Source organism: Paroedura picta, chromosome 6, assembly GCF_049243985.1.
Source record: "Paroedura picta isolate Pp20150507F chromosome 6, Ppicta_v3.0, whole genome shotgun sequence".
NCBI classification, from domain to species: Eukaryota; Metazoa; Chordata; class Lepidosauria; order Squamata; family Gekkonidae; genus Paroedura; species Paroedura picta.
The window spans coordinates 96,720,927-96,846,011 of record NC_135374.1 but is presented as its reverse complement, the minus strand read 5'-3'; the positions used below and the strand labels follow the sequence as shown (position 1 = coordinate 96,846,011).

At 44.0% G+C, this 125,085-nt stretch overlaps 5 protein-coding genes and 1 long non-coding RNA gene across 11 annotated transcripts; 4 read left to right on the top strand and 2 right to left on the bottom strand.

Moving 5' to 3' along the window:
• Window positions 1-4,715: 4,715 nt before the first annotated feature.
• TEX30 (testis expressed 30) lies at window positions 4,716-12,794 on the top strand. 3 transcript variants are annotated; one of them, XM_077343779.1, is made up of 6 exons: window positions 4,716-4,898; window positions 6,626-6,689; window positions 7,726-7,956; window positions 8,853-8,904; window positions 10,819-11,021; window positions 11,847-12,794. In XM_077343779.1, exons 2-6 carry the CDS (start codon window positions 6,672-6,674, stop codon window positions 12,006-12,008), a joined length of 666 nt encoding a protein of 221 aa, XP_077199894.1. In that variant the 5' UTR covers window positions 4,716-4,898; window positions 6,626-6,671; the 3' UTR covers window positions 12,009-12,794. The 3 variants fall into 3 exon arrangements, with proteins under 3 accessions (XP_077199894.1, XP_077199896.1, XP_077199895.1); XM_077343780.1 differs by lacking the exon at window positions 4,716-4,898 and adding an exon at window positions 4,947-5,155; XM_077343781.1 differs by lacking the exon at window positions 6,626-6,689.
• Window positions 12,795-14,680: 1,886 nt separating this feature from the next.
• Window positions 14,681-32,750, bottom strand: POGLUT2 (protein O-glucosyltransferase 2). Its single transcript, XM_077343775.1, has 10 exons — window positions 32,286-32,750; window positions 30,223-30,428; window positions 28,783-28,988; window positions 26,750-26,827; window positions 23,099-23,271; window positions 21,898-22,135; window positions 20,873-21,082; window positions 18,495-18,584; window positions 16,865-16,969; window positions 14,681-14,859 (listed from the first exon to the last, which is right to left on the bottom strand). The coding sequence occupies exons 1-10, from the start codon at window positions 32,480-32,482 to the stop codon at window positions 14,842-14,844; spliced, it is 1,521 nt and encodes a 506-aa protein (XP_077199890.1). The 5' UTR covers window positions 32,483-32,750; the 3' UTR covers window positions 14,681-14,841.
• Window positions 32,751-32,818: 68 nt separating this feature from the next.
• On the top strand, window positions 32,819-53,626 carry BIVM (basic, immunoglobulin-like variable motif containing). Of its 2 annotated transcripts, none has more exons than XM_077343777.1 (10): window positions 32,819-32,947; window positions 41,361-41,956; window positions 43,274-43,400; window positions 45,003-45,098; window positions 45,224-45,328; window positions 46,380-46,474; window positions 48,927-49,059; window positions 49,460-49,543; window positions 50,441-50,537; window positions 52,208-53,626. In XM_077343777.1, exons 2-10 carry the CDS (start codon window positions 41,479-41,481, stop codon window positions 52,493-52,495), a joined length of 1,503 nt encoding a protein of 500 aa, XP_077199892.1. In that variant the 5' UTR covers window positions 32,819-32,947; window positions 41,361-41,478; the 3' UTR covers window positions 52,496-53,626. The 2 variants fall into 2 exon arrangements, with proteins under 2 accessions (XP_077199892.1, XP_077199891.1); XM_077343776.1 differs by lacking the exon at window positions 32,819-32,947 and adding an exon at window positions 36,237-36,396.
• A 2,204-nt stretch (window positions 53,627-55,830) lies between these two features.
• ERCC5 (ERCC excision repair 5, endonuclease) lies at window positions 55,831-85,771 on the top strand. 3 transcript variants are annotated; one of them, XM_077343772.1, is made up of 18 exons: window positions 55,831-55,911; window positions 56,953-56,999; window positions 58,045-58,166; window positions 58,264-58,439; window positions 59,122-59,237; window positions 59,331-59,423; window positions 59,863-59,923; window positions 61,984-62,127; window positions 63,081-63,288; window positions 64,169-65,089; window positions 67,214-67,443; window positions 68,128-68,247; window positions 70,441-70,654; window positions 71,411-71,555; window positions 73,839-74,039; window positions 75,976-76,060; window positions 78,559-83,700; window positions 85,663-85,771. In XM_077343772.1, the coding sequence occupies exons 3-17, from the start codon at window positions 58,079-58,081 to the stop codon at window positions 79,090-79,092; spliced, it is 3,336 nt and encodes a 1,111-aa protein (XP_077199887.1). In that variant the 5' UTR covers window positions 55,831-55,911; window positions 56,953-56,999; window positions 58,045-58,078; the 3' UTR covers window positions 79,093-83,700; window positions 85,663-85,771. The 3 variants fall into 3 exon arrangements, with proteins under 3 accessions (XP_077199887.1, XP_077199888.1, XP_077199889.1); XM_077343773.1 differs by having other exon boundaries at window positions 55,900-56,035; XM_077343774.1 differs by lacking the exons at window positions 55,831-55,911; window positions 56,953-56,999; window positions 58,045-58,166; window positions 58,264-58,439 and having other exon boundaries at window positions 59,132-59,237; window positions 62,015-62,127.
• LOC143840349 (putative methyltransferase-like protein 21E) lies at window positions 85,667-96,364 on the top strand. The gene is made up of 5 exons (XM_077343778.1): window positions 85,667-85,770; window positions 89,178-89,263; window positions 90,658-90,815; window positions 92,288-92,405; window positions 93,897-96,364. Exons 2-5 carry the CDS (start codon window positions 89,236-89,238, stop codon window positions 94,295-94,297), a joined length of 705 nt encoding a protein of 234 aa, XP_077199893.1. The 5' UTR covers window positions 85,667-85,770; window positions 89,178-89,235; the 3' UTR covers window positions 94,298-96,364.
• LOC143840350 (uncharacterized) lies at window positions 92,325-96,978 on the bottom strand. Its single transcript, XR_013232144.1, has 3 exons — window positions 96,802-96,978; window positions 94,120-94,261; window positions 92,325-92,444 (listed from the first exon to the last, which is right to left on the bottom strand). It is a non-coding gene; the product is annotated as an uncharacterized LOC143840350 (long non-coding RNA).
• Between the last annotated feature and the right edge of the window lie 28,107 nt (window positions 96,979-125,085).

The following is a 125,085-nucleotide window of genomic DNA, read 5'->3' as shown; positions in this document are numbered from 1 at the left end:
AGTGGGTGACATGACCATGCTATGCTTCCCAACCATATTCTGCATGATTGCACCACTTCAGAGGTTTCTCAAAGGTAAAAAAAAAGTTGAGACAGGCTGATGCAGAGGTCCATTCTGCACAGCACTAATGGTTCCGAAGTGTTACCATTGTGTAACGCTATTCATTTTTCGTTATTCATGATGTCGTACACAATCTGCAACACTCCTGCAACACTCGCTTCGATGTAGCGATTTTCGGAGAATCCACAAAAGTGCTAGACTCTTGAGAACAACCTGCAACACATCCAATAAAGACATGTGCGTTCTCAATACAGCAACAGCAAGCATGTCCTTCCATAATCTCTCGCCATTTTTTCCCCTTTAAACCGGCCAAAGCAACGAATAAGCGATGCTTCTTTGGCTGAAATCCCTCCAAAAGCAATTGTTTGTAAAGTTTCCAAGCACAATACAGCCCCCCATTCGACACTGCCAGTAATTTCAGCCAGAAATAGCACTGGGGGGGGGGGGGTTTACTTTCAGAGCGTGTAAACAAGTTAATTGGCTGTTCTGTTTGATTGACGGCCGGGGGTGGGAGGAAGTGCAGAAAAATATCGCCTCCTTTGTTTCGATTTCGGCGAGACCGGAAACTTGTGCGTTACAAGAGCAGCGCTAGTGGGAGAGCCTTTTTTTCGATTGAACTTGCTGTGAGCATTACCGAGACCTGCCACTTTTGCTTCCAGCGCTTTTCAATAGCACTCAGATATAGCGAAATTGCCTGTTGTGCGGAATTGCCTTGAGTAATCAGAAACAGATGCTTCTGCAATTTCGAAATATTAATCTCAAGAATTCTGAAGCCCGAAACCGTACCAGTCCAGCAGAGGTTGGAAGACTGCGAGGTTGGAAGACTGCCATCTTGCTCAACATGTGCCAATTTGAGTTTAGTCAGCACCTGGAAGTGAATCTTCTTGTGAGAACCACAGGCATGCTGCCTTAAATCCCATATTCAAAGAAAGGGAAAACACAAATGTATAAGTTATAACAACAATGATCAAAACAAGATTCCATTCTTTTCTTGGATTAATTTATTAAATTATCTATTTTATTGCACTTATAAACCGCCCTCCCTTGCAGCTCAGGCCATGAACCATGAACCATGAACCATGAGACCATGAACCATGAGATCATTATAAGTCTTTTTTCATGGGTGGCAAAAAAAAATTGAACAAATCACTTTAACTACCACTTCCTCTTTGACTATTCAGATGTTTAAAAATATTCAATTTTTTCAGCAAAAAAAAATCCAAACGTTATTCTCTTGAATCTTTATTTAGGCAGGAAAAAAAATAGCTGAATTAGTCTTCTATGCCCATCTCTTTTTTTTTTCTGCTCTGTATAGCCTGTTAGCATTTGGATTATAATCCTTTAAAGGTGAGAATGTACATCATTTTATGACTAGAGCCTGGAAACTCTTCAGAGATTTTATAAACACTCAGAACTAAATATAACCATGGAAGCTGTCTACACATCACAGTGATCAAAATAGACAACATGCAGAGGGTTTAAAGCTTCTTGGAGGAGACTTTCCTGAAATCCTTTCAGGAGTGATGCAATCCAAGGCACAGGGAGAGTTTTGCCAGCATTCCTAATCCTACAGAATGGGATGAATCTAATAAAATAATGTCTGTCAAATGAAGATGGTCATCATCATAAACCTGATTCATAGCTCAGCTTTCTCATTGAGACTCAATTAGATAAGTGACAGATCATGCTCAGGATCAATTGAAGTCATGAAAATTGGTGCTGCTTTTCTCCTTAGGCCTTTACGTGTATATTATAGCTCGTCTAGACATTCAAAGAGTGCCTAGTTAAATTTTAGGCATTTCTTCAAGTTTTTCATGCACACAAAAGCTTATACCCAGAATAAAACTTTGTTGGTCTTAAAGGTGCCACCGGACTCAAACTTTGTTTCACACCAACTTAGCCGAATCTGTTTTCTATTTCTTTTTCCTGTCAAGTTGTTGTTTTTATATTTCAGCCAGGGTTGATTTAGCAAGAATCATCTTGTAGCAGAGATGATCTTGTAGAATAGATGAACTTTCCACAGGACTTTCGAATTTCACTCTCAGTCTTGATAAATTCCATTACTATGAAGTCAGTTGACATTAAGATCTTTGGACACATTTATTTCCTAGCAGGCATTAAACCATGACCTAAGCAGAATTCCATTGGGTGATCACATCCCCAAAATAGCTGACTCGTCACCTGGCCTATTACCTTTAAAATGTTGACAAAGAACGGCTCCAGAAAATTTTAGACACATTTTCCATGATATGTAAATAGCTATATCTATGAACCCTTGTTTATCATGTATGCCTATAATGGTAACTGGGAAAATACCATTCTCAAAACACCACTGAGATGTTGCTTCAGTTTTCTTAAACATCTTGAAGGAACTCATGTTCGTGGCGTGGAGGATTTTCTTCTTGCAAGGAGAATTTTTTCAAAAAGCAAGTTGAAAGCTTTGCACCCATTGTACAGCTAATTTCAGAGTCTACATGCCTTAGAATCAGCAGCACAGCTCTCTTAACCGCTGGCTTGCATAAGCACAGTCCAACTGAATGAATGCAGAACAACAGACAGCTAGCTAGGACTCTCTATACGAAGTTGTTTCTCTTCTAAATAAAACTATTTTATTATTTTAAGCAGTTTGGTGCTTCGTTAGGTTTGCATACTTAGACTCTGCCAACATGACAAAGTGTTTAGGCATCCCAAGCAGTGAGCTCCTTTGAACTTAATATGTCTGAGACTAGGGAGGCTGTGAGCAATTCTGCATTCAGCCATCAAAGCTTGCCATTGTCTATCAAGCCAACCTCTCTGGGTTGTTGTGCACTTAAAAGTCAGGAAGAAGATCTCATAGGGCTCGCTGATAAAACATGGGACGAAAATGTGATACTGTATATATTTATGCCTGTGTAAGGCATAAGCGTAAGACATACAAATATTTATGATGAAAGATACCTTCTCAAGAGTGCCTCTTGCAGGGCCAATCTGCAAACAAACGTAATAAACAGATGTCCACATGCACCTCCTTTCTTTGTGGTTGTCCTCACCTTATGGAACAGCTTGCCTGAGGCCAAGAAATAGATCAAGAGGTCAGTAAGGATTTCACTTTTATACTTTTGCAAACTATGCAAAACTGAACGATCAGAGGGCTTTCCTACACATGTAAAAGGGATTTAAATAGATTGCAAAGTTATTTGGATAAATTATAAGAGACTGTGGCCCATACTGCAACTTGCTGCATGTAGGATACCACAATGTAATTTTTGCATCATTTAATATGTGAATACTTTCACTTTGTTTCAGTTCTTTATTTATTTTTTAAAAAGATTTTTGTTTGGTTCCAGACTTATACAATCCTTATCCTATTTCAGTTTATTGGATGTCTCATCCTGTTGATGGTACTAACTCTCTCTGCGTAAATATAGATACAAATGGGTAGCCTTGTTGGTCTGAAGTAGCACAATAAAACCAGAGTCCAGTAGGACCTTTAAGACCAACAAAGATTTATTCAGAGCGTGAGCTTTCGACTGCAAGCACGGTCTGATGAAGAGTGCTTGCACTCGAAAGCTCATGCCCTGAATAAATCTTTGTTGGTCTTAAAGGTGCTACTGGAATCTGATTTTATTGTGTCTCTCTGCGTAAACCACCTCGAATCCCAATGAGAAAAGTGACTATATATAATGAATATAAAATAATATAAATTAGATTTATAAAGTTGGCAACCACAAATACTCAAGTAAAACGCAACCATGCAAAAATGGTAAGAATTAAAAATTTTGAATTTCAATTTACCCTACCTGAACGAGCACCTGGATGACTTTGGCCACACTGAAGGAGAACTGAACTCCTATGGCACTGCCTCCAAATCTCCAGGAATTCCCCAAGATGGAGCTAGCAGCCCAGTTTATTGCTGGAGTTTATTATGGCCTCTGATATTAAGTACATGCAGATTCTGTGCGTAAATATTTAATAATGAGACAGGGTAAAAGCCCTTCCCCCCATTCTGAAGGCTTTTTGGCCTGAAAACGGTTAATCCGTGAATAATATTTCTGTGTTTTCAGTTCAAAAACATTGTTCTGGAGTGCCTTGAATGCATCCCAGTGTTCTCTGAGGTCCTATGATGTGTTTAACACTCATTCCAGGCTGTTCTAGGGTGTTCTGGAGGTATTTTAGCCCCAACAAGGTTGATGTACATAATATTTCTGCATTTTAAGTTCCAAAATATTATTTTGGGGTTCCTTAAATACATCTCACTGCTTTTGAGGTACTAGTATTTGTTTAATGCCCGTTCTGGCCTGTTCCAGGGGGATTTTGGGTTAACGAGTGGGAGCTCCACTTTTCATTTCAAAAATATTATCCCCGAGCGTTTGTAATGTATCCCACTTTTTGGGGGGGGGGAGGGGGGTGTTGGTGGTACTCTTGTTCGTTTAATGCCTGTTCCATGTGTTCCCGAGCCTTTTTGCCCTGTAACAAAGCTCCAGGATTTCCACCTTTTCATTCTAAAATATTGAGTGTCCATAATGCATTCCACTGTTTTTCGTGGTACTCTTGTATAATATCGGTTTCTGCCTGTTCCAGGGGTGTTCTCTGCATCCCACACAACCGGCAGGTGAAATACTCTTGCAGCCCGCTGCCTTCATGATCAAGCCCTACTCGTCCAATCGCGAGCTCAGTGGCGGGAAAAGGGGCTAGTCCCAGATCGGGAGGCACCGCGAAAAGGGCGCCAGGGCGAACGCGGGGTGAGGACACAGGTGGCGGCCTTCTTCTGCACAGCCGCCACTCTCCTGAGCACGGACTAGGCGCCTCTGCAACGCGCAAGAACGACGGGGCGCAACGCCGGAGCAAAACTTTCACCGGTAGTGTGGACTACAACTCCCACCATGCTTTTGGCGTGGGCTCCTTCGGCTCCCTCGCAGGAAAGGGAGGCGTGGGAGGGACGGGAGAGTTGGAAGGCCACGAGGAGCAGGAGGGACATTTGCTTGGTTTAAACGAAAAGAGGTTTTATTATGAAAGCCGAAGGCCCCTGAGTGTGCGCAGGTTTCATGGTTGGGGCGGTGTGCTGCAGCAGCAAAAAGAACAACGCCCTGTTGCAGGCTCCTGTTGCTGTTGTTAGGTGCGAAGTCGTGTCCGACCCATCGCGACCCCACGGGCGATGATCCTCCAGGCCTATTCCCCGGAGTCCATTTAAGTTTGCACCTACTGCTTCAGTGACTCCATCCAGCCACCTCGTTCTCTGTCGTCCCCTTCTTTTGCCCTCGATCGCTCCCAGCATTAGGCTCTTCTCCAGGGAGACCTTCCTTCTCATGAGGTGGCCAAAGTGCACCTGCAGGCTCCTGTAGCATCTTTTAAAAGGTTTATCGCGTCACGGTGTCGAGGGGCTAAAGAGCACTTAGGGACTAGGCAGTCACAGGGGTGTGTAATTGCTCTGTGTAATTACACAGATGTGTAATTGCTACACAAAGACTCCATGAGGCGCCTCGTTATTCTGGAATCAAAGGGCCACTCCGCCTGCCTGATGGAGATGAGCAGGCAGCATCCCACTCCCTTCTAGGCGTGCCTGACTATTAACCAGATGCCCCCTCTTTGAAGGACATGCCCTCTTTGGGGCTATTTTTGAAACCTGATGCAAGTGTCCACCTTTTGGGGTTGGAAGGGTTGGGATATTTCTAGCTAGCAACTAGCTAGCAACTAGCTCAAATAGGAGGAGTATTTAAAATGAGATTCCTCCTAGTGATCCCTTGTTTGAAGGAGTCAGTTGAGAAATAGGCCCTCTTGATTGTTTTTCAAAATAGGGGAACCCTAATGAACCTGTAGCAAAAGACATACGTGTTTTATTTTTATTTTGAGATTTATAGCCTGCTCTGTTTGCGTTTTTAATATGTACGTTGCTCGTTCTGATAAATCTAGGAAGAAGCTTTTATTCCCTAAGGGGAAAATATGCATAGGAGAGGAAGAATATATTAATGGGCAGACAAGCATTCATTGAAGCATTCTGAGATAAGCTGGAAGGCAATGATCAAATCTTTTGAAATCTACAGTTTCAGTTTATGGGGGTCACTCAAGGTTAGGACACAGGGAAAGAACTGAACTCGCCTTTTGTCCATGATTACCTTTAACATTAAACTAAGACATGCAAGGATCTGATAATGGCTGTCACATCCTGTTGTTATTATTATTTTATTTATTATATATTTCTTACCTGCCATTCTTGGTATACTGGCTCATGGCGGGTTATAATACAAAAAGTCCCATAACAATAACTCCAGTTAAAAAAATCCATTAAAACCACACAAAAATAATACACAAAATCCCCCAATATGGCGGGGAAATAATCCTGCCCCCCATGGAACACCTGCCACCCAGGCAGCAGGGGGCTCGATGTCTAATTGTGCTATAAGTAAGTTTGGCTACTGCATACAGAACTGGACAAAGGACTTATAACTGTCAGGTTGTGATAATCGTGGATACTTCTGAATAGCAGGTGCTGAAAGAATACAAGAGGATCTTAAATTTTCACACATGCACATACAGAGCTGCCTTATGGGACTATGATCATGTCTACTTTTTGTTTCTTTTATTACAGTGACTTATAGTGAAAAATTTCTAGACACAAGTTTATAAAAAGGGAAATGGGTGACTATACAGAGGTACGTTTATAGCACCACTCATGTAGAAATATTAAGTGTAAAAGTCTTGTTAATTTTTTTTGATAAAAATTAAAACTATTTGTTTTGTGCAAAAATTCTTACTAGCTGTTATTTTCATGCCTGTCAAGACACAAATAATCTGTGGAGAAGAAAGTTTCAGCAGTACGTGTTTGAGCTGAACAGAGACAATTAGATATTCTAAACAGACAAAACATCTGATTATCTTTGAAGGAACTATGGAGGTAGAGGAACGTGGCAATGGTATTCCAAAATAATGCTCTTCGGGAATTTATAAGGTGTCAGAAATTTGAGCAAGCTAATTTCTCCTCTACCTCTTTTTCTTCTTTAACTCATTCTCAGCTGTTCTCGGTGTTTCGCGCTTCAGGAACATATTTTGACAATTGCTGGGTTTTTTATCATTCCTTTGATTAACTTACTAAGTCATATTTGTTTCTGTATTCCTGCATATTTCAGAGAGCCAGCTCGATGTAGTGATTAAGAGCAGTGGCTTCTAATCTGGTGAGCCAGGTTTGGTTCCCCACTCCTCCATAAGCAGCCAGCTGGGTGACCTTGGACTAGTCACAGTCCTGTTAGAAGTTGTTCTTGGAGAGTAGTTCTTCCAGAGCTCTCTCAGCCCCACCATCCTCACAGGTTGTCTGTTGTGGGGAGACGAGAGAAGGCAAATGTTAGCTGCTTTGAGACACCTTTGGACAGTGAAAAGCAGAATATAAAAAACAAGTCTTCTTCAGTTTAGTTTTGCTGCTTTTCTGATTGGTATGGGGGGGTGTGGGAGTCACTTTACTATTAGATATGGTGATGTATCTAAATTGCATAATTTCATTACTGCAAAAATAAACAGGACTCCTTCAAGACAGAATTTTATTCCACCAAAAGTTTTAGTGGACCTATTTCTTAAATGCTTTCATTGGATTGCTGATATTTCAGTTCATTCACAATAGTTTATCTTGTGTTAAAGCTCATAGCCTTTAGAAACAGATAACAATGTGTTTACTGATTTCAGTATTTTTATTTCTAGGCTAAGGTGAAAATACCTTTCAGAAGCAAATACCTAGATGCTGTTTTTTCCATCCCTGGCAAGATACTTCCATATGCTGTGATTCTTACCCATGGAGCATCTGGCGATATGAATTTTTCTCACCTAACATCTCTGGCAAACTACCTCGTCTCTCATGGAGTCCTGTGCCTTAGGTTTACCTGCAAAGGCCTTAACATTGCCTATCGAACTAAAGCATATAAGACAGTTCTGGTACGAAAGACCCAAGTCTGGTTTTCAGTTCACAAAGTGCAAAAGTGTCAGGTGTACTGATTATTTCTTTATCAGCATTGACCCAAATAGGGCCTTAGAGAATAACGAGGGAGAAAATGGGCCCCTAAGCGCAAAGACTTAAAATGTACTTTTTTACAGAAGGGAAGGCATAGGTGCAGCTAACAAGGGATCGATGGGAACATAGGCTTCTTTTCAGGCATGGTGCTATTAATAAGTAAAGCACTCTGCCATGGAATCCCCCTTTGTTACATTGGGCCAGTTATTCTCATTCCAACTTACCTAAAAGCATAGTTGTAGAGATAAAACAGCAGGGAGAAACAATGTTGTAAGCTGCTGTGAATACGCATTGGGTGGAAAGTGGGATATAAATATTATTTGTTGTCTGACCTTTCCTTTTATTTTCTTTCATGATTTATCCTTGAGAGATGGGTATCTATTTTTTTATTTTATTTTGCAGAGTGAGAACCGAGGCTGGAAATGAGTTCTTACCCTAAGCCACCCAGTGGGAAATATGAACTAATTTCTCTTTAGCCGCACATCACTTTAATTCTTAAAATCACCGCCCTACTTCACATATAATGGAGAGAGAGCTAGGCAAGCTGATCAGACCTTCTGTGCCATGGCCGGATCGGAATAGTTTCAGATTTCACTGCATAAGCTAGTGAATATACTGCGAGCATGTCCTGTTACATTTTTTTTTAATGTGAGGATTTGTAAATAAAACTTTGCATCTTGCGAATTCCCATCCTTTTAAGATAGATCTCTCCCTACTGGCTGGACGTAATATGGCTTGATTGCATTCCTAATTCCTGATCGTCCTATTAATTTAATCTTTTAATTATTGAAGTAATTAACAGTTTGTCATTTTTTTAAAGGAATATTTAAGGTCTTCTAAGGATTACACACTTTCGGGTGTCTTTCTTGCAGGTAAGAAATACATTAATTCTTGTAAAACTCTGTTTTCAGATTTAAATCACACAGTATGCTGTTTGGTGGCCTTGGAATATAAAGAGCAGAACCAGAAATATATATAGTCTAGGGCAGGGGTAGTCAAACTGCGGCCCTCCAGATGTCCATGGATTCGCTGGCAGGGGCTCATGGGAATTGTAGTCCATGCAGAACCACATACCACAATGAACAAATCATGTTAATCTCTTCCAAACCTTTGTAGTTGAAATAGAAACCACTGACTCACCTGCCGCCTATTTGCTCAGGGACACAGTTGCGTTGCCTGATTTAGTTTTGTTGCAGTTTTTATGCCTAAATTCCTATTCAGAATTCAGTAGAGGGTGGACTAGAGAACCTTTTGAATCACTGGCTTGAATCCCTCTCAAAGCTCCCACTGACAGGAGTTTCCTCAGCACAGTATACCATTCTTGCCTCCCCTTCCAGCTTGCCCAAATGGCCCGTCTAAATACTACCTCCTGGATTGGGGACACTAGTAAGGGGGCACCATGGGGAAGGAAACGAAAGTCTGCAGTGAAGGGAAGAATCAGCAGAAAGCACACATTCCTTCCATCTGTGGATACGTGAGACAGGATCCAACCTATAAGAAGAAGGAGAGTTGGTTCTTATATGCTGCTTTTCTCTACCCGAAGGAGGCTCAAGGCAGCTTACAGTCGCCTTCCCTTTCCTCTCCCCACAACAGACACCCTGTGAGGTGGGTGAGGCTGAGAGAGCCCTGATATCACTGCTTGGTCGGAACAGCTTTATCAGTGCCATGGAGAGCCCAAGGTCACCCAGCTGGTTGCATGTGGGGGAGCGCAGAATCGAACCCGGCTTGCCAGATTAGAACACTGTGCTCCTAACCACTACACCAAACTGCTGTATAGCTCACTGGATAAAAACTGAAGGCCTTTGGCTATATACAATAAATATAAGGTGACCAGATTGTCCCACTTTTGGAGGGACATCTGGGGGCACCTGGCAAATTGTACTTATGTTGAAATTTTAAAAATATATATTACAATACTGTTTTTGCGTTTTATGAAAAGTTTTGTTGCTCCATATAGACCAAATTTTAATCAAGACCCCCCCCCTTCCCGGTCAATGGTGTCCCGCTTTACCAATGTTAAAATCTGGTCACCTTAAATAAATATGATACTAATGCTGGATAAATACATAAAAGGCCATTAGTACCATAACTGTTCACCTCCATTTTGTTGGCACTATTCTCTAAGAATGCTGGCAGGGGCTCCTGGGAATTGTAGTCCACGGACATCTGGAGGGCCGCAGTTTGACAACCCCTGCTCTACCCTTTTGATCCACCCACTCTGCAGGACTTAAGGAGGCCTGGCAAACCCTTGTCTGAGAAGTGTTTTGGGGAGGGAGGCATGTTGAACAGGAGGTATGTTGAACAGGAGAAGAGGCAGGACCAGACCAAAGCAAAGGTTGGATGCACACTTTTCTTGGATGCTTTAGGATGCTTTGGGCTGATCCTGCGTTGAGTAGGGGGTAGACTAGATGGCCTGTATGGCCCCTTCCAACTCTTTGATTCTATGATTCTAGTACGAATGACTGAATTTGAACCATGAAATCATATTTCCAGCTAGTATGGCTGTGAAAAGCTGTATCCTGTCACAGTTCATTTTGTGACTCTTGAGCACTTGGATCCAATCAATGTGTAGATGGCCATAGTACTGTTATTCTGCCTAAGCCGTAGACCCCTTGCTGATCTTACAGAGGTTGCCTTCAAAGAATGCCCTAACCTTATAATCTTTCTGCTAATATCTAACTAAATAAATGCTCTTGAGTGGGCCTTAACATGTTGCTTGTGCTATAGTTCCCTTCTAACTACTCTCCTAAATTTGCACCTCCATTTCCCTTCCTTGTGGGATCTAGGTCGCTCCATGGGATCCCGTGCTGCGGCCTCTGTGACACGTCAAGCTGATCAAGACAACGATAGCTTCGTTCAAGGCCTGATATGCCTTTCTTATCCACTGCACCGGCCAAAGCTTCAGTCCAAGCTTCGAGATGGAGACTTGGTTTTGATCAAGTCCCCTGTGCTTTTTGTGTCTGGCGATGCAGATGAGATGTGTGATAAAGTAAGTTCTTATATGAATCATAGTTGGGAGTAGGAATAGTTTTACTTAAGTAAAACTGAAAGAAAAAGCCCTAATGTTTTTAAAATATTGAGCTGAAGGGAATTTTATGTATTAATTTATGATTTCTATACCACCCATCTCAGGGTGGTGTACAACAGATCTGACATTAGTAACAAAATAAAAAACAATAAAATTAATATAACATTTAAAATTGACAAGAATTAAAAATATATTAAGCTTAAATCTTCAATGGAAGCTAAGAATGATATTAAGTATAATATATTTTACGTAAGGTATTGCATTTTTGAATTGCCACTTTCAATTTGAGTGAGAAACTATTCATTATATTTATTTCTCGGTACTGATTTGCCTTTGAGAATAATGTAAAAGTGAATTTTCCTCCTTTGGAATTTATTCATTCACACTAAGGGCAGGGAACACTGTACCTTCAGAATTTTAATATAGATAACTTCACCACTACAGGTGATATGAGCGTTCATTAGTAATATAGTCAGAATATCTTCTGGGCAAGGGGGTGGGGTGGGAGGAAGCAATTTTTCAGACTACTTTCTTATTTTCTCCCCCAGTATGCCATTTTGACAGTGTCCTTAACCTTGCTTTGACCTTGAGCGGGTTTTTTTCTGTTCCCCAAACCATATCATATTGCATGTTGCTTGCTTTTGAAGTCATGCTGTAATATATTTAATGCCAGCTTTTAGGGGAGAATCTATCTTACGTCCAGAACTAATGATAACTCCATCCATATTGGAACTGAGTTCTTCGTGGATCAGGAAGATAACTTATTTTGTTCATTGTTTTAAATAGAAATTGCTGGAAGAAGTTGCAATCAAAATGAAAGCACCTCAGAAAATCCATTGGATTGAAAGTGCAAATCATAGCATGATTGTAAAAGGACGAACTACAGAGGATGTCTTGTCAGACATAAATATGCAGGTTTTGTCTTGGATCAAAGAAATCATTTCATAAGAATATGTACTATTATGCAACATCTGCCCAATTGCAGTCTGTATAGGTGAGTGACTAAGAATACTTTTGAATACAGGTACAATTTTTCAGCCAAACCATAACTGTTTTGACAGTAACAAACCTGGGTATTTCCCATGCCGTTGCAATGGAGTATCCTTTTTGCCTTTATACCTTTTCTTTACTAAATAGTTAATGTTCTATGCTAAGAAAAATTTTGCTCTGAATTTTTACCAGTGACTTTCTAATGTTTGTATTTCATGTATTTTACTTTATGCAGAGTTGCTTCTTTCTGCAAAACTAGTGATGGTGAAATTCCAATTACATTTTCATGCTGACTTTCCTGTACCTGATTGTCAGTACTGTTCCATTGTATAATATTTTACCTGCAAGTTTCTTGAATAAACGTTTAAGGCACGAATGCTTTTCTAAATTACTTTGATAGTGTTCAGCTTCTCCACAAAACTGCAGAACTGTAAAAATTAAACTTACATAATTGTATGTTTTCATTTTCTGATGCTTTCTAAATGTAGATCAACCTGTGATGTTAGCACAATAGTTATGTCCCAAAGAATGAACAACTGTGTTGTTTGAAAACTATCTTACATTGGGAATAAAGAAGGTATCGTAGGCAAGGTTACTGTTACTGGGAATAAAGAAACTATTGTAGGTAAAGTTACTCTGCCTTTCATGACTGTGACCTTTCTTAGAGGCTTTTTTGGTCTTTACTTTCCTGTATCTGGCATACTTCTAACACATTGTTCTTTGCAAAATAAACAAAAGATGTTACTGGAGTGTCTCTCAAAACTTTGTGGGGGAATAGATCACAAGGGTTTTTGTACGTTTCACCCTGAAAATAGATTCAGGTGTATAGCTGTGTTTTTCTGAAGTAACTGAACAAAGTTAAGAGTCCAGTGGCACCTTTAAAACCAATAAGTTTAATTCTCGTATAAGCTTTGGTGTGCATGCACACCCAGAATTAAACTTTTTGGGCTTAAAGGTCCCCCTGGACTCCCTGAGAATGTTTGACATACTCCACTGAGAAGTCTGTTAAGTATTTTAATTATGTTAAATCAAAGTTATATTAACAGCTTGATCCTGTTTGCAAGGAGTATAGAGTTTCGGGCAATGGCTTTGCACATACTGAGCTAAACAGAATCTGTCAGCATGGTATCAGCACGTTCACCAACTAGATAAAGGTTAGCAGAACACAAAGGAGGAGGTGAGACAGGTGGTGATATGGGCATGTGGGGTAATGAGATTATAGTAAATCAATGCATTCAGCAAAAGCATCCCCCCCGAGACTGAAATGGAAATCAGGGACAGGGATAAAATATGTATTTTTTCTAGAGGTAGAGTGTATTGACAGGGAGTAATGTTCAAATGTGTTATATCCTTGTTCATGTTAACAGTGAGCACATGTGCATCTTGTCTGTAAATGAATACATGTCTCTGTAAGAAAAAGCCAACCCGCATCCATGTTACAAATGAAACTGGGGACCAGCACCTGGATAAATGTGGGGTTTAAATCCCATTGAGCCTTGTCTTGAACATGAGAATGATTCAGTGCACTTGTACACATGTTCATTGTCACTTAGAACAGGGTCAAGCCACACTCTTTAACAGAAGTGTAGCTAGAACTGGGGCAGTACTGCATATAGAAAACACAATACTTCAGTTGCAAAGAAAACTGAAGAATGGCTTTGTTGCAAATTATAGGATCCATTTTTCTTCAATTAATAATAAAAACCCAACAATGGCTGGTCCTGCTTGTAAGTGCCTGAATGTTGTTGGGGAGCTGGAAGCCCAATCCAGTTTATCTGCCATCCCTGTGAAAGGATTTCATAGGACAGCTGCTCCAAACAATAGAGGCTTAAAAGAGAATGCAGAATTAAGCAAGCTTATTATTAACCCCCCTAACCAGGAACTGGCATAAAACACTTCCACTGGTAATTTTTCTTAGCCTTGCAGATGGTTGGAAATGGAAATGTTTTTCCCAAGTTTCTTGGCTACCTCTCATAGGCTGAGCTGCAATTACACTGTCTCAAGGATTGCCATTGCCTTTGCAGGCCTAACAGCATCACTGGTCTATGTATCCTACCACTGACAGTACAGTCAGTGGCCACAAGGGGGAAGGGATTCCAACACCATGGCTTTGCTACAGAGAAGTCACCACACACCTCCACCCCCCAAGGTAGCTTGTTGGCATTTTGTTGAACTGTTAAGATAGTTCCTGTTGATACAGTTTTTCCTGGTTATACTGCTGCTTTTTATGCCATGTATCCACCTGTACATTTTTGAAATCTTAATGGCATATTCTAGGTGATTTCTTCCATTCCCCCCACCCACTGTAGTTTCTCCCCTAGCAGTTGATGGTGTTCCTGAGGGTCTCCTAGCCTCAGGAACATATTTTGGGGGGACTATAGCAGAAAAGTTCTGCTCCACATTAGCCAAGGCATTGGCTTCAGAAGATTTATAAAAAGTTCTATTCACAGAGGAATGTCTGAACAACCGTTTGTGGCATATGGAGATGACACCCACTTCCGTTGGACACTAGAACTGTTAGGAGCAAAGAGACAAACCAGTGGATTGCTAGATCCACATTTGGATACTTTAGTTGTCAAAGAAACCAGAAGGCTCAAAGCTTTGGAGAGGTCTAGCAAACATTACCACACTTTTATGGAAAGTATATTTATTTTTTAAAAAGTTATAAAAGAAAAAGTTGTAATACTGCACGACAGAAGGCATTCTATTTCCCACTTTGTCTTTCTGTTATCCTTTGAAGATATCTAAAATCCAAAGATAAGCAAAGATCACAAGATGCTGTTTCTGCCTGTTAAAGTTCTTCTTTGACCTGTAAGAAAGAAAGAAACTCAGCTGGTGCATCTACTATTGATAATAAAAGTGACAGCAATAGTCGTAGTAGTAATAATAATGGACAACCAAGATTCAGAAGATCAGTGATGACAGCAAATGTCAACTTTGGAAGACAAAGGATGAAACAGCTGACCACATGGTCAGTGCCTGCAGAAAAATTGCTCAGGTGGACTATAAAAAACATGATGATAGAGTTGCAGCTATGTTGCAGTAGAATATCTGCAAGAAATATGGCTTACCCATCAACCAAAAATTCATAGGAACACAAATCAGATGAATGAAACAAAGATTCTTTGGGACTTCCACTTACGAACAGATAAAACACCTGGAGCATAACACCCCTGATAATACAATTATAGAAAAAAAATGAAAAATAGGGTTTGGATCATTGGCACCATAATCCCAGGGGACAGTGAATAGAAAAGGAAGAACAGGGGAAGATCCCGAAATACCAAGAGCAGAGTTAGACTGTCTCTGGGAGAAGCTGGTTATTGTGCCAGTTATCTCTGGAGCCCTTGAAGCAGTGCCTAGAAGTCTTAAGAAATACCTGGACATTTTGGGCATTGAGCAAACAACACCAGCTCAGCTCTAGAAGACAGTGTTGCTTGGAACAGCAAGAATCCTGCAAAGATACCTTTGCAATTCACAAGAAGTCCTCAACCTTTTCAATCCCATCAGCACTTTAAGAATTCTGACACCGAGTGGTGGGTGCAACTACAAAAAAGCCACTGCAGGGGGTGGAGCCAACCACAAAATGTCAGGGAACAAGGTTAGGCATGACTAATGGTAACTCTTCAAAATTTCAGGCAGAAGCTCGGTTTAACAGGATGTCTGTTAAACAGGGAAGATCCTTGTGCTATGGTATTACAGCATCAACTGGGGAAAAAACCTGCATAGCCAATCAGAAGCCTTGCAGGACAAAAGCTTTATCTTGGCCCTGGCCCACTTACTAAAAACACTTGGTGGTATCAAAAAAGATGTTGGTGGGTGCTTTGGCACTCATGGATGCCATATTGAGAACTCCTGTGCTACACCAATTAGTCCCCTAAACCCATGGGGGCTAACTGTACACATGGGTGAACAATAACATCCAGATCAATGACCACCCTAACCTGTGAAGATCCTTATGTTTTGTTGGCAGCTGCTGAAGCAACATTTTGAAAAGATCTGTACAGTCAATCAAATCTCTAGTGGCCAATCAGAAGCCTTGCTGACCAAAATCCCCACATGGCCCTGCCCATTTCTATATTTCTATATTTATTTATTTATTATATTTATATACCACCCTCCCCAAAGGCTATAAACACTTGGCCCAATGGGCACCATCTCAGGGACTCCAGGATGAGGTATTAATTTGTACTGTTGTTACAGATAGGAGGGGGCAAATTTCTTTGGAGTAGAATTTGGATTGTTGGGACATGTCATCTCAAGGCATGTGAGTGTATGTTTTAGCATGGAGCATACAACCGTTAGATCCTGTGGAAATAATCCACATATGCAAGGGGAAAGGGGATTTTTGCTGATCCGCCCCTCCTGCTGTGGCAGCCATTCAGTTCCACCATCTTGCTTGTCTTGGGAGTCCCCAATAGCAGTGGGGTGGTAGTGGGGTGGATTTCAAGCTGCTGCTGGCAAGTTACGAGTCAAGCAAGTTACACTTCCATGAACAGAATATAGACAGGATCATCTCTTACATGGCAACTGTAAGTAGAGTTAGAATTTTCCACGTTTGCGGAAATGGATTCTGTAACATTGCTGTTCTGTGACCTATCAAGACCCACCCTACTTCCAAATATTATCACTAATTGTTACACCACTATCATTAGAACAACGAAAATTCTTTTCTCCTTCCCTTCTCAAAGCATGGAGAAGCAGGGCTTTGGCACGTGTAACGAAAACTGGATTACGGGAGGCATTAAATGCAAAAACAGGGCATTCAACGGACTGTAAAATCGGCATCTGATACGTCAACATTCATTCTGTACCTTTTTTCTGTGGCAGTTACAGGGAAAGAGGTCCTCATCGGGCTGCTCCACTTTCTCCATGCCTTCTCTAATTTTTGGCTCGTTCACTTGTAGCTTGGCATATTCCTACTTGAAAACAAAGAGGGTTGGTTTATTTTTCTCATGCAAACTCCACATCTACGGCCTCCTACCAATCAGAATTCAGCCGATTTCCCATTCTGCAAGAAAACTCCCGAGGAACACGAGACACAATCTCACGGTAAGTAGATACGGCTCCATCTGGTGACTTGCTGAAATATCAATATCTCAGTGTTAATGCACAGACATTTTCAGCTGTGTTTTCGGAGGGGCTTTCTACGGCTGGGTTCCTTGACCGCTGTGCATGGCTGCCTTGAAGGCTCCCTCTACACTAGAAAGGCATTTATGGAATCAGGAATGCATCTGTGGTGAAATGCTAACCTGCTTTTTAGGGCATGCCTTTCACACAGAGCTTACGAATGTAGTTGTGGAGTTTGACCATTTAACTGTATTGACAGAAATGTAATAATGGCTACCGCCGTTAATAACCATCATGAGCCACTAAGGTCTGGGAGTGGCAGTCAACAAATACAACAAACAAACAAATATCCTTTAACTTGATCTGTCTGTTCTCAGCCTGTGTGGTATAGTGCTTAGCACAGCCTTTTTCAACCTTTTGACTGTGGAGGAGCCCCTGATATAAATTTTCAGGCTTCGAGGAACCCTGGAAGTGATGTCAGCTGGCTACGCCTCCCTGTCACTCCCTGGAAGTGACATCATCACCTGCACCCTTCGCCCTCCTTTTACTCCCTCCCTCCTCACCATCTTATCCAATTACCATCTTGGACTACTTTTCTGCTAAATAAATAAACAGCCATCAATATAATAGCTATGATTGAAATGGAGAGGGGTGTGTATATGTTACAAAAGCTCATGTGCATTAAGTGTGTTCTCAATACACTTTGTGCAGAAATATGCACTCTATTCTCCATCCCATGAGATTTCTGCACAGGAGTGACATGACAGATGGCTGACCTTGCTTTCACTGCAAGTGTTCTTGTGTTGTTATGCTTTGCTACAGAAGTTACTCACATATACAATATCACCTACTCTTTCTGCATGGTGACCCCTTCCACTGACTACAGCCACTGTGTCAACTCAGAGTTTACCTGCATCACCTGGATTGGATCCTATGGGAAATGTCATCAGATGGAAGGGTTGAAAATTGGCAATCTTGCAAGTTGCTGACCTTTCTCCTACAGTGACCCCAAATGTCCCCCAAATACTGCTTCTCCGAGTGGCAACCCACTGCAGGCCCTTCTCAGCCATGGCACCAAACCACAGAACCCCCTCTCCAGAAATATCCACCCGTCCCCTTCTGTCGCTGTCCTTGGCCAGCGGGTTAGGACTTCTGTTTCATTGGGCATTCCCTCAATGGTTTCTCCTTCCTGACCTACATTTTAATTTTCATATTCTGTGCTTTTAATATTTTTTGTTTGCTATATTGCTTTTATGATTTTTTTAAATGTTTTAACTTTGAGTCACCTGGGTGGCCCTGATTGGGCAGAAAGGCAGCATACAGATGTTGTTAAGTAAAACAACTGAAGTTTCAAGTAGTCAAAGAGGGACTGACCTGGAATAGTTTGAAGTAGTAACAAAATATATGGTCTCCCATGAGGTTGTTTCTTGCAAACTCTTGCCCTGCTCTTGCTATATTCTTTGCCTGGGAGAAAAGAAAATAAGACAGAACAAAAAATTTTTCACAATGGCAACAAAACATTTATTCTCAACATCTCCAAAATAACGTCAAAACAGACTCCTAGGTTTTGTCACGTTTTTGCGTTCTTCGTCAGTAACACAATTAATACATTTATTTACTGTTATTTATATAACGGTTATTTACTGCTTCTGTTAATTTTATTGGGGTCTTTAATGGGAGTTTTATTGTATGGGGGTTTTATCACAAGCCAGCTAGCCGAGAGTGGCGGGAAATAAATCGAATAAATAAATAATAAATAAATAAATGTAATAATAATTACAATAGGCTTTTAATTTCCACGCAGAAAAATCGTATTTTAGTTATACTAAATAAATAAACATGCATATTTCAATACTCAGTCTCAAATCAAATAAAGGTATTAGTACATAAATATGTGTATCTGATGTTTCATTCTACACACACACACACACACACACACACAAACAGTTCTCCTGTATTTCCAACATAACCAAGGTCTGGCACAAACACCACCACGGCCATCCAACCCTATACATTTTTCAATATTCATTATCAAATGAACACTATGTCTTCGTGGTTTATCTACTAATATCAATATCAATATTGTGTATACGTCTTCCAAAAGTGACCCAAAGCAGTAACTGACTCCTTCCAACATATAATGAATATGTTGAAATATACATGTTTGAACAATTGCTGTATCACTCCCACCAGACTCCAGGTACACTGGAAACACAGGAAAATAAACAATCATGATATACCTATGAAGGATTGAATAACCAGGTACACATACCTAGGCACTAATACTATAATTTGACAAAATGTATATTTATGTATTATTAATACACATTAACATGTTTTTTATTGTTAAGGTCAGTGTATATTTCATATACACACACACACACATATTGAGAAATTCTCAAGCAGTTACTGACCTTAACAAAAAAATCATGTCAATATATATATTTGACAAATATACAAGTTTCTAAAACATATAATGCAGCATCTGTTGTTATCAGTTATTACATATTGTTCAGATAGATCCACCAGTAAGGGTTTTTTTAAAACAGCAGTATCATTAAAGTGAGTAACAGAGCCCAGCAGTGGGGGATAGGAGAATATTGTTCAGGATCTCAATATTTAAAGACTAGAGTTTGGATCCTGCGTACCACAAGTGCAGTTGTGTGTGCAAGCAGGCAAGTGCTCTGCATCCCCCCTTTCTGCTAGAATCCTGCTTCTGGGGACCCCTCAGGAACAGCACAGGTGGCTTCCATGGTGGGATGGAAGAATCAGTAGAAATCTGGCCTGAGCAGAAGTGCAGTATATGCTAGTGGAACGAACTGCAGACTTCAACCCTTGTTTTCCCCCTGATGTATCTGCATCAGTCCCCTTGGTCTGGGATATGTTACTGTTCAGTGTTCACAATAAAGCTGTGGAATGGATTTCCCTACTAAATTAATGCATATTTCAAGGTGAAGTATGACTCTAAACCCAGAATGCACAATTTCCTCAGCTTCCCAAGCACACTGCATGAGTACTGTTCAGTATGCAATGCTCAATGAGTGAGAACAGGTACATCTAGCGACCTTAGAACATACCTTTGGTAGCTATTTAAAAAAATATATCTTAGTATGAAAAGTAGCTTGCATTCAGCAGCCCTTCATCTTCTCATAGCATACAGATAATGCCACAATCCACCCAGAGCTATGAATGCTAAGCATCTTTCCTTCCATATGGCTGTTGCCATTTTGGCCAGCCCTGGTGAACTCAAGCATCCCAACTGCTGGATACTGCTTCTCTGCTGCAAAACAGCACCAGAAGGGGAGCGATTTGAAGCAAATTATGCTGGAAAATGTGCTGCTAAGCACTCCGGTTTAGTCATTTCCTTCTGCAATTCTCCCACTCTCTGGTGTTCTTCTCCCAGCTCAGGTTCTAACTCCACATTTCAATGCTGTACTTTGGTTCACGAGTCCACTAACGTACAGCTTACAGGACCCTGAAATGGGATAAACTATTATGTAGAACAGCGAGTGCCTAAAGAGAGAAGGATCTACACGTCTTGTGCGACATCATTCAATATGGGTGGCGTATCAAGGCAGAGAATCCATGAGTGACCATTGAGCCCACTTCCCCAAAGAAATGTGTGTCTGAAGGAGGCCTGGACATTGGAGAATGGTATTCAAAGACATAAACCACTTGCCTAAGTCCCAAATAAACAGACTTTTATGAAAAATTTCCAAAGGGTTGGGATTTCCCCTCTAAGTATAACTTACTTCCTCATCATGATCTTTGGCCCACTGCAGTTTTTCCAGGAGATCAGTCAGGTCGTTCTTAAATGGAATGTAGTGTTTCCACGGTTGCAACTCGTTATAAAAATGCTCATAGTAGATGGAGTCCTGTTTCAGCACAACACTGTTCCCGGCTAGAAGATAAGGCATCCGGTATGCAGCCACTGTACCATCAATATTAATTTGATATTTATACTGCAAAATACAGAAAGACAATTAATAGACACACAAATTGTTGGTTTTGCAAATACTCGTGTCCTGCAACAGATGGGGCTGCCAAGTTCCCCTGGCCACAGGTTGTTGGTTTTGTAAATACCCCTGTCCTCCAACAGATGGGGCTGCCAGGTTCCCCTGGCCACTGAGGGGGGTGGTGGGAAGGGGGCTGTAGGTTTGTCAGCTCCTGGTTGGGAAACCCCAGGAGATTTGGGTGTGGGGCCAGGGACCTCTCAGAGGAGTACAATGCCACAGAGTCCACCCTCCCAAGCATCCAACTTCTCCAGGGGAAATTATCTCTACGGTATGCAGATGAGCTGTAATTCTGGGGAATCCCCAGATCCCACCTGGAGGATGGCATCCCAACCACAAAGCTACAGATTATGACAGGAGTATTTGCAGGTTTCACACAACCTTGGGGTTATTTCACACATTACTTGGCAACAAACAATGGTTTCCTTGACGGGGAGTTGAAACCATGCTTCCATCTGCAGATTTTTCTTGACACACTTGACAAAATATCACAACAAGTGAGAAAAAATGAATTTGTTTTGCCACAAGCAAAGACGACTGTTATCACAATTCCTTTGAAGCTTAGGAAACTGTTATATTCTGAGCATAGACTGAAGATACAGTCTGGAGCAATCACCCAAGTAAAACAAGAAGAATACCATTCATCCTTGCTTTACCATCCTCTTTTTCAGTGATCTGAACAGCTGCCAAACAGCTGGATCCACTTCATAACATAGATTCCCTACAAATATAAATAAACTAGTATATATTTATTTACACTGTACCTTGAAGAAATCGAAAAAAGATATATGCTTCACAATTGGACCATACAGACTTTCATCATGTTGGAAAAAGAAGAAGTTGGTGAACGCTGCATCAATTATTTCGGGGTGTTTTCTGCTTAGCTTCACAAGTTCGAGTCTTTCTTTACGACTGTCTCGTCCTCTCCAGATTGCCGTAGTGTTCTTTTCTTCCCAAGGTGGCCCAGTGTTTGCTTGGACAGACATCATGTCCAGACTGACTCTGCAGCAGGAAATTGAATAAATATTCTCAAAATGTGCCTCTTTCTTTTTAATTAATTTTTTTCAAAATTCCATAGCAATTATTTATTCTGGGCCCATCTCCTCTCATAGCAGAGCAGAAAATCTTTCCAGGGATGTAGTCCAAGAAACACATCCCTCTAGGTGGATGTAATTAATCCTCTGGAAAAAGAGAATTTTACTTATTCCATTGGGGCAGGCAAGTTAAAACAAAGAGAGAGAAAGAGAGAAAGAGAATTTTATTACTCAGCTGTGGAATGGACATAGCAAGAATGAACTTATATGTGAACTTTAATAAACTTCTGCTTTACAAGACAATGGGAAATCTGTGTTTTTAAATTAGACTGGTCAGAACAGTCAGTGGGATCATGTTCTAGAGCAGGGGTGGGCAAACTGTGGCCCTCCAGATGTCCGTGGACTACAATTCCCAAGCAAAGGTGTCACAGAGAAAAAGAAGGCTCGATGGATACAGCATAGAGCAGGGGAGGAAAAAAAACACATAATGTGGCAAGTTGAAGCTGTTTACCAGGAAATGGGCATGAACCAGGCGTATACTGCATCAGTGTAAATATGCAATGTAAATTAGTTTTCAACTGATTTTCCAGTCTCATGTCCAAATCAACTTTCCCTCCCATTTCTCTTGCTGCTGTTTGCTTACTTACAGCCTCTGAGTTCCTTATGCAAAGCAGTCACTGTGAGCCCCAGCACCAATTAACACTGGATCTCCGACACCCTCCTCCTCCTCCTCCTCCAGCAGTCCTTGCAGGGTTAGGGGACCAGGTTAGAGTGAGAGCACACAGCCTGGGGATGGAGGCCTGAAGTGATTGGGGGAAAGAATCCCCATCCTGACATTCACAGATCCAACCCCTTGTCTGTAAGAAGTATCATTTCAGAAAGTAAAAAACATTAACATTTCAGTGAATGAAAAATACAGAAAAGCTCTTACCGGCCCATTGTTTCCAAAACAGAATCTGTCAGGTCATAGGTGGGCATTACAATGTCTTTTGTGTCGGTGGATCCACACCAGGAAAATATGGGGTGGATGCCCTGAGGGGATTTCTTCTTCTCCAAAGGCCAGTCTCCCAAATTGACAAAAAACTCTACATCAGGCATTTTTACCTAAGGACACACAGAGGCAATCATGATATATATCTGCTTTGGCCACCTCTATCAAAAGGGCCATTTGTTTTTAATGAACAGGTTACATGTAGCAGACAAGACAAACAAATCAAGGACAACTCTCCACTGAAGCCATGTTCCCATGCTCTTAATGACAGTCCACTGCCCAAGAGGAACAAATAAAAATCTCAGAGAACTTATTAGGTTGTCAAGCTTTAGCCCAGTAAATAAATCAGGGTGCACTGAGATGCCTGTATGAAAACACAAAAACACTGAAACCAGTGTAGTAAATCAGCACACAAGGAATCTTCAGTCTTCAACACAGTATATTTAATATGAAGTATTTAATGATTCCCAACGTGCTTTGGTCTAGAGCTTTACAATTTTTGTGACCTGATTCTGCAACAGTGCAGAATCCATAAAAGTGACCATACAGATGACCCCTCAAAAAACATCAACAACATGCAAGATACATACCAGGGAGGGGAGGTTCTGAGATACTGCAGTTATCTAATTATTATGCATACATTACTTACACAGTATTTGCTTCTTGGTATTGTTGTTGTTAGTTGCAAAGTCGTGTCTGACCCATCGTGACCCCATGGGCAATGATCCTCCAGGCTTTCCTGTCCTCTTGGGGCCATTTCGCACGGCTTCAAAATAGCACAATGGTTGCTAATTGGAAACGCTACTAATTTGCCATAACCCACGACATCGTAGACAATCTGCAACAATCCTGAAACCGACCCGCAAAAAGCGCTTCGTTGTAGCGCTTTCAGGGGAATCCAGAAAAGTGGATTCACCCTCCGGATAGCGATACACTCCTGCAACCAATCTGCAACAATAGCGCTAAAGACCTGTGCGTTACCATTGTTGCGGGTTCTTCAAAGTCCCTCCCCCTGGCTCTCTCCTCCAAACTTCCGGCGAAGCGATCGCCATTTTTTTTTCTCCGAGCGAGCGGGGATAAACGCACCAGCGAGCCTCTTTCTGTTTAGAGGCTTCCCTGGCTTCAGTCCTTCACCTTTAGTCACTAAGCACAAACCACATAAAAGCCCGTTTGCTGAAATAAAGTCCCTTTATTTTTTACACATTAATTCAGCCGAAAATCGGGCCCGTGAGAGGGGGGGGGATTTTTTTTTTATCACTCGAGGCAGCGTGCCAACGATCATACAATCAAACGACAGCTCACATTAGGCAGCTGGATGGGTCTCTCCGTTGCAACGAATCTACCTAGATTCGTTGCTATGGGTCTGTTTTTTTTTTTTTTTAAACCTTTCTTAAAGGGAAAGGGGCTGTTTGGGAGCATGCTAACGGCTGCCCATTGGCTGCTTGACGGCCAGGGGCGGGATGAGCTCGGCAATAGCGCTTCCTTTCTAGCGATTTCTGCCGAGACCGGAAGCCTGTGGGAAACGCTAACAAACGCAACTGATTCCACTACAAAGGCAGGTATGCATAACGACGAATTCCACTATTTTAAATGGCGATTTTTCATTCCGCAAACAATTTGCAACAAAGATCCCCGTGCGAAAAGGCCCTTGGTATTACTATCCCACTATTTTGCAGAGCAACTTATTTTAAATCCCATTTTATCCCACGGTGCTTGCTCCCTGGGAAGCATTCTCGAGAGCTTTAAACTGGGAGAGAGGGAAGCTTATCTAAGCACACCCAATGAGTTTGTGCCCCTGCAACCATCTGAAGGAAGTCTTCCCAGCTCAGAGATTGTTCTACTGGCTGATACAGTAGCCCAGATTGCTGAGTTTCCCAGATAAGCTGTTTTGGCTGAGTGCCAGCATGGTTTGGTGGTTCTAATATGGAGAATGGGGTTTGATTCCCCACTCCTCCACATGCAGCTAGCTGGGTGACCTTGGGCTAGTCACAGTTCTCTTAGCAGAACAGTTCTTTTAGAGCTCTCTCAGCCCCACTGCCCTCACAGGGAAGAGGAAGGGAAAAGTGGTAGTAAGCTGAATTGGGATTCCTTTGAGTGGTGAAAAGCGGGGTATAAAAAAAACAGCTCTTTTAGTTTTGACAGGCACAGGGAAGCAGGTTTGTCCCTACGTTTTCTAAATGTCTGAGATAAAGGGAAGTATTTGCTTCAAAGACTAATGCCTCCTAACTCTTTTAAGAGCACAATGCCATCTGCTGGTCTACAGCCCACAATTATAACTTCAGGCTGGAATTTCAGCTTATGCAGAAACAGCATCCCTAGAAAGGGAACACTAAAAAAGGGTAGATTTTAGCATCCTAAGAATTTACTAAGACTCCTGGGATGGCCTAGGCTAGCCTGATCTCATCAGATCTTGGAAGCTAAGCAGGGTTAGCCCTGGTTAGTACCTGGATGAGAAACCAGCAAGAATATCTGGAATTATTCTGCAAAGGCAAGCAATGGCAAACCACCCTCCACATCTTGAGCCTTGAAAATCCTGCCGGGCCACCACATGTCAGCTGTGACTTGACAGCACCAAGGATTTTTGGATGGAAAATTTTAAGCAGGTAGCTCTGAGTTTTAAGCACAATCTTGCTGACTCCCTTCTTTGGGAGTGGATGTAAGAGCCAAGAGATTGCAGATTTGAAATCTCCTCCTCACAATATGCAAAATCTTCTGCTCCTCCCACATCCATGCAGCTAATGAAAGCTCTGGAATCAGGCAAGAATTATCTAAGAAATAAAATAAGTTACTCATGCTGGTCACTCTGGAGACCCCCCCCCTTTTTTTTTTTTCTAATCTCAGTTGTACAGTTGGCTTGCTGGAGTCATCTGTTTTTGTTTTTGCTAAAACTAATGACACACCCTTCAGGCATCTATTCTATATGCAGGCCAGGACATAAAGGGCCACGTACAGCATGCTTTGCATGCAACATGGCTGTTCAGACCCTCCATTCCCATTGCAACCATAGAAAAAAAACTCCACTGATAGCCAAAGGCACAGCAATCAGTGTGGTACAGGGGGTGGCCACAAAAAGGAAAGTTGACCTCCCCTCCACTCTGTGTGCACAGAAATGCTGTCTTCTTTTTTGCACAGAAATGTCTTTGACACCCTGGGGAAATGCTTTGGGTCTCCTATGGAAGGCTTTGACAATTATCACCAGCATTTCGAACTGGCCCAGAATCACAAGATGGCAGCCAGTCTCTGGAACATCCACTGGCTGTATTTTGGACCTCTATGCCTCTTCAATTAAAATGTGGCTTTTCTAAAAAAAATCCATTCTGCAAGTTAATGGTGGTCAGAAAGAAGTTTTTGCTGGGTCTCACATTGAATTTAGGAGGCCTATGTCACAGTTCCTATTAACTTTAATATATGTTTATCATTTGTTTTTACATCCTGATTATTTCATTTTTTATGATGTTGCATATAAAACACATGCCCACACATACACGCAGACCTCCTGAAAGAAAATGTGGCATATTTAGTTAAAAATAAATTAAATAAATGTCACTATTTGTTAATGGAAAGTATAAAAAGCCAAGGAGAGACACTCACTTTTCTAGTCAAGGACAGCAGGATGGCATCCATGAATATCCTAAAGCCGACATGTTCGCCATGGGTACTTATGTAAACCTAAAATAAATCCAGAGATGCTGAGTTAGCTTTCTTTTCTCCTTTCGAGATAAACATGACTGACGGCCATCTCCATTTCCGAACAATCAGATCAAGCAAACAATCCATTTTATAACTACAAGACCGTGTAACTCAACAGGACAAGTTACAGGGGCTGCCTGGTCACTGATGAGATGTCAGCCACTATTCTTTGACAAGAGTTAAACAACAAGAATTTAACAAGAGTTTAAGAGCTAACACCCACAATGAATCAAGTGCCAATTAGGAGGATTTATGGTAGAGGGCTGGCATGTTCCAGAGCAATAGCTGGAATTCATGGAATTAATAACGCCAATAAAAAAAATTAACAAGCAACCTTGGTAATGACAGTGCCGGTGGCTTCATAAACCGTGAAGGCTGTCCAAGCACCGGGGCATGAAGCCAGGAGTGTCAAAGACATAGATATACTGCCATTCCCTCTATTGTGTCATATCCATACGACGCTTTGTAGGACCCAAACCTCTGTACAGTCAGGCCAACCAAAGACCGTTTTCACACAAAAGGATTAGGGAACTTCAGTGGGGACAGGTTTACCCACAGCTGTTTAACCCCAACAGTTAAATAAAACCTCCATGACCAGAGGTTGGGAATATCACAAAAGGATGATAATCCTGTCCTTTATACCAGGGGTAATCAATCTGTGGTCCTCCAGATGTCCATGGACTACAATTCCCATGAGCCCCTGCCAGAATTTGCTGACAAGGGATCATGGGAATTGTAGTCCATGGACATCTGGAGGACCACAGGTTGATTACCCCTGCTTTATACTCTTTTGGGAAGGTTCTAGGGGTATGTAGCTGATTGCTCTTTGAAAAAGAAATGCTGGATTAGTGGACTTTGGTCTCAGCCATCCATCCATCATGGTTTTACATTTGTTGTTTCTGGGTTCTTTAAACCCAAATTAAAGAAACCACCTTCTGCCATATGAACCAACATGGTCACAGTGGTTATCTTTGGAGACCCTGCTTCAGTAGCTCCAGCCATTCAAGGCAAGACAGGTGGTAACCTGAGAAAGGGCTTTCTTTGTGGTGGCTTCAAAACTCCCTTTCCATGGAGATTTATCTGTCTCCCCTCTTTCAGTGTCTTCTGCCATCAGATTAAGGCTTTTTCATTTTATTTGACATATCCCCAGTAATGGTTGATTCATTTGAAATCTGGTATGGGTGGAGAGTTTTATGGATGCCGTGGGCCACCAAAAAGGTGAACAAGTAGCTTCTAGATCAGATCTCCCTAGAAGCTAAAATGACTAAACTGAGGCTATTGGGCTTTGATCACATTATGATCAGACAAGAGTCACTGGAAAACACAATAACGCTAGGAAAAGCTGAAGAGAGATCCAATGGATTGACTCAGCTAAAGCAGAGGCCCACAGTTCAGAGGACCTGGGCAAGGCTGTTAATGACAGAATGTATGGAAGTCATTATTTCCTAGGGTCATCATAAGTCATAAAAACAATTATAGCTTTAGGCCCTCCTTCCTGGTTCAAGCATTATGTTTATGCATTTTATTGAATTATTGTATAATATTTTATATTTTATGTTCTAAATTGTTCAAATTTATTCATGTTTTCATGGGCACCACCCTGAGTGCCTTGATCAGGTAGGAAAGTGACATAAAAATGTTTTGAACAAGTGAATCAATTCCCTACTAGCAGTACTGTCAGAAGATGCTTCCACTGTCATTTGCTTTGATGCACCTTATCTCTTTGGCTGACTTTGTGTTTCTACTGCTCCTCATTCTTATTCGCAACTGCCTGTCACTCACCGGCCTCTTCTATCCAGCTGAATCCCCAGATGGGCTTTAAGCCACGCCCACAACAGGGCTACCTCCTGGCATTCTCCAAGGACTTTACCACACATTTATATGGAGAACAGCCACTTGATCAGCAGCCGCACAGGCCTCGGGATGGAGCATACCTTATTATCCTTTATGGTGTAATGGCACAAGCTCTGTCTCTGCCCAAACCGTTGTGGAATTTCTTTGGCAATCTTATCAGGATCTACAGTAGGAAACTGGGCTAGGTCTCTCTGGATCTGTGGAATGACTTGAGGGCAGCTCATCTCTTCCAGCCAAACACCACTGTCTTCCTGAGGGCAGTCACAGTTCTCATGATAAACGGGGCCTGGATACAACAGACGGTTAAAAATACATAATGTAAGCTATGTTTCTGCCCAAGGTCAGACCTTCTTGCAGACTTACCCGGGCTACAGCAAATGGACTTGACCTTGGCCACAACCTCCAGGTTGCCCAGCATCCCAATGGCAAAGGGACCGGAGTTAAGCCACCCTTTAAAGATCTGTTGCCACCAACAGCTAAGTTGGGTCAGACTGGCTAAGCCAAACTGTGGCGCTCCAGATGTCCATGGACCACAATTCCCATGAGTCCCTGCATGTGCTGCAGTGGCTCATGGGAACTGTTGCCTACAGACATCTGGAGAGTTGCAGTTTGGCCACTCCTGCCATAGGGTTTTCAAGGCGGGAGATGTTCAGAGGTGGTCTTCCATTTTCTGCTTCTGCATAGCAACCCTGGACTTCTGGGCCGTCTTCCATCCCAGGACTAATCTGGGCCAACCCTGCTTAGCTTCCAATATCTGGTGAAACCCGCAAGGGAATCATATTTTTCAGACTTCTGATATCCAGAACACTTTCCCCCCACTGAATTAAAAACTGGAAGCTGACTCAACTCTTTCACTCAACGTTTCCCTATCGCTGCAACTTGAGGATACAGGAATGCCTCCTGCCACCCAGGGCTTTCTGGGTAAAGATGATTCCATTGCACATCAGCTATTGCATGAACAGCAGAATGTTGGGTCGTTCTCCATGCACTGGCAGAAAGAATTAGAAAGCAGGCCCACGCTTGGAAGACTAGTGTAGCATGAGGCCTTCTTAGTAAGGGGCACAGAGTGAGGGATCCATCCAGCTGCTTTAGGGAGCCAGCTTGGTGTAGTGGTTAGGAGTGCAGACTTCTAATCGGGCAAACTGGGTTTGTTTCTGCGCTCCCCCACATGCAGCCAGCTGGGTGACCTTGGGCTCTTCACCGGCACTGATAAAGCTGTTCTGACCGAGCAGGAATATCAGGGCTCTCTCAGCCTCACCCGCCTCACAGGGTGTCTGTTGTGGGGAGAGGAAAGGGAAGGCGACTGTAAGCCCTTTTGAGACTCCTTCAGGTAGGGAAAAGCGGCATATAAGAACCAACTCTTCTTCTTTACTTTTTGAGACACACTTCAGACCCTCTAGCAACACGGCAATGGACCCCAGCATATTATAATTGGTGACTCACTGGGACTTCAAACAGCATTCAGGATTAGTGATTTCGAAAAATGACTCAATGTGTTTCATAAGGCGCCATTTCTGTACCTTTTAAGATATATGGAGATTTGGAAACATGTTTGTCTTTGGTCTGAACCTCGATCTTCAGGCTTTTGTAGCTTGCATACATTCTGTACCTCACAATGAAGGAGCCATCTTTCCTGTCCAATATTTGCACTCCTACCCGAGTGAACTGCTCATCAGGGGCCGTGATCTTCACCTGAAATGCATTTTCGCCTGGAGAGACAGTAAGCCTGTGTACATAACAAACACATGCGTGAAGAGCTGCTCAGACAAGCTTTCTCATACATGGACAGGGAAAACAGCAAAGGGAAAATTTAAACTTTTTCTTAGCACTACAATGCCAGGCTAGGCCTGAAAGCTGCTCAGAATGCTCAGTGACTTTCATTCACTTGAAAATGATGCAATGGTTAAACAGTGGCAGACTCTAATCCAGGGGTAGTCAACCTGTGGTCCTCCAGATGTTAATGGACTACAATTCCCATGAGCCCCTGCCAGCATTTCCATGAACATCTGGAGGACCACAGGTTGATTACCCCTGTCTACACTGAAGGTTTGGTTCCCCACTACATGCAGCCAGCTGGGTGATCTTGGGCTAGTTACAGTTCTCTTGAAGCTGTTCTCACAAAGCAGAGCTCGCAGAGTTCTCTCAGCCCTACCGACCTCACAGGGTGTCTGTTGTGGGGAAAGAAAGGGAAAGGTGTTTTTAAGCTGCTTGGGAACTCCTTCAGGTCATGAAAGGCAGAGTATAAGAAGCCAACTATTATTCTTTCATGATCATCTAAAGCTGAAATGCTTTCTAGTTATGTGATACTCTATGCTGCTTGGTGTAGTGGTTAGGAGTGCGGACTTCCAATCTAGCATGCCAGGTTCGATTCTGCGCTCCCCCACATGCAGCCAGCTGGGTGACCTTGGGCTCGCCACGGCACTGATAAAACTGTTCTGACCGGGCAGTGATATCAGGGCTCTCTCAGCCTCATCCACTTCACAGGGTGTCTGTTGTGGGGAGAGGAAAGGGAAGGCAATTGGAAGTCACTTTGAGACTCCTTCAGGTAGAAAAAAGCAGCATGAACGAACCAACTCTTCTTCTTCTTCTTAATTTATGATGCAAGAGATCAAGCTTTGGGATGAATGGAAAGTCTGTTGTGGGGAGAGGCAGGAAAGAGGATTTTAAGCCGCTTTGAGACTCCTTTGGGTAGAGAAAAGCAGCATATAAGAACAAACTCTTCTTCTGTTGCTTTGTATTTACTTGCTATTATTTTATATGTATCATTATGGCGTCTTCCTCTGAAGAGTTCAGACTTATTTTCCCCTGATTTTGATTATTTTACTGAACAACAAAAAATATCACACAACTCCTCCCAAGCATCAAGTTTAAATGCAGCTCTGTGCAGTGCAGTTTACAAAGCTATAAACCCCCAAGCTCAGCTATATGACAGTCCAATTTTATATAACAAAAACCCCAAACCCGTAAGCAGGTTCTGTTGCTGTCTCCTTCATTTTATCCTCACAACAACAACTTTGTGAGGCAAGATTCAGGTGAATAGCTGTGTTGGTCTGGAGTAGCACAACAAATTCAGGGTCCAGTAGCACCTTGAAGACCAACAAAGATTTATTCAAGGCGTGAGCTTTCGAGTGCAAGCACTCTTCCTCAGTGCTTGCACTCGAAAGCTCACACCTTGAATAAATCTTTGTTGGTCTTCAAGGTGCTACTGGACTCTGAATGTGTGAGGCAAGTTAGGCTGCGAGTGCGTGATTGGCTCAAAGTTACCCATGAAGCTTTCATGGCAAAGCTGGGATTGAAACAGTCTCCAGGTCTGCCAAAACCAGCCAGCCAGCCAGCATGGCAGAGGGGTCAGAAAGTCCGAAAGACTCAGGTTTGAACCTGGGCTCTGCCCTGGGAGCTCAAGGGCCAGTTCTTCTCTCTCAGCCCGGCCTACCTTGCAGGGTCCCTGCTAGGAGGGGGGAGGGTGTTGCAAGCTGCCTTGGGGGCCCACAGGGAAGCAGAGCAGGGGCTTCCCCCTCCGTCCCGGTGGGTGGGCTTCTCTGGGAGGGCGCACGGTCGCTCACTCACTCACTCACTCACTCACCTCTGCCCTTCGGCATCCACAGCCTGGACGTAGAAATAGCGGGCCGGGAGCCCCACGTCCGCTCGGAGGCCGGGCCCCCATACCAAGCTCTTCTCGGGACTGAGCTGGCTTCCCGCAGCCGGACCCCCGAGCCCCAGCAGCAGTAGCAGCAGCAGCGTCCTCCAAGGCAGGCAGCAAGTCAGCCAAAGGCTAAACATTGACAGCGCCGTGGCCCTTCAGAAGCCCAGCCGGAGAAAAGCCTCGGGGAAGGGGCTGGGCAGCAGGCGCCTCTCCGGGGCCGCGTCTCCTCCGTGCTGGCCGGGCTCCTCGGCCACGGTCCTCCGCCTCCACCCACGGCGCGGCGAGAGGGGGCTCCGGCGGCGCGCAATGCCCATGGGCGGGCGAGAGGCAGGCCAGCGCCGGCTCTTTGTCTCGCGGCCGTCTCACGCTCGCCTCGCCAGCGGCATCTTCGCTCCAAGCCGACGGCCCAGCAGCGCCGGAGGGGCGGGGAAGGGAGGCGCGGCCCCGCGGAAAGCCGTCCGAAGAGGAGGCGCGTCCCCGCAGCCGCAGCCCTGCTGGGTAATGTAGTCCTGGAAAAGCGGGGGCCGGGAAGCGGCGCAAACCAGCCCACTCTTGTATCCACGCACCCCAGGAGCGCTTAAGCATGGACGGCCGCGCAAAGGGTAGGAGGGAGTGGCGGGATGGGAAAGAGATAGGGAGCGCCTGTAATGCCAGAGTCCGACCCACAAAGCTGCCGTTTTCTCCCAGGGGAGCGATCTTCGTTGGCTGGAGAGCAATTGTAATTCCGGGGGATCTCCAGGTCCCATCTGGAGGCTGGCAACGCTATGATGTTAAGCTTTGGCCGAGATGTTTACTAGAGGTAAATAAAGCGGCCAAACGTGGAAAGGAGGGGGGAGTTATTTTTGAAAGAAACTTCAAAAGAGGGGAATACTTTACAGGCATCTCGAGTCAGTATGCCCGAGTCCACGGGTGGCCAAACCGTGGTTCTCCAGATGTCCACGGACTACCGTTCCCATGAGCCTGCAGTTCCCAAGCCATTGGCAGGGGCTTATTGTAATTGTAGTCCCTGGACATCTGGAGAGCCAGAGGATAAGAAAGAAAGATCTTATCCTGGGCTGCCAAAGACTTTGGGAGTAAAAGAGTCAAGGAGTAGACATGCATTTATTTCTGATATTCGTTCAATGCATGTCCACTTACACACTTGTGAACATGATGTCTCTGTGTGAGTCAGGGCTCATTTTATCCGTGATCAAGACGCCACCAGGTTCCTGTTGTATTTTTCTATCCTGATCTGTAAAAAGGTGGTGGGTGGTGGTGGAAAGGGCCATCAAGTCACAATAGGGTGTTCAAGAAGAGACATCCGGAGGTGGTTTGCCATGGCCTGCCTCTGTGTCACGATGACCTTGGCATTCCTTGTTGGTCTCCCATCCAAATACTATGCAGGGCTACCCCTGCTTAGCTTCTGAGAACTGAAGAGGCTGGCCTTGCCCGGGCTATCTCGATCAGGGCAGAATATAGTTGGGCATAATTTGGGTCTGGAGAAGACTTTTGTATTCCAATTACTTATCATTTACGAATGTCAGGACAAAGTTTGAGTCCAGCGGCATCTTTAAGACCAACAAAGTTTTATTCAGGATATCAACTTTAATGTATACTTCTTCAGATACGACAGTGTTCTTTGAATACAGGTTTATTTAAAATATATACAGCGGCTGGAGAGCCATCTGACAGACAGGCTGACTCTGTGAAGGTTCAAGGGCAGGTTACAGTGGATGAGCAATAGGGTTGTGAATATCCTGCATTGTGCGGGGGGGGGGGGGGACTAGATGACCCAGGAGGTCTCTTCCATCTCTATGATTCTATGATTTATATTCTGCCTTATCGCCTTTGACTAAGGCAGCTAGCAAAGCAACACGATGCAAAAACAATGAACAATAAAATAAAAACTATTAAAACTCATGCTGTTCACAAATTACAGGGAGCTCATGTAAAGGTAAAGGTATCCCCTGTGCAAGCACTGGGTCATGTCTGACCCTTGGGGTGACACCCTCTAGCGTTTTAATGGCAGACTCAATACGGGGTGGTTTGCCAGTGCCTTCCCCAGTCATTACCGTTTACCCCCCAGCAAGCTGGGTACTCATTTTACCTACCTCGGAAGGATGGAAGGCTGACTCCCAGCCTCATGGGAAGAGCTTCAGACTGCATATCTGCTCCCTTACGCACAACCCATATAAACCCACATTGTACGCATTTTAAGTAATCTGATGTTACAGTCAACACATGTACAGGCTGAATATGTCATAAGAAATTAACCACATGTTCAACCAAGTACTGGTCTTCAGTTTCATTCATAAAGTGACAGTATGTTAGCTTTTTTATATACAGGCATACAGTCAGTGCATTCACTATAACATGTGAATAGGGCTTCTCTAACCATCAATCAGCAAGACTAAAGCTGCACACAATGCACAACCTGTACAGCAGCTCGCACACTTACTAGCTGTGTGTCTTTCTAAAATTAAAAGCCTGACTTCTGATATAAACAATACATTGTATGTTAGCCAGTTGTTGCTACATTTGACTGATCTGTTAACATTCTTACTATAGTGCTACATTGTGACAAAATTGTATTTTGTTACTCTAACGTTATGTTTTTTTTTTAAGTTTAAAGCATATATGTTTAATGGGCCATGTCCTAACCTGGACATAGGCTGATCTTGTCAGAATCCCTTTACTGGCATCTAAAGAAAGAAGACAGAAGGAAGAAAAATACATTATAAAGTATTAATTGTTCTAAAGTTACGGGACCTCATAGCCAGCTGTACAAACTTGGCAACTGAATCAGCAGCTTGAGAGTTCTTATTTCCTAACAGGAAAATGATCTTAGTCTCATAATCAAGTCCTTGGGGAAAGTGATCTTGTCACAAACTAACCTGGTTAGTATTACAATAAAATCAGAGTCCAGTTGCACCTTTAAGACCAACAAAGATTTATTCAAGGCTTGCACTCAAAATATCACGCCTTGAATAAATCTTTGTTGGTCTTAAAGTGCTACTACTGGACTCGTATTTTGTTGTACTACTTCAGACCAACACGGCTACCCATTTGAATCTGGTTAGCACTAGATCAGTCTGTCTGCAGCAGCAGCAGCAGAAGAGTTGGTTCTTATATGCCGCTTTTCTCTACCCAAAGGAGGCTCAAAGCGGCTTACAGTCGCCTTCCCTTTCCTCTTCCCACAACAGACACCCTGTGGGGTGGGTGAGGCTGAGAGAGCCCTGATATCACTGCTTGCTCAGAACAGCTTTATCAGTGCCGTGGCGAGCCCAAGGTCACCCATGTGGGCGAGTGCACTGCATGTGGGGGAATGCAGAATCGAACCCGCCTTGCCAGATTAGAAGTCCACACTCCTCACCACTACACCAAACTGGCCCTCAGCAGAAAAGAGCAAGAGTCCAGTCGCACCTGAAAGACGGAACAACATTTGGGTCAGGATATTCGCTTTCCTGAGTCGCTGCTCACTTGCTCAGATATCAGTCTTTGGATGGATGGGAGGCCACCAAGAAAACAGAGGTCGGCCGTGTGGAGGCAGGCCACGGCAAACCTCTTCTGGAACGTCTCTTGTCTGGACACCCCCAAGGGGTCGCCAGAGGTCGGCTGAGCCATGACGACGCCTCCTCCCACCCACCCCCCCCCCGGGCCACGAATGCCTTGGGTTGCTAGCCGGAGTCAGGCCAGTCCTGCAGCGGGATCGCGCAAACCACTCTCCAGGGAGAGACCGGCAGAAACGACCACCACGGCCCTGTCCCTCCCTCTCCCAGGCAGCCACGCTGCTGATCTCCCGGGGTGGAGGGGGCGCGGCCCAGCCGGCAAGCCTGGGGGGTGGGGGGGGGCGGGGTTGCGTGCCGTGCATCCGAACGAGCCATGGCAGCCCTCTCGCAAGCCGAGGATTGGACGCCCGTGCCGCCCACAAGGCTCCGGGAGCGGGGCGGGGCTTGCGCGGGGCGGCGCAGCGCAGGTGAGCGCGGGGGCGCAGGCTCGACCCGCCCGTCGCTTCCTCTGGGCCTCTGCTCGCCCCGGCGCTGCTCCCCGAGCCATGGTCGCCGCCCAGCAGGTAAAAGCAAGCCGGGGGGGGGGGGGGGGGCTCGTGTCCTTGCAGGCCTCCGAGGGAGCCCCGGGGCAGACTGGCGGTGCGGTTTCCGGCTTGCAAGCCTCTTCGGCTTATGGCCCCCAAGATGCAAAGGGAGAAGCGGAGTTGGTTTGGTTGTTTGTGCTGCCCTAAGGAGCCTCTAAACTTCTACCTTTCCTTTCCCCTCAAGAAACACTCTGTGAGGTAAATGGGGTGAAGAGAGCTCTGACAGAACTGCTCTGTGAGAATAGCCCCAAGAGAACTGTGAGTGGTCTAAGGTCACCCAGCTGGCTGCATGTGGAGGAGTGGGGGATCCAACCCAGCTCTCTGGATTAGAGGCTCTGAAGCGCTACACCGAAATGGGGGAGACCAGAGTGGCTTACACAAGAGGTGTTTTAATTAAGCTGCAAGAAGGATTTGAATGAGCAGGGTTAGTCCCAACTCTTGGGTGGTATAACCTGTTGCTAGCTGCAATGGCTAAATGGAACCTCCAAGCGCAGTGGAAGCCTACCTCTCAATACCTGGTTCTCTAAGGCAGTGGTCCCCAACCATTGGGACTGGTCAACGCTTGACAATTTTACTGAGGCCCGGGCGGGGGGTAGTCATTTGCTGAGGGACGTCACCACCACTGCTCCGCTTGCTGGGGGGGGGGCGCTGCCAGCAGTGCCACGCTGTGCAGTGCCCCGCCGAGGGGGCCATGGCGGCCACTGCAGAGCACCAAAGGTGAGCCGGCAGCAGAGTGGCAGGGCAGCCCCAGAGGCAGCAGCCGAGGAGGAGGACAAGGAGGAGCCACAGCCCGCTACCGACTGACCCATGGACCGGTCCCGGTCCCCGGACCGGGGTTTGGGGACAGCTGCTCTAAGGCACTGAGGGGAATTCGAGGCAAATGCCCTGAGGGTTAGCACCCAGAAGAATAAAGCTTGGATGCTGCTGGAAACAGGATGGTGGGTTATGCAGACTGTCGCTCTAATCATGTATGGCTGCTCTGAAGAAGTTGTAATGTTTCCTTTACTTTTTGTGATCCAAAAGTCTTCTTCTATTGTAAAAAAGGTTTAAAACACAGCCTGTCTTTTGCACACAGTTCTGTGCAGTATATTTTTTGCAGTATAGTAATTCTCCATTTTCCCAGTTCTGGTAGTCTTGGATACTTTTTTAGTTTAAGTAATTTTAATAACATAATTTTAACTTCTAATAATTTATACATGTGTAGCCTCTTTTTTCCTCCAACCTTTAACCGGACACGTAGCATATATTTGTAAGCCCCACTTGTGCCATAAAAACTCATGGGGTGACTTTGGGCCAGCCACAGTCTCATAGCGAAGCCTACCTCACATGGTTGTTGTGAGGTTACAATGGAGGAGTGGAGAACCTTGTAAACCTTTTGCAGCTGGTGCAAAATGCTGCTGCTAGGGTCCTCACAGGAACACCTTGGAGGTTCCATGTCCAGCCTGTGCTGAAGCAGTTGCATTGGTTGCCAGTCATGGCCCGGATCAGGTTCAAGGTTTTGTATTCACCTTCAAGGCCCTTCATGGTCTGGGACCCACGTATCTGTTGGTCTATGCCCCCCGTACCAACTTGCCGGCCCCAGAGAAACTCGCCTGGCCTCAGCTGGGGCCAGGGCCTTTTCGGTCCTGGCCCCTGCCTGGTGGAATGACCTCCTGGAAGAACTGCGGACCTTGCGGGCGCTTCCAGCATTCCACAGGTCCTGTAAAACAGAGCTCTTCCACGAGGTCTATGGTTGAGACCAGTACAGGAAGAAGATTGGATGGGCCTCCAAAGGAAGATAAGCCTCCATACTCTGGAACATCATTGGTGTGGCCAGCTGATGTAGTCATGTCATTGTGGGAGGGGTTTTTATTTTTTACCACCATGCTGTGTGAATGTTAATTTTAACGGGTTTTAATGGGGTTTTTATCATACGTGGGGTTTTATTGCGTAATCCACCAAGAGCCAGTTGCCAGGAGTGGTGGGAAATAAGTCCAAATAATAAATAATAATAATCATAGAATCATAGAGTTGGAAGGGGCCATACAGGCCATCTAGTCCAACCCCCTACTCAACGCAGGATCAGCCCAAAGCATCCTAAAGCATCCAAGAAAAGTGTGTATCCAACCTTTGCTTGAAGACTGCCAGTGAGGGGGAGCTCACCACCTCCTTAGGCAGCCTATTCCACTGCTGAACTACTCTGACTGTGAAAATTATTTTCCTGATATCTAGCCTATATCGTATTTGTAGTTTAAACCCATTACTGCGTGTCCTTTCCTCTGCTGCCAATGGGAACAGCATCCTGCCCTCCTTCAAGTGACAATAATAATATGGGGGGGAGGGAGATGGGAAAAATAATGATTGCTCTGGAGAGAATGTTTGGCTATTTTCCTGTATTGTAGCACTAATAATCTCCCAGTGAAATATATTGGTTGGGAAGATTCAAGGAAGTATTTCTCAATCCCCACCCCCACCCCCAAATGATTCATGTACAAAATCTCCTACCACAGGGTTTGTCGAGGGCTGCTAAAATTAGAGGGCTTTGCCTGGAGGGTTAGATCAGTTCACAGAGAAATCTACCAATGGCTATCAGCCAGGACAGCTAAATGAACATATATAGATTGCCCTGTGTCCATAAGCAGCACGTCTCTGCATCGGATACTGGAAACAGGCAGAAGAAGCCAATTGCCTTTGTGCTACATTTGTGAACTTCTCAAAAATATCTGCTGGCATCGACCTCCTTATCCAGCCAGGAGGTCTGGATCCTGCAGAACCCCAATCTACAAAGCTTCTCTTTGCAGTGGAGAAAAACCTCACCAAGAACAGGAGAAACTTCAATTCCTGGATTAGTCCACTGAGAGATTCAGAAGAATGAAGTTAATAATTATTAATAAATGTCATGAACAGGGTCACACTATCCAATATCCCAGCACAGGTCGTCTGCCAGGGTAAGCCAGGGCTGTTTCAGGTGCATAATTGGGCCTGAAACCAGATAGGCATAGGTGAGTCCTCAGTATGTTCAAATTGTTTTCATAATAGGATTCTGGAGTGGGTCTGTAAGGTCCAGTGGTTTTTTTTTGGAGGGGGGGGTGAGATGGGCTTTCAGCTAGTATGTGCAAAGTGTTCTTTGCTTCTGTTTTTAAAAAATCCCTTTTGATAAACTTCTGTATAGATTAGATACTGAAAATGTGAAGGCTTTTCTATCGTAATTCAATTAATCATCACCATCATGGTCCAGGAGTATCAATTCAATACATACAAAACTGTCATTTCATAAGGTTAAGATACAGGGTTTGTAAGGCAAAATAAACAGAAATAAGAATTTAAATTTAAAAACTCACCCAGCAGTACCTTAGAGATGAACAAGATTTGTTGGGGTATGAACAGGCCCCGGGTCATCCTTGTTGCTCTCTTCTGCACCCCCTCAATTTTGTCTACCTCTTTTTTGAAGTGAAGCCTCCTGAACTGCACACTGTATTCCAGGTGCGGTCTGACCAACACGGAATGCAGATTTCGATGTGATACCTCCGTTGATATAGTCCAAGACTGCATTTGCCTTCTTTATTGCTGCATCACACACTATCTGCTTACATTGGGCTTACAGTCCACCAGTACCCCAGGGTCTCATTCACACATTGCTACCCAGAAGTGTACCTCCCATCCAGTATGTGTGTTCCCACCTGCAAGACTTCAGGTGCTGTGGATTATCACAGGAAGACCCCCATTCCCATCCGTTGCAACACAGACAAGTGTGCATTATAATGTAAATACGATTGGCTGAGTTTTTGAAACTGGAATCTAGTTTGCATGTCTCGAGTCCCTAGTATATACTGGCACAGTAATATCTTGCTTGGAGTGCACTTCCCAGGTATCCAGCTGCCTCTTAAGAGAAGCGATATTCTTAACTGCAGCACCATGTTTTTAAAGTCTCTGCAATCCTAGAGTTGTCCTGGAAACAGAATGGCTGTACCTGTGGGAAACCTCATTTTATGTAAGCTCTTCTCATATACATCTTGAGTGCCACTAGCAGAAAGCTGTAGTTTGATTTCCAGATGTCTCTTAATTTCCTTAAAAAGCAGCCATCAGGGCCCCTGTCTTGGGCTTTACTTGGAAGTTAAATCTGTCTCCCCCAATCTTCCGCCCTGTCCTCTTCCCTGTGACTTATTGTGAAGCATCCTTAAAAAGCTTTTTCATTCAATACAGTTTACCACGCTTATGGGGAGACTGTACCAATGCAATCATATTGATATACATGGCAGTCACTCATTTTTTCTGAAGTATGGAATTTCAGCCTGGGTACAACGCATCCCAGAAGAATCCTTATTTCCCCAGGGGTTAGCAAAACGGAAAATATATGAGTTGCTTCCATTTTGCCTGAAAGGGATCACACATTCAGCTGGATCATAATATGCGTGGCAAGATGCAGCATCTGAAAAGCACAATAGATATTTGGGTAGGTGAATCTATATCTCTGATGATGATGATGTCATCTGTTCAGTCGTGTCTGACCCTCGGCGATTCTATAGGGAAGTCTTTGCCATGCACCCCTGTCTCTGACTGCTTCTTTTAGTCGGTTCATGGTCATCCCTGTATTGGCTTTGATCGTGTCGAGTCAGCGAATCCTTTGGCGACCATGTTTCCTTTTGCCGCTGACCATGCCGAGTATTAAGGATTTTTCTAGCAAGTTTGATCGCATGATGTGTCCAAAGTAAGTGAGCTTCAGCTGTAATATCTTCCCTTCTAATGACATAGTTGGTTTGCTCCTCTCTAAAACTGTCTTGTTGGTAACTTTGGCTGTCCATGGTATTCGCAGCATTCGTCTCCAACACCACATATCTCTAATTGTGCCCTAAGAGGCATCCGGAGAAGGTGAAACGGACCCGTCGTTCCTTATTGTTCGGAATTTCCGACAGGTGGGCAAGATGTCAGCTGAAAAAAAATATCAAGGTCTCTCTTTGTTTCAGGAACTTCAAAATCGTGCTGGAAACTTGGAGACGGCGATGTAGGCAACGCCTGAGTCTACGAGGAACAGTGGACCACTGCCCCGTTACTACCAAGAAACAAGCTTCGTGCACACGTTCAATGCCTAACGTTGCCGACTCTCACTTTGAGAGTGGTCCTCAAGAAAATGGGCCTGGGAAAAAGACTCCAGAAGTTAATCATCACGGTGCCGTAAAGCCATTTTGTGCTTCAGGTGCCCCTGTCGCTTCTCTGGGATCCAGCGGAGATGGACACTATCCGTGGGGCTGTCCTGTGACTCACACCCGGGAGAAGTTCTACACGATCTGTTCAGACTACGCTTTCTTAAACCAGGTGCCGTCCATTCGCAAAAGCCCAAGCGCTACAGTCAGCGCGTGCTTACAAGACGAGGCTGCCTTACGTGCTGGAATCAGCCCTCCCGGCTTCCTTGCCATTCGAACTGACGCATCGGACATAGTTTACAATGAAGATACTGACTTGGACAGCTTGTCTAGTAGCCTTGGGAGGCTTCCACTGGCATGGGAAATAGATAAGTCTGAATTCAACGAAGCAGCAGCCCCAGACTTGAAGAACAGAGCAGGTGCGTGTATATTTCTGGTTGAAAAATAAGACCGCTCTGGGAAGTGTCGTTCACCCTGGCTCAAAATATTTTTGTGTTCTGTTTGCTGGAGCTAATAGGTGTGGGTAACACATGATATAATAACAAAAATGGAGTCCAGTAGCACCTTTGAGACCAACAAAGGTTTATTCAAGGTGTGAGCGTTTGAGTGCATGCACTCTTCTTCAGGCTAAATGGAACAAGGATCGTAAGCAGATATAAGGGAAAAGTAAATTGTGACAACTTAGTAAACACTGTCATAATATCCAAATTAAGCCATATTACGCCATATGATAATTCTTTGCTAAAACAGCTATTTCTTTTCACAACTGGGAAAGCGTCTGCCATTCATTACCAACATGGACAGTTTTATTTCTGCAATGTTTTTGTGAACTGCAACGGAACTCAAAAGGACTGATTAGCTGTTTTAGCAGAGAATTATCATATGGCATAATATGGCTTAATTTGAAGCCTGAAGAATGTTTCAGGGGTATCTTAAAGGCTGTGAGAAAGGCTGTGTTAAATAATACTGCTGTCCTCACATTCTTGTTGGTGGTTTTGCTGTGTATTATTAAGGCTGAATAGCATTTAAGTTGGGAAAGTATGGGGAAATCTGTGTGTTTACCTATGTGAAATTCCAGCTCATTATATTACGGTTTTGTACAGCAGTCTTCCTCAACTTTTTTACCATTGAGAAATCCCTGAAACAGTCTCAAGACTTCAAGAAACCCTAGAAGTGGCACGATTGTGCAGAATATAGTTGGGAAGCATAGCTGTGTACATGCCCACAAGTGGGCATGTACACAACCCGTCCCCTTCCCACCCCCTCCAGGCCCATCATATATATAAATTAATTTATTCCTGCCCATTAGGGAAATCCTTCCAGGGCTGTCAAGAAAACCCAGGGTCTAATAGAAGATGTAATGAGTCATTGTTATGTTTTGTATGCCTCAACAGAATCCAAAACTTATCAGTAACTATCCCCTAAATTTCTTGAACCTCATTGTAGGAAGAAGTTTTAAAGTGTGTTTAGTGTCCTCTGACCCTCATAAATCAACTCTGTGTGTGTGGATGTGCTTTTCAAGTTATTGTTGTTCCTGTATTCCTGCCTTTGTTTTGTTCTCTGGGTATGTCTGGTCTGTACCCCAATTCTCTACCCACTTCTCCCCCCTTTCCAAAAGAATCCAACTTCTGACAAATTAATTATCGCACCCATGATAAACGAATTAAGCATTTAGCTATACTATTTAATGTAACGGATTGACTGCAAGTGATTTATTCTTAAATCGTATATTGCAGGCAACATGAAGAAGCAAGGAACAAAGAAATTGTCCGTTGAAAAAAAAAGTAAACAATACAGGGAAGGTCCACAACACTACGCCCTCGAAGAAATAAAACAACGGAAAGTGCTAGATCTCCGGAGATGGTATCACTCCAATGTTATTAATTCTACTGCCATTTTGTGCCTCTTTAGTTGAATGCATAACGTTACTTTATTTTTTCTAAATTAAATACAACTCTAATTATGGGGAGAATGTTCATTCCTTCATTCATCATTCATTCATTCACTTACTTACTTACTTACTTACACATGTGCAGCATAGCCAGGGGATTCTAAAATTGCCTGGCAGCTAGGCAAGAGATGTTTGGAGGAGGCTTGCCATTGCCTGCCTCTACATCATGACTCTAGTGTGCGTTGGAGGTTTCCCATCCAAATACAACCCTGCTTAGTTTCCGAGATCTGATGAGATCAGATGTGCCAGGTCAGGGCCAAGTCTTTAGTCTATTGCAGATGACGTTATGCCCAATCAATATGGAGAGAGGGTGAGCAGCCGTGGGTTCCTTGGCTCATTGCCACCTATGCACAATCACAGACTCATGATCACTGCGTCCCTGTATGTAGAATGCATGTGCCAGAAGGTTACCTAGCCATGATTTGCAGTGTTCAGAATCTCAGCATTTCCTGTTGCAGGGATAGAGTCTGGGAATGTGCAATTCCTGCACAAGCAAGCTCTCTCTGGTGTACCCATTCCCTCTCTGCCAATGTGAACAAAAGCTGCATTCCAAGCACCATGTTAATCTGGCAACACACAAGAATCTGGCTTGTTGCTAGACTAGCATGCACAACCTGCGTCCTCTCTTGTCACACCACACAAGGAAAGGATTTAAACTATATTTTTAATAGTGACGTAGAAATGCAGGCATCTGAATAACTACAGTTTTCCCCTTGGTTTGTAACTATGCAAAAGATTCACTTGGCATAAGGCCTAAATGCCGGCCATTTTTTATTCGGGTCTTTCTAGCCAGCATGGTGGTGTGGCGGACTCTAATCTGGAGAGCTGGGTTTGATTTGCCACTCCTCAGTATGAAGCTCGCTGGGTGATCCTGAGCCAGTTGCAGTTCTCTCAGCCCCACCTACCTCCCAAAAGTGTCTGTTGTGGAAGAGAGGAAGGGAAGGTGATTGTAAACCATTTTTATATCCCATAAGGTAGAGAAAAGTAGGGTATAAAACCTCTTTTTGTTTTCTTTTTCTATTTTAGGCTTCTATCACATTATGCTTATTCACTTGTTTTTTAATGAATGGACTGCCATACTCTTCCCTGTGCTATTTTTATGTCCTTTTACCCAACTTTGAGATTTAAAAAAAATCTGTTTTTACTTCCTCTTGAACTGCTTTTTACAGCATGTTATCTGTTGCTTTTGGATGCATCTGTCCTAATATTGTATTTATAATTAGTAATGAGAATATTTTTCCTGCAAGTTGCCTTGAGTATGTTTTTGTAGGAAGTCATGATGTAAATTTCCTATTTCCCCCTTCAATTTGAATTAGGATGCAGGTTCTCTTGAAAGCTGTCAGCCTTTCAGTTGTGAGGTAAATTTCACAACTGTGAACATAACATTACTCTGCATAGTAAAAAAGGAGAACTGTAGAATTAGGAAATAGTTTTTCTTATATATATGTTTGTCATTATAACAAAAACTTGAAATTTCTTCACTAATATATATATATATACACATATATTTTTAGGTACTGTATAAGTCGGCCACAATACAAGACTTCCTGTGGGATTTCATCTCTAGTGTCCTGCTGGAATTTTCTGTTTAGCACCCTAGGAGCTGGAAAGTAAGTCATTCCCACATAAATGATTTAAGTAAATTCACTTGGAAATTAGTCCTAAGAGCTTCGGTGTGACATTAAAATACACCCCAATGGTTGGTTATAATTCTTACCCTCACTTTCCTCTTCAGTTTGCCGCCTATTACTCAAGAGGAAGCTTTGCAGATATTGGGCTTTCAACCCCCTTTTGAAGAAATAAGATTCGGTCCGTTTACTGGCAACACTACACTAATGAGGTAAAATTATTGAAATACGCCATGCTATCAACAGTTGAAAAGGTTTGAATTCTGCAGATATCTGAAGGGGTTATTACTGTACAGAACTTGGCTAGGAGGGTAAAGTCTTGGTGGACATTTTTGTTCGTGAGTGGGCATAAAGGCTGTTAGACTTGCAGGCAAAATCACTGTCGTAGAAAGACTGGTGCCTGGGTGCGCTGCTGGTACATCACAGTGGTTCAAGGAAATGAAAATCTTTTGCTGGCTGAGTTGCCCTGATGGTTCATAGAGGAAGTCAGCCAAAGGAGCAGAGCCAAAGAAGGTGGAGGAACCGAGGGGAGAAGGGTCCCCCTCCTGGATCTCAGGGGGCAGATATTAGAAGGCAACAGAAGGAAAGCTAGGTGAGAAAATGGGCAGAGTTACATACAGTTAGGATCTGCTATGGTACAGCCATCTGAATGGTATCTCAAAGAAACAGCCCATTCTTTTCCTTTACATGGATAGTGACATACTAACCACAAGCTGACTGATCTTATGTGAACTAGAAAAGGGCACAAACTGGAAAATTCTGGTTCTACTCAACGTGTTCCCAGACAAAGCCAAGAGCCTGAAAATGACTCACTGAAATGGCTACCAGCCATTTCAGCCTAGCAGCTTATAGGGCCTGCCCATCCAGCCATTTCAGCCATTGATTTTGAGTCTGACTCACCCAGCCATTCATTATCCATTTGGCAGCCATCTAAACCTAACAGCTGATGGGCAGACTCACCAAGCTGTTAGCTTCAAATGGCTGGCAGCTATTTCAGTGGTCAGTTTTGCTCCCCCTCATTTGGATCAGCCTGCTCAGCTGCTAAGTTTAAATGGCCCAAGCCCCCAAACTGAACTGAACAAAAGGTCTGGGAAATGTTCAGGGGAGGCACCTGATGGATTTCGGCTCGTGAACCGGTTTGTCCCCATCAGTAGTATGGACACGTTTGGAATTCATACGAGCAGAAATAAAGGATTAAAATGCGTTGACAAGTGATTCTTGTTTTTTTACATTTAGAGTATGCATTTCTGTACTTTTTTCCAGGTGGTTTAGACAAATCAATGATCATTTCCATGTAAAAGGATGTTCATATTTTCTTTATAAACCTCATGGTAAGAATAAGACAGCGGGAGAGACTGGTAAGTATCTAAATTTAGAGATCCTTTTCAGAACATGTGTGTTGTGGTGCTGCAGTCACAAAAGCAGATGGAATATTTATTTTGTTTCTTTGTATTTATATACCTCCCTCCCCTGAGGCTCATGGCGTTTACATAAAATGTAAAAGCGGTACGTAGAACTTAGTTTTAGTAACAACTTTCAGACAACAGTAATAATGTAAATAGTATACAGATTAGACAAGCTTAGAAGAATGAAAAAGTAAACTTGACGATTATGGAACAATGGTGAAATTAACAACCCTTTTAAGAAACAGATCAATTTTGAAATCTGAGGACAGGCTGAATATTTATTATGTAAGCAGGAGAAAAACAGAATAAGAAACAGTTGCAAAACTGTAATAATAATGATGATGATAATAATAATAGCAGCAAAAGTGTGTGTAAACATAGTAAATCATTACAGGAGTTTGCAAAATGACATTTCTTGGGAAACTTGAACACATTAACGTGTGAAGCTGCCTTCTACTGAATCAGGCCATCAGTCCATTGTCTACTCAAACTGGCAGCAGCTCTCCAGGGGCTCAGGCTGAGATATTCCACATCGCCAACTACCCGACCCTTTAAACTAGAGATGCCAGGGATTGGACCTGGAACTTTCTGTGCACCAAGCAGATGCTCTGCCTCTGAGCCACAGCCCCTCCCCTCAGCTTCTGCAGGAAATGTCCTTGTACCAAGTACCCAAGTATTTCACCAAACTTTGTTCTCTAAAGCAGGGGTAGTCAACCTATGGTCCTCCAGATGTTCATGGACTACAATTCCCATGCTGGCAGGGGCTCACTACCCCTGCTCTAAAGGGGATGTTTTCCAGTAGATGTAAGAGGGACAATGTAGCAGTATTTCCTTCTGCTCATGTCTTCTGTGGTCCTGTCCTTACCTCTCTTTTCACTGCCTTGTGGCCCCATCTGGCAAGCAACTTAGGAAGACCAAGATGTCATGGGCAAAAGCATGCTTTCATTTTTCAGCTGACCAGAGAGGCAGAACGTCTGACGGTCAATGTATGAAGTGGCACTCTTATTTTATGCTTTTTTTCTTAGATAAGAGCAGCTGAATGCAAGAAAATAACACAACATAAATAACAAAATGAGAACAGTGAGGCAAATGGGGATCTTGTTTTCCTACAATATAATGCCGTAGTATAAAGCAAATAAGATAGCATTATGTGTGCAAAATATGTGTAATTTGACTGCTATGGATTAATGTGACAGCCAGCGTATGTTGGAAGACTCCTGTGGGGAGTTGTCTTCTGAGCATAGTCCAAGGCACTGATTTTGATGTGTAAGATCTAGAATTGCATCTTCTATGTCCCCCCTCTCTTCTCCCACCATGCCTCCCTCTGTATTGGGCCCCTTTTGCAGTGCTAGACCTCAGATTAGAGATGGGAGGGAATTACCACCATCTGATTTCCCCATCTCTAGCATTGCCTTGAGCAGCCAGCCAATCAATCGATCGATCGATCAATCAATCAATCAATCAATCAATCAATCAATCAATCAATCAATCAATCAATCACAATTTTCATTGTGCAGAAAGAGACTAGGCCTGTAGAGCAACAGGGGAAGTAGGCTGCAGTGATGTCTAATGACCATCCAGACTTCTGGGGAAAGACCACAGAACCTCTAGGGAGCTCTCATATAACTCCTGGCCTGGAGAATACCTCTCTCTCTCTCTTCCTTGGCCAGGGTTCTGACCCCTTTTGAGGCTTTCCCAGCAAGGCTATAGCCATCTTGGCCTCTCGCAAGGAAAAGGGGCAAGTGATTGGAGGTCGGCGTCAGTCATTTTCCCCGCCACCAAAGGCCAATCCCCTGAATTGTGCTGCAGTTTGAAAGGGTCCTGGGGCTCTCCCATTTGGCCCAGCTTGACAGTGGCTATGCAGTTTGGAGGGTTCGGCATCAGCATTGAGGTCTCTGGACAAGGATGAATAGCAAGGTGTCCCTGAAGTGTAACGTAAACCTGTTGCATTAGAACAACAATCCTGTGTAAAGGTATTGCTGGTGTTGTCTCAAGTGTTACAGACTTCCTTTCAGTTGAAGTTCACCTTGGCATCTTCTGAAGTCTGTACAGGATCTTACTGGTGGAGGATTGCATTTAATTAACATAAACCCTGGCTAAAGCTTTGTTTTAATTGTGGGTCGGATCCTGTACCCGTTTCTGTTCGCACCAACAGGTGTGAGATTTTCTGCCAATTCCTTTTCTTCTGCAGATTCCCTTTCAGTTCCCAAAGAGAACAAAGTCCTGACTAGTGCATTTTCACAAGATATCCATATCTCAGTTGCTGTACTTCTGTCTCAAAATCTTATGCTAATATGTGTGTGCTTCGTGTTCCTAAGCCCTTATGGGGCAAATCGTAAGGTTTGAACAGGTGTAAAACTATAGTTAGGCGATATAGACATTGTGTTGTCGCTTTGTTTTGTAGCTTTTGGAGCACTGTCAAAACTAACCCAAGGACTGCGGGATGAATCGATGGCCTACATCTATCATTGTCAGAATCATTATTTTTGCCCAATTGGATTTGAGGCAACCCCAGTGAAGCCTACAAAGGCATACAAGTAAGAACTACATGAATTATCTGCTGCCTTTTGAGTTTGTGGCATTTTGAGGGGAATTTGTGGTTTTCAGTCTGTTGAGGGCAAATCCTACCTCTGAATTTGGGTATGGGGATCAGCATAAGCTTTTTGCAGGCTGTGTTCAAGGGTGAAAGGGATTCCCCGGTGCTTGACCTCTGAGAAACCTCGTACTGCAGACTCCCATTCCTCCACCTGTCAGGTTATTTAAGAGGATCCATTAGTTCCCAAGAGCAGAGTTTTGAAATGTGCATTACACAAGAAGAAAAATCCTGTTCCATGATATGTGCTGCACATGTGTTAATCTGGCTCCTATCCTATACTGATAAAATGTAGTCCTCGTGTACATTCATGTGGCTGCCTTTCTCTCTTTTTTAATAATCAGAGGGCACCTGCTACAGCAAGAAGTTGAACACTGGATACTAATTGGAGAACCAAGCAGAAAACATCCTGCCATTCACTGCAAGAAGTAAGTTAGCACATCTTAGAGAGCTCTCTAGACATGTTTCTGGTAAAAAAAAAATTGTGTATAACTGTGCATTTAAAATGTTATTTCTCAAACCATGTTTTGAATTTCCAGAGCCATGAACAATTGTGTAGCTGTTTAACACAAGGAAAAGGAAGTGCCTCTAAACTTAGGTAGTTGGGGTCCCACCTGCATCCTGTCTTAGTCCAAGGTCATTTTAAGGTTAGCTGGGAGGCATTTCCTTTGAAGATGTTGGGTGAATTCTGTGACTGTACAGCCTCTAACGCAAGGGTTTTTCAACTGTCATGGGACCCTCGCATCAGTGGAGTAGCTTTCTGCCTTGGTGGAACAGTTGTAGGGCCTGATCAAATATCTTAGCCAGAACAAACAAACTTCCAAAGTTAGTGGTGTAGCATTATTCAGTGTCAAGTAAAAACTAGATTTATGGGGATCTCGTAAATATTCCTGCAGTAGAAAATGGTATTGTCTACAAACTGCTGGCTTATTTGAAAAACAAGGGAATTGGGTTTGATTCCCCACTCCTTCACATGCAGCCAGCTGAGTGACCTGTGACAGTTCTCTCAGAGCTCTCTCAGCCCCACCTACCTCACAGGGTGTCCGTTTGTGGGGAGTGGAAGGGTAAACAATTGTATACTGCTTTAAGACTCCTTTGGGTAGGGTAAAGCAGGGTTAAAAAGCACAGCTCTTATGTCTTGTGGCTTGTTTTTAAATGGCTTGTTTTTATATTTTGATCATATTTATTGTACGCCACCTTGAGCAGGCCTTTGAAGAGGTGGCATTGAAATATTCAAATAATTAAACAACTATTTGTTTATTTGCTGCCTTGGAAGACGTATTTTAACTATGAATCGAAATTGTGATCTTTTCCTTACTGTGCAGGTGGGCAGATATTGTGACTGACTTAAATACTCAGAATCCAGAATATCTAGATATTCGGCACCTCGAAAGGGGTATTCAGTATCGAAAGACAAAGAAGGTAAGATTCAAGTGCATTAATGGAGAACTGTGCATGCACCTCTTGATGAAACTCAGGTTATTTAGAAAAAAGTTTGAGTCTTGTGGCCCCTTTAAGATCAGCAAAGTTTAATTCTGGGCATAACTTTCAAAGGCTTCTCTCCCTCCCCCCTCTCGAATAAAAGTCTGTCCATCTTAAAGGTGCCACAGATTCTTGGCGGATTCAAACTTCATCCTGTCACCCCAGACCAACTTGAATTGAAGTTGAACAGTTCCGCAGGGCCTGCAAAAGGGAGCTCTTCTGCCAGGCATTTGATTGAGGTTGATCTGAACCACCGCTTCCCACAGGTTTGCAAGCCTCCCTCCATCGACAATCATATCAAATCCACCCAAACCACTGGGCCTCAGCATGAGTTGATTAATGTTCTATAGTATTCTACCGTTCCACAATGCTGTTTACTGTTATCACTACATTGTTGTTATTGTCGCCACCACATTACAAACCGAGTTACCTGTATCATTTCTGCTTCATGTAAACCCTCCTCAGCTTTTGGAGAGGGTGGTATATAAATAAAATAATAAATAAAGTAGTTTAGCTTTAGGATGCAGGCGGTGGTAGAGAATCACAGTGTTCAAGACCTGAAAGGAGAAAGATGAATAGCTACTTAAATATTAAGGGGAAAAGTACATGAAATGTAAGTAAGTAGAAAGCAAAAGTGTTAAGCATGAACAAGAAGCCAGAAAACCCATCTGTGGTGCTGTTCCTTCTAATATGATCTCAGTCTTTCCCATAACTGAATTAAATAGAAGAACTAATGTTCATAAATTACGGCATTATTTCTTTGCCACCCACTTTTTCCAGCAGAAGAAAATGTTGCCTGGAATGCTTATTTTCCCTTTGAATACTTTGGAAGCGCCTGCCCAAAGCATTCCATCTATGACCGTTCTAAAGATATACCCAGAATTAATATTTAGCAATGTTTTCCTGGTTTGCGTTGGATAGGCAGATGGAAGACCCTGGGTACGCTTTTACACCAAATCAGCTTAGTTGAATGGCACTGTTGTTCCGTATAATAACATACACTTTTTATATCTTTGTCGGCCCATAAGGAAGTACAGAATATTAGCTTGGATTCCACCAAAACCGTCTCTTGACAGAAATGGCTTGTCCTCACAAACGGCCACACAGTATACCCCCTGAAATATTTGATTACCACCTTTATGCCCTGCCCTTGATTGAAGGACAATGAGTGACCTTTCATGGCATAGGTGGCCACTGTGACCCAAAGTAGCCACATGGAATATTGGGCGAGCCATTGATCTGATCATGGTTTCTCTTATGTTCTTATGTGGAGATTGAATCCTGGGTCTACCAGATCCTGGTCCAAGATTACTGCCACTACTACACATTTTATGCTCGGGGGCTGGGGGACGGGACACAATCATAGCAAAGAAATGTGGTATCCAAGCTAGTCCTTCCAACTGTGTCCCTCCCGTTTTCTAAACGTAATCTGTAAAATGAATAGTAGGCTGTAGGTATGGTATCACTCACCTACTCGAAATGTTGAACGTTTCCTTCTTCCTTCTGAAATTGCTCCTTCTAGTGGAAGATCCATTTAAGCGGGAGGATAGCTCGGTAGACTGAAGGAACATCTGGTTTGATTGTATGACATGTTTTGTCTTGGTTTTTAGGTAGGCGGAAATCTGCACTGCATCATCGTTCTTCAGAGGCTCCACTGGCAAAGATTTGGCCCCTGGAACTACCCTTTTGGAAAGAGTCGGTCAGAATTGCAACCCCAGTCCCAGGGCTTAGCCAAATCGGAAAGTGAAGACAATATCTCCAAGAAGCCGCACGGACGTCTGGGCAGGTCCTTCAGTGCAGGGTTCCACCAAGAATCTGTCTGGAAGAAGTTGTCTCATCTTCATGAAAGGCGGAACAGCGGCTTCCAGAGTTATACAGACTACGACGGGAACGACTAAAAGCAATTTTCTTGTGCAGCTGTTCTGCTGTAAAATACATCCTCATGGTGTGGCAAGGTTTCTTGTGCACATAGCAGGGAATAGATAGGAATTGCTATTACAGGACGCCCTCTTTGCAAAGGTTGTTGCATAAACACCTATGAGATAGTTGTGATTGCTATAAGGAGAGCGCCAAAATAAGCACAGGATATTGTACACTTACAATCTAGTTATAATCAGCTGCTGATCTGTGATTCGGTCAGTGAACACAGAGCAAACCTAGTTCGAAGACATTTGGGGGTAAACATTGTTAGAATATGTCCTATTCAAAGCATGAGATTTGTTACCTTTCCAATACTATTTATTGCCCGCATATTGACCTCCGGCGGTAAATGTAGAGAGTATATTTTGTTTTCAGTAATGCAATAAGGACATCATGGTCCACTTCTGAATTTACAAATCACCAAATGTTAGTCAAACTTCTGAAATTAGTAGATGGTCTTTGATTGGTGTCTACCAGAACACAGTTCTGTATGACTTAAGTTTGTTTGCATTGAGTGACCGAGCTGGGAGAGGGGGGGTGTTCCGGGTTATAGTCAATAAGCCTGGGGGATTGTAAGGTTCCTACTTGCTCCTGTTTGGAACAGACAGAAAATACTTTTCACTGCCAGGTGTATACTGGTCCAGCACCTTTTTGTGTGTGTAAACGGCACCCACTTCACATTTGGCAAGCTGCTTTGAAACCAACCTTCCTGCCATCCTATGTTTTTGACTACCCAATGTGTGGCCAAAGTTACAGTCCTCTGTTCCACCAACCTGTCTCATCCACATTTCTAGATACTTTAATTGTTTTGTTGTATAATAACGGGGATAGTCCAAGTGCTGAAACACACTGATACTCCGTAGTGATATACCTCTTTGGCCAGCGCACTGTTTTTATCTTTTCAAACAACCATGTTAAATAGCTTTATTTGGATGTATAATTTTTGCTCTCATGAAAAGGAAAAGAAGAAAAAACGAAAATGCTAGTGGGATCATGTGTCATCTTGTTTACAACACTTGTTATGGTGTGTTTGTAGGTTTGCAGTTAACCAAAAATTGGGAACTTCCAAATTCCCCCCCCCCCGTCTAATAAAATTGTTTTCTAGTTTTTGTCACTTGTGTGTGGTTCAAGAAAGGTTGGTACTGAACAAGCTGGTTCTTCACAAAGCTTTGCTTCAAGGCTAAGGATTGCCATTTTGGTGTAGTGGTTAGGAGTGCGGACTTCTAATCTGGCATGCCGGGTTCGATTCTGCGCTCCCCCACATGCAGCCAGCTGGGTGACCTTGGGCTCACCACGACACTGATAGAACTGTTCTGACCGAGCAGTGATATCAGGGCTCTCTCAGCCTCACCCACCTCACAGGGTGTCTGTTGTGGGGGGAGGAAAGGGAAGGTGACTTAAAGTCACTTTGAGACTCCTTCGGGTAGAGAAAAGTGGCATATAAGAACTAACTCCTACTCCTCCTCTTCCTCCTCCATTGTGTTAAAGCTTCCCCTAACAGTAAATAGCTTTGCACTGGAGGTGTGAAAGAAGATAGTGGCTGTCCAGTGACCTGAACTGTTGTGATTGTGCATCCCCTGAGGCATTTTGCAAGAGGTTCTACCTTTACTACAGCTTTGTTTTGTCATCCTTTTCTGCCTTTTTCTCCTGTAGAGCAGGACAGCAGGAAGTGATTGGGTTCTGAGAACAGGTGGTAAATGTAGCGTTCTCTTACTGCTGCCTGTCTTGCTAAAGGAATGTGCATATTGCTGGAGGTATAACTATCCTTGATATGGTTTGATAGGAAATGGAAAATAAAATAATCATAATTGTGGGTAATGTACAGAAAGGGTGCATAGGTATTTGTGTGGCCAGCTTTGACAGGTAGCCTGTGACCTTTGCAGCCAAACAATTAGTTAAAGTGAAGTATGAATCGGGCATGTTTTCTGTATAAGCATTGCAAAATCAGTTTTAAAGGATTATGGCTGGGTTCATAACTAGTTTTAATTGTAGAATGACAAGTGCCTTGTTAGCGCTTATCCCAGTTGGTTGATGGTGATAACCAACATTTTAGGGTTAGAGGTAGCAATGAATACCAACAATACTGAATAAGGGAAAAACCGGGAACATAATACATTTTAGTTGGCTGGCTAAGAGCCCTGATTGGCCCTTAACAAAGCCCTTTTATTGATCCATAGATTCCAAGAAGTTCTAGTTTATGATTGGTTAATGTTCAAACTTTGATTTCCATAGTGGTTTACATTAACACTCTATTCTCTCCACACACATAACATTATCCCTAAAATTTTTAAACCTGCTTTGAGTGGTACTGAGTATTAACTATAGATGCCTTTGGTAAGATTTTCTAAATCGGGGGTGGCCAAACTGGTGCTCGCAGGGGCAACATGGTGCTGGCAGGGGCTCATGGTAATTGTAGTCCATGGACATCTGGAGAACCACAGTTTGGCCACTCCTGCATAAATGATCATTAGGTCGTGGCTGCAATCCTATCAACACAACCAGAACATCTGGCTCCATTCAAAGCAGCAGGACTTCTTTTCAAGCAAAACATGCATAAGGTCAGCGGGTGGAGCACATATTGTACTTTTGGATCTTTCAATAATGCACTTTCAGTGCACTGTAGGAGATTTTCGTGTTTCGCACAGGAAAATCCAGCTGTAAAAGCACATTGAAAGTGCATTATTTCAGCCTAAATTTTGGTTGGACACCAGTAGCACCCCTAAGACCAATGAAATTTTATTCATGAGCTTTCGTTTGTATGCACATTGTATCTGTGTACAAAAGCTCATGCCTTGAATAAAACTTTGCTGGTCTTAAAGGTGCCCCTGGACTCTACATTTGTTCTGCTGCTTCAGACCAACGCAGCTACTGGCTTGAATCATTAGCTGGACAATGAAAGGGAAATTACAGGGGTAGGGGGAAGGTTATCTTTTCAATGCGGCCACGAAGCCAAATACAGGCCCAACAGCGCCAACCTCTTCAGAGGGGCATCAACCCAGGCTTGACCTTGTCAGGGGTGACCAAAGTGTGGCTGTTCAGAGGTTAATGGACTACAGTGCCCATGAGCCCCTGCCAGCTGGTAGGGGCTCATGGGCATTGTAGTCCATGGACCTCTGAACAGCCACAGTTTAGCCATCCCTGCCTTTGATTTTGCTACGATACCGTGAATGCAGGGGAAAGAACAAAAGAAGAGCGCTGCTTTCTTTCGGAGTCCGCAAAAGCAATTCGCGCGCGACCCAATGACCTCAAGGAGGCGCTCGAGCTCGGCCGTAGCGGCTACAACGCGTAAGAACTACATTTCCCAGCAGGCACTGCCCCGCAATGGCGTGCGCAAGTGCTACCGGCGCAGCTGTGAAATCATAACATGGGGACATGTCATCATGGCGGCTGTCTGGTAAGTGCGTGTTGTGTTTGGTGCAGCTTCAGCTCATATTGACTTAATTACCTCTCCTTGAGCTGATCCTTCCCTCTGCCCCACGCAGGATGGCTGGTTCCACCTTCCCTGTCTCCAGAGCTGGGTGGGTGTTTTTTGCATCGTTCTTTCCCCCCTTCCCTTTGCATAAAGTAGCACCCCCGTTCCAGTTATGCAGATTATCTCATTACATCCCCCCCCCCCCGCTGTTGTTCCTTCAAGAAGTTCAGAGTGGCCTGCGTGGTTCTTCTCTTCCGTTTATATTCATAGCAACCCTGTGGGGTAGGCTAGGGGATGAGGAACAAAGAGTGAGGGGGCCAGGACTGCCTGGTAAGCTTTATAGCTGAGGGAGACTTTGAACCGGAATCTTACCAGTGTAGATTGGATGTGCTGACCAATATGCTATCCTGTTTTCAGGTTAACTCTGCATTTGTGCCTGGTTTTAGTTGAAGGATCCCTAAAAGTGTGTTGTTGTTGTGTATGCAGTTTTTCAGAGGACCAGAGCATTAGATATATGTACTGTTAATTTATACCATGCTTTATAGGGTAATAATAATAATAAAAACAACAGTTATTGTTTCCAAGAACTTGAAAATTTGACATGGAAGAAACAGGTGAAGGGCGACAGGGAACTGTATGTGGCTCAGTTGAATTGCTAAGAGAATGTTCAGAAATCCTGAAACTGTCACTGAAATGCCAAGCAAAGGTGTACGTGTGGAGGGGAGTGAGAATCATAATTGTCTTGAGCCTTTCCTCTTGCCCCCTCGCTCCTGTGCAGCTTCTCCCAGGACAGCTGAAATCCATCCTGACCTGTTCCATTTGTGCTTCCCTGTGTGGTTCATTGTCTGTCCTTTGAAACTGTTTTGTAATTGTTTCTGATAACTGTTTAGAACCTCTGTTAAGGGAGGCTGAGGGTAGAGGTTAATCCTTTGACTCCTCTGCTGAGCCTGACACAGGCCTGCTATTTTGTCCTTCATGTCTGTAAACTTTCCTTCTCATGATCTCTTATTAATTGCTTTGCAGGATAACTACATGAACTCATTGCAAGTGGTCAGAGATCCAGTGACGAGGTAAAACTGTTAATAAGTTGCAGCTTGGCACAGAAGCAAGAGGCTAGAGTTGTACCTTTTCAGTAACACTGAGAATTGATAAATATATTGTTGTTCATTTCAGTGTGAGCATGTAATTTTTTTAAAGGTGCAAATGTGAAGAATTGCCCATTTTCAATCTTTTGAAAAGTACTAGAGATCCTGGTTGCACTTCTCATGCTTGTGTGGGCTTTTTGGCATGTGTACAATGCTCTTGGTTACATAATAGAAAGGTAAACATTGTGAATGAATTGGAGGAAGGACCCATCGGCTTACAGTAGAATAATAGCTTATAAGAAGATGCTGTTAGCTGCAGTAATGTAATACTGATGAGGTGGCCAGTATAAGAAATCTCATCCCCTTTTTAAACAAATGAAAGTTGCATGTCTCCTGGATTACAAGAAAGTGGGAGCCTCTAATCTGGAGAACTGGGTTTGATTTCCCACTCCTCTACATGCAGCCATGTGGGTGACCTTGGGCCAGTCACAGTTCTCTCAAAACTCGCTTAGCCTCACCTTCCTCATAGGGTGTCTGTGGTGGGGAGAGGAAGAGAAGAGGATTGTAAGCAACTTTGAGACTCCTTTAGGTAGTAAAAAGTGCTTCTGTTTAAGCTTGGCATAAGGGAACATGCACCCCCACAAAGGGGCAAATAATACTCCCTTAAAGTAAATTCTGCTCAGGGAAGTTACGCAGAGGGGAAGTCTGGCACCACTCTTCCCACTGATACCACTGTCCTGATCCAGATTGGGTCCTGCAGCAATTAGGTGAATGAGCTGTCCACAGTTGCTGTGGGGTTAGAAGGAAAGTGAGTTACGATAGAAAAACCCGAACTGGACTCACAGATAAATGTTTTGTATGACTTGGCTCTTCCACTGGAGTAATTGAATAGGATTGCACTGTTTATCACCAGGAGGTAAATTGTAAAAATGTCAAAATTGTGTCAAAAATGTCCTTTGTTGTATATGTTTTCCTAAAAGGTTGTCTTTATATTTGATCCATTAACTTTAAAAAAAATTGGCTCCAACAGGTTATATTGTTCCTCTTAAATTAACAAAACAAAGATGGGAGTTCAGGGACTTTGGAAACTGCTGGAATGCTCAGGACGGCCGATAAATCCAGAAACGCTGGAAGGAAAAATTCTTGCTGTTGGTATCCTTTATCACAAATTGACCTGGTCATGACACTGGTAGGCTTGAGATTTTCACTTTATGTACGTCCCGTTATCTTCCTATCAATCCTTTCTAAGATATAAGCATATGGCTAAACCAAGCTGTTAAAGGGGCAAGGGATCGCCATGGAAATTCCATCCACAATGCCCATCTCCTGACTCTGTTTCATCGACTATGCAAACTGCTTTTTTTCCGGATCCGCCCTGTCTTTGTTTTTGATGGAGAAGCTCCACTTTTGAAGAGACAGACTTTGGTATGTCCTTTTAAATATAGGTTTGTTGGAACACATTGTGCAGGGGTTTTGCTTACAGACAATGTGGTGTCCTTTCTTATTGCACATTATGGGATCTTAGGAAGCATTGCCAGCTCAAACAGACACACGGATGCATAATAATTCTTGATGGTGGCTCGAATTGAACCCAGGGCCCTGAGAAATGTGAATGTATTGTGTTATGCAGTGAGTTACTCTGGCTCACCTTAAAATACTTTATCAAGAGGATATGGGGGAGATAGTCATCAGTTTTTATTTTGTTATTTGCCTTTGGTCAAGACAGTCATCCATTATCACCTTCCAAAAGAAAAGGGATTATCATGTATACAGTTCTTTGTTAGCGTATATAATGAGAACTAATATTAGAGAATTTTACAGTGAATATATGAACCTACACTAGCTGTACACTCATAAGCAGAGTTCTATCCTTCTAAGTCCTTGGAAGTAAACTGAAGATTCCACTTGAGTCTAGTTCCCTTTGTTTATTACATTGTGAAATTAGTGTGTATTGGCTTCCATAAGCTTAGAAAGGTGTAACTTTGCTTAGAAGCACCTGTGTGACAGACCCTTGGTCTACCAAGTTTGATAGTGACCGCTCCCCAGTGACTCACATCCCCTCTTGACCCACAGCTCATTCCTCTTTTCTTTCACAATACTGTTGCAGGCTAAACGCAGACAACGGAAAGAAGTAGCAGCAGTGGACTCCAAGAAAACTACAGAGAAACTTTTGAAAACTTTTCTAAAAAGACAAGCTGTTAAAACAGCTTTAGCAGGCAAGAGGCAAGAATACTACTCCTTCTCTTCCTTATGGAGTGTGTGTTGGGGAATCTTGAATGCCTGCAGCGGGTAATACTGTGTATTCTGTTTTATCAGCAACAGTCAGTTTCCCAGTCTTTCAGATGTGAGAAGAGAAGAGGTGGACGATATCTATGTGCTACCTGCTCTACAGGAAGAAGAAAAAAATAGGTGAGTGAAGCTTGATGGGAGATTTATGGGCAATGAATACATCTGGAGGCTGCTATGACCTAAGTGGTACTGAATTGTTACTTATGTTTTTATTACGTTAAAAATTGTTTATGTTGTTATTTGTCATATCGGTTTTAAGTCACTGTTAGTCTTAACTGCACTACATAAACCACCCTGAGCTATCATGGGAGGGCAGTATAGAATTATTATTACTATTACTATTACTATTACTATTACTATTACTATTACTATTACTATTACTATTACTATTACTATTACTATTACTATTACTATTACTATTACTATTACTATTACTATTACTATTATTATTGGTATGCAGTCAGTTCTTGAGGAAACACGAGAGAAAATCTTGGCTATATATTCCATGGGATATGTGTTAATTCCTGTCAACTGATCACCTTTCCTTTTACAACCTTAGCTCTGATGAAGCGGATGAGAAAGAATGGGAAGAGAGGGTGACCCAGAAGAAGATGCTGCAAGTAATTCTTTTAGCATAATTTTTGTATGATCAGAGGGAACAAGCTGGATGTCGCAATACGGTTACTGTTACATTCTACAAATTTGGTTGCCTGGAAAAGCGGGTAGCCGTCCTAGGAAAGTTCTTGACATTGGGACCCTTTGAGAGCTTCCTTTAGTGACTACTGGGACAAGAGGAACCATAAGCCCTGAGCCTTCGAGTAGGGCGGTATATAAATCTAAATAAAAAAACAAATAAATAAATAAATAAATAAGAACCCAGGAAACTGCGTTAGACTGAGGGTGTTTTGTACAGGTTATATTTTATTTATTTATTTATTTAATTTAGATTTTTATACTGCCCTTCCCTACGGCTCTGGGCGGTTTACCTAAAACATTTGGGTTTTATATTTTAATATATTTATATTTAAATATTTAAATATTTCAATATATATTTTAATATATTTTAATATTTTAATATGCTCCCAATTCAGTACTGTTGGGAAGTGGGGTGAATTCATGCACCTCCCAAGATTTCACTGGCTTCTGTCTGATCCCTGGTCAAACTTGCTTTGTCCTGAGGCTCTAAGAAAGCCTGGGAGTCTGCATTGTGGGTGGAAAGGTTCAGTTTTCGTGGTTCTGTCTACTGGGCAGCAGTTTCCCCCCAGTGGCCATTTCCTTTCCCTGCTGCAGAGGTTTTTCTGTTGGAGCTCCTGAATGGAGCTTTTGGGCAAATCAGTTCTGTATTTTTTGAAAACTTAAACTAAAAGGTTTATTTTTTACATTTCCAACGTTGTGAATTTGTATGTTTTGTGAATTTAAATTGTATATTTAGGTGATGTAATCCAACCTGAGCCATTTGGGAAGCACAGACTATAAATATAACAATAAAATAAATTTATTTATTTATTTATAATTGGATTTATATGCCGCCGTTTGCCAAAAGGTCTCACGGCGGTTCACAATAAAATATAAAATCAAAGTAAAATCCCATAAAATCCCATTATTACAATAAAAGATGGCATTCTATTCTATAACTTTCCCTGCTTGTTCAGAGAGAGGTCAGACGTTAGTTCTCAAAGAGAGAGAAGAGAAAGGCTGGCCGATGGATTAGGGATCTTGGATGGAACCCGGGCTCTGCCCTGGCCTCAACCATACGCCTGGCGGAAGAGCTCTGTCTTACAGTTTTGCAGGCAGCTGCAGGATGTAGCTGCATGCTGAGAAACATGCTCTGTACCCTTTAGGGCTCCCTGCAGTCTTCATGCATGCTCTCTCATCCACACACACATGCACACATCTGCTCATTGAGAGGCCGCCTTCTGGATATTCTCTTTGCAGAAAGGTTGTATCTTCATGGCTGTGGTGTGCCCGACACTTTATATCATCTATTGATGGGGTGCCCTAGATTTCTCCACTTGCAAAAACCACTAGTTAAATATTGGAGAAAATTGAAATCTGCTGGTGGAGACGAGAAGGACACAATGCGTAAAATGCTAGATGAAAGTGATCCAGAGATTATCCGAGAAGTAGCCAAGGTATCGTTAACAATACAAAGGGTGAATTGTCCATATCTGAACCCTGTACCAGCTAAAAACAAACTTCTGTGAGCCCACTGGAGAGTACACCAGGGGTAGTCAACCTGTGGTCCTCCAGATGTTAATGGACTACAATACCCATGAGCCCCTGCCAGCGGAGGACCACAGGTTGACTACCCCCTGGACTACACATCACAATATGGCGATCTTGTAATATTTATATGTTATTGAAAGATTGTACATATCCCTTAATTGTACTATTTTTAAAAATCATTATTATGCCAATAAAGGTATTCTGTAATCTGAGATGGGCATTATTCAAGTAGTACGTAATACCTGAAAGCTGCTGCCTCCTGTATTATATTGTCAAGCGAGAAAGGTTTTGTTTCGTTTTGAGCGCCTCTGTGTTGCTCCTGAAGTTTTGGTGTGTGTGTGTGTGTGCGCGCATGTGCGGCAAGCTGTAGCATGATTTGGGATTTTCTTATTGAATTGATAGACCTCACAAAGCGGATCTGTTTTGTATCCTGCCATTGTGCTGTCTTATGCAGGAAGAATTATTTGAAAACCCTTGTTCTGTAGATGTCGAATCAGAAGATTTCCAGACCCTGCCCCCCGAAGTCAAGCACGAGATCCTTACTGACATGAAAGCGTTCACAAAACGAAGAAGAACGCTATATGAGGCGATGCCTGAGGTAACTCACAGACTTTTCTTTGCCGTTTCTAGTCATCGGGGCTTGGCCGCTATTACAGCTGGCGGGAAATCTTTTATGGGTATGAAAAATACATGGCAATATAGTTCTCAGGATGTACACACTCAACTCGTCCTGTCAAGAACGGGCCAGATGCTGAATACATCACCTCTTAGAGAGCTAGCATTTTGTATTGGATAGCGTATCTGACTAGAATTCGAGAGACTCAAGTTCAAATCTCCACTCTTCTATGGAAATATACTGGCTGGATACCAAGGCAAACTCTTAGCCAACCTCACAGGGTTGTTGTGATAAAATTCACAGTAAGACAATGACTTAAGCCACTTTGGGCCTTTGTTGGGAGAAAGGTGGGTGGTCAAAACGGAGGGGATCATAAAAATGAAATAAATAGATAAATAATAAATACAAAAGGAGTTAATCAAGCCATCTGATTGGTTAGTATAAGTTTAGCAGAGAAAGACTTCTGGACCGGATGCAGATGCAGATTCATTTTGAATTCAGCCCTGCCTGAGAGCAGTTTTAACTCTGACCGTTGAAATCCCACTGGGCTCCTTCCAAGCTTGGGTGCCATTCAAAGATGCAGGCCCTCACCTCCTTTGCTAGAAGGCAGTGTTGTCTTTCGACAGGAGTCCCTTGTGTCTCTAATGCTGTATCCCTTTCTTGGTCATGTCACCATTCTGTGAGGGGAAAATTGTTCCAAACCGTTTGACCCTTCAGAAATCAGCTACTCATTTCCAAAAAGTTTTGCACATTAAATCGATCTGTTCAAGTAATAAGTAACCGTGGTGTCAAAATAAAATAAAATAATGTTTTTTGTTTAAAGCTAGGGCCTCCCTCCAATTTCTAAAAATGTTTCTTCTTCTCTCAGTAAACATACCTCCTTTAGAGATGTGGGAAATAAAACCCATTCAGATGTTTGTTTATTTTAATTAAAGGGCTCCAATGACTTCTCCCAGTATCAGCTGAAAGGGCTGCTTAAAAAAAGCAGCCTGAATCGACAACTGGAGAATGTGGAAAGGGAGATGAACCAGCAGTACTCCGGCCAGATCCAGAGCCAGTACGAAAACGACGGGGGCTTCTTGACAGAAGTCGAAACCAGGAGGGTCGTGTCTGAAGACACCTCTCACTACATCCTGATAAAAGGTAGTTTTGCAGGAAGCTTTTTTCCCCCCTGCATTCATTCTTCTGCTGACTCCTGCAATTGCATTTAATGTACACACCTTTCTGTTTGAAGAAGAGAAGAAAGAAATTCCGTCTAAAAAAGTTCCTGACAGAGTGGTTTCTCAGTGGAACAGGCTTCCTCGGGAAGTGGTGGGTTCTCCATCTTTGGAGATTTTTAAACAGAGGCTGGATAGCCGTCTGACAGAGAGGCTGGTCCCGTGAAGGCTCAAGGGGGTGGCAGGTTACAGTGGATGAGCGATAGGGATGTGAGTGTCCTGCATAGTGCAGGGGGTTGGACTAGATGACCCAGGAGGTCCCTTCCCAACTCTGTTATTCTGTGATTCTAAGAATTGGTCTTTATACGTTTCTTTTCTCTACCAGGGTTGTGGCAAAGAGGCAGTCAATGGCAAATACTTCTGAAAACCTCTTGCCTTGAAAGAGGCTTGATGGCACTTTACTCACACACAGGTCAAAGGAGTAAGTGGGTTGCTAGAATAATCAGTATGTGGAATCGGCTGCCTAAAGAGGTGGTGAGCTCCCCTTCATTGGCGATCTTTAAGCAGTGGCTGGACAGACACTTATCCTGGATGCTTTAGGCTGATCCTGCATGGAGCAGGGAGTTGGACTAGATGGCCTGGATGGCCCCTTCCAACTCTAGGATTCTGCTACTGATTAAATGTTTAAGACCGCTTTGTCCACTTACACAAAGGTGTTGTGTGATATTTTATTGAATCACTATTGAAATTTAAACAGCAGTCAAAAACTCAGAACCTGGCCTGTAGGAGATTTTTTTTTTTTAATTTCACGGTCCGTTTCACTAAACCCGTGTGAGCAAAGAGTGGCCCTTATTTCTCTCTTCCAGGCATTCAGTCCAAAGAAAGTGCCTCCAAAGAACTGGCAGCGACTTCTTCTGACTTTTCTTCCGCAAGATCTAAAGATTCAAAGCCCCACAAGACTTCGGTCCCTGTGACGCCACCTCCAGGCGATTTCTTGAAGACAGAATCGACCGCCCCTGCTCCACCTTCCCCCAGAACCATGCTGGCCATCCAGGCTGCCATGATGGGAAGCAGCTCAGAAGAGGAGCTTGAAGATGCAAGGAACCGCCTGCCCGAGTCAGATCAAGACAGGGCCAGGCCTGTTGCAGACGCACGCAGTGTGTCACCAAGAACACTGAGGGCCATTGAGGAAGCTTTGTGCGAGGAGGAAGAGGAGGGTCAATCTCTTCGGTCCAGGAATACCGCTGGAAGTCCAACAGGGCAAGTTCTCGTGAGCCAGCTTCTTAGTAGTGGTTCCGATGAGGAGGACTGGAAACCCGCAGAACAGAGTAGGAAAGGACTTTCAGTTTTACCTACGGGGGAGTCAGAAAATCAAATCCTTAACCCTGAAAGTGAACTGGGCCAAGAGAAGCACACGTTGGAAACAGATATAAGAACACCCGAAGAGATGTCTGACTTTTCTGTGGGTAAAGCACGCTCTTCTGATTCAGGTCAAAAAGGAAGAGATGAGGAAAAACAGACTTCCAAAATGGGGGCAAGTTCTTTGCGAGGGGATGACGTGGTCCTGCGGCCACCGAGGCCTTCAACGCCATTGGTCGCTGTAAGCCCCTCGGAGTGCACGGAGTTGGTCCAGAAGGAGAAAGCTGAATATTCAGGGGCATCACTTCAGCCGCCAGACAAGAATGCTTTTGCCAGGCAGAGCGTGCTTCCTTTTACGCCAGAACCAGCCAGTCCTCATGAGGAAGAGATGGGAAGCCAGTCTCCGTCTGAAGAGAGCGATTCGGACGGTATGTCAGCTTTACAGATATAATGTCAAAAGGGAAGGGTGGCTCTGAAAAATTGCACACCTGAGGACAAGGGAACATGCTTACTGCTTATTTCTTAGTAAAGGGAGTTAAGGATTGTGGAACTGAGAGACGCCAATAATTTAAACTCACATTTTATCGTTGTGAAATATTTTGATTTTAATCAAAGTGATCAGTATTTTAAGTCAATATAGCAGCATGCAGGGCTCATTGAAGTACTATGTAGTAGTGGGTGCCGTGTGAAAGAAAGATCTCCAGCCAGAACATAGGTTCCCCTTCTTTTAAAAGAGAAAGCTTTTGTTTTACGCTTTGTGCGTAAGCAATACACTCAACTCATTAGATCTTTTCCGTGTGCTTATACTCTGCATGTGGTTTTCCTGAAATACATAATTTGTTTTTTCTCCTTTCTCAGTCTTGTCATAATATCATGGTTGTTCTTAAATTCCGATCACCTTCTTCCTCCTGTCTCTGTACCTTTTTTATTTTTAAGTATCCTGCATGCTGCTTGGACAGAATAAATAATGTCAGCTTGTACAGGAAAAAAATAAGAATAGGTGGAGATATTTATAGGCGAATATGTTCTGTTCAATAAAGGCAAGCCGTGTTAGCTATCTCTTAATGGGTTATTCAGTACAAAGGGATATTCAATACAAATGTGAGGTCCTCTTGATTAGGGGAAAGTGGGGAAGCTGTTCTTCCCTGGTGCTCACCCCTTAATTCCCAGCAAATGCTTACTGCTCACTTCAGTTCATGTAATATAAGACCGTGGCTTCCTGGAGAGGTGACTTCCTTTTTTTGTGATGGCTTAGTTTGTTCTGGTAACAAGTGTGAAGAATTCTATTTTGGTAATGATTTCTTTCAGAAAGCGAGCCTAGGAGAAGAGTAGTGAAAATCAAATTAGGGAGGAATCACTGTTACTTCCTCTTGTAACTTCTGGGGCGAGAGTGAAGCAATAGTTTTATTATATTGATGTGGAAACATCTTATGGCACATGAACAGCAAAGCTGTGCAACGGAAATTGCTAAGGAAGTGGGAAGGTGAGAGTGAGGGGGGGGGAACTCTCTTGAGGTTTGGGAGCCTGTCAGCATTAGGCTGGGCGCTGCACACACTCCTGGGCCTCCTCTTGCGCGTCTCCTGCCCAGGTGATAGGTCTTACCTGGCCAGAGTGTTCTGCACAGCAGCAACCACCGTATTGCCAGCAGGCCGCTCCACCCAGGGAGAGAGGCCAGCCTGCTCCTGGTCCTGCAGCTGAGAGCTGGAGATCATGCAGGTACCTTGGTTTGGCTTGGTGTGGCTCTGGTGGAGGTGGTGCACCCTTAAGACCCATTATGCACGGGGGTTTTAGCGCACATTCGGGGTGGAATGGCAGCGACCAAAATCACCGATAACGCACGGTGCCGGCTGCAACTTCGGTGCATGCCACCGAAAAAGCCGCGTCAGCGAAACGCGGAAGAAAGCGCAGCTTCCGGGTGACCGGGGCGCAACCAGAAGTGGCGCCGGGATCACCGCGTGCATAATCGGTTACTCTGGGTTTTGCCGCCGTCGTGCCCCGCCCCGTGCATAACCGGTGTGCGTCCCGTCTTCCCCCTCCGCGTTTTCCATGTGACCCGAAATCGCCGTTTCGGCGGCCGTGCATAATGGGCCTAAGTGGTGCATTCTGGGCCAAGAGCCAACCTGGGGAAGGTGACTTCATCTCCACCTTTGTGCACTTTCACTCCTCCCTGTTACAGGGTTTTAAAAAATACTTGCAGCTTTATTGGTTTTGCTCCACTTGCTCTAAAGAGGTAACAAGGAAGCTGGGAGTGGAGGGAAGGAGAGGCTGTGGGATGGATGGGATGTACAAGAAAGCATCCTGCGAGCCAGGGCTGACACGTAAGATGCTTTCACATATATCTTGCACGAATATCCAATCCTCGCAATTTTTTTAAAAAATTATAATTCGATTTATATACCACCCCTCCCCAGAAATGAGCTCAGGGTGGGTTACAAGAATAGATATCAAAACACCATTAAAACAGATTAAAGCACAGTCCGATTTGTTTAAATTGTTTAATGGAGCATAATCTGTTGTTATTATTAATTATTAGTGTTTTTTACATTGGGCAGATAGCTTCATTGAAGTGAATGCTGAACAAAGTAGTGAATTTCAGGACGAAACTGACCAAGAGAAAGAAGTGGGGACTGCCTCTTCAGTGGCAGCAAAGGGAGACCATCAGGCTGCCACTGAGATATTTCCAGGAAACGTTGGCGAAGATGCAGAGCTGACTGGACAGCAGACTGTAGAAACCAGGGGCAAGGAACAGGATACCATCAACGAATGGCAGAACATCAGTATGGTAATGATCTTGCTCTCTTCTGTACTGAAAGATAGGGATGTGCTCACAGTGCTGGCAAAAGTCAGTGTTTCAGGTTGCCATCATTTATGTGCTGAGCATAAAATGTACTCAGCGAAGCAGGCTGAGAATGGGATGATGGCAAAGAGGAAGGATTCAAGGTCTGTAGGCACAGAGTATGTGATCTTATTTTCTTTGCAATGGATTGAGAAATGTTTGTCTTGTAATGAACTGGACAAAAAGACATTTCTCGAGATCACGATGACTAGTAAGGTGTTGATGTTTAAAAAATAAAAAGAGAGAATAAAAAATCCAGCTACCTTTGGTGCATATGTGCATCCCTGAGCCAGTTTCCAGGGTGTTGCATAATCCCCTAGAGCAGGGATGGCCAAACTATGGCCCTAAAGATGTCCATGGACTACTATTCCCATGAGTCCCTGCCAGCACATGCTGCCAGGGACTCATGGGAATTGTAGTCTATGGAATCTGGAGAGCCACAGTTTGGCCATCCCTGCATCTAGGGCATAGATTTGACAGTGCTGTCCTGAGCAGAGTTTACCCCCTTTTAAGTCTGTGGAAGTCAGTGGTCTTAGAATGGTTCCCTTTGCATATCATGGGGTTGGAGTCTCTCGGTCATTTTGATGGTGCACGTGCAAGAAAATAATTGGCCTTGCTTTACCTTCATAGGAAGAGTTGGAAACCTTGGAGACCAACCTTTCGGTCGAGGAAAACACACTCCGGGCTCAGAAACAGCAGCAGGAGCGTATCGCTGCCACTGTGACTGGACAGATGTTTTTAGAAAGTCAGGTATGGGTTTATTGTATATGTGTGTATGTGTGTAGTTTTGTTTACCTTTGTCCTGTAGAAACTTCTTTTTACAAATGGGTAGAGTGGCTTGAACAAGATTCTGCAGCCATGGGATTTGAGGCCCCAATCCAGGTCTTTTCCTGCTGGAGTCACGTTACATGCATTTCTCTTTCCTTGCCTTAGTTAAGCAGCAAAGGTGCTCGATTTAGTTCACTGAATAATTTCAGCAGCAGTCTGTAGATTCTTTATGTTTATATCATATATAGTGTGTGTGTAGATTCTTTGTGTGTATATGATACATATATAATGTGTAGAACAGTGGTCCCCAGCCTTTCTGAGGCTGGGGACTGGCAGGGCATCGGGCCGCGCCCGCGCATCAGGCTGCACCCGCGTGATGCGCGGGCCGGCTCTGATTCCCTCTCCCCACCCTCCCGCAGTAAGAAGCTTCCCGGGCCGCAAGCTTGCGGCCTGGGAAGTTTTTTACTGTGGGGGGGCGGGGAGAGGGAGCCGCGGCCTGGCGCCATGGCCTTTGCGGCCCGGCACCGGGCCGCGGCCCGCAGGTTGGGGACCACTGGTGTAGAAGATTCTTTATGCTTATATATGATATATAAAAATGAGAAAATACATTATGGGATGAAGTTGCTTCACTTATCCTAGGGTTGGGTTTGTCCAGAAGATGCAGGTCGGGGGAATGAGGAAAAGGAAGCAATATGATAAATGTATAGTTCATAAAGCAAGCAAAGCAAGAAGATATTTTCATATAGATGAGGGGAAATAGGCATCCTTACATTGCTAAAAAACCTCACTTGTTTTAGCAGTTCCTTCGTATCTTGTCTCTGTAAAATTTGGAAGTCCTAAGGCAAAATGTTACCCAGCTAGAATTGTAAGGCCTCACTTTAGATTGAGTCAGACCTTTGGACTTCATTTTACCTACTTTCATAGAATCATAGAGTTGGAAGGGAACACCAGGATCATCTAGTCCCACCCCCTCCAGAATGCAGGAAATTCACAACTATTTGCCCAGGCACAGTGACTCCAGTTCCATGCCCAGATGGTGCCCCCCCCCAAAAAAAACCCCAAAAAACAAAACAGTATCCTTGGCCAGTCTGGCCTGGAAGAAATTTGCTTCTCGATCCCAAAGTGGCAATTGGCATTTCCCTGAGCATGCAAGAAAGGACCGCAACATCTAAGCACTGACACGGTCCCTTCTGTCCACCCACTCACAATCTGCCTAAGTTCATAAAATCAGCATTTGTGTCAGTTGGCTGTATAGCCTCTGCTTAAAAACTTCCAAAGAAGAACCCACCACCTCCTGAGGAAGCCTGTTCCACTGAGGAACTACCCTGTCAGGAACATCTGGATGTTTAGCCGAAAATTCTTGTGAATTCATTTCTACCTATTTGTTCTGATCTGAACCTCTGGGGCAACAGAAAACAACTCTGCTCCATCCTTTATATTAGTGATCCCCAACCTGTGGGCTGCGGACCACATGTGGTCCTTCGACTAATTGGAGGTGGGCCCCGAAGGACGCCTTCTCTCCCCCCCCCGGCCCTTTACTTCATCCCCCCCAGCCCTTTACAACACACTTCATTGTTGTGGCGTGTCTGTATCTTATTTTGAAGGGATGTTTAAACATTACCATAGCGATCAGAGAGCGCTAGGGCAGTGGTTGAGACTAGAGGAGTAAACTACCCCCCCCCACCGGGCCTCAGTAAAAGGCATTGAGTGGTCCCCGGTGAGTGGTCCCCGGCGTTGAGTGGTCCCCGGTGATAAAAAGGTTGGGGACCACTGCTGACAGCCTTTCAAGTATTTGAAGATCGCTATCGTATCATCTCTTAGCCATCTCCTCTCCAGGCCAAACAGACCAAGCTCTGACTGGCAGTAGCTCTGTGGAGTCTCAGGCCAAGATCTTTCACATCACCTAGTACCCAATGCTTTTCACTGAAGAGATTGAACCTGGGATCTCCTCCATGCAAGAGCTGTCACTGTTCCAGTGAACCCCAGCTCCTTGTTGGCATCAGACAAATAACAATTGGGTCCATGGTGATGCTGACGCAAATGCAGTGGTGTTCAGTGGAATCGATGCTCAGCTGCAGGACATTAAGAGAATGGCAATCAGTGCATCTGCAAACCTACCTCTGGCGAGCCTGTGTCAGAGCGAAGGGGTGAATTCTTCTGCTCTTCTACATGCAGGAACTTCTGCGCCTCTTTGGCATCCCGTACATCGAGGCCCCGATGGAGGCAGAGGCTCAGTGTGCTGTTTTGGACCTCACGGATCAGACCTCTGGGACCATCACAGACGACAGCGATATTTGGCTGTTTGGAGCCCGGCATGTTTATAAAAACTTCTTTAGTCAAAGCAAGTATGTGGAGTATTATCAGTACGTGGATTTCCAGAATCAGCTAGGTGAGAACAAACCTTGGTTATGTGGAATTTTTGAACCCTTGAGCCTTTTCAGCAATAGCATCTTGGATCCACTGTGGGTGTTCCATGTATGAAATGGGGAGAGTGAGTTTTGTTTAGGCCCCCTGCAGACTCAGACTTCCTTCTCATGTTGTTCTGGGTCTCATTTCCCTTCAGGAACAGCATTAGAGGTGGCAATTTGGGCTGCTCCCACACACAGACTTCAGCATCTTTGGTCAAATTCTCAGGTTTCTTAGCGGTAATAGGTATCCAAATTCTTTTTTCCAGATTCTTGCTTTATGGGTTCATTGTTTGCCATTGACACCCCTGTAGTCTTGAGGACATAATTTCCCTGTCTAGAGATGTACCCTGGATGGATTATCTTTATGGCTGTTGCTGCTAGGCCCTGGATTAACACTCCAGTCTTTCTGAGAAGGGTATACAAGGAGTGATATTTTGCCTTCTAAGGTTGAGGGTCATCCATATCTGTTCAGAATTGCAGGGATACTTGGAGTAACCTATATGGGATGACTTTAGATAGAACACCTGTCAGACATCTCTTGTTAGCATTCCATTTCTCCACATACCTCTGGCCTTAATAGCCCCTAATATTGCAGTAGCACTAATAATTTAGCTTGGCATCTCGGCTCCAGGGATAGGGTAGAATCAATAACATTTTCTTACCTTTCCTGTTGGAATAGAATTCTTAGGACTATGCTGTCCAATCCCGATTTCTCGTTTCTTTTCCCTCTCCCCCAGGTTTAGATCGGAACAAGTTAATTAATTTGGCTTATCTGCTCGGGAGTGACTACACAGAAGGCATTCCTAACGTCGGTTACGTAACAGCAATGGAGATTTTGAATGAATTTCCCGGACGAGGAATGGAGCCCCTTCTCCAACTCGCGTAGGCAGTTTTCCTTCTTTGGTTATCGTTCTTGTCCTCTGCCTTCTCCTCTGGTGCAGATTCTTATCTTTAGCCCCAGAATTACAACAGGTAGGATCTGATCATAGCCTACTTTAGAGGTGCTGCTGCAGTTCTCTTTGTGAACCTTGCACAGACTGACTTAGTTGGTTGCACAGACTGACTTGGTTGGTTTCCAGAAAGAGGGAAGGGGTGGAGCCTAGCTGTACATCTCAGGGGGAGGCATGTCACAGTACAGGGCAGCTGCTGAAAAGGCCTTGCTATTCATTGGCCTGAGAGGAGCGACTTGTCTTACATCGGTCTGCGGTGTCAGTTGAGTCTTGAAATCAACCGTATAAATAGGGGCCGGGCATTTATCTACTGTGGGTTTTCTGTAGCTTGATCTCCTTGGCCGTAAGAAGCTAAAGGTAGACATCTGGCTTGGGACCAAATGAGATTTCTTCACTTCCTTGATCTTCCATATCTAAGAAATGGTGTTAGCATGTCCCTGACTCCCTTTATAGTCGGAGGGAATAATTATTCAGAGAGGTATGCTGCAAACATATTACATTCATATTATAAATTTGTTGGCAGCTACACACAGTCTGGATAATCTTTGTGGGTAATTTCTGTATGGCTGTGTGCCATAATTTATTTGGAAATGAAAAGGCTTCATGAGAAATCTAGGTTTAAACTTAGCCATGTGCTAGATCTGGGGAAGAAGTGAATTTCTCCAGGCAGAAGGCACAATTCATAATGGAAACAAGACACTCCCTCCCTCATCGTGAACAGCCAAATGTCATCTGTTGCGTAATAACATTTAACAAAGAAACAGGCGATTCTGCTCTCAAATCAAGGAAGTGGTTTTGTGCTTGATTGAAGCTAGATGGAGAAAAGAAAGGAGAAAAACCACTTGAAAATGACATCCCTAGACAAATTGCTAAGGGAGAGTGCAGAGTCACAGGTGTAACATATTTAATTACTTCACAGTGAGGCTACCATGGATACCAGCTTTGCATTTGCAAAATATTGTGCATGGAGGAGGGCCTTGTCATTGTGGATCCTAATGCGGGGGTCATCAACTCCCGGGCCGCAGCTTGCTGCTGGGCCGTAAAAGCCTCAGCAGCGGGCCGTGGGGGCCACGCCTCCCTCTCTCCGCCCCCCCGCAGCGAGAAGTTCACCAGGCTGCAAGCAAATTGGCTGCCCTGTGCAAGCACTCAAGCACAGAGGTGCTGTACATGTGTTTTTGCACCCGCTGTGGGCGCAAACGTGTACACACGGCAGTTTCGTGCATGCGTGCATGTGCAGAACTGCCATGCATGCACGTTTGTGCCCCCGCCAGGAGCGCAAACACGCATGTATGAAACTGTTGCCCATGCGGGGCGCAAACGTGTGTGCATGTCAGCTCCGCGCACGCGCGTTTGCACGAGGCTACTGCAGGCCGCCCTCTCCCCCCACCCCTTCTAGCGGTCTGCAACCGGGACAAGGTTGCAGGCCGTTGTCCTAACGTACAGATGAGGCTGAATATCCCCTGAGGTACTCTGCATCCAAAGTGCTTAAGGCTGTAAATCTCAAGAACCCAGCCTAGACCTGGGTCCAGAAATGTACTGGTAGCAAATGAAATTGCTGTAATAAGTTGCTACTCCTTTGCACCAGCAGAATCAAAGGCAGTTCAGAATTTCAGACAACCTGAAGCTGTTGGACAGTCTTCAAGGGCAGGCCAATATAGAAGGCATTACAGTAGTCCAGTATGAAATTTCCAAAGTTACAAATGCCTCTGGCTGAGTCTTTACATCAGAGTAGACAGCCATGTTTCACCCCGACTTGCAGCATCTATCTGTGCAGGTTGAGCCCGCCCAATACTGCCAGCACCTCAGGGGCTCTCCTCCAACTCGGCTGTCCAGGCCAACCACCTTCTCCCCCATTGCTGACCTTAGCAGTACTATCAGAGCCACAGTAACCTAGACAGAGAACCAGCCCTGTTTATGTTGGGGGCAGGGTGCTTCCTTCTCCCCTTCTGCAATTGATAATTAACTTTTTCCCATACCAAAGCTTATATAGCCAAATAGATAGCTTACTGTGAAGTCATGTAAAATGGGGTTAGTCAACCTGTGGTCCTCCAGATGTCCATGGACTACAATTCCCATGAGCCCCTGCCAGCAAATGCTGGCAGGGGCTCATGGGAATTGTAGTCCATGGACATCTGGAGGACCACAGGTTGTCTACCCCTGACGTAAAGGGAACGCAGACAGCCAACGTGTCTCTGTCCTGCTGTCTTTCTTTCAGGGAGTGGTGGTCTGAAGCTCAGAAGAGTAAGAAGACATGTCCCAATCCACATGATACCAAAGTGAAGAAGAAACTGCGGCTGTTGCAGCTTACGCCCAGCTTCCCAAATCCTGTGGTTGCTGAAGCTTATCTGAACCCAGTGGTTGATGAGACAAAGGGATCCTTTGTTTGGGGAAGACCAGACTTGGAACAGATCAGAGAATATCCTTTCTTTTCTCTCCCCCCCCCTTCCTCTGTGCTTGTCTGTTCTCTTGATCAGTCAGCTCTTATAAAGGAAAGCTGCTTCTGCCAAACTGTTCCCATCGGCAGACTCTCCTTATAAGCCTGGATTTTGTTCTTTTCCTTCCAGGAGAGAGTACCGTTTATGGGTCAGTGCAATAATTAGCAGGGGGACAGAGAGTTGTGTCCAAATACAAGCCGGACCCAAAAGGAGTTAATCGGCTCAGTTTTTGTGTAATTCTTGCTCTAGATTCAAGTCAAACCATCAAGGGGAACTGATTCACTGATGTTTGGCTTGGAACAATGCAGTGATGGTTGGTGTGCCTTTAATGCAGCTGTGGTCAGAACGTGAGAAGAAACGCAAAGCTCTTTGCATTGGAGAAATGCCGCAGAGTCGTAAAACGATGGCTGTTTTAAACGATCTCAGCTAAAGACCCTAGTCGCATCCTCAAGCCTTCCATGATCTTACGTGGGCAGCCAGGTGGGTCTGAAGCAGCAGAACAAAGTTCAAGCCCAGCGGTGACTTTGAGATCAGCACAGTTTTATTCAAGCTTTTGTGTGCATTCAGGTAAATTGAACTTTTGTTTCAACTATTTCTGTGTATCTGAAGAAGCGTGCATGCACACAAAGGCTTATGCCTTTTTTTGGTCTTGCCACTGGAAGCCAACTTTTCCCCTTTAATAATTGTTATGGTTTTAAAAATGCCTCTCCTACTCATAGAATCATAGAGTTGGAAGGGACCTCCTGGGTCATCTATTCTAACCCCCTGCACTTTGCAGGACTCTCACAATCCTATTGCTCATCCACTGTACCCTGCCACCCCCTTGGACCTTCACAGAATCAGCCTCCCCATCAGATGGGTATCCAGCCTCTGTTTAAAAATTTCCAAAGATGGAGAACCTACCGCCTCCTGAGGAAGTCTGGTCCACTGAGAAACCGCTCTGTCAGGAATGTCTTCTGGATGTTTAGTACTGCTAGTAGTAAACTACTCCTTCTGTAGACTTGTGTCATACAGGTGACAAATGCTTTTTTCCCCTCTTACTTGTTTAGTTAATTTCTAGGCTATCTTTCTAACAGAGAGTCAAAGCAAGTTACAGAGAACCAGTTTGGTATAGTGGCAGCCTTTCATCTGGAGAACTGGGTTTGATTCCCCACTCCTCCAAATGCAGCTAGCTGGGTGACCTTGGGCTAGTTACAGTTCTCTCAGACCTCTTGTGGCGCAGAGTGGTAAGGCAGCCGTCTGACAGCTTTGCCCATGAGGCTGGGAGTTCAATCCCAGCAGCCGGCTCAAGGTTGACTCAGCCTTCCATCCTTCCGAGGTTGGTAAAACGAGTACCCAGCTTGCTGGGGGGTAAATGGTAATGACTGGGGAAGGCACTGGCAAACCACCCCGTATTGAGTCTGCCAAGAAAACGCTAGAGGGCGTCACCCCAAGGGTCAGACATGACTCGGTGCTTGCACAGGGGATACCTTTACCTTTACCTTTTACAGATCTCTCTCAGCCCCACCTACCTCACAGGGTGTGTGTTGTGGGGAGAGGGAAGGCGATTGTGAGCTGTTTGAAACTCTTTTGGATAGTAAAAAGCAAGGTACAAAAACCCCAAGCTCTTCTGCTTCTGAAAAAAATGCCATAAATGAAGTAAGGTAGATATAGTAAACAATGCAGTAAAAATAGGATTAGAAATTTGGAAAACAGTGCAATAAGAACAGTACATGGGCCAAACCGGATTACAAAAGGGGGATAAGCAAGGAAAACAGGGCAATAAAGCAGTAAAAGCTGTGTAATTTTCCCCAGCTGCCTAAGCTACAACCTTACAATCTTTATAAAAACACCCTCCTGATTATTCTGTTTCTGATGGATGTTGAGGGGACTGTCATCAAGTGCTTCTGTTGCTAATTCTTTAACTGCTGCTTGCACGTTTTGCCAGAGTCATTTTGGCTGGAACAAGTTGAAAACGGATCAAGTCCTGCTGCCTGTCCTCAAACAGCTGAACGCCCAGCAGGTAATACTAAAACACAGAAGCATGTCTCTATGTGTGGTTATGGTGGATTATCCAAACTGGGGGCTTTTAGGATTTTTGCAATACAGCAGCTTGGCTCCCCTGGAATGTTTCCACTCACCAAGTGCAACTTTCTTGCCTCTCCCTTCCCGCTAGAGTCCTCAGTGCTGTTTGTAGGAGTGGTGTCTGGGGCTGCAGTGAAAGAGCGGAGGCAAAGTCGTGCTTCGTAGGTGGCTGTCCTTCCCTCTGTAGTTCAGGTGGATCCGAGTCTCAGGGTCTACATTCATACTGAAACATGAGAACTTATTTGAATAGAATGACGCTAAATAAGAAGGTGGGGTCCAGCGGTCACTCTGCATTTCATGGGTATATCTTTGTGCGTATGTCTGTGTTATAATTATAAACATCAAGTCAGATTAAGCAAGCAGATGACAAATGGAAATTCAGTGGCGGAAGAAAACAGCTGTGCCAGGCTCAGAATTCATTCAACTGGAAGTTCAGCTGTGAATTTGGGAGAGCTGTGTTATTAAAACAAAACAAAACACACAAACACAGAATTTTTAAAAATATATATTCTTCCGTCCCACTAAGTTTGTAGTTTAGGGATTGGGAATCCAGAGAGGCAAGAATTTGCATCAGAAGTTGTATCTTTCAGGCAGTTTGAATTGGAGGGTGCTTTGAGCAGGAGACATTAAAGACAGGTAAAAAGCTAGAAACCTGGAAACCCCCTGAGTTCTGTGTTCCAGAGCTGGTTAGAGAACAGTGCAATTTAGATCAAGCTCAATCAGGAAAAAACAAACTCAATTTAGATACTATGAAAAAATTGGTTCATGGTTGGCTAGAAAGGCTTGCCAAGAGAAGCTCAACCCCTTTTACTTTGCTCGTGGGCTGGAGCCGTTTCCGGATTATAATTAGTCACTTGGTAGTAAATACTTCCATTGCTCACAACGACCCTCACTGGAGAGCGGATGGAAGATTCATCCAGATGGTGTCCTTTTGTGTGCACAGTCCCAGAATGAAGCCAGGTCCCTGTTCCCCAGGATCCTTTTCTGTTCGGCGTGAGAGATGAACCATATGCAATGATTAGTACCTCCACCAGCTGTGCGATGCTCCAAAATCAATTGCTGAGACAAGAGCTGTTGGGCAGAATATTAAGAGATTAATGAGCATTTCTAAAGCATTCCACTTGCCTGTGAGAGCTGGCATGATAGTGGTGGACTCTATTATGGAGATTCAACTGTGATTCCCCACTACACACGCAGTCAGTTGGGTGACCTTGCAGTCCCAGTTCTCTTAGGCCTGTTCTCACACACCAATCCTCTTAGAGAGATCTCAGTCCCACCCACCTCAGAGGGTGTCTGTTATGGGGAATGGAGGGGAAAGCTGTTTGTTAAGCTGTTTGGGGACTCTTTTCGGGAAGTGAAAAGCAGGGTGTTTAAAAAAAAAATCCTCTTCCTAGTCTCCAGTTAGACACTATGCAGGTAACACCCCAGGAAGAGAACCCTTTTCCCTATTCCTTAATTGCGAGTTGGCTAAATCCATTAAAAAAAAATTAAGCATGTGTTCTGCAGGCAGAAAATAAAACTCCCTAGCAGCTGTCATTGTTATATCAACTGGGGCCTGCCCTAGCTATTCTCTGCAGCATGTTCCAGCACATCGTGCAACCCTTGCTCATTGCTATTTTTAACACTCCGCTTATTCTTTATTTTATTTCTCAAGGTATATCTCACCTTTCTTTTTCAAAGCAGCCCTTCCATAGACGGATTACAACAAATAAATAAATACAATTCAGGTGAAAAGAAATTGCACAAAAATGCACTCCCATTTAACACATTCTTTAAAAGATATCATAACTATACTGACAAAAAAGCAGCTCATATTGAAGAGCTACTTGCCTACAGTTAGCCTGAATGGTCTTCACCTTCTTGCTCAAAACTTCCAAGTCCAGGCTGTAGTGGGCTGTGTTTGTAAAAAAAAAAAGAAAAAAGCCCCAAAACTGTGCAACTTAGGTGCCACCACCAAAAAGGTAGCTTCACTCTCTTGAATCGTAACACTCCGTGGATGGTATCTTGAGGGAAGACCTTCCAGAAGATTGTAGTTGACAAGTGTAGACTGATAGTCCCAAGGCCATAGAGCGGCCATTCTCAACTTTCTTTACTGTTGAGAAATCCCTGCAACATCTTTCAGCTTCAAGAAACTGCAGAAGTGGTTTAGTCATGCAGAATATGGTTGAGAATATGGTTGTACAGCTATGTACGTGTCCAGCTACGTCCACCCTTCAGGCACATCACTGACCATTTGGAAGGGGCGGGCAGGTCAACATGACCATACATGGTCATATCACCCGATAAATGTTGAACAAATTTTAAAAATATATAAAAACGTATATATCTCCTGCCCATTCGTGAAACATTTCAAGAATCCCTGCTATACAGAATTACTCTTTCTCCTTTTCCTGCTTCAATTCCCTTCACGGCAAATGTTTCTAATTTCCGTTGTAGACTCAGCTCCGCATCGATTCCTTCTTCCGACTAGCACAACAAGAGAAGCAGGCCCTCAAGAGTCAGCGGCTTCGCAGGGCTGTGACTTGCATGAGGAGAAAAGAGAAGGAGAAAGAAGAAAGCGAAGTCATTCAGGCTACGGCAGCCTTCAAGGGACGGGAGGGGAAGGAGGAAGGTGGGACCGGAGCCCCAAGCAGGAGGGGCAAGAGGAAGAAACGCCCGTCGCCCGAACAGGAGAGCTTTTTTGGTGGAGGCTTCATAGGGGAGGTACAGCTGTCGGAGTCGTCCAGTGGGTCATCGGGCGACCCATCAGAGGATGAGGCCTCCAGTAGGCATCCCAGGGGGAAGAACACCAAGATGCTCAAAACCAGCATTGGGAGTCCTGACACCCCATTGGGGCAAGGAAAGCCACGAGAGGAAACGGGGAATAGTAGCTCCAGCACAGAAGAGGAAGCAGCTATGGTGACGGCGAGGCCTGTTTTTGAGGGCAAAAAGGCAAAGGGGCGGTCTTCGCGAGGAAGAAGGAAGAAATAACATGAGCGACAAATACGGGCCCTTCTTAAAAGCTGTTTTGTCAATGGCACCCTGAAATCTTGAGAAGAAAAAGGATTAATCATCCCTCTCTCCAACTCCCCCCCCCCCTTTTGTATATATCGGCACTATTTAAATGAGACCTTTAAAATATAGCAATCATGAACTGAAATATTTTGACGGCTAATGTCAGAGCCTCTTCTCCCATGAGCCTCTCCTCTCCCCCCCCCCAAAAAGTCCCATTTTAGAATAAAATTGAGTCCTGCCTCCCTTGAGAAGCTTCTGAAGGTGATGGGTGATCTAGACGTTTCTCATCTTGGAAATGAAATCGTTTCCTAACGTCGCCAATCCGTCACTCGGTTTTCACGCTTCATGAAATGTGATAAGTTGTGTACGTACCGTGCAGGGTTTCTACATTCAGCGTGAAGGGATATTTTGGGCCTCTGCAGATTCTCCGTTTCCTGTTGTTTGCCTAACACTAAAAAAATCATTTTAAATGTGGCATCAAGTGCAGGGTTGCATCCAGTGGCATTGGTGGCGCATGAGCAAGGGAGGAGGGGAGACTTTTCAGTAGCTGCTGCAGATTGGCTACCCTTGAAATTATCCCTCAAACTGGTTTTGATTTCAAATTGAAGAAATTTGGAATAGTTCTTTGTTGAGGGGCAAAGTAGTTGTATGCCGCTCCAGATTCGGTGTCTTCTGGAATCAAGTTTTTCCAAGTCAATGGTTAAGAAAGAAGTCAGTTCACTAAATTTTACTTGTGGAAAGCTGACTCGACAAAATGTCAGACTCTCTTCCTTTGAATATCAGCTCCTGAAACACCGTCTAGCCAGCCCTGCCAATTATTACTTAGTCCAATAAAAATATCAACTTGTTAACATTTCTCATCCTTAGCATCAGGATCCTTGATTATTTTTTATCGTCACAATAAGGCTATCGTCTCATGAGACCTCCCATTAAAGGCTATGGTCACTTCCCATGGTATAGTCCTCATGCAAGGACTGTACCACCTCGGTTTGTAGGATCAGAACAAAACAGGAGTCCAGGGACACCTTAAAAAACAAATGAAATGTACCATGAATGTTTTTGCTGGAAATAAATTTTGGGAGTCTTTCCGGATGACAATGGACTCTTGTTTTATTCTTCGACTATTTTCGTTGTTGTTTGCTCGGAGTTAAAATCTGTTGCATCTGAACACACAAAGTTGCCTTTCTGTTGAGTCAGGCCAGTAGTCTTTCAAGGTCAATGTTGTCTTGTCTTCTCTAACTGGCAATGGGCTTCAGGTCTTTCGTACTACCTGGTGCCGAAGATTGAACTCAGAACCTGCTGCATTGAGGCAGATGTTTTGCCGCAAAGCCACGGCTCTCCCCTTGAGCCAGGCATGGGGGGTGGAGAGAGAAACGTTCAGCAGCTTCTCTCTGCACCTCCGTCTTCTCTTTAGTTTAAAAATGGTGCGGAGGGAAGAGTGGTGGAACCCTGGACCTCTGCTTCTCTGTAGATTTAAGCATAGATATCCTTCCCTGAGCAGTGTCTTTTTAATGCCTCTGCAGTGCAGAAAAGGACTTTGCTGCTTGGTACTTTATCTTTGGGAAGTCCAGCCGATATACACAGTGAGGCGCCGTGAAATTATCTTCCCTGATTTGCAAAGTTGAGCCTTGAAGGTGACCTTCCCAAGATTTTGGCCTGTCGTTCTGCCAAGTATAGTATTTCATAACAGCAGCCCCTCCATCCTCTGAGGCATGAGGTTTTATAGGAGGTATCTCGTCCCACCAGTGTGCCGGCCATTAATCTCAGCGGCTGAGCCTGGCGTGACCCCACCAGTCCTTTCTCGGGTCTCCAGAGAGATGTCTTTATTATTGATTTGTCTAATGGCTGCACCTGTAGGCAGTTCCAAGATTAATCCCTGCAAAACCGCACCGAGGCTCTTTGTTCTGATGACCTGACAGTCTAGCTCAAAGACTTAGGGGAGAGCTCTGTGTAAGTCCTGTCATTAGAACTTCCTGCTTTGTGTACGCAGCAGAGAGACTGTTGAAAAGGACTGGAATCTGTTGGCAAACACAACATACCCTATCACAGGGGTAGTCAACCTGTGGTCCTCCAGATGTTCATGGCAGGGGCTCATGGGAATTGTAGTCCATGGACATCTGGAGGACCACAGGTTGACTACCCTTGCCCTATCAGGTATTTTAAATCTGTGGTGCTTATATTGTATGCGTTTGTGCTAACAAATTGGATATTAGGCCTCCGTCTGCTCCTGTGGAATCTGTATCTCTTCTGTGCCATGGCAGATTTTGCACACTCTCCCGAAACATCTGCTGACAGGATTTTGGGAGGTGTAGCAGCCTGTAGCAAGATGGAGAAGGTGGAATTTTGCTGTTTATTTACTATATATATATATATATTAAAAAATTCTGTCCTTCGCAGCAGGAGTTCAGAGCTATGTGCATCATTCTCCCTGTCTTCATAGTATTCTCATGACATCCCTGTGAGGTAGGATGCACGGAGAGAGTACGTAGCCCAAGGTCATCGAAATAACTGGATGGCAGCATGGGAATCTGAACCTGGGTCTTCCAGATTCTGGTCAGTCGGCTGCATCTGATCCATAAAAGATTATGGTGGAATAAATTCAGTTAGTCTTTAAGATGATTATGGGATTCCCATTTAATCGTTCCTAGCAAGTGGACATCTGGATACTTGCTTCCATAGAATTTTATGGGATTCCAAATGTGAGATTTCAGCGTCCTCTCTTTTTTTTTATTTCCCATTTAGGGCTTCTTGCAAATAGGTTCTAGAAATAGAACTTCAACATGAATCAGATTTCAGGATAGAGGAAATCAAAAGCAAACCCGTCCTGTGATGATAGATTCTGGCATAATAATTTCAACATGAATCAGATTTCAGGATAGAGGAAATCAAAAGCAAACCCGTCCTGTGATGATAGATTCTGGCATAATAATTTCTGTTCAGGTAAAGTGATAATAGATAGCCAACACACACAAGCTCTGAATTTGCTCTGAATGTAATGGAAATCAGGATATTTGAGAAACATCGAACTTCAGCCCAGCTGATCAGCCTACAGTAAGAGATGTTTCTGTCATGATTAGTATGGTCTTGATTCTTTCCCAGGGAAGGGAGAGGTTCACTCCTCACAACCGTACAAGCTGCAACTTGTTCAGCAGCCAGTTCATTAATATTTTTCATTAAATCAGCAACAGGTTTATTAATCATAGTACTTTTTACCAGAATGTCTGATTGCTGCTCGTTCACTGAAATGTTCAGAAAAGCAGGCCTTTAGTCTTCCTTCAGCATAACGGCCATATCTAACGTATTTAATCTCTGATGTGGTTTATATATTTAATTATTTTCAAGGTAGAGTTCTATCATTATGGAGCTATGTCTGAAGTATAATCATAGTGATTTGAACAGGATGTCCTCTATATACCAACAAAAATTTCTTACCCTTTCCTGATATGAGCACTGAAGGCCAGTCCAAACAGGTAGACCATATTGAAATTCAGAATGGAGATTATCCTTAGATTTTGTTTAGGAAATCTGCTTTGAGGGAAAGCTCCATAGATGGGAGTAACCACTATGGGAGTATCTCTCTGCTGTGGGAAAAGGCAGACTCTCAGGTGGGATGTAACTAAGCTTCTTAAGTGTTATAACTCATAAAATGCATCTTGAACTATGTTTTGAAGAGGAGACCTTTTATATTTTTGCCACCTGCATTTAAAAAAAAAGTAAAATTGCTCTGGTGATTGTGTTTTTGCTTAGAGTGTGTGTATGAATGAGTGACTTCAATGACATTACAAGTGCTAGCCAATTGATGCCTTACATCCGGAGCTGCTCTCCATTTCATTTTCTTTCTGGAAGTCCTGAATATTTATGCTCTGAAATTCAAATACTTCTGAGACCTCCCACAAGCTTCTATAAGATTTTCAGTTCTCGTTCTTTCCATTGGGGCTGCTACCCTTTCAGTAATTTATTTGTTCAAGTTGTTAGTTGTTGTCAAGAGTCTGAAAAGCTAATATAGCGTCTTCCCCTCCCCCCCCCATTCCAAAATAAACCATGTTAATAATTTACAGCACTGCTTTTTCAGAGCTTTCCTAAAGTGTGATGTGTTAGCATGGAACCTGGAAGTGTACTTCTAAACTAATGCCCTCTCCCTTAAAATCACAAGGTTTAAAATAAGAAAAAAACAGTTTTCTTATTGTTGCCTTCCCATCTTTTTTAAAAAAACTGTTTTAATTTAGAAGTCCTTATTATTATTTTTACCATGATTTATTCTACTTATTTGATTGAAGAGGAATGTTGAAGTGCATAATATCTTGTATAATGTCTCAGCCTCCTAGGAGAGTTGGCCTTCCCCTTTATGTAAGTGTGCTGAGGGTAGATATTTCCCCTCCCAGAGAAATTCAAAGGGCGTGTTCACTTTGTTAACTCTGCAGCTGTCAGGATTTATTCATTCATCATAATGGGGGTTTGCTGAAAGGTTATGTTTCCAACTTTACTGCATTTCCCTCTCGGGCTATTCATGAACGAAGTGCTGGAAGAGAGAGAGTCTGTGGATTTATAGTCTCCCATTCCTGGACACCTGCGACAAAAGAATAGGTATGTTGCTGAGTGCTTTGAGGTAGACTTTTATGGCTCTAGATGTCGCCAGGTTTATTTCAGAGCACAGTTTTGACCCCTCTGAATGCCTTCAAACCTTTCCTGAAATATATTGTCTATTCAGATAAGAAACTGTTCTAATTTAAAGTACTGTTAGTGCAGTTACAGTAAAAAAATACATATACAAAGCTAGCCAACAGGGTAAAATATCCGAGTCGTACAAGTTGTTTTGGAATTCAAGCAAGAGTACCCCGAGGGGATGACCTTCAAAATAAGCAGTTGTAAAAGGCCGTTGTGTCTTCATGCTTGTGAGTCTTGGTGTAGCTCAGCGGTGCTGTCACTTAAGATGCAGTAAGATTCCCTGGCAAAGCTCTCTCTGCCTCTCTAGAAAATAAAAGCTACAACTCTATGCTCATTGATCAGGAAGTATTGTCTGAATGAATTCATTGTGACTCACATCCAAGCAGACGTGCATAGAATTGGGTTTCATCTGTCACAAAATGTTTTGTTTGTTAGTTGCTGTGTAATGCTCCTAAAATAACTATTTCCCACCAGCACCATAGGAAATAGTATGGAATTAGAGAGCATGCTTACTACTATTTTAAGGTTGACCAGATTGTCCCACTTTTGGAGGGGCATCTGGGGGCACCTGGTAAATTGTACTTATGTTGAAATTAAATATATATATATATATATATATATATATATATATATATATATATATATATATATATATATATATATATATATATATATATATATATATATATATATATATATATATTACAATACTATTTTTGCATTCTATGCGTTTGTTGCTCCATACAGACCGAATTTTTAATCAAGAACCCCCCCTCCCCCTGGTCAATGGTGTCCTGCTTTACCAATGTTAAAATCTGGTTACCTTATACTATTTTATTCCATAACAACTGTTAATGTAGCTAGAGGGCGTCACCCCAAGGGTCAGACATGATCCAGTGCTTGCACAGGGGATACCTTTACCTTATATTGAATTCGGCAGTGGGGAACACTCACCCATGCACTATAGGGCCAGTTTGGTGTAGTGGTAGAAAGGGGTTTGATTCCCCACTCCCTCACATGTAGCAAGCTGGGTGACCTTGGGCTTATCGCAGTCCTGATAGAACTGTTTTCACAGAGCAATCCTGTCAGAGCTCTCTCAGCCCCACCTACCTCACAGGGTTCTGTTGTGGGGAGAGGAAGGGAAGGCGATTGTAAGCCACTTTGAGGCTCCTTCAGGTGGTGAAAAGCAGGGTATAAAACTTCCATAATAAACACCTGTGTTAAAAGGTACCTGCAAAAAACTGCTGTGTTATTGTGATCACTTAATCCTGAGAGCAGAGGAAGGATTTCCGGTGTTCTAAACCGGTGGTCCCCAACCACCGGGCCGCGGCTCCCTCTCCCTGCCCTCCCCCCTGCAGTGAGAAACTTCCCAGGCTGCAAAAGCGGCCGATTAGCTTGTGGCCCGGCAAGCTTCTTTTTGTGGGGGGGGGGGAGAGGGAAGCAGGGCCGCGCATGTGCGTTTGCGGCTGCGCATGTGCAGCCGGGCGATCGCCCTCCCCACCGCAGCAGTAAAAAGGTTGCAGACCACTGTTCTAAACTACTGATAAAACTATTTTACAGTGAACACCCAAAGCATATCAACATTCACGTGGGAGAATTGAAAATCCCCTACAACAAGGGTAGTCAACCTGCGGTCCTCCAGATGTTCATGGACTACAATTCCCATGAGCCCCTGCCAGCATGAGCCCCTGCTCATGGGAATTGTAGTCCATGAACTTTACTATGATATTGTAGTCTGACCTTATTTGCAGTTCACTGTTTCACAGCTACTTTGAAATGGGTGATGAAGAAAAGCCATGCGTTCTAGATCTGTCTTCGCTGTGTTATAGATCCTCTCTATATAACCGTTTAGGTTTTTTTCCTCTCTGTTTTCATTTCTAGCTCATATCTCCTACTTGTCTCGTGTGTGGCACGAAATGGATTCAAAATGGTCACAGCACAAGCATTTTGAATCGGATGAATTATCTCAAATTCCCGAGAAGAAAAAAGGTAAATATTCCCCGGCTTGTCTTCCCTGGTGTACGAAAACCAGCATTATATACTGGTCACAGCATCCTTTCTCAACTTTTTTACCATTAAGAACCTCTGACATTCTCTTCGGGCTTTGAGAAACCCCAGAAGTAGCATGCTCATGCAGAATATGACTGGGAAGCATAGCAGTGGACACACCCACCCAGGTCCTCCACCCTTTCCAGGCACCTAATCGGCCATTTTGGAAGGGGTCGTTGGATCGACATGACTGTGTATGGTCATATGGCTTGATAAACGTTTTAACACATTTCTAAACTATATTAAAATTAATTAACTCCCACCCATTTAGGAAACACTTCCAGGGCCGTCAAGAAACCCCAGAGTTGCACGAAATCCTGGTTGAGAAAGCCTGGGTTACAGAACAGGTCAAGCTGGGATATCCACTCTATGGAACCATGCTGGGTGGCCTTAGACCAGTCAACAAATCTCAGCCTACCCAACCTCACAGGTTTGTTGTGAGGGTAAACTGGAGGGGAGGAGAACCACCTAAGCCATTTTGGGTCACTGCTGAGTAGAAAGGCAGAGCATAAACAAAACAAAGGGATGCCACTAGCTTGCCCAAGAACATATGCTTCCTGTATGCTGTTAGGAGATGTAGTATTGATAAAAAATAAATTGGTATATGTAGATGCTGACATCCCACTACCAGTGCTTATGCCGAAATAAACACAGGCCATTTGTGTAACTTAAGTATTGGGTGGCCGACTCATAGTTATCGATAAATACAAGAATGAGCTAAAGAGTTTCAGATGTTTTGCTGTGATTCAAATGGAAATGGCCTTTCTAAAGGAGCATCGCAAATGCCCAGCTCTTCCGCCTTGGGCCAGGTTTACTGCCATTTGACCTTTGTAAACTTGATATCCCCCCTGTATGGACATGTCCTCGTGATTTAAGATCTTTCCTGCAGAGGCACTGGCGTTGCTGATTTTTGAAACTGGCTCCTCCAGGTTTAGTATCATTTAGTTCTGCAGCAATAATCTGGTGATGTTATTTAAGCTTCACACCATCAAAAACTTTCAGCTGCTCATTTCCACCCACGAAAGAAACAGGAGTTCAGCAACTGTGTGATCAGAGACCAGGTGAATGCAGTTTCCACGGGATACTTCCAGGAATAGCTGGGCAGTCCCGTTCCCCCCCTTATATAAGAATGGAACAAGAGCCAGTAAAAGAAGATGGGAGTTAATGTGAACTCAGCATTTAGCAGTTTGGGGTTTCCTTAAAATAGAAGCAAGAAAGAGTAGAAGGTGGGCCATTAGCAGTTTCTGGGAACATGATAGAGTGACAAATTTAAATAAGGTAACAAATAAACTTATATACCTTCAGTAGGGGGACCTGAGAAGGTGATATAAAAGTTACATGAACATTAACACCTTAATCTGTTGGGTCAGATGAGGGCTCAGTGTTACATACTAAGTCATCTTGGAGGACCCACATCCAGCCGTTGCTGAGGCAGCTGTGATGATTACCAATCTGTTTCCAGATCAAGTTCAAGGTATTGGTCTTGATCTTTAAGGCTTGGGTCCTACCTACCTGCGGGACCACTCAGCTCATTATGGCAGGGCTCTTTGCTCTGCGAGTATAAATCTGCAGATGGTCCCAGGGCCCCAGAAGGTGTGCCTGGCCGTGACTGGCCCCTAACTGGTGGAACGAGCTTCCAAAAGAACTGCAGGCCCTGATGGAGCTTTCAAGATTCCACAGGGCCTGCAAAATGGAGCTCTTCCACCAGTCATTTGGTTGAGGCCAGGTTCTTAGCCATGGGGCTATGAGAACGGGTCCCACCCCCCAGCTCAGGGTAGGTACTAGATCTACCCTGGAGCCTTTAGGTAACCTACCTCCTGGCTTCATCGCCAGTCGTTAATGTCCAGTTTTGATGCCAATTGTTTGAAATGTTGGGGGATGAGTTTGTAGGAATTGTACTGTACCACCATTTTATTGTGATGTGACCTGTTAGGGATTTTTAGGAGATTAGTTTTATGACAGGTTTTTTATGGTACTTGGAATTAGAGTTGTGCGATTTAGCCGCCAAAGCAGCAGTTCCTACCCGTCGCAGCCAGCGCCGCGCCACTGGCTGTGACGGGCAGGAACGGCCACTCTGGTAGCCACATCACACAACCCTACTTGGAATTGTTGTACGATTTGTTGCAAACCGCCATTAGCCAGCATTGCTAGGAGCAGTGGTATAAAAATTCAATAAATAAATAATAATAATACTCAGGTGTACATGAGCAGCCTCAGTGCTTCAGGAAGGCTTATCTGACACAAGGAGTGCCCTCAGCAGAGTGAACAAACAGCAAACCACATGTCAAGGCAATGTGTGGAGCTGAAGTAGCACTATCTCCGCCTCCAGTTCCCGCCCATGCACCCTCCCTACCCTTCCTCCCAGGGACTGTTTTTTTTAAAGCAAACTGCCTGGAGCAAAGAATAAGTGTTAAATCTCTCAGGCAAAAAAAAAAAATCCCCCCATAGTTAAAACACAAAGCATGCCTCTCTAAAGTCTTCCCCCTCAAAAAATCTGGCTAAAAGATTCAAGGCTTATGATTGCAAAGGGTTGGAATTAAAAAGGCACTATGCGTCTAAGATTAGATGCATAGGCGTCTCAACAGAGAAGTTTTACTTTAAAAAAATTAGCTGGCATTGCGGGCCCTTTAAAACATGGGGAAAGGCTGCCTGGCTTGATTGACAGGTGGAGGAGAGTTCTGTGTAAAGCGCCTTGCTCTCTTCTGCCATTTCAAGCAGGCGTGTGGAGTGCTAAGAAGCGTAAGGTGGTGGCAATGAAAAGTGAGAGAGCCAGAAGGTGAGGAATGGCTGGATGCGCATTATTTTTTAGCGTTACGCCATTTTGCTGGTGTAACGCTATTTTTTTCAATGTGCGGAAGTACCCCTCGTTTTCTAAAATTTGAGTACCACATGAAAACAAAGCATCACATCACAATTTGCTAGTCCTTAAGGTTCTACAAAACTCTGGGTTACTCTGGCTGCAACATGGACACTCCTCTGCAACTTGTATGTTCTGGGTATGTTCTGGGATTTCCTGTATGGTTATCATGATGAATATTTGGGAAATGATCTGTTGGAGCACCACACTGGCCCGCTATCGCTCTGCTTATTTATCCATTCCTGAGCTGCTCTTACCACTAAGAAGTCTGGATGAGAGTGTGTATAATTCCTGGGTTGAGAAGAATGTGTTGTCAGATAGCCAAGTTGAACTCAGGGCACTTATTACCATGTTGTAGTCTCAGCTTTCAGCCCCAGTGCTAATGGCAGCTCCTTGAAAATCACTTCAGTAGGGTACTTTGAGGGCATTGCAGTATTCCTCACCTTAAGGTCATTCTCTCTTTGATATATCTATGCTTTCCTTGCCACAGAATGAGGTCAAACCTTGTTAATGATTAACGATGGCATCATGTGATTTAGGGATGGTGCATGCTGCCTTTCCAGAAGCCTTTTCAAGGTAACTCACCGATAAAAATACCATAAACCACCTAAGATCAATTAGAAAGCAAGCCAGTAAAATTCAGCCATTAAATAAAACAGTTTCTTCATGAAATTAAGATAAGTTCAAGCGGGTCTGAAACAGCAGAACAAAGTTGGAGTCCAATGGCACCTTTAAGACCAACAAAGTTTAATTCAAGGCATGGGCTTTCATGTGCAGGCACACATCTTTAGATATCACAGATCTGGAGATAGTGTGCCTGCACATGGAAGCGTATAGCTTGAATAAAACTTTGTTGGTCTTAAAGGCTCATGAATTGAAGTACTTGAATAATTGAGGTAACATTTCTTTTCTGCTGTGGGAGATTATTTAATCTTTAATGGGGCATAAGCTTGAAGTCATAACTGTGTATAGATCAGGGAAAGGAAAGTTTGTTGGGTCAAGTGCACCCCCCCATGCAAACCCAAAAGAGAGAAACAGAGGGCAAAAGGGGTCCCTCCTTGGCCAGACATGCAAAAATAACCTTGAGCCTGAGAGAGGGCAATGCCCCTAAGTCACCTTCACTGCCTTCTCTTGGGCTGCTGTCTCCCGCTTGGATCCAGTGACCTCCCATCTCTTCTCAACCAGCCCTAGGATAGCACACATCTTTGACCTGCAAGCTAGCCCAATAGGCTGCCTGCACTTCCAAACAAGATCCGAGGAGAACACATAATTTTGCATGGAGGATGGCTGGGGAGAGTCATATTCGTGGCTACTTTAAGAAATATGTATTTATGCTTGGATTTATATCCCGCCTCTCATGGCTTTTGTCGAGGCGGCTAACAATTAAAACCATAACAGTATCCCATAAAACCCCCATCAAAACAGCAATACAGTACATATAATAACCCACAAGATGGCAGAAAACAATCTACCCCAACCAACTCTAGTAAGTCCAGCCAGAACGTAATTTGGATCTAGTTATTAATAAATTTCCAGGGTGCTTGGCTTGGGTGGGACCCCTGATCGAAACTCCAGTCAACCCCCCTCCCCCCCAGCCTCAATCAAATGCCAACCCCCCCCCCCGCCTTAACCAAATATCCCATTTGCCTCCTCTGTATTACATTATTGTAACTTGACTAATTGGCTTCTGAGCCTCCCCGATGTTGAGTGAAGGAGAAATAAAATTCTATTATTGGAGCTTTATAAATAGAAATCATGATGGATAACAGCTCCAGCGGGCCACATATATCATGATAAACAATTCATTAACATTCCCGGATAGTGACGGAACTCAAACAGCTTGGTATTTAAGAGAATGCCCCGTTTGCCTGGAGGATAGAGATGAGTTCATTATGCTATCTTTGCCTGCGCTTGGCTACCTTCTCCTTTTCACTACAATCCGCACTCTCTTCTTATTGTTTTGTTACTAGGACAAAATGGAGATGGGCAGATAGTTGCAGAAATCATGGGAAGACGTTTTTCTCCTTCACTGATAACCACCCGAGCCTGGGAAAGATTCCATTTTGCTGGACACGAAATAGAGATTACAGAAGCCACCGACAGCTTTGGAGCTGTGGTCTGGCCTTCGGTACGGTTGTCACCTTTGGTTTTGGTACCAGAAGCCAAGCACGAGCTGTGATTCTGTCTGATTCCCCCTTTTTAAATCCAGTAAACATAACATCTTAGGAAAATGTGACTTTATATGGAGCTTACACAATGGGGGATTAGAAAGACATTGTCTCAGCAGCCCTGTTAGAGTGAACACGTGTACAACCTGCATGAATGTTAGGGTTCCCAGCCCCCAGGTGGGGGGACAGCTGGAGGCCTCCCAGAATTTCAGCTGATCTCCGGAGCACAGAAAGCAGTTCCCCTGGAGAAAATGGGAAGACTTCATGGATATTGTAACCCACCAAGGTTACAGCCGATTTATAGTGCCCCTGCAGGGTTTTCAAGGCAAAAGGTGGCCTGCGATTGCCTGCCTCTGGGTCGCAACCTTGGCCATCGCCCTGTAGTCTTTCACCAAAAACTAGTCACCTCTGACCCTGCTTAGCTTCGGGAATATTGATGACATTGGGCTCCCCAGATCAGAGTGTGGGAGGCAGACATGACAGATAAAAACAGTCCAACCAGAGAGAAATATTATGCCAGCTTGGTGTAGTGATTAGGAGTGCAAGCTTCTGATCTGGCAAGCCAGGTTTGATTCTGCACTCCCCCACATGCAACCAGCTGGGTGACCTTGGGCTCACCACAGCACTGATAAAGCTGTTCTGACTGAGCAGTAATATCAGGGCTCTCTCAGCCTCACCCACCTCACAGGGTGTCTGTTGTGGGGAGAGGAAAGGGAAGGCGACTGTAAGCCACTTTGAGACTCCTTCGAGTAGAGAAAAACAGCATATAAGAACCAACTCTTCTTCTTCTCTCTGTTATCCATGACAGCAGAGAATTTATTGCTTAAGTAGAGCATGAAATACCAACCAAGTTATGCATTTTAGATGCCAAACTCTACAGCCAAAATACAGAAGGAGCATAGCTAACAGAATGTTCTACATTTTCACTAAAATGTCTAAAGTAAAGGTAAAGGTATCCCCTGTGCAAGCACCGAGTCATGTCTGACCCTTGGGGTGACGCCCTCCAGCATTTTCATGGCAGACTCAATACGGGGTGGTTTGCCAGTGCCTTCCCCAGTCATGACCGTTTACCCCCCAGCAAGCTGGGTACTCATTTTACCGACCCCGGAAGGATAGAAGGCTGAGTCAACCTTGTGCCGGCTGCTGGGATCGAACTCCCAGCCTCATGGGCAAAGCTTTCAGACTGCATGACTGCTGCCTTACGACTCTGCGCCTCAAGAGGCTCTAAAATGTCTAGGACGAACATAATTTCATTTACTTTCTCTGACAAAATTCACGTACAGTCATATAATCTGAAATAATGTTTTTCCTTTGTTAGAAGGCTGCCTCATTAGCTTACAGCCATTGTGGCTGATAATGAAGTCATTTCTTGTTAACCTTTCCCCCTCTTCCCATGTTAATTTACTCTCTTCTCCTCTCTTCCCTTCCCCAGGCTCTTGTTCTGTGCCACTTTTTGGAAACAAATGCAAACTCATGTAGCATGGTTGATAAAAATGTCATTGAAATTGGAGCGGGGACAGGTCTGGTCTCAATAGTTGCTAGTTTCCTTGGTAAGTAGCATCTACTGTTGTTCAGGAAATGGATAAATTCTGTTAATGTAAAAAAAAGCAGGATAATTTATTTTTAAATATTTACGAGTACATATGACAATCACATTTTGGTAACTATCAACATAAACAATTAAATACACTGATCTATCATTCCTCTTGGGTTGTTTTTACTAACACTCCAGATTTTAATTATATATGGGTTGTTTTACTGACACTACAGATTTTAATTGTAGACTCATATTCGCAGAATTTGTCTGAGATAATCCCGTGTGAATTCCATCAAGCACCACATTTCAAGCATTCTGAATACAATTAAAATCTGGAGTGTTAGTAAAAACAACCTGAGGGGAATGGTAGATCAGCGTATTTAATGTTTCTTTAATTATTTAGGATTATTAGAGAAATGAATAAGAAAAGAATAAAAGGAGAAAGGAATACCCATTTATTTATTTAATGCATTTGTTCCCCAGCCTTTCTCCTCAATGGGACCATTAAAAGGACTCATGCAAAATCAAGGCAAGCATCAAAAGAACAAAATCATCATATGTATTAATATGATGAAATTGTATGAACACATGAAGCCGCCCAATGATGAATCAGACCAATGGTCCATCAAATTCAATACTGGCTACACAGACTGGTGGGGGCTCATCAGAGTCTCAGACCGAAGTCTTTTACATTACTGAAGCTGGGAATTTCTATGTGCCAAGCAGATGCTCTATCACTAAACAATGGCCTTCCCTTAAATGTAATACAAGTGCTTCCAAAAAATTCAGATTATATCATTTTCAGAAATGTAGTTATTATTATTATATTTGTTTGATTTCTATACCTCCCTTCTAGCAGACCAGCTCAGGGCAGTGTACAACATGTAGGCGTAACAACATTATTTAAAAACATACAATCACATAAGATTTAAACTATAATTAAATTGTGCAACAGCGCTAGTATCAACAGATCTCCTGTCTCACTCTCCTAAAACTAGATTGCAGTCCCTGAGGTGGCTTTTGATTTGGGTGGGTGGGTGGGTGGGGGGTTATCTGATTCACTGGCCCCAAACAAAAGCCTGGTGGAAGAGATCTGTCTTAAAGACCCTGTGGAACTGTGCTTGTTCCATCAGGGCCCAGATATACTCTGGGAGCTCATTCTACTAGGTGGGGGTCGGGAAAGAAAGTAACCTGGCCCTGGTTAAGGCCAGACATACCTCCTTGGGGCCAGGGATCAACACTTGGTTGGTATTTGAAAAACAAGATTTATATATAAGGATTGATAAAAATGATAATTTTCTCAAAGATTGCCAGTTTGATCAGCTCAACAATTTCTCTTCATGTATTCACTACCCAATTCTTAACACTTGGTAGGTTAGGTTATGCTGCTTTTGAACTATTCATAGTAGTAATCAGTAGGTCAGAATTTCTGCAACAGATATCCCTACTTCTTTAAAGTATCCATAAGAGTGACTTGCAATTCTGTGACTCCTGTCTTTCACAGGTGCCCACGTGACTGCCACTGACCTGCCTGAACTGCTTGGAAACCTTCAGTACAATATTTTCAGAAATACAAAGATGCGATGCAAGCAGCAGCCCCAGGTGAAGGAACTGTCTTGGGGTGTTGACTTGGAAGAGAAGTTCCCCAAGACTTTGTGCCAGTTTGACTACATCTTGGCTGCTGACGTTGTCTACCACCACCCTTATCTAGATGAGCTCCTCCTTACCTTTGACCACTTGTGTAATGACAACACTGTCATCCTCTGGGCCATGCAGTTTAGGCAGGAGAAAGAAAACCAGTTTGTGGGCAGACTCCAGCAACTGTTTGACCTGGAAGTGATTTCTGACTTTCCCAGTTTAAATATAACCCTGTTTAAGGCAAAGAGAAGATGCAGAGTGAAATAGTCTTCAATTGGTTGCTAATTTAACCTGGTAGCTAGCTAGGCTTTGGGCCAAATGAGACACAATGTGAGTAGACTAGATCTCCACATGGTGTATTACATTAAAAGCAGCAATGGGGAATGAAATTGGATAAGGATCAAAGAGCCTCTTGTGGCGCAGAGTGGTAAGGCAGCTGTCTGAAAGCTTTGCCCATGAGGCTGGGAGTTCAATCCCAGCAGCCGGCTCAAGGTTGACTCAGCCTTCCATCCTTCCGAGGTCGGTAAAATGAGTACCCAGCTTGCTGGGGGGTAAATGGTAATGACTGGGGAAGGCACTGGCAAACCACCCCGTATTGAGTCTGCCATGAAAACGCTGGAGGGCGTCACCCCAAGGGTCAGACATGACTCGTGCTTGCACAGGGGATACCTTTACCTTTACCTTTACATAGCACTTGGTTTTTGTTTTGTTTGTTTTTGTTTTAAGCCTTTTCCCTGGTGTCGTTTTTTCCATTTCAGAACACCTCTCCCCCTGTGCTCCTTGCATTATGGAAGCAAACACAGATACTATTTAAAAGTGTATGATTTGTGAATTACAAGAGGAACATTATTTGGGGGAAAGGGTTAAATTCCCCTCCCCACTTACTGAAGACTTATTTAATTCAGCTATCCAGCTGCTACTGTTTAAACAACAGAAACAAACATGAGTTCCCTCAAATGAAACCAGTCTGCAGAAGTCACTTCACCTTGAGGAAGTGGCAGCTTCACGATGGACTGTGTAATGTATTATAGTAACTAGAGTGCTGTTTACGTGTTATGGTTAACTCACATATATCCGGTTTCTAAAAAGAGCTAAGGCATGCTCATTTTACAAATGAAACCAGAGAATGAAACCTTGAATAAATATGGGACTTAAATCACACATTCAGCTGTGAGCCAGCTGCCTACTGGCACTTGCCCATGCCTCCATGAATCGACTTGTGGGTGAAGAATAGTGGAGGAGGGATGATGTCACAGCATCTGAAATACTCTAGGAATTTTCTCTGATATCTATGGTCTTTACTATAGTAACGTAGGGGGGAGTGATTCCTAGAGTGTCACAGAATCTGTGATGGCATTCCTGAGATTGTGCTGATGGACGGCAGGTAACTTATGTACATGCATTGAATGCAACATGAGAATTAAAGAAAAAGCCCCGAATGTGGATTTCGCAAGTGTTCTCTGTAACTGAACAGGGAGAAGGTGACACACTCTTGCCTGGAAAGACACCAAGCCAGAGGCCACTTGAGGACTAAGAGAAGGATGGGATTACTTGTGTCCTCCTGCGGGTCATTAGGGTGGATTTTCCCCCTTAACACTGAAGAGGATTTTGAAAGTCTCTCCCTTCCCCTAGGCTGAGCGGAACATAAGTGGATAGCAGCTGGTTATCCCCCAACAAATATTTAGGGTTGGTATGATATACCAAATACAAGCATACAGATTCCTGTAGTTATGTCATGTGGGAGAATAAGGCAGAGGGTTTGTGGCAGGAAATATAAAGTTTGGATTCTAGGGGGAGGAAGTGAAGTCACAAGAAGGAGACAAGTTGGAGAGTCTGACCTTCAGCCTGACGTGTGATAGCAGAAGATGAGATCGTTGATGGGCTTCCTTATCTTGCCATGCACTGCGTCCAAGTCTCCAGCAATTTTTCCATGCTGGAGTTGGCAACCATACATGCAGCCCTAATGAGTCCTCCCCCTTCCCTTGTAAAGCAGGGGTAGTCAACCTGTGGTCCTCCAGATGTCAATGGACTACAATTCCCATGAGCCCCTGCCAGCAAACACTGGCAGGGGCTCATGGGAATTGTAGCCCATGGACATCTGGAGGACCACAGGTTGACTACCCCTGCTGTAAAGCATCCATTCTTCCCTCCTCAGTATTGGGCAGATACAGGAGAATGAACCTAGGAGTATTATTTGGCATATGCAGTGTCACTCTGGATTTAGCCCAGTCCCTTCCCAAGGGCAATATAACAAAGGAACACACAGTGTAGGAGTGAAACAAAGAAAAATACTGTGTGGCAGAAATTGCTAAAAATAAAACATCAAATATCAAACTTGTTGCAGTTTCTTCTTTCAATGAACGTATTTATATAATTGATAGCAGCATTTGCTTGAAGAAAAAACTGAAAATGTTTCAATATGTACCTTCTTCAATTCAGTTCAGTAAGACTATTAACAAACAATTCCACAAATTAGCAACTTATAGAAAAGGGGAAATTCTACATGAATCTATAAGGATAAACAAAAAAAAATCACTATTCAATTTAGACAATTGATTATATAAAGAAACAATTGATAATGTTTACCAAATTATACAATGGATGAAAATATCTACTAGGTTATTATTGTTACACAAAAATGGTTATATGGTAATAAAAATGCAAAGAGAAACCTTCAATAGAGCAAAAACTCCCCCCAAACAATATACATCACAGGAGTTGGCTTGTTTTTTGTAATTTTTTTCATACAAATTGAGTAAGTATCCACTTACCCTTAGTGGATTTGCTAATTGTCATTTCCCCTTTAAGTACTCATAGTTTGTGAACTCCTTTGAGCCATTCCTTTCTGTTGATCATTGGGAATTTGATAGTAGTAGTTTTAGGATCAGCTTTGTAGATCATTTTGATCGCAGGTTTAACAGGTCTGATTGACCTTTCTAAACTGGAACAGCTGCAGTTCATTAACTCATCCCAACAGCTGATTCAACTATTCATTTTTCTTAAGTGTTAGTTCTTGTTTTTCTCCTTTGAACTGCAAGGATTGTAGCTGAGTGAGCACATAAAGGCAGTTACTGAGGTAAGCAATATGGGTTTTCACCCCAAAATTATGATGACAGTGAACACCTTATGTATCCTTGATAGACTTTAGTGACTATTTTCCACTGTATTCCTTAGAAACCCTTTGCAGGTTCTTTGCCAGCCAACATTAGAATGTTTTGACTGTAACCTACAGCTGTTTTGGGTGTGTTTATATTGTTTTGAGGTAGTTTTTGCTCTATTGAAGGTTTCTCTTTGCATTTTCATTACCATATAGCTGTTTTCCTGTTGCAATAATAACCTAGTAGATGTTTCCATCTGTTGCATAATTTAGTAGATGTTATCGATCATTATTTTGTATAATTGTCTAAATTGAACAGTGATTTTTTGCTTATCCTTATGTAAAATCTCCTCTTTTGTATAAATTGCTAATTTGTGGAATTGTTTGATGATATATTTACTGAACTGAAGAAGGCCTGACACAAATTCAGTGAGTTTTTAAAGTGCTGCCAGAGACTTGCTCTTTCCTTTTTATGAGTGTCTTCAGTAGTGGGTTTTTGGCAAGGAGGTTCCTGTGGCAGGATTTTGTTGTCTGTATTCGATATTTCTGCTTTTGTTGTGAACACAGTAGCTGAGGAGGTTGCATTAGGTTGGCACCTACATAGGAATCAGTTAAGCCTTAAGGAACCGTACTGAAGTGTTTAACTTAAAAAGAAAATCATTATAAAGGAGGAACATGGTAACAAAACCAGAACTCAGTGTCTAACATTGACTACCCTATCAGCTCCCCCCACCATGAAGTTCCAGCCCTACTCTCCATTATGAAAGTCTTTAAAAAGCAAAAAGCCTTCCAGCAACTTGCTTGTATCTGGGTGGGGTGGGGTGGGCTGGGGTGGGGAGGGGAGGGAGAGAGACACAAGGACCGTTTATGCACTGGAGGTTTCATGTCGGGCTGCAGGCTGGAGTTTTAGTTGTGGCAGGTTGTTCCACCTCTTCCTGTACACGCACAGGGGAACTTTTGGTCCGGTGCGCCTCATCCACCCCTGATTTGTGCTCCTGCATGGGAGCTGGGGCAGTAAGACAGGATCAGAGAACAGAGTATTCCCTGTATAGAAGCTGTACTGGACATTGTAGCAGCAATGAGTCTACCGTGTGGAATCAGCAGCAACCCATGAAATTCCGTGGGATTGGAGAATAGAAGCATGATAACTTTGTGTCTCATTCAGGGGGGCATCCATGTTGGTCTGAAGCAACTGAACAAAGTTTGAGTCCAGGGGCACCTTGAAAGCCAACAAAGTTTAATTCTGGGTATAAGCTTTCATGTGCACGCACACTTGAATTCCACTTTGTTGTTTTTCAAGCTGCCACTGGACTCAAACTTCGTTTTGTGTCTCATTGTTTACCTGATGCTCTCAGAGAGAGGAGGAGCAAACGTACGTCTGCTGCTTTTGGCACCTATTCTGTTATGGTAGTATGACAGTGATACAGTATGTTTGTCCTGAGAAGCAAAACACCACAGGAAAATGTGTTCTTTTAAAATGAATGGCGTTGCATGAGAACGGGGTGCTTCATTGATGAACTTCGTATTTTGGGCTAGCTGCTCTTTCCATTTTGCTGCCTGTTACCCTGCTCACCGTGTCATCCCTTCAGCTTTTACAGCTGCTCTCTTACTGTCTTTTTCTCCAAGATGGATGGAGAGAGGGGTAGACGGAGTTTGGGATATTGCTGTCTTTGTCCTTATTGTTCTAGGGTGGGATGGAGAGGGGGAAGAGAATTCCCTAGAATTGTACTTCAGTCGCTCCCTTTACACGGCAGTCAGTGCTGCAGGTCTGCAACTGGTTTCTTTTGGCAAACTCACACCTGTTGCGATTGGCCAAAACTTTTCACAGTGCCCTTTTTTTTTGCTCCTTTCAAAATGCATCATGCTGGAGTTTAACATCCTGTGCAAGAAATATTCGTTTGTACTGTAACCTAGTGGAAATCTGGGATCAAAACAACTTAAATAAATAGGCAAGCAACTGAACATTTGTCAAAGTCCATCAAGGCTGAAATGGATCTACTGGAACAAAATGATAGAATTCTAGAGTTGGAAGGGATCTCCAGGGTAATCTAGTCCAACCCCCTGCAAAATGCAGGAACTCACAACTACCTGCCCACCCATAGTGACCCCAGTTTCATGTCCAAGTGACTCCCCCCACCAAAAAATCTCCATAATCCAGCCTGGCCTGGAAGAAATTCACCTACCATCCCACAGTGGCGATCAATAATTCCCTTGGTATGCAAGGAAGGGCCACACTGACACATCCCTTCCTGCCCACCCACTCACAATCTGCCTAAGTTAATAAAATCAGCATTTCTGTCAGATGACTATCTAGCCTCTACTTAAAAACTTCCAAAGGAGGAGAGCCTGCCACCTTCTGAGGAAGCCTGTTCCACAGAGGAACCCTGTTCCACTGAGGAAGCGCTCTAAGTGCCAGCAAATTCTTCCGGATGTTTAGTTGAAAATTCTTTTGAATTAATTTCAACCCATTGGTTCTGGTCCAACTCTCTGTAGCAACAGAAAACAAAATAGGATCCTTATTCTCCACCCCAACCCTCCCGAAACTCGGACAGGACCTTGCAAGAGAGTGCTTTGAAACAGTATAAAATCTCCCCCCCCCCTTTTGGATCTTGCACCAAAACAAATTCGGAATTGCGTTTCTGTTCAATTGCACTGAAACTTGTAAATTAACAAAACAAAACACGTCATCACAGGTATACACCAATATGTAATTTACCCAGGATCTCTGGCTTGGGGACTATTTCTGCAAGGGTGACATACGTGCCATCATTGTCTATATATCATACTGTCATTCTGTGCAAGAAACATTCAAGGAAGAAAGAGAGGGGAAAAGAATCTTGCCCAAGGTCACTCAATAAGGTTGCCAGATTGGGGTTGAGAAACACCTGGAGATTGGGGGTGATGCCAGGAATGGGCAGGATTTGGGGCAGGGAGGGCCCTCAGGAGCGTACCGCCAGAAACTATTGTTCTGATTTTTTGTGTGTGGACGCTTCAAGCAACAAATTGAAGGGAAAGACTTTGGCCAACATTTGCAGAAATTGTTGATTATACTTCAAGCCATTATTTATGACCCTATGGAGTCCACCCTCCAGAGCAGCCATTTTCTCCAGGGGAACTGATCTCTTTATTCTGGAGATGAGCTATAATCCAAGGGGATCCCAGCTCCCACCTTGTTGTTGTTATGTGCGAAGTCGTGTCCGACCAATTTCGACCCCATGGACAATGATCCTCCAGGCCTTCCTGTCCTCTACCATTCCCCGGAGTCCATTTAGGTTTGCACCTACTGCTTCAGTGACTCCATCCATCCACCTCATTCTCTGTCGTCCCCTTCTTCTTTTGCCCTCGATCGCTCCCAGCATTAGGCTCTTCTCCAGGGAGTCCTTCCTTCTCATGAGGTGGCCAAAGTATTTGAGTTTCATCTTCATGATCTGGCCTTCTAAAGAGCAGTCAGGGCTGATCTCCTCTAGGACTGACCGGTTTGTTCGCCTTGCAGTCCAAGGGACTCGCAAGAGTCTTTTCCAGCACCAGAGTTCAAAAGCCTCAATTCTTTGACGCTCGGCCTTCCTTATGGTCCAACTTTCGCAGCCATACATTGCAACTGGGAATACCATAGCCTTGACTAAACGCACTTTTGTTGGCAAGGTGATGTCTCTGCTTTTTAGGATGCTGTCTAGATTTGCCATAGCTTTCCTCCCCAGGAGCAAGCGTCTTTTAATTTCTTTGCTGCAGTCCCCATCTGCAGTGATCTTGGAGCCCAGGGAAATAAAATCTGTCACTATCTCCATTTCTTCCCCATCTATTTGCCATGAATTGAGAGGGCCGGATGCCATGATCTTTGTTTTCTTGATGTTGAGTTTCAAGCCAACTTTTGCACTCTCCTCCTTCACCCGCATCAACAGGCTCTTTAGTTCCTCTTCACTTTCTGCCATTAGAGTGGTATCATCTGCATATCTGAGGTTGTTGATATTTCTCCCTGCAATCTTGATCCCAATTTGCGACTCCTCTAATCTCGCATTTCTCATGATGTGCTCCGCATACAAGTTAAATAGGCAAGGCGACAGTATACAGCCTTGCCGAACTCCTTTCTCAATTTTGAACCAGTCAGTAATTCCATGTTCAGTTCTCACTGTTGCTTCTTGACCTGCATATAAATTTCTCAAGAGACAAATAAGATGCTCTGGTATTCCCATCTCTTTAAGAACTTGCCACAATTTGTTGTGCTCCACACAATCAAAAGCTTTAGCATAGTCAATGAAGCAGAAGTATACGTTCTTCTGGTACTCCCTAGCTTTCTCCATGATCCAGCGTATGTTGGCAATTTGATCTCTAGTTCCTCTGCCTCTTCGAAATCCTGCCTGTACTTCTGGAAGTTCTCGGTCCACATATTGACGGAGCCTAGCTTGTAGGATTTTGAGCATAACTTTGCTAGCATGAGAAATTAATGCAATGGTGCGGTAGTTTGAACATTCTTTGGCATTGCCCTTCTTTGGGACTGGAATGTAAACTGACCTTTTCCAATCCTGTGGCCATTGTTGAGTTTTCCAAATTTGCTGGCATATTGAGTGTAGCACTTTTACTGCATCGTCCTTTAAGATTTTGAATAGTTCAACTGGAATGCTGTCACCACCACTAGCTTTATTGTTGCTCAGACTTCCTACGGCCCATTTGACTTCACATTCCAGGATGTCTGGCTCCAGGTCAGTAACTATCCCATTGTGGTCATCAGGGATGTTAAGCTCGCTCTTGTATAGTTGTTCTGTATAATTTTGCCACCTTTGTTTAATCTCTTCTGCTTCTGTGAGGTCCCTACCATCTTGGTCCCTTATCATACCCAACTTTGCATGAAACGTTCTCTTCATATCTCCAATTTTCTTGAAAAGATCTCTGGTCCTCCCCATTCTATTGTTTTCTTCTATTTTGTTTGCACTGTTCATTTAAGAAGGCATTCTTATCTCTTCTAGCTTTTCTCTGGAATTCTGCATTCAGTTGGGTGTATCTTTCTCTTTCTCCCTTGCCTTTCACTTCCCTTCTTTCCTTAGCTATTTGTAAAGCTTCCTCAGACAGCCATTTTGATTTCTTGCATTTCTTTTTCTTTGGGATGGTTTTAGTTGCTACTTCTTGTACAATATTGCGAACCTCCGTTCATAGTTCTTCAGGCACTCTGTCTATCAGATCTAATTCCTTAAATCTATTTGTCACCTCTACTGTGTATTCGTCGGGGATATGATTTAGTTCATACCTGAGTGGCCTAGTGCTTTTCCCTACTTTCTTCAATTTAAGCCTAAATTTTGCAACAAGAAGCTCATGATCTGAACCACAATCAGCTCCTGGTCTTGTTTTTATTGACTGGATAGAACTTTTCCATCTTTGGCTGCAGAGCACATAGTCAATCTGATTTCTGTGTTGACCGTCTGGTGATGTCCATGTGTAGAGTCGTCTCTTGGGTTGTTGGAAAAGAGTGTTTGCTATGACCATTGTATTCTCTTGACAAAATTCTACCAGCCTGTGCCCTGCTTCATTTTGTACTCCAAGGCCAAACTTGCCTGTTATCCCGGTTATCTTTTGGCTTCCTACTTTAGCATTCCAATCCCCCATGATGATAAGCACATCATTTTTTGGCGTTGCTTCTAGAAGGTGTTGTAGAGCTTCATAGAACTGATCAACTTCATCCTCTTCAGCAGCAGTGGTTGGGGCATAGACCTGGATCACTGTGATGTTGAATGGTTTGCCTTGGATTCGAACTGAGATCATTCTGTCATTTTGGGGATTGTATCCCAAGACTGCTTTTCCTACTCTCTTATTGATTATGAAGGCTACTCCATTTCTTCTGCGAGATTCTTGTCCACAGTAGTATACCTGATGGTCATCTGAATTAAATTCACCCATTCCTGTCCATTTTAGTTCACTGATTCCTAAAATGTCGATGTTCAGTCTTGTCATTTCTTGTTTGACCACGTCCTAGGGACTGATATTCCTACTAACAAATCTGAATTTTAGTTGTTCAGTTTTCTTTTCCTTTGCACTTGTGGCCCCCCACTTGTACTTTGAAGAGTTAAAGATTATCTACGGTTGTATTGGATAAAATCCATCTCTGAATTGGCCCTTAAATAATTACACGGTCCTATCAACTCTAGAATGATGTTTCTGAGACAAATGAGACAATGATCTAAGCGGTCATAAAGAGGAAGACGATCACGCTGTTTTCTTCCAATTACGGCTACTATTATTGCCCTTCAGCATCACTGAAATGGAAAAGGGGAACTCGGAAGAACTTAAATGACTGCAGATGAGTTGTGCTGCTTTTTTGTAAAGTTAGGAAACTCTGCAAGAGGCTCATTAAAACAATATTGTGGATGAGACATCCTTAGCTAATCTGTGCAGAAAGAATTGTGGTAATGGGTATGGGGGGGGAATCTCCCCCATAAAAGAACAGACGCAGCACGCATTCCTCAGTAGCGTAATCCTTAGCAATTGTATCAACAACCCTTTGTTTTAAAAAGCTTTAACTTTCTGTACCAAGTGATCCCACATTCTGGTGTTCTGTAGGGGAGGGTTTGGGAAGGAGCTAAATTACACAGCCCGAATATAAAGGGAGAGCAATGCTTTCTCAACCCAGCTCTCTCTCTGAAATTACAACTTGCCTTTAGACTGAGGTTCTGACTTGATGTGACACGGGAAGTCCATCTGTGCCCCCCACACTTTCCCCTCAAAGTTCCTGAAGGACCCTGAATCCAACCGGACCAACAGCAGTAGGGAGGAGCAGTGTTAAACCCTGCCCATTCCACCCGTAACTGCATCTGCTTTTCATTGTATACATTAGTTGTAAGCATTCACTGCTTATATTTTGTGTTCTACTGCATGCTATTTGTGGCAAAAGAAACATTATTGTTTGGGTTGCCAACAGGCCTGGAGAAAATGTTCCATCCCTTTTATGGAGGCTGAATGTGTTCAAATGGGCAGTGGAAGTTTTTCATGGCGTGGAGGTGAGTGGCACTGCCAGACAGATGGCATTCCACCAAGGATCTGTTAGAGAGACAGGACGTTTTTCTCCAGGCTGGTTGGCAACCCCAGCTGTTCTGCCTCAGATCTCTCTCTCTCTCTCTCTCTCTCTCTCTCTCTCTCTCTCTCTCTCTCTCTCTCTCTCTCTCTCAGTTGTACCTGCTTTCTTCCTGTCCAACTTTAAAGATACAAGGAAATTCCTGGAGTCTGAAGGCTGGATATAAATATTTAAAATAAACATTAATCAAACTTACCTTCAGTGGCTGGTTGGGAAAAGAAGGGCCAGTGGTCTAGGTCAACATGTTTCCCTCAGGGGCTGATGTGTAGGAATGCATAAGTTTACATACAGTCTGTGAGTTTCCACAGCTAAAAGCCGTTAGTGGATTTCTCTGCCACAAACTTGTCTATTCACCCCTTTTCCCAATTATCTTGTGGCAGTGAATTCCACAGTTGTCTATTTATTAAGTGCAAAAAATACCTTCCATTTGTCTGGAATCTACCTGACTGTCCCTTTCTCCCACCTATTTGCTCTCCGCCATTGCAGACAGGAAACTTTTCCCATTGTCTTGAATCTACTGCTTATCTGCTTTGTCGGGTGGTCCGAATTTCTAATATTGTATTAGGGGGAGAGAAAGTCTGTGCGTCCACTTTCTCTACCTCAGGCATCCTTTCTAGAAACCTTTATTGTGTTGCTCCGTCTTCATCTTTTCTCTAAACTAAAAAGCCCCAAAGTCTTAGCCTTTCTTCTTAGGGAACGTGCTCCACTCCTGTAAGAGCCCTTAATGTAGAGATTAAATCTTCGCCACGTAATTTGAGGTTGTTTTATCTCTGTTTTGACTCGGGGCTAAAAGAATTGGCGATAGCTCTGCTCTGTCTCTCTGAATCTCTCCGAGACATTCTTTTAAGCTTGGCTGATACAAACCATTAAATGATTAAAGGAAAAACATGCTGAGAGTGTCAGGCCCATTCCATCAGGCACCTAACAGATGTTTGGATCTACAGAAACTAGTATATTTCCCCCCCCCTGCCTTCGTGACTTGGAAAAAAAGCCTTGGTTTTTTTTTTAGATTGCATTTGGAAGAAAGGTGGCTTTGTGATAGTTTGCACACTGCACTGGAGCCTGGGCATGGAGGAGGGCTTATCTCAGTGGTGGAGCATCCGCTTGGCATGCAGAAGGCCCCAGATTCAATATGTGACATCTCTAGTAACAAGGATTGGATAGTAGGTGGTGTGTGACCTGTGCCTGAGACCGTGGAGAGCTGCTGCCAGTCTGATAAGACCATACTGATGGGCCAATGGTTTTATTTGGCATAAAGCAGCCCCATGACTGCCTGAAGAGTCACCCAACCTTAATTACATAATTCCAGGTGCTGGTACATATGGCCTTATCAAACAATTGGAAGTAGGGTTGCCAGGATCCTCCAGGCAAAAGTTGGGGTATGTGTGAAGAAGAGTTGACTTTTATAGCCCATACCCAGAGGAGTTTCAGAGTCTTACAATCGCCTTCCCTTCCTCTCCCCACAAGAGACACCTGGTGAGGTAGGTGGGGTTGAGAGACTTGTCAGAGCTGCTCTTCTCACAGTCCTGATGAGCCCAAGGTCAACCTGCTGGCTGCATGTGGAGGAGCAGGGAACCAACCCCGGCTCACCAGAATAGAAGCCGCTTCACCGAGTTGGAGCTTACCTATTGGGGGTCTGGCATTCCTTATTGGCACTATGTTATTGTTAGGTGCGAAGTCGTGTCCACCCCATCGCGACCCCATGGACAATGATCCTCCAGGCCTTCCTGTCCTCTACCATTCCCCGGAGTCCATTTTAGTTTGCACCAACTGCTTCAGGGACTCCATCCAGCCACCTCATTCTCTGTTGTCCCCTTCTTCTATTGCCCTCAATCGCTCCCAGCATTAGGCTCTTCTCCAGGGAGGTCCTTCCTTCTCATGAGGTGGCCAAAGTATTTGAGCTTCATCTTCAGGACCTGGCCTTCTATATTGGCACTATATCTGCTCTTAAAGGGTGCATCTGAATTACTTTAGAACTGGGCTGGGACAGCTGTGGGAAACCAGAAGCTAGCCATTGGGCATACTGTGGTTATTGGAGCAGTCAAACTTTTTGAGTGCTACCCTAAGCAGGTCTTCTCAGAATGGATGGAGTGATGTTGAAAGAAATGATTACAACCTGCTGATTGATCATACGGTTACTAGAACTTGGCTTTAGTTCCATATTGGAGACTGAGGTATGCTCTCTCTTCCTTCTCTGTATTCAGAATTGCTGTTTGCTATGCAACCTTTTGGGAGCCAGCTTGGTGGTGTGGTTAGGAGTGGGACTTCTAATTTGGTGAGCCAGGTTTGATTCCCTGCTCCTCCACATGTAGGCAGCTGGGTGACCTTGGGCTCACCACAGCACTGATAAAGCTGTTCTGACCAAGCAGTGATATCAGGGCTCTCTCAGCCTCACCCACCTCACAGGGTGTCTGTTGAGCGGAGAGGAAAGGGAAAGGCATCTATAAGCCACTATAAGCCACCTTCGGGTAGAGAAAAGCGGCATATAAGAACCAACTCTTCTTCTTCTTCTTCTACCTACAATGGAACCTAGGGAAAATAGTTTATAGTGTGCCTTCCAGATATGATAAGTAATTGTTATCTACTGAAATTTTGGGCCTCCCACCTGCTCCTTATGCCCTTGTGTCCACCCCTTGATTTCTCCCTTGTCCAACATCTGGAAGGCCAGTGTGGATATAAATAACTATTGGTAACAGCTTTTGTTGAACATGAGCTCCCTGTAACTTTGTGTTCACTGCAGCTAAAATAATAATAATTAAAAAAAAAGGATTTCCAGTCTGCCATTTTTGGGTTAGCTCATACTAGACCAGGGGTAGTCAAACTGTGGCCCTCCAGATGTCAATTGACTACAATTCATGGGAATTGTAGTCCGTGGACATCTGGAGGGCCGCAGTTTGACTACCCCTGTGCTAGACGAAGGACCCTGCTAGGCCTACAGGATCCCAACTCATCTTTATTCAACGGGGTTTAATCCCTGGAACGTATTTTTAGGATTGCACTGTTGTTTGTTGGTGTTCGCATTCTGCTCCATTTGCCACAGTGTTGAACCAGATCTCTGAGGATATAGAAAACTATAGAAAAATCAGCTCTTGCTTCTACGTTGAAAGGAAAACCAATTGGGCCACCCAGCTCATACTCTGCCCAGGGCCTGACAGAATTTTAACACCGCCTGGGAGTTTCTCTTTCAGACCTGTGCCACAAAAATCACCACGGATGTGGCCTTTAAAGCTGGGTAGATGTGAAGCCCTACCCACAGCTGTTCATGAGGGCAAGTAGAAGAAGAAGAAAAAGAAGAGTTGGTTTTTATATGCCGCTTTTCACTACCCAAAGGAGGATCAAAGCAGCTTACAGTCGCCTTCCCATTCCTCTCCCCACAACAGACACCCTGTGAGGTGGGTGTGGCTGAGAGAGTCCTGATATCACTGCTTGGTCAGAACAGCTTTATCAGTGCCATGGCGAGCCCAAGGTCACCCAGCTGGCTGCATGTGGGGGAGCGCAGAATCGAACCTGGCACGCCAGATTAGAAGTCCGCACTCCTAACCACTACACTAAACTGGCTCTGAAGTATAAGAGAATCTCTTAATCTGAAAGATTATGCCCATGTACTATGGGAGAGATGGAATTATTCTTCACTGTCCCTACCATAGAGAGCCAAGGGCCAAATTTATTCTCCCACTCCTGGGTGAACTCCACGACTGCTCAGAAGAGAATTGCTTAGACAAATTATTAAATGGCGAAAACCTGTCCTTCAAGACAAGTGGCCAAATTCTGTGCTTATTTGTGCAGAGCCCAAAATAAGATAACTGCTGGTAATAATGTCTAGGTCATATTATGATGTCTAAAGCTTAAGTTTCATATCCTTTTATGTGATTTTATTTTATCTAGAAGGGTTTTTTTGACGGTTTTTATCTTCATTTGATATTTGATGGTCTACAACCATAATAATAAACTACTACTACTGCCACAGATACAAACAGAAGAAATTGTAACCCTACCAAAAGCTAACCAATCTGCCCTTGAACTGGTACCAAGAAAGCAGCATACCAGCTTGTGATCTGGGGATGGAGCCCGGGGAGGACAGGGGCGTCAGTGGGGTAAAGAGTTCACCCTCCAGAGAAGTCTTTCTCAACTTTTTACCATTGAGAAACCCCAGAAGTGGCACAGTCGTGCAGAATATGGATGGGAAATATAACTTTGTACACACCCATCCTGGGCCCCTCCCCTTCCCATCCCCTCCAGGCCCATCATTGGCCATTGGGGGAGGTTGACATGACCATATATGGTCATAGCACCCAATTAATGTTTAACAAAATTTAAATATGTATGTATGGATATATATATACATACACATTAATTAACTCTCACTCATTCAGGAAACCCTTCCAGGGCCATCAAGAAACCCCAGGGTTTCACAAAACCCTGGTTGAGAAAGCCAGATACAGAGCATCTATTTTCTCCAGGGGAATGCATCGCTAGAGTCTGGAGATGAGCTGTAATTCAGGGGGACCCCCCAGGTCCCACCTAGAGACCAGTATCCCTGGCATCACTGTCAACATTGGTGTTGTTATTATTATTCTATGGATATTATGGGTACTATTCTATGGGTATAATGTAGCCAGGAGATCCTATGATTGTCTGGCAGCCAGGCAAGAGGTATTCGGACGTGATTTGCCTGCCCTTGTGTCATGAGACTGATATTACTTGTATGTCTCTATTCTAAGTGTTAGCCAGAGCTCACCCTGCTGAGCTTCTGAGGTCCGATAGAATCAGCTTATCGGGACTCCCCAGATTGGGTTAGCACCCCTAGGGGAGAATCATCACCTATGGATGCCTACAGTTCAAATTGTTGGAGGCAAAACTGGGTGTGATAAAGCAACTGGTGGGCAACTCTGCTGATGAGGTTGCAGGGGATGCTGGTCCCACCACTATCAGAGTGAATCGCCAACATCTTCCGTGAGATCATGTCAAAAACACCTGGCCACACCTTTGAACTGTTAGAATAGAATCATAAGAGTTGGAAGGGACCTCCAGGGTTACCTAGCCTAACCCCCTGCAGAATGCATGGAATTCACACCTACCTGCCCACCCACAATGACCCCAATTCCATGGCAAGATGATGACCCCCTGATGATGTCATGTAGGCAGCCCCTCAGCATGACGGCACAGTCAGGTGGGCCTGCAATGAATCCTTCCTGTTTTCTACTAGCTAAACTGGAGGAGAGTAGTGGATTTCAGGAAAGTGCTTGAGTAAGGGGATGAGGAAAATGATAGGTAATAGACTGGTAGGGATTAGCAGGAAACGATATAGCCAGTTTTAGAAATGGATAGAAAGAAAAGGGATATTCTCCCAGGAAGATCAGCAATTTTTAGACCTAGAACGCTTAGCAGCTGGAATCTTAAGTTCAGCTCCCCTTCTGCCCCCGGTCCAAAATCCTACATTATTTGAAACTTCAATTTGCTTTCCCCTCCTGATTAAATAAGGCAATTTGTCCCTTCCTTTCTTAAACTCTGGATGCTAATATTTAAACTCCGGATGTTATATTTAAAACAATATTAAACGGAAGAAAGTTGTGGCATTTTTTTTTTCCAAGTATGTTTCCAGTTCTGATGGATAGCCGTGGAAATGGTGACCCTTCTCTCCCCCCCCCCCCCCGCCCATGAATGGGTTTTATTATGAAGATTTATAGACAGGTGCATTGTCAGCTCTATTTTAATTAAAAGATATACCTGCTAGAGGAGCTGCTCAATAATGGGTGCTTTAAAGTCAGGCTCCCCGAGTTTGGAGATAATGCAGCTAACATTTCAGCTTTGATGTAAATCCAAGATACCACGGATGCATCCCCTGTCTCTGGTTCCCATCCAGTATGTCACACTTAGATAATGATCGGAGTTTGGTTACCGCTCTAAAAAGAGCTTTTTATAATCGGCGAGGTGTCACTACAAAGGATCGCCAGTAGGCGGCAGCATAGCTCTTTCCCAAAACCGACTATTTATTTGTCAATAAGGAAAAAGAAACAGAGTTCTAGGAGGACGTTAGGAGCTATAAACAGGATAAAAACTGAAAGGAATAAATGTGGCAGGATATGATTTGCAAAAAAAGTACTATTGGGCAGAATTGTTTCAAGCCATGAGAGATTTCTCTGGAGTAAGCATGAATTTACAGAGTTTTCTGGTATCTGCCCTGGTATAAATCCTACCATTTATTTGACGCTTGTGAAGTCGATGCATTTTGAACGGGACGTATGCACATTTTAAGTCTCCTTGTGTGTTCTGCAGATATTAGACCACTTCCTGTGGGAGTCTGGAAGTTAAATCTAATTTTTCTGTTGCGCACATGTGTGTCCAATGCACAGACGCAAAGACCTCCTCGATGACATTCCTAATCCAACAAAGCTTTTCTCCAAGGCAATCGTGGCGCACGCAGCGCAAGGATTGCCATTTCACACGCTGCAGCTGGTGAGGTTCCTCTCGAGCCCTTAGTAAAATTCTATGCCACATTTATTTATTTAAGTATACCCCCCCCCCCCGACTCCCAAATCCAAGGAACAAGAATGCCCTTCTAGGCTTTTCAATCACCGTAGGACAGGTTCTTGCAAAGCTTAACGCCTGAAGTTAACAGCAGGTGGAAAAGAGTTTTCAGAAATGTGCAGTGGGGTGAGATGGGGGGGGGGGGAGAGGGAAGGGCTGGCGTCAGGATAGGGTTGCTGCAAATAAACAAGAGTGTCATGATTTTCATCTATGAAATGCTAGAAGGGACTTTGCTGGAGAGAGGGGCAGAATACCAAGGCCACTGAAGTAACCAGCTGTCATTTAAGCCGAGTGAAATATGTGTGTGTGTAGGGGGGGGGGCGGGTCTTGGAGGCTTCTGTCCTGGCCACAGAGAATCCTTTGCAATCACATAATCACTGGGGACCTTCCTATGGTGGACCAAGTATTTAAAAACAACAACAATAAGGTGTGTGTGTAATACATGCAAACACACAAACGCACACACACAGAAGAACTTAGTTTTTTGTACCCTGCTTTGCACTAACTCAGCCTTTCTCAAGTTTTTTTTACTTTCGAGAAACCCCAGGAGTGGCATGATCATGCAGAATGGGACGAACAGCTGTGTACATGCCCACCTGAGGCCCCTCTCCTTCCCACCCCCTCCAGGCCCATCATAAGCCATTTGGAGAGGGGGGAGGTAGACATGACCATATGTGGTCAAATCACCTGATAAATGTTTAACAAATTCTAAAAATATATTAAAAAGTGTCCTGACAGTCTGACTTTCAGAGGGTATGTGGGACCCATACCTGGTCTGGAGCGACTTGGTCAGGGGCCCCTCCCTCCCTCGCAATCACACACAAACACACACGCACACAGACATGTAGAGGCTCCCTTCCCTTCTCCCCCATTTCCCTCATTACCTGTTGGTTTCCCAATCTCCTCCTTGCTTTCTCCCTCCCTCCCTCAGAAACACACACAGAGACTCCCTCCCCTTCCCCCTCCATCTCCACCTTTACCTGCTCATTTCCCTCCCTGCCTCCAAGCAAACACGCACGCACACAAATACACTCCCTTCCCTCTCTTCCATCCTGCTTACCTGCTCCTCCACCATCCCCAGTGGGTCGCACAGGGGCTGCTCAGTCCCCAGGGGCTGGCGGGGCTGCTGCAAATGCTTTGGGGGCGGGGCAGCTGCTAGCTAGGCCCCTGGGGCCAGTGCGGCCACTGCAAAGGCCTTAGGGGCGGGCCAGCCACTGCCTCGGTCCCCACGGGTCATGCAGTGACTGCCCATTGGCTGGACCCTCATCTTCTAGTGCACTTCATGGGTGGTACAACAGATGCCACATCCATCTGCCTTTTTGTTTGACGAGGCATGCCAGAAGATGTGTCCCACATCAGAAAATTAACTCCCTCCTATTTGGGAGACACTTCCAAGGCCATCAAGAAATCCCAAGGTTTCACAAAACCCTGGTTGAGAAAGCCCGGTCTACCTGAAGGTGTCTCAAAGTGGCTTACAATCACCTACCCTTCCTCTCTCCTCAATAGAGACCCTGGGGCATAGGTGGGGCTGAGACTGCTCTGAGAGAACTGCGACTGGCTCAGGGTCACCCAGCAGGCTGCCCGTGGAAGAATCAAACCGGTTAGATTAGAAACTGAAGCTCTTGACTGTAACACCAAGCTTGGGTCCCTTCACTCCTCTGTCCTCATTCCCCCCCAATACAGATTTTAATAATTATCACAAAGGTTCTTCAAAGTAAGGGCTTCTGCAAGGTTAACCAAAAGAAGTTGAATCACATATTTATTTAAAATTTTTTTTAAGGTGTGATTGGGGCAATTAGCATTCTGTGCTGATGTCCAATCAAAGCAACAGCGTTCCGGGAAGATTAAGCATTTCGTGATCCATACGTCGTAATCAGCCCATTAGCTGCGCCTTTGGAAGAAGTTCTCCTGCGTGAGTCATCATGACCTATTTGCTCCGTGCACCATTTTATTGGGCCGTCGTTCTCTCCGCTCGGGACACACCGTGGCCAGAACAGTCAGCAGAATGGAGAGTGGAGCAAGCAGGTGATTCTCCTCTCGCATATGAAGGCTGGGCTGGACGGCCTTGTTCCTCTTGGTCTCCAGTAGTTAACTTATGGAAAGTTGTTTTCTATCAGTCCCTCCCCCCCCATCCCTTTATCTTTATACTGGCCGGTTGTGTTCAACGTGTAGCACAAGGGGAATTTACGATGTGACGCATGACAGTGACGGCCGACATCAAACATTGGTGGGCTCTCCAAAGGCACTTAAAAAAAAAGAAGATTGATGGTGGCTTGGGAAAAGCCTGGAATTGAGCAGAACCTGGGGGATTAATTTCGGCAGAGCATTAATTTATGTCTGAAAAGGAAAGAGTACGACCCTGCCAAGCATGAGCACTTCCAAGTCTTGTCTATATCAAAGGGAGATAGAGACTTTCTTAACCCAAAGGGAGAGGTAGCTTCGGTCTTGAGAGAGACCTTCAGAGGGACGTGCATCTCTCTTAGGCCCAAATGGAGCAGTGGTTGAGGACCCCGGTTCTTCCGCCTATCCTCCACAGACATGGCAATTGAGGGGAAGAGTGGCAGCAGACAGCACCGTGTTTAGATCCTACATCATGCCGGGATCTAGCTGCAGCTCCAAGTGGCTGTTAGGAGTGGCCAAACTGTGGTGCTCCAGATGTCCATGAACTACAATTCCCATGAGCCCCAGGGGCTCATGGGAATTATAGTCCATGGACATCTGGAGCGCCACAGTCTGGCCACCCCTGCTATAGATCGTCCACCGGAGGGATACAGAGAAGTCAGGCACCTGTCCGTCCTGACTGGATCCACCTCCGGTTGAGAACCACTATGCTGAGAAACCATTGTCATTCGTTTTATTTGTTCATTTGTTTATGTTTCAATGGGGAAACAAAACAGCTCAACACAGGAGCTAGAACAGGAGAAGGGAAGGCGTTTAGATGGGAAGTAGATCTTCCATCTTCCTATATCTTTTTGTCTGGAGATCTTCCTGCTGGTTTTTGGCTATGACCCTCCGGGGTCCTGTCAAAGGCCTTTTGGTGTATGCACCCCACCCGATACTTAATGATCTACACAGGAGAGAGACCAGCTGCCCAGCACAAGGAGAGCCAGCTTGTTGTAGCAGTTAAGAGCAGCAGTTTCCAATCTGGAGAGCCAGGCTTAATTCCCAGCTACTGCACATGCAGCCAGTTGGGTCACCTTGAACTAGTCACAGTCCTGTTACAGCTGTTCTCATAAAGTGGTCCTGTCAGAGCACTCTTAGCCCTACCTACCTTACAGGGTGTCTGTTGTGGGAAGAAGAAGAGAAGGTGATTGTAAGCCATTTCGAGACTCCTTTAGGTAGTGAAAAGCAAAGTATAAAAACCATCTCTTCTTCTTACAAACAGGTGCGTGGCTTTTATCATGTGTGGTTTTCATTGCTGTGACCCACTTCAGAAGGCTTATTTTTGGGGGTGGATAAAAAACTGGGCAATGATATAAGAAGTAAATAAATAGCTTCTCTGTGGCAATCTATAGGATTCATACTCTGTCTCTTCCTGACCTCTGATTGTGCCTTTTCACACACAAGCCTGTTAATGCTTAAATAGGTGTATAATGTGCATTGATAGGAACCTGCATTCTTTAGAATCCACAATAGATTTCCCTTCTACATTCTGTACCACGTTACCATTGTATGTGGCATAAATAGAAGGAGAGATGCCCAAGAGGGTTTATTTATCGTGAAAATGGTTTGAGGTGGTTTGTAGACAGAATATGCTGCCTTGGAGGGGTGGTGGTGGATTCTCCTTTGTTGCATAGAGGAGGTTGGATGAGCACCTGTCAGGAGGAGTGGGTGATTTTCAAGTCCCCGAGAAGGTGGGGGGGGGGGCTGGACTGGATGGCCCTTTGTGGTCTCTTCCAGCTCCGCGCGATTCTAATTCTGTGATTCTGAGGCGAAAAAGATAGAAAAGAAGTCCCGATATTCCCTAACAATGAGACAGACAACATAGGGTTTCCAGGCAACTGGCGTGGGAGTTGTGGGCGGGGACATGGGGAGGCCTGTAACGCAAGCTGTTGTGCTTCATCACTTGCAATGAAATCCCAGAAGAGACATAAGGTACCTCTAAGAATTGCCAGGGAGTGATGTTTCCTAGAGTCACCCTATGGCACTTCCAAGTGTCATAGTTCTGTACATAAGTCTGCCCATAATGCTGCCACTCTATGGATTTGTCTCTTGTCACCACTCAGGGCATGAGAGCTGCCTTATGGGATCAGACCCAGGCTTAGCTACTACAGCATTGCCTCTCACTAGTGAGCAGCTAGGGCAAGGGTGGCCAAGCAGTGGCTGTCCAGATGTCCATGAACTACAATTCCCATGAACCCCTGCCTGCTAGCAGGGGTTCATGGGAATTGTAGTTCATGGACATCTGGAGAGCCACCGCATGGCCACCCCTGATGCTAGGGGCTCCTAGGAAATGCTCACTGAGCACGAAAGCAGTTGTCTACCAGGTTGTTTACAACTTATGGTTACAACATTACATTCCTTCTTGTCCTAGTATCTAGCATTTGCTACCTGGCTTCTGGACACGGAGGTTCCTTTTAGTTAAATTAAATCCATTCCTTCCTACCGTGTCTTTCGCCCCCATGAGGACCCAAAGCCACTTCCATCATTCTCCTCTCCTCCTCTTTTCTCCTCCCAACAACTCTGCAAGGTAGGTCAGGATGACCGAGCGTGACTGGCCCAAGGTCACCCAGCAAGCTTCCGCGGCACAAGCGGGGATTCACACCTGGATCTTCCAGGTGTGAAGCCAACTTTTTGCATAATGGAATTGCCTCTGAGCTCTCCTGAGCTGTTCTGCTTTTGCTCGGCTTCCGCTGCCAGCAGTGCCCTGGTGCCTGATCCAGCTCGCTTTTGGCTCGGGGCAGGAAGTATATTGGGAAAATGTCAACAGACAACCCCACGCCATACCCTGGTGGTAGCTGCCCTGCCATAAAAAATGGAACACTTTCTGGCCTCTCCGCTGCGGTCAGAGACCTGGCATGGGCTCAGAGAAGTTCTGGCTAACAAAAAACAGCGTTAAAATAGTGCCTCTGGATAGGGCCAAAGGTACACCTAGTCCGGCACTTTTTCTCAACGGAATATGCTGTTCATAAGCAGCTCTCTGCTACTGCCTACTCCCAATCATGGGTACTCAGAGATATATTTACCGCCCTATATGGAGGTTCTGTTTAGCTGCCATTAGAAACACAAAGCTGAAAGGGACCTTGAGGATTATTTAGCCCAGGCTTTCTCAACCAGGGAATTGTAGTTCATGGACATCTGGAGAGCTCTGTGAATTTGTGAAGCTCTGGGTTTTCTTGATAGCCCTGGAGGGTTTCCCAAAAGGGCGGGAGTTAATATGCGGTTTACATTGTTAAACGTTTATCGCTTGATATGACCATATATGGTCATGTCAGGCCCCCCTCCCCAAATGGCCAATGATGGGGGTGGGAAGAGGATGCGTCCTGGTTGGGCCCACAGCTATGCTTTCCAATCATTTTGAATGATTGCGCCACTTTTGGAGTTTTTCAAAAGCAATTCCCACCCTTCCTTCTGTAAAGGGCAAACAAGGATGCGCAGTTACTGGAGGGTTCGCCTTGTGGCCTCTTCGATAGTTGTGATGAACGCGGTCAAATATTTAACAAACTGTCTGTGTTTTAGCAGTTCACGTATGCTTGATCATGTAATTGCACATGACTAATCCAATCCTGCTTCCCCCCTTCTGTTCTCCCGGTCCATTGCCATGGCAGTCTCTCCATCTGTTGCTTGCCACGTTAATATTTTTTTTTCCAGTAAGACAGAGAGCTGAATTAGTCTGTAGCAGCAGAAAAGAGCAAGAGTCCAGTAGCACCTGAAAGACTAACAAGTCTTGTGGCAGGGGATGAGCTTTTGTGAGTCAGTGTTCGCTTCTTCGGATTCAGCTAGAACACGAGTCCCATCTGCCCTGTATATTGGAAAGTGGAGCGATTTCAGATGCCCAAGGACATGAGCCGGCAAATGAAATCACAGGCATGATTGGATTAGGTGCAATATGCAGAGAGGTAGAAGGGGTAGAGCAGTCTTTCTCAACTTTCTATCATTGAGAAACACTTGAAATATTCTTCAGGCTTTGAGAAACTCCAGACGTGGCGCCATCGTGTAGAACAGGGGTAGTCAACCTGTGATCCTCCAGATGTTCATGGACTACAATTCCCATGAGCCCCTGCCAGTGAATGCTGGGGGGTGGGTCTGCGGGGCCTTGCCGGACAGAGTAGGGCGGGATGGAGCTGCTTTGGACCCGCGGGGGGAGGGGGTTGCTTTCTTGCCAGCTCTGAAAGAGCTGAGCGAAGCCTTTCAGCGTATTCCTCAGCAGGCATCAGCGTGACCCCCTGGGCAGGCTGGGCAGCTGCAGACAGAGCCAGTAGAGCGCTGGAAATGTGTGTGCACACACGCACACAACAATCGAGGCAGTGTGGAGGCAGCCATTGCCATGGTTCCACCATCTCTGCCCATACCTCCACATGCTGCCGCCTGCCACTGCCACTGCCACTGCCTGCTGCCACCACACGCCTCCAGACGTTGCCACCTGCCACCGTGGCGGTGGACAACTTGGTGACCCTGGTGAAGGGGACAGGTGACCCCAAGGTTGAGAATCACTGCTTTAGTGGCTTAGGGTTGTTCAGAAAGAGCCAATGGGCATTCACTTTTATGAATGAAACCAAAGATCAGCACCTGGATAAATGTGAGGTTTCAATCACACGTGTAGCTGTATATGTATATTGACCATCACATGAGATTTACTAAAGAAATGCACATATAGTACATGGATTGCACATGTTTTCATTGTAACTTAGGTCTCTGGTATTTGTTAATAGAATCAATAGAGTTGGAAATGACCTCCAGGGTCATCTAGTCCAACCCTTGCAGAATGCAGGAAATTCACAATGACCTGCCCACCCACAGTGACCCCAATTCCATGCCCAGATGATGCCTCCCCCCAACAGGAATCCCTGGACCTTCTGACCTGGAAGAAATTCACTTCCGGATCCCAAACTGGCCCTTGGTATTTCCCTGGGCCCGCAAGAATAGCCAAGCACCACCAGGAAGGAAGCAAACTGTTCAGGCTGGGAATAGTTTGTCTCTGTGTGGTCTCATTTCCTCAAGAGAGTTGTCGGTGTTGTTGTTCACTAGACAACTGAGTTCCCTGTGGTACAGAGCATTTGAAACTTGATTGTATTTCTTCTTTCCTCAGCACATCTCTTTGAAAGCACTGCAAGCTATTTTGGGGTCTTCCAAATACAGACACACCTCTAGATCAACCTTTCGACCATGGAAGGACCCCTGAAATATTTTTCAGGTTTCGAGGAACCCCGGAAGTGCGGGTGGAAGTAAAAGCTGGGAGCCAGCCAATCGATCAATAGTTCAGTTATCGTTTCCGTTGTGGAGAAAGAGACTCCTGCAAAAGTGGGCTCTAGTGACATCGAGTGAAGTTAGTGGCCATCTGAACTTCTGGGAAAGGCCTTATATCCCCTGGGGAACTCTTGTGTGACCCCAGGGTTCTCTGTAACCCTGGCTGGGAATCCCTGCTCTAGAACTAGGTTGCCACTTGCCAGAAGAAAACCATTCTGGCCAACAGAGGGCCCTGCCTAGTGAAAAAATCCTTGATGTTAAAACCTGTCATTGCTTTAGATATCGAGTGGCAGCATTGGCAAAGCTGGGGAAATGGCTGCTGATCCAATATGTTTCAGTTCCTGTGATAAAATGGATAATTTAAACTGTGTAAAAAGACAAACTATGCCATAAAATCAATGGAAAGCTTGATATGGAATGAAAATCGGCTGTTCGGAGGACTCGCGTCTCAAGCACCGGCAGTTGCTTAAATCTCCTTCCCCACGTTAAAAAATTCAAGCAAAGGTAATCACTTTGAAAATCCATTGGGAGAGTGGAACATATTTAATGCTCATTAAAATCAATAGGACTTGAGTGCTTAACTTTGCCGGGATTGTGCCCGTAATTAATGCAATGGCAGGAGCCTTGTGGCTGTAGAAATGGAGCAAACCCTTTTGTCCTAAAGGAACAAGATGAATACAAGCACTTTATATTGTTACTCACTTTTAGAAGCCAAGAACAATTCCGCCATTGGAATTCCCCATAGCTAGAACTGTACTAAGGTTGTACACACATATATATATTTTTTATTAAAGCTTATTCTCACAAGAACCCAGTGCAAAGAGACACTCTTTATAAGACTTGGAAATGGCAAGTCTATTGTATTTTTACTTCTGGTGATAGCTTCTTTCTTTCATTGGTCTGCGTTCCTCTATAATATTACTAAGAGTTAGGAGATAAAAGAAACCAGGGACAGAGGTTTTAAGCTTGGTATGCACTGATGAAGAGGGACTTTTCTTTAAAGTGAGGCTATCCAGTTTGCTGAGCCCCCTCCTGCCATAAAACTTCATCCCCACTGCCATTCAATAGGGCAGCAGGGATGATGATGATGAAGAAGAGTTGTTTCTTATATACCTCTTTTCTCTGCCCGAAGGCATCTCAAAGCGGCTTACAATCGCCTTCCCTTTCCTTTCCTCACAACAGACACCCTGTGAGGTGGGTGAGGCTGAGAGAGCCCTGATATTACTGCTTGGTCAGAACAGCTTTATCAGTGCTGTGGTGAGCCCAAGGTCACCCAGCTGGTTGCATGTGGGGGAGTGCAGAATCAAACCCCACTCGCCAGATTAGAAGTCCGCTCTCCTAACCACTATACCAAGCTGGCTCTCTAAGATTCCACTTCCGGCTTTGTAACTGGAAGGGATGCCACTGTGTCATATGATGCTCTAGAGTAGGGTTAGTAAAACTGCGGCCCTCCAGATGTCCATGAACTACAATTCCCATGAGCCCCTGCCAGCAAATGGTGGCAGGGACTCATGGTAATTGTAGTCCATGGACATCTGGAGGGCTGCAGTTTGACTACCCTGCTCTAGACTGACCCCAAACTCTATGGTTTCAGGTAAATCCTAGAGCTTCCCACAATGTGGTAACAGTGGTTTCCGTTGTTATTTTTTTATTTTTAATTTATTATTCAGTTTATAGCCCAACTTACTCCGAAGCTCAAGGTGGGTTACAAAACAGTCACTCCCCCATTATAAAACCCCTCCCCTAAAACCAACACCCCAATAAAACATCAAGCTAGTGAAATTCCCTTCTTGCCTCTACAGACAATGACCAGGGGGTCTGCTTGGTGATCTAGCATAGACTGAGGGGGACCCAGTGATCTTAAGAACCCAGCCTCAATAAAAAACCTGGCGGAAGAGCTCCGTCTTACAGACCCTGCGGAATACTGGTAGTTCCGTCAGGACCCTCAGGTCTCCCGGGAGTTCATTCCACCAGGTTGAGGCCAGGGCCAAGGACCTGTAACAGATTGGTACCTGTAGAGCGAAGAGCCCTGCAGGGGGCATAAGGACACATGCTGCCAGATGTGATGTCACAGCATCACAGGACTCCACTGAGGTCGTTCTTAATCATAAAGAAACTCCATAGTGGATGAAGAGGTAGCTGTACTGTTCTGAATTAGAAAAACTAGATTCAAATCCTGTAGCACTTTAGAGACCATCAAGCTTTTGGGCTTTTAAGCTTTTGAGAGTCAAAGCTCCCTTTGTTGGATATGTGATGTTTGTATATCTAAGAAAGGATGAAGATAGATTGGAGAATGTAGAGAGTACTTCTTATCCTCATGGTGATCAGATAAATGAGCAGGCTGGAAGGAAGTAGCCCCTAAGATTAGTTTCTGGGTAACAAACAGCAGCAGAGCAGACAAGATGAAGGATAGAAGAACTGACGTATTCAGCCTTGCTAGTTCTACTGCCCCCTATGAAGAAGCGGTGGACTCTGTATTTTGAACATTAAAATTGCTGTGCCAACTTGCAGTGTATTAATAAATACCAACCAAATATTATCATTGGGTAAGCAAAAGGGTGGGTGAGAAAGAAGCTGAAGTGGAAAGAAACAGGAAAGCTTCTGTTATAACTCACACATTTGTTATTTCTCGATGAAAATGTAACATACGTTACGGGCACCGCTTTAAAAGGCAATCCCCACCGAGGTCCATTGAAGTGAATGGGCATTCCATTGAAACCCTGTTCATGTTCTGCTGAACTTGTCTGTACTAACAGCTAAGAAACGGTGCATAGGTAGGTGGCATAATTGAGAGCAGATCCCATTGCAAGTAATTGTATTTTCTCCCAAGTGCAATTGTATTTTCTCCCAAGGTTAGGACTGAGTTCCATAATTTTTACTATGCAACAAAATTCTGTTAATTTCTATGGGATTCAAAGCTAGTCACACACACAAGACAATACAGTAGGGCAGTCCTAAGCAGTTACACCTACTAAGCTAATTAAATTCAATAGATTTAGATTAGAGTACCTTTGCTTAGGGCTGCAATGCAAAACATCCTAAGGTTAGCGTAACATAAAGGTGCCTTGGTTACAAATCTTTCTGACACCAAGTTTTGTGTAAACAGAGGAAAAGTGAGCCATGAGATTCTGCAGTCTGAATGGGCCCAGTCCTGGAACAGCTGTGTTGCTCTATCAGCTGTTTCTGAGACATAAGCCAGCCTCCCCACAAGCTTTTAAAGTCATGCAAGTTTTCTTCACCTTGCCACCAAGACCACCTGATTGCTTCTCAAGTTACCTCACTTGAGAAGCTGTTTTTTGTGCTTTTTTGGCCAGAGATATTGAATCCTTGATTAAGACATGCATATGAGCTGGCATCCAGATCTTTGCAGACACTTTGATGTGTGCAAGGAGATCCCATGACACTCTCCTTGCCCATCCACTTCAGTATCAAGTGTTATGCCACGCCTGCCGTGAGTGCACACATGCTGGAATTCCATGTTTGAAGTGGAGCTATTGGAAGCTTCTGCGTCAAGTGAGCACCCTTCAAGGGTATTGCGATAAGGAGGCAAATGCCTGCTGATCTATTACAAAGAGGAGGTGTGGATTAGAGGGTTTTGGATGTGAAGGCTTGGATTTGGAGGCACTTCGGGAAGTTTCCATGCTCCAAAACCACAGCACTCTTCAGCAGCTGCTTCATTCTGTGAGAGACATTGTCTAGACCAGGGGTAGTCAAACTGCGGCCCTCCAGATGTCCATGGACTACAATTCCCAGGAGCCCCTGCCAGCATTTGCTGGCAGGGACTCCTGGGAATTGTAGTCCATGGACATCTGGAGGGCCGCAGTTTGACTACCCCTGGTCTAGACAAACCAGATCAGCAACCATTGGCCAAAACTGAAGTGCTTGGGCCCATGGCTCTGCTGAGGAGCCAGGGAATTACTTTTTCATGTTCAATCAATCAATCTTTATTTTACGGTCGTTTAGACCTAAATTCAGATACACTCATAACAGATTGCTGTCTATAGATTCTTATTGATCTTCTCCTTAACCTTATTATGCTTACAGATTTTCTCACATTACATGGTGAGTAGGAGCCGATGGAATGAGTAAACGTTGCGGTTTTTATACAAAGCTGTAAAACACCCCGTTGAAGATCTGGAATGTGACAAATGGACAGAGTCACACATGCATGTATTGTCAGGCAGTTCCACGAGGGAAACTGATGTGGTGAAACTCACTGTCTCCGTGGCAAAAGCTTGACTAGCTTTCCTCTGCCATCCCCTCCTCCTGTGATTCAAGGTTTAGGGGAGAGGCCATGACCCAATGGCGGAGCATCGTTTTGGCATGCAGAAGGTCCCAGGTTCAATCCCTGGCATTTCCAGTTGGGTACCAGGTCAGGGTTTCCCAATCACAGAACCGAGGTACCATACAGTACGGTGAAGGCCCCTCAGTGGTACTGTGGCATGGGGGTTTTCAAGATGGCAGCTGGGGAGAGCTCTCTCACCCTGTGAAAGAAAAAGATTTTAATTTTAAATTTTTTTTAAAAAGTATCCTTATTTGGGCAGGCTGACATGCCCCTCCCAAAATAGCCAATGAAAGGCCTGGAGGAGGTAGGAAGGTGGAAGGGCCCCGGCAACAAAACTTTGCCATTTGAAGCTCCTCTTACTCCTGGGGGGTGTGGCAGGATGGTGTGGCCAGCTGACATTATTTCCTGGTACTGTGAAGCCTGAAAAATATTTCAGTGGTGCCTCCATGGTCAAAAGATTGAAAAAGGCTGGTCTAGGCGATAGGTGATACGAATGACCTCTAGCTGAACGACCTTGGAGAATTGCTGCTGGTCTCAGTAGACAATATGAACCTTTATGTACCAGAGGTCTGACTCAGTTTAAAAGTGTCTTTGTGTGTATGAATTCCACCTCCATAACAGGTGGGAGCGCTGTGTGGGCATCGCAGAGGAAATCGTGAAGCGTCTGCTATTTAAGAGATTTCTAGACTGGCACCACGGCAAGATGTAGGAAATCATTCTGTGAATGAAGTCTGGAAGCTACTTATCTCTGACTAATTCAGAGTTGCAGCTGTACCTTTGGAATGGTCAGAGACATCAGCCTATTAAAAACGTGTAAAATCAGTATTAACTTCTTACAAATTAAATTTTCTGTGGGTTTTCCTGTGAAGCAGCCTGCCAAAGGTTCGCTGGGTGTTGTCAGAAATTGCCACAGATAGGATCCTTAATGTGTTTGCTTGCCATATTAAATTAGATTTTTTTTACATGTATTAACCTCAGTGAATCAGCCAGGCAGGAAATCAACCTGACCTTTATGAATTAGTTTATTGGCAACCCCATTCTAAAACAGCTGACAAGACTTTATGAAATACCATTTATTAAGGAGGTAGGGCAGAAGTTCTCCATTCGAATTATCTTACCAACTTAATACTTTCTGCTAGAGATCACACTAATGGCTGTACACTCGGGAGGCTAGTCCCCAGGTGGGATTTGGGGATCCCCTGTTATTATAGGTTATCTCCAGGTGTCAGAGATCAGTTCCCCTGGAGAAAATGGCTCTTTGGGATGTGGATTCCATAGCATTATGCTCCCTGCATCAAATCCCACTTACTCTTGGCTCCACCCCCAAAATCTCCAGGTATTTCCGCACCCAGAACTGTCACTGCACACTTTGTCAGTCCTGGTGCTACGTCATGATGTATTCTTTATACAACAGCCCCTCTGAGTACTGCCTAAAAAATTCTATTTGGGAACTCTTGGCTCAATTTTAGCTTTCTGTACAACCGTACTAATTCCCTAGGTGATAATTGAGGCAATCAGTTTCTCATTATCCCAGTGATCTAGCTATAGCATTTTAATTTTAGAAATTTCATAATTCCTGGTTTAATAGCCGATGGTGTCAGAGTAAACATCTGTTTATAAAATACATAAGTGATTTCTTTACCCGGTTTGACACATTAACCCATTCTGCACATGTTGGATAAAGTACTTTCAATACACTTTAGAAGTAGATTTTCCCATGTGCACAGGAAAATCCGTCTGTGAAAGCACATTGAATGTGTATTTTTTTAACATGTGTGGAATGGGCCACATCATAATCTGTATCTTGAACAACTAGCTTCCAAGTTGCAAGGTGCATTTAAATGTACAATTATCTTAAGATTTACTTTGCTCCTAAAATTACGAGTAAATACCCAGAGAGATCCTGAAAGTTTTGTACGTATCCTGGTATACTAGGTGCCTTTTAATTTCTGTGGAAGAAAGTAAAGAGATAAAAATCAGAGATGTGTCCTGTTCTCCAGTCTAGATGTTGCAGTCTAAATGATCGGGATAAATTCTTCTTCCTGTTCTTGATTTTAATTATTGTTGCACCCATGCATTTCTGTTGAAGAAAGGAATGTGGCTGAGGTTAGGTATACTTATGGAAGGATCTAGGGTGAGAAGCTGTCACTCAGAGGTATGTAGAATTGACTTTCCATTCATCCCAAAGCTTGATCTCTTGCATCATAAATTAAGAAGAAGAAGAAGAGTTGGTTCTTACATGCCGCTTTTCTCTATCCGAAGGAGGCTCAAAGCAGCTTTCAGTCGCCTTCCCTTTCCTCTCCCCACCACACCCACCCTGTGAGGTGGGTGAGGCTGAGAGAGCCCTGATATTCCTGCCCGGTCAGAACAGTTTTATCAGTGCCGTGGCAAGCCCAAGGTCACCCAGCTGGTTGCATGTGGGGGAGTGCAGAATCGAACCCAGCTTGCCAGATTAGAAGTCCGCATTCCTAACCACTACACCAAACTGGCTCTTGTGTATATGAATTCATGTGTTTTGGATATTTATATACCCACTTGCCTTTTGAGCATCTCACAGTCCAAGGAGGTTAATTATTCTGATAGTTTTAATTTTTGTAAGGTGACTTGGATCTATATTGATACAAGTGGACTATATGTGTCAATATTTCAATAAACTAGAAATAAACATTAACAATTGGGAA

What these genes read in the sequence shown, in the direction of transcription:
- POGLUT2 (XM_077343775.1), bottom strand. Translation starts at nt 32,482, where the DNA reads ATGTTTAGCCTTTGGCTGACTTGCTGCCTGCCTTGGAGGACGCTGCTG. An exon ending in ATCTCCATATATCTTAAAAG is followed by an intron (nt 28,989 to 30,222) that starts GTACAGAAATGG and finishes TGTTGTATCCAG; the next exon opens with GCCCCGTTTATCATGAGAAC. An exon ending in TGCTGTCCTTGACTAGAAAA is followed by an intron (nt 23,272 to 26,749) that starts GTGAGTGTCTCT and finishes GTGTGTCCTTAG; the next exon opens with GTAAAAATGCCTGATGTAGA.
- TEX30 (XM_077343779.1), top strand. An exon ending in TTCGGGTGTCTTTCTTGCAG is followed by an intron (nt 8,905 to 10,818) that starts GTAAGAAATACA and finishes TGTGGGATCTAG; the next exon opens with GTCGCTCCATGGGATCCCGT. An exon ending in CAGATGAGATGTGTGATAAA is followed by an intron (nt 11,022 to 11,846) that starts GTAAGTTCTTAT and finishes TGTTTTAAATAG; the next exon opens with AAATTGCTGGAAGAAGTTGC.
- BIVM (XM_077343777.1), top strand. Translation starts at nt 41,479, where the DNA reads ATGCCTAACGTTGCCGACTCTCACTTTGAGAGTGGTCCTCAAGAAAAT. An exon ending in GTGCTAGATCTCCGGAGATG is followed by an intron (nt 43,401 to 45,002) that starts GTATCACTCCAA and finishes ATATATTTTTAG; the next exon opens with GTACTGTATAAGTCGGCCAC. An exon ending in AGTATCGAAAGACAAAGAAG is followed by an intron (nt 50,538 to 52,207) that starts GTAAGATTCAAG and finishes CTTGGTTTTTAG; the next exon opens with GTAGGCGGAAATCTGCACTG.
- LOC143840349 (XM_077343778.1), top strand. Translation starts at nt 89,236, where the DNA reads ATGCTGCCTTTCCAGAAGCCTTTTCAAG. An exon ending in TTTCCAGAAGCCTTTTCAAG is followed by an intron (nt 89,264 to 90,657) that starts GTAACTCACCGA and finishes TTTTGTTACTAG; the next exon opens with GACAAAATGGAGATGGGCAG. An exon ending in AATAGTTGCTAGTTTCCTTG is followed by an intron (nt 92,406 to 93,896) that starts GTAAGTAGCATC and finishes TGTCTTTCACAG; the next exon opens with GTGCCCACGTGACTGCCACT.
- ERCC5 (XM_077343772.1), top strand. Translation starts at nt 58,079, where the DNA reads ATGGGAGTTCAGGGACTTTGGAAACTGCTGGAATGCTCAGGACGGCCG. An exon ending in AGGAAAAATTCTTGCTGTTG is followed by an intron (nt 58,167 to 58,263) that starts GTATCCTTTATC and finishes ATCCTTTCTAAG; the next exon opens with ATATAAGCATATGGCTAAAC. An exon ending in TCACTACATCCTGATAAAAG is followed by an intron (nt 63,289 to 64,168) that starts GTAGTTTTGCAG and finishes TCTCTCTTCCAG; the next exon opens with GCATTCAGTCCAAAGAAAGT.